General features: G+C 38.3%; 3 protein-coding genes across 4 annotated transcripts; 2 read left to right on the top strand and 1 right to left on the bottom strand.

The window, feature by feature from the left end:
• Positions 1–499: 499 nt before the first annotated feature.
• On the bottom strand, positions 500–89,147 carry tgfbr3 (transforming growth factor, beta receptor III). The gene is made up of 16 exons (XM_056750771.1): positions 88,937–89,147; positions 78,910–79,059; positions 59,121–59,305; positions 38,229–38,366; positions 25,340–25,523; positions 23,584–23,746; positions 22,228–22,375; positions 19,317–19,506; positions 18,478–18,770; positions 16,154–16,309; positions 15,231–15,374; positions 14,336–14,494; positions 12,671–12,973; positions 11,319–11,475; positions 8,639–8,746; positions 500–3,404 (listed from the first exon to the last, which is right to left on the bottom strand). Exons 2-16 carry the CDS (start codon positions 78,977–78,979, stop codon positions 3,286–3,288), a joined length of 2,517 nt encoding a protein of 838 aa, XP_056606749.1. The 5' UTR covers positions 78,980–79,059; positions 88,937–89,147; the 3' UTR covers positions 500–3,285.
• A 3,020-nt stretch (positions 89,148–92,167) lies between these two features.
• On the top strand, positions 92,168–105,262 carry brdt (bromodomain, testis-specific). Of its 2 annotated transcripts, XM_056750028.1 has the most exons (21): positions 92,168–92,859; positions 94,212–94,505; positions 94,693–94,830; positions 94,912–95,053; positions 95,198–95,322; positions 95,524–95,889; positions 95,995–96,123; positions 96,255–96,470; positions 97,229–97,407; positions 97,611–97,888; positions 98,262–98,354; positions 98,474–98,602; positions 99,822–99,883; positions 100,006–100,144; positions 100,423–100,779; positions 101,065–101,153; positions 101,397–101,493; positions 101,565–101,632; positions 101,730–101,923; positions 103,792–103,981; positions 104,092–105,262. In XM_056750028.1, the coding sequence occupies exons 2-21, from the start codon at positions 94,308–94,310 to the stop codon at positions 104,158–104,160; spliced, it is 3,258 nt and encodes a 1,085-aa protein (XP_056606006.1). In that variant the 5' UTR covers positions 92,168–92,859; positions 94,212–94,307; the 3' UTR covers positions 104,161–105,262. The 2 variants fall into 2 exon arrangements, with proteins under 2 accessions (XP_056606006.1, XP_056606007.1); XM_056750029.1 differs by lacking the exon at positions 100,423–100,779.
• A 236-nt stretch (positions 105,263–105,498) lies between these two features.
• Positions 105,499–117,646, top strand: ephx4 (epoxide hydrolase 4). The gene is made up of 7 exons (XM_056749749.1): positions 105,499–106,081; positions 106,851–106,936; positions 110,403–110,560; positions 111,808–111,936; positions 114,217–114,320; positions 116,052–116,200; positions 116,768–117,646. Exons 1-7 carry the CDS (start codon positions 105,839–105,841, stop codon positions 117,009–117,011), a joined length of 1,113 nt encoding a protein of 370 aa, XP_056605727.1. The 5' UTR covers positions 105,499–105,838; the 3' UTR covers positions 117,012–117,646.
• Positions 117,647–144,179: the final 26,533 nt, after the last annotated feature.

The raw sequence follows: 144,179 nt of genomic DNA on the forward strand, positions 1-144,179 counted from the left end.
GCTGAGAAGCTGACGTCATATGTCCTTTACCCCACACATAGGCAGAATCTGGATAAGGCAGTAAAAACAATCTGCAATCACTTTTTAGCGCTTTAGAACACTGTTATTATTTTATGTTCCCTTTTTTGATTCAGAGAGTGTAAAGGGGCAACATTTCCAAGAAAAAAGGTCTTTATGTTGTTATGAATGTAATTATTTCCATTGCCATATGCTTATCAAGGTGGATGCCAAATCTCCACAGGGTCTACGTCATGTAATGAACTCATGTCCATAGACAACACAGGCCTAACAAAGGATAACAATACCTTACAGATAAACTTAAAGTTTGGATCAAATGAAGTAAAGTATTTTATGAAGACTTTGGCAGTGTTTCCTGAAAATCATCATTCACTGACATTGTAAACGGTGCTATAAATTAATCAGGCCATAATTTGTCGATACGTGAGATGTAGAACTGTACCTGCACATACTTTGAAATCAGCACACAAACAAACTGAAAGAAGATTACAGTAATGTATTTGGTATATAAATTTAGCATGCCTATTTACAGCATGATATATTCACAAATACACAAAGGACACAGAACTAATGTTTAGTTTCATAGCCAGATAGCTTAAAATTCTTAAAATCTAAATCTGGTGGGGTCATATTTACATTTTTCAGTTTCTCCTATCATCAGAGGTGTCAAATTGACAAAATAAAACTTTACATTATTGTAATATATTTGATGAAACATTAAGCTGTACACAATATGTACAGTAAACTTTTTTGACAAGAAAACAAAATGCACACAGATACATAGACACAAACAAATGAGGTAGATAAAAGAATATGATTTGAAAGATGTTTCAATCACGCACAACAGAAAGAAATATTCTGATAATCAGTTTTACCATCAGGTATACAGAAAGGTCGATGTGTGCAGTCCAAAACAGTTTTCAGTTTAAAACTAAGTTTACAGATAAAGTTTTTGTCACCAGACAATAGTGCGTCCTGGAATGAGAGAAAGGCCTTTGAGATTGTTATTCCAGATAAAAACTCTAAGGCCGTTGTTACCTCTACAGCCAATAAGTGACTATTGAATAACAATTATGAATAACACTTAAACATTTCAAGATGACAATACAACTGTTTACAGAATGTATTTCTTTGATTTAACCCCCACATGGACCCCAACACACACACCAACAATGAAGACCTTAAGAGAAATAGAACATTTGCATTAAAATATATTTTATATTGCAATTAAAATAGTGTTCTCTTATAAAAGATAGTTATTCAAACATATAATATCTACAATAAAATCATTTTACATATGATTTTGTAAGGTAATGTTAGAAAAATATAGGTGAATGCAATAATGCAGCTCACTTCAGCACTAAGGATTATGTTTGGATTTAGAGAAAACATATTTTATAGAAATATGCCCACAAAAATTCACAGTATGCGGCTAAAATTATAGGGTGGCTCTTTGTATATATCTCTGGAAAAATAGAATTTTATACACAAATAAATGTATAAATTCTGACTCTCTTCTCTTACAGAATACATTTACATACATTTTACATTAAACATTGACATTCTGATGTAAAATAAAATACATTCTATAGGTACATTTAGCAAAAACTAACAGATTTAGGATATTTTCACATCATAGGATATACACATTATAACGTGCATAGGACAAAGCAAATACCACCAATTTTCTTCTTTTTCTCATTTTATCTCTAAAATAATCATTTGTAATAATGTGTATACACAACCTTATGGCACTTTAATTTTCATAACATTCATGTAAAGTTGCACGGTGGGATTATTCTGGCTTGCACTTATACATTTACTAGCACTTAAAAAGTGTTTCTATATGCATGTTCATACAAAATTCCAAAATGTTTTTCACAAAAACTAAGTAATGATTTTTTTGTGTGGATTTTGATCAATATTGTGGTTGGTTAGTATCTTAACAAATACAGTATATTGTAGGGGTTACATTATCTAACACTAAAAGACGTCTTTTCTTTGGCATTAGATTATATACATCTTTTGTGACAAAGGTTTATTATTTTACACGGAAAATGCATGATTTAAAAATATCAGGTGTTTGTCAAAATCATGTTTATAATAATACCCAGCGTTTACATTATATCAAATCTATATTTCTTTTTGGAAAAAAATTACTTCTCATTACAACTATCTGGAATTTGGTTGGGGAGTCTAAATATAATATTCTCAAAGGAAAAGTCTGGGACACCGCTTGTACAACTTAACCACTGTATATAAACTTTTTTTATATTAAAACTATTTATACTTTTAACTATTTATAGTAAATATACATTATGTACATAATTTAACAATATAGAAAAACTGTTTCATCAATGTAAAAAGACCACTGGTTATCCCAGCCATAAGATATGACTATGTGGTTATTAAAAAATAAGTCAGCTTTATAGTATATAGAATACTATAGACCTTTTTGCAAGACGTTAATAACACTGGTCCAGAAGCACTTCCTGTTTTAAACAACAAAATACAACCAACAGAAGTTTAGAAATGAATTAAAAACTGAAAAGTGAAACAGAAAGTTAATCTGGACCACTGTTGTTTACTTCTTGCAAAATGGTCTATAATATAGCACAAAGAGATAAAGTATCTCTGATGGGCAACTGATTTTGACAAACAAACATTAAACTCACCATATATAAGAAATGAAATGGGGATGTTTTCTCTCTTGTCCAATTGTTTATATGTTGTTGGTTGATTAAGTAAGGCACTGATGTTTGTTTACGTCCAGAGATGGAAACCACACTACCAGAATTATTACTGAACTGGCTGTTCCTCTAAACGGCCTAATGACCGCTGTAAACAGCTCTTGTTTTTTTCACAGTGATCTCAACCATATAAGGTAAAATAACACTCTCTTGTTGGGTTTCAGAAATCAGCAGCATTTAAATACTAATCTTCGGTATTTTTTAGGCCTCAAACAAAGCTTATTTAGCAGGCCTTTTTTTCTACCTAAAAATTCCATTGATTTTCAAATATGAGTAATATTTAGTATATACTTGTAATCGCCTGGTGTTCCACTACGAGAATTTCTTCCACAAATGTGGAAACTAGTAACTTGATATTAGTAGCTATTGTTTTATTGCTCCTGTATGAGATATCGCTTTATTGCTCCCTGAACTCTTGGATAAAAGCATTAGCTAAATGTAAATGTGTACAGCACAGATAGTTGCCAATGGAAACAGCAGCTGTCACAGAGCAGGGTCCAGCTGTTCTATGAAGTTTCTATGCATTACTGCTGCTTGAACACGGCGTACTTTGAGTGCTTCCGATGCTGTGAGCTGCACTGCTGTTCTCAGACACTGGTTGAGACTTTGCCACTGGCCGCCTCGCAGCTGCGTCACCTGAAGTGGGAAGATTAATAAAAAGGATGGTGAGGTTTCAGGAAGCCTTGTGGACTGCAAAATTCACAGTGCCTTTTTCTAAGTGTCTGTAATTCATAGAACAAAAGCTCAGTATTTACAGTAAAGGCTCTGTTGCAGTGATCTATAGCCCTATTCTGACAGTACTTGTTTTTCTATAAAAATAAATCTCCTCTGTGATAAAACTCATGTGTTCGGACAGACATAAATTCACAGTGGAGGTGTAATCCTGCGAACCCAGAAAAAGCACTTTTATATAATGATAATGGAATAAAATTTCAATTTTAAAATGTGTTTTGTAAATTAAAGAAAGCCATACGGATGCACTTTATCTCAGTTTGTAGAAGTCATGTTGTGCTGTTTATGCTGCCATTAAGGTTTCTTAATGCATCAGAGACTATAATCCCTGAATCTCTTAAAGAGCAACACCCTACTAAACTCCTCCCCACCGTAGGAAGTGGTCTCTGTAGTGGCCTTGTGGTACCGGGCGGCTTCTCGCTGTTAGAGAAACAAGGCCGCCGCCTGTGAGGGGCAAAGACAGGGACTTCCCATCTTTTCAAAAAGCTCTGGGACCCCCTACCTATTCACTGATAGGTTACAATTTCACGGTAGTGCTCACGTCAGACACGCCTAGGCCAGTCACCATCGCTTCGCTAGAGATTGTGACACGACACAGCGGCATAGCATTTACATAGGAACGCCATCTGTCGGTTCGACACAACGTCAGGGGACGGACAGAAAGGGAACGTCTTGGTTACGGATGTAACCTCAGTTCCCTGATGGATCATTTGGAAGAAGAGTTCCCTTTACTTTAGCTCTTTATATCATGAAAAACTCTAGACTTCTAGACTTGAGCGTTATATTTCAAGTCTTCTCAAGATGTGTGATTGGTTTGCTTCAGCAGCAGAAGTTATTTATAATCTCAAAGTGTCTCTTGCTTGCTAGGGACCCAGTCCGAATTTTATATTAACAGAGGATTGACACAACGTGAGGTCGTATTTATTTTTTAACGTGTATGCGGAAATTTCACTTAAATCTGTGTGTGCGGACTTTATGTGCAATGGCCTTAACTCACATACCTGAGAAAATTATGATCATATACCAACTTAGCTTTGTATGAGGAAAGAGACTAAACAGGAATGTGGAGCTTTTTTGTAAATTTGTAGCTTAACACTCATGGTCATTATGAACTGTTATTGAATGAAACTAGTTTTCTATGCAGCAATTTTATAAGCAAACACTCTCTTTCATCTGTGTAGGTTGAATGGTTTTCACTGTCTGCTTACAGTCAGTAATCTTATTGTATTAATATACAAATATTAACTAGATCATGCATTTTTTTTCATGTTTCCCTTTAGTGGCCATCTGAAGAGGTGACAGTGGTACACAAAAAAAATTCACCAAATTCAGCCGCCTTAAATCTTTTGCTTTCAGCTTTATGAGTCAAATTTATGATTTATGATTTTATTTATGAAATTTATGAAATCATAAATTTATGAAATTTATGATTTTATGATGCACTAGTTTTCCCTGTAGTGTTTTGATGTGCAACTGTGCCATTAAAACCCATGCATTAGCAGAAAATTACTGTCCACGGCACTGACCTCTACGCATGAAAGGGTTATTAAACAGGCTACTCTACACACCACACTGACATCTATACAGACAGACTCATGATTGTCCAACTAGTGTTATTGTGCTTGGGACATTGTTCGTATGTGTCTATGTATGTGAGTGCTTCTCTTCTCAGCTCAATGCTGGACGTTTGTCTGATTCCCTGTTTTAGGCCCCTCAACTGCTAATATGTGCCAGAGATGTGCTGCCAAGAGCTCCAACTAAAAACAGTCCATTTCCTCATCCAGAGCTGTGTACTGAACTCTCACTCTCTAATCTGCCTTTGTACATCTCTCCTTTACAGCAAACATGCATAGCTCACAGAAATGCAACGTCTATATTAAATGAAACATTAGCCTAGACAGAGATGCATTTAAGATGACATGTTTTATGTGTGTGACAAAGAGAGTTTGATGGCAATTGTTGACCTCTTCCACTCGACCGTATGTGTAAAACTCCTACTCTGTGTCTGGGGGCAATGTCCTTAACCTATCAGTGTGATCTATTACAGGCAGGGTGACAGGATTACAGAAGCCCTTTCCTAACAGAACCCCCGCACATTCCACACGTAACTTTCCCAGCTATAGAAGCATGACTAATGTATGAAATTATATCTTTTTAAGCAGTGCTTAATTGTTTAGGTCATTTTTTTAACTACTACACAACACTACACAAGAAGAAAATGGTAACAAATCAGGATGAATTGATAATCATTTTATGAATCTTAGAAAGAGTTATACATTTGGGATTAATGTCAATATAACAAAAATCTATGATATGCTATTTTTATTACTGAATACTATAGTTTATTATGCCTTGGGTTGTTTGAACTATTTAGAGACGTTGTGGATAACACATGGATTCAGTGTTTATATCAGAGCTTAGCACATCCAGATTTCAACATGTACTTTGTGTACCTGTTTCTGTCTGAATTAAACGTTATAAATAAATGTTGGGTCCATAATGTTTTTTTTTGTTATTTTAGCTGTGTATCAAAATGTATTCGAGTTACAGTTTTATAATGGATATTGTCTTAAAGTACACACTCTCAGCTTTATTTCGAGTGTATTCACATCCAGATTAGCTGAAGGCTTTAGGAATTTTTGCTATTAATATTAAGCTCCCCCTTTTTCAAGGGACCAAAAGTAATAGGACAGTTGAATCAAAAGCTGTTTTAGTTACAGGTATGGGCTTTTCCTTAAATCATTTCTTATGAATAAAGCATGTTAATGGTCTGGAGTGTATTCTACGTGTGGTGTTTGCATTTGAAAGCTGTTGCTATGACCCACATCATGGGGTTCAGGGAGATCTCCATGCAAGTGAAACAGACCATAGTTGGATTCAAAACAACAAATCCACCAGAAAGATGCCAGGAACATTTAAAAAGGCTAAACAAAAAAATTGGTTCATTCTGACAAAAAAAACACTGCTGAGCTCAGCAACAAAAAAATCCTGGGCACCCATATGAGATAAAAGTGGTTGATGATTACATTTTCCTCTCCATGAAAGAAAAAAAGATTTAATCTGGATGCTTCTGTCTTCTGTTACATCACCAAAAACACCAGTGAACCAGTGCACGAGGAAGTCATGAATGAAAATGGAAACACACTGAGTGAACACTTTTTTACTGAAGATGTTGTCTGCTCATATCATGAGGTATTATAAGCCTTCTCCATATATTCTATTCTTTTTGGTCTTATGCAGGCTGAAATAAATTTGATCTTCCCAAAAAATGCTTTTAAGAGCTTGTTCTGCTTTTTTAGAAGTCTAATCTATCCATCCTATTCTTGAGGCTTTTGCACCTCCTGTATTTTTCCTTGTATTCTCTTTATTGACAAACATTTAAATATTTTTATTTATACGTTTGGCAGACGGTATTATCCAAATTGACTGACATTGCATTTAGCATTTTGTTTCTAATTATGTGAAATCCCCTAGGATCGAACCCATGATCTTGGTATTGCTAGTGCCATGCTCTACCCACTGAGCCACTCTCATGGAGAGTGTTCTTCATTCGTCTGGAAGTTGTGAAGGTGTTTTTCTTTATCATGGAGAGGATAATGTTATCATCCAACACTTTAACAGTATCACAAATGGATGCCCAAGATTATTATTTTTTATTATAATTTTTCTCAGAATGTACCAAATTGTTGATTTGGTCGGTCTGCATGTTTCATGGCATCTTTCCGATGGATTTCTTGTGTTCGTTAAATGTAACTATGGTCTGTTTCACTTGCATGGAGATCTCCCTGAACCCCATGATGTGGGTTCACAGCAACAGCTTCCACATGCAAAAACCACCTAGAATCAACTCCAGACCTATAACATGCTTCATCAATAAAGAAATAATTTATGGAAAAGTCCATACGTGTGAAAAAAACAGCTTTTTCCGCCTTTGAAATTCAGCTTCACATTGGATAATCTGGATGTGAAAACACTTGAAATAAAGCTGAGAGTGTTCACTAAGAAAATATTGATTATAAAACTGTAACTCGAATACACTTTGATACACAACTAAAATATCAAAAAATATCAAAAAATATCAAAAAACAAATATTTATGGACCTAACTATATACATGTCTGAACACCCAAGAATCACATCACATTTTTGAATCTTAGATCCTCAGTTTAAAATGTTCACTGACTTGCCTACACGATATTAAGAATACAGAACAGAATTTTAAACTGTACCAAAACAGTGTGCCATGAAACATGTTGATGGTACTGTAGACAAAAAATACAGTAGGTACTGTAGTGGGGACACATGGACTAAGACAGAGCATGCGCTTCCTCTAGAGGGTCAACAGAGGTCGTTGGCCTGGCGACAAGAGGGCGATGTGGAAAGGAGGGGCGGGGGAAATCTTGGCATCCAGTGGGTGGATTGTACTTGTATTTTCCTGTGAAGCCTGAAGAGACCCTAACAGCGAGCAGGGGGAATTCCAGTGCCTTTCGGACTATTGTACCAAAAATACTGATGACCACCCAGCAGCACCACCCCAGCCCCCAAGGCTTGAAAGAACGGAAAAGACAGATGCAGTTCTGCTGATGAACAGGATATATTTACAACTTGGGAGTCAATATGTTATTGTTAACATGCTGCTAAAAGAATTGGCAAGAAGGAGCTTTCATAAATTGGCAATGTGATAAATGGCATGATGCATAACTCTCAGTGATAATTACTATGAGGCAGCCAGTGAGAATAGGAATGTCTGCAGATTTTTTTTTAAATCAACTAGTTACTGCTTCGCTTGAATAACTAGTTCCCAACATGGTCATGTGTTTAAAACAATAATATTAAGTACAACAATTAGAAAATATGGAGGGGTCTCAAAACCAAAAAACCTTGTCCATCTTGTATTAAAACAATTGATGCTTTAAAAAGAAAAAAGAGGGAAACATTCCATCCATATGACATCCATATGAATGTGTGTTGCTTTTTTTTTAGAGGGCTTCATCAAAAACTATTCAAATATACAAATGCAAATGCAAAGAAAATGGATAACGAGTAAAGATATACTGTACTAGTGAACCTTACAAATCGACAAGTCAAGTTTGTGTGTTTATTTTTGACAATGTTATATAGTTATAGATATTGTCTCACCTGTATGCGAGTAGATGAACCATAGAGCTCCTGTTAGAAGGGCTCCGATCACAAAGGCTGCAAACGCGATGCCCACCACAGTCGGCGTGTCAAGGATATAAATGATGTCTGCAAAAAAGAAGTATAAATGTTTTATACTGTCCAGTTTTAACTTGAGGTAGTGAGAGTAAGTTCATAATCAGTATAATGGTGTACAATTGTTTGCTGATCACTCATACAGTACAGCACATGATTGATATGGCTATTGTAGATAAACTAGTGAAAACCTTGCATCCGACTCTTCTTGGAATCTGGCCACAGACTGAATGACTTTCAGAGCTCTAATTAGCTCTAATGATCACTGATCACACAGCACAATAGACCCTGTGTGGCCACCAGCTTCATAACCTGTCTGGCCCAGCACCAAATCTCAGGCACAATAGATGCTATTCTCATGGGGCACCTTCAGATTTTCATTCCCTGGACAGAGCGATGACAGACTATTGCTGGAGTGCTTTGTAACAAGAAGAGCGAGCGCTATAGCAGCTCCCAACTCACCCCTTTAGCCTTTACCCCAGAACGGCCCCTTATATCTTATCTGTGCAGTCCAGCTCATAATGTGGAAAATATAAAGCTATCCATCAACACCCCTGTCCATGTACAGTACGTGTTTTTGAAGACTGAGCAAAAAAAGCGAGTAAAGGCCAAGAACTTTTACTTTGTTACTAACGCCAAAAGAACATTTTTGCATACAGCGTTACATGGATAATTAATGCTAAAAAAAATCCTTCAATGCATTTATTACTTAGAAGAGAACAAAGGTTTGTTTGTTTTGAAAGAAGCTATGTCAGCTAGATGCTCAGAGCCAAGGATGTGGTTTGCTCCATAGGTCTGGCACATGGGTCTAAAGTCACCCACAAGCTTAGTTTAAATACCCCATGAGGGAAGCAAATGAATTAGCAAAAATGAGTTGGACAACATCTCTTTGCAGTCACCACAGTCCAAGATCTCATCCCGGGTGTCACAGCTTATTTCTGCTGTTCTTTACCTCACCCTTTTTAGGGCCAGTTGGGTTTGGAAAGGAAATTTGAATGAACACTAGAATAAGTATCTTGTACATTGTGTCTTCTAACTTTAACACAATGATGTGTTTATTTACTTGAACAATAGAGTGCAACAGTCCAGTTCCAGAAGTACAAATATCTACATTTTCTAGAATACAAAACATAAAAATCACAATCCTGAAGAATGAATGCACGTATTCATAATGTAAAATGTATTCAAATCTTAAACAACCTATCTGTTTGAATTTCTATAGTTTTTCTAAAGTAATATTATAGTTTAAACATACAAAGAATAGAAAGTAGTGTTATTTATTGAGATTTCCCATGTGTAGCCTAAAAATGCTGTTTAGTCAGGGGACGCTTTTGATTTTGAAAAAGAGTTTGTGAGTACCGATACTGAACACCAAACAACACTAACAAACATAGACTTGATACCATCATATAATCTAATGTAATTTTATATAATCTGGATTGAATCTGAATTCTTCCTCTAGATTTTACTGTAAAACGTTTGTTTCATCTACTTGCTGAAAACGAACTTTGATATTGTTTCTGCTCAGTAATAACTAAAGCTACATAAAATTTAATAGGGTCCAATAAAATCCCAGTTTGCTCCTTTCAGGACGGGCACTCATTTTACTAATCAAGTGTGACAAATGTATACATGCTCCATTTGCTACAAGCAGCACTGAAAGTTTAACCGGAACCATTTGTATTCGAACTGAGGCAATAAAGTTGACTCAAACCAACCAAAACTTTTGCATTATTGCCAAATGAAAAAAAGGAAGACAAGGACCAAACCAATTATGATCAAATTAAGTAATCCTTTATTACGTTTACTCTCCAACCCTCTATCCTGAAATATTCGGTACTTCAGAGTTAATCTTAATGGCAAATGCATTCTGCCGTGAAGGGAACAGGGGATATGTTGTGCATTAGGATCCTTTTCTTTAATACTCTTTTTCTTGTCCTGACATTTCCCTTCTCCCCTCTTAATCTCCCTCCCTCTTTCTGTAAGGGAAAGGGAGGCCTCAGAAAATGCCTGAGTGAAAACAAATACTATCCAGCATTGGAAAGCAGCAAATTTTCCAGTCCTCTGTTGCATCTATGGGCCCCCTGTTCCACGTCTTTAATGAACCACATATGCCGCCACACCACCACACCGAATACACAGTAAACACACACATATGCTACAGTATCACATATTAAGAGACTCCAGATGCAGTAATGCACCACAATGCAATACAAGACAGGAACTCTGTGGTCTCCGATCAAGAGTGACGGATACACATTAGCAAATACACTTATACACTGCACTGGATAAACTTAGCCGCACATCTACCATGATGCAACACACACCAGAAAATCTACACATTCTGTTACCATTTACACATCCTCAAATGAATCCAACGCCAAATTATTTTGTCCTGCAATTTAAATAGGCAGATGCTTGTCAGAAATACCGTGTTGAATTTTTGTGTAATACTTTTTGTGTGAACTAATCTGGTTTAGAAAGTGTAATAACTTTGATCTCAGCCCTAATTACTTTAAAAGTAAAGTACTGTAAACTAGTTCTGTAAATGTCTCAACATGTCGGACACATAAGCAAGCAGGTTGAAATAAATTAAAATCCTCACCTGGCTGACCTTTCCTGGGCTCTTCTGTGACCATTACAGTGTCATGGGTATTGTCAGAGATGACAACCAGTGGCTTGGTTAAGGGCTTGGTGTTCAGCATCATGAAAATGATGTTTTCCAAACTGAGGGAACTGCAGGCTTCATCTGGCAACATGCACTGCAAAGAGAATAAATACATAATCTAGGTTTAATCGTTGGACATAAACTTCACTCATGTGTAAAATAATCTACAGTACAAATAGGCTTTTTTAATAATCAAATAAGACCATCATGTCGTCACCAAAGAACATGCTAACATTGTCAAACATGAAACCATTTAAATATGCAGAACTTTAAACTTTCAATTAATCACAACCATATCAACCAAAATGTTTACATTTGCATGTTACATGACACATGTATGTACATTGATCAACGAACGACAACTGGATTAGAGTATATTACAGTAGAAGCTAATACATTTTGCATATTATCGCAGTGTGACTGAGCTAAAATACACTTTGAAGTAAAAGCAGATATAACGTCACACACAGTTTACTCTGTGAGACTTCACATCTTTTATCCTAATCCAGATTATGACATCACTGTAAACATTCAGAGGAGAACAAAGACTCACTTTTAAAATGATGTTAGGTAGACATAAACATGACCTTAACATGCAGTACTACAATTTGTTCGACTAGAAAGGAAAAAGGAACGTACAGTAACTGTTGTAGATTTGTTTGTATCTGTTTATGTCTACTGAAGTAGCCTGAATGCATACTGCACTCGCCGAGCAAATAACTGTAGAGTATCTGGGCAGTTTGCATAGGGCAAGTGGATTTAAAAGTATGCATCAAAATGCAAATAATTAGGATGGACAGCCAATCAAACTACAGTATCTAAACTTTATAATAATTTACTTGTAACCTACAAATGTGTAAGGGTTGTTTTTTGCGTTCGTGAGCTCAGAAATTCTTTACTGACATCTGATAACCGCACACAGTTTGTGTTATAGCTACAGTAATAAACACAAAACTTCAATCAGAATTTCAATTGTATTGAAGTTGGAGAGTCTTTGAAGTTGGAACTGTGCCTTGCATATTAAACAATTGAAAGATAATAAAAACATAAAAGACAGGTATGTTTTAATGATGATAGCTACAGCTACAGCTAATGATGGCTCTGTTAAACTAGATAAAGGCCAAACCAACTGCTGGGTTATACATGAACCTTTTATTAATTTAAACCCAACGATTGGTTTTGTCCATATTTTATCCAATCATTGGTTAATAAAAACAACACAACAGTTTTACAGTGTACCTTTCCTAGTATTTTTTAACAGATAAAGTAGATTTATTCATGATTTATACCTCTGGCATGTTTGTCTCCTTGTCATTTCTTGTGGAACAGAGGGACATCTCACAGTGCAGAAAGAGCAATGACACATTGAACTTGGATCTGTAGGTGAAACTGAAGCGTTTGTGGTCCGTTTGAGTAAGAAGGAAGGGGAAATCGCCTCGTTCGGGGTAATAGTGCACAGAATCGTCTTTGGGGCAGATGTTCTCTATGACGAAATACTCCAGTCCGGACTGTGTGTCAGGATTGGAGTCTGGAGAGATGAAGCAGTTCTGGATCATGAACCCAAGGTTTGGGTCTGCTTTAGTGGCTGAAATCTGCAGAGAGAAGTCATATATCTTGGTTGATAAAGGAAAAATTATTTTTCGGTGAGACAATGCATTTGTTGCAAACCATAAAAAACACAATGAAAGAAAAAATCATTTCTGTTACTTGACTAACAGAACACTGCTTTTCTATTATTAATACGATAGTCAAAAGTGAATCATACAGTATTTGATGGATCAGCGTGGTTAGATGCTATATATTATCTCTTGTCTTCTGGCCGACACGCTCAAGCTAACTTTTTTCATCAGTCTGAGTTTTGTTCCACATTCTCTCAGGCATCAGATCAAATCAGCATGAAAAAACCCGCTCCATTTGTTTTGACACAGCACACTGCAGTAATACTATCAGTCGTCCAACATCCAAGAATCACAAATTCTGACGTCAGATATTTGTAGCTTGAATAAATCAGAGGATTTTTCAGTTATAAAAGTTTGGATATTTGCTGCACACGCATAACAGACTACAACTGCCACTAAAGAAAAAAAATCCTAATTCTGGACAGGAAGAGGGGATAAATATTGTCAGTATTTGTGGTATTGGGATATTTTGGGGATACAGAGAGCTCTTTGTGATGTGCTCTATAAATGACACAACAGATCCTCTACTCCAATGTGATTATAAAACATCTGGAGGTGATGTAATGTTTCTGTGGAGTGGTGCTTTTAAATTTACAGTCCTTTAAGCCACTTCAACTTCAACTGCATGTAAGGACACCCTATCCCATCACTGTACCACTTCTGCCTGCGTGGTGAAAGGGTTAAATATGTAAAGCTGGAATCTGAGCATTCCATTCCGAGATCTTATATTGTCTGCCTTTGCCCTTTGAAACCCCACTGACTAATGACAATATGACATGTAGCCAGACCAGACTAAATGTACACACACTGCAGACTGTTGACTTCTTTTACAACGATAGACAGAGAGCCATCTTTACACATTTGTTCTGTTCTACAGCTGCAATCACTCACACACACTCAGGAAAGTGATAGTTTGATAGTTTAGACATATACAGACACCAGACCCTCAAAGTATTAAACATAAAACTATACACAATGCGAACCAATCACCATAGTTAATGGGTAGAAGCAGATATTGCGTATAGGTGAATTTGGCAGCAAAGTGAATTTCCCAGTGTTTTTGGTTTCTTATTTAATCTTAAATGAAATTTCATAATATGGTCTCAGCACTGTAAATTGTTTTATAAAACCAAAGAATATTTTACATCAAGAACCACATACGGTAGAAATACCAGTGTATCTTTTAGTTGTGTTCATTTACCCTTGTTGACAGGAAAAGTGAACACACTAAACATTAGGCAAAAGTCAACTTGAGACTCAAGCTGATTCTATTACCTCCACATAGATGCGTCTGTTCTCAGCGATGGTTAGGAATGACTGGGTGTTTTGGTAGTGGGGATCATTGTACAGCTCCATACTATATGTTACATTGTTCAGGTGATTTGCAGAGGAATCATCAGATATGTCTTGATTCTTACGGTAAGTGCAGTTGAACTGAGGAGAGAGAAACAAAAAGAATAGAAAAATATTAATATTATTCAAATTTTCAGTCAATACAGACAATTAGCTTCAGTTGGTTTTGTCAATGTAAATCTTATTTAACAACATTGCAATGATACCATGTGTAGTGGAGTAGGCGGGGCGAGACCGTGGTTCGAGACCGGTGAGTATTTGTTAATGAGCGCCAGCTGTGCGCGGACCAGTCTCGAATCCCATAGGAGATCGGGAGCATTTAAGAGAACGAGCGACCAGACAGTCGAAGAGAGAGGACCGGGCCCAGAACATGTTTATGTTTGTAGTTATGTATTATTCGCTGGCAGTCGTCCGTGAGGGGCCCCAGGCTTTATTTTTACTTTGTTATTATTTTGATTAAATGTTTAAATGTCTGCCGGTTCCCGCCTCCTTACATCCTTTTATTGAACCTTTATACACCATGTATTCTATGTGTTTCATATTTTCTTTTCTTACTTCTGTCTGGACTATCTGTATTATTATGTATAGAGTTCACCTAAAATCTGCTTTGCAAAATTATAAAATGTGCTATAGAAATAAATTGGAATTAAATGAATGGCCAGAGTAAAGGTTTATTCTGATAAATGAAGGCCAGTGCTGTCGTCTTACGTGACAAGAGACGCTAAAACTATACTATACTACAAAAATGTGGGTGCTGAAAGTATGACTAATAAACAGTTTATGAATAATACACATCACAAGTGTGTAAATATCATACCAAGATAGTGGTGGGATGTCCGCTCTCTGGCAAATGTTTTTCTGTAACCTGTGCATCTCCTGGGAATACATCTCCTGACTCCAGATCTTCATAATCACCAGGCCAGCCACTCCCATCCCTCTGTTCTGATTGGCTGATAACAATCTGTAAATCACAAATACACAATTAACCCAGGGCATACCCAACAATTTCTTAACAATCAAACAATTTTCACCCCAAAACTTTCCTTCAGACTAACATTGTTTAACTCAGCTGCTTGGCACAAATGCATCCAAAGATATCAAATTGTATGCTTGCCAATAGTCTACCAAAACAGATGAAAATTCTGGATTTAATCATGGGAATGGACAAGTTAAGCAATGTTACTCCCGAGGAAGATGAACATCCGTGTCAGACATTCTCATCTGAAAAAAGCTTTCACGTAATAAAGCCTCCCTATGTGAACTCCTGACAATTTGTGGGTTTAAAGGTGACGTAGGCCTGTGCACATTGCCTAATAGAGATAGAATTCTGAAATAGGTTTATGCAAGACTTGCCAATTTGTAACAGATTTCCTTTACTGCTCTTAATGCGCCAGTATCAGGCTCTGACCATCTTTGTTTATTTGCTCTTAATGCTCGGGAATCAGAGAACAGGATAAATCTTTGAGAAGTTTCCAAGTTTTTAATAGGTCTAGGGCTACAATGTGCCGTTAGGAATTTCCGTTACAAATTATCACCGAAGATCAAGTTTAGAATTGAATCATCCCAGCAGTGTTAAAATGCACAAGCAGGACTGAGAAACAAAGAAAACAAATACAGCATGTTAGGGGAGACATCTTAAGGGTATCTCAACTGATCCTCTCCTCCAGAAAGAATGTTTTTTATTGTTATCATTGACTTATTATTGATTATTACTATTATTGATTTGATATGTATACTCACAGAATTGACATAGAGGGACACTTGGCTGGGGTGGGAGGGGTATTTTGCGGTTTTGCAGCCTGACAGCTGAGTCTCCAGTATATAGTGGGTGGTGTTGAAGGTTGCTTTGCATTGAGAATCCTGGAGAGTAATATTGGCCTTACCAAACCCATTTGCCTGTAAGGAGATTAAGAAAACAGGATTTCAATGAAAACATTCTTAACCTGTGACAACATAACAAAAGAGGTGGACAACGGCAAGAACCCCACAATAAAATTGATATTTGGACCATGATAAGGCTATATTATCATTCTGTTTTCTGTTGTATGATATATTGTAATCATTTACTCACTCACTTTTTTCTTTTTATCTACTTTAAATGAACTTTTGTTCATTGTGCAATTTGGATTTTAGAAAAATTCATTAGTTAACCCATACTATCTTGCATTTTGCCAGACTTGTAATGACAGTGAATGATGGATCTTTTTAAAACAAAAATAGGTTGAGTGAGTATATCATAAATGTATACTGAATTAAAAAAGAGCATTTTTAATTTAAGATTTTCTCATACGTAGCACCTAAACTCTGGAAAAGCCTTCCTAATACTATTCGAGGGTCAGACACACTCTCCCAATTTAAATCTAGATTAAAGACACATCTTTTCAGCCAAGCTTTCACTTAATGCACAATTAATGAACAGCAGCTACGTTAATTATTCTCCTTCTGCCTTCTTCTCAGGATGCCCATCCCGAGGTAGGAAAAAAATTCCACCAGGTCCAGATGATCGACATATGCCCATCCCCACCTAGAGATTACGCCAGCAACAACTGCAGACTAACTGACCATGCCAGCTCCATCTAAGACAATTCCACCTCCACCCAAGAGAAATACGACGATCGGACCATCCCAGCACAGACCACTACATCACCAACCAAGAGCAAAGATGGACTATTTGTCACATTAATGCTAAAGTTACACTTGGTATTTAATGCTAAACTTACATCACAAACTTTTTCTCCATTAATCAATCATTGGAGTTTGGGTTCCTTGCCACAGCAGTGTAGTGTTGGCTTGCTCACCGGGAGACTGCATTTACTTATTTATTTATTAATTAGATATTATTTATTAGAATGATCTTGCTTGTTCTATAAACACCATGCACTGTGCTGTGTTTTACCTTTCTGTTTTTCCTGTTTGCCCCTGTAAAGCTGCTTTGGAACAATACACATTGTGAAAAGCGCTATATAAATAAACTTGTATTGAATTGAACTATATATACATAACATTATTTACAGCAGTGGCCTAAAATTCCACTTATTAACAAGATTTAAGAAAGATTCTGTTCAGTATGCGTGTTGTAGTTATAAGTGTAATATATAGCTCAGCTTTAAAATCTTGGCAAAAATTGTGTACCTGTACTTTGCTGCAAATTTTTTGATGCTTAACTCAAACCTGTAGTGTCATTACTGTACAAACATCACAACTCGACATCACTTTTGGTCACGACCTGTGACACAAAAATTGGGTATGCAGTATATGCGGTGCATAGGGGCACACCGCGCAAGGGAGGGCGCCATTTGGCCAAAATATTTTTTTTAATAAAATGTTATAAATAATAAGAAAATATAACGAAAAAGTCATTTTATAAAACGATTTAGTTTCTCTTTTGTCTAGCATTTTAAACAAGTTATGACATGAATATACATGCAAACAGCGCGGCACAGAGATTGCGTGAGGACAGTAAAATAGCGCAATGATTGATAGATGACAGAGACAAGAGCGCAAAAGAATGTTTGTTAATAAAAAAGAATAATTAGTGCGTTCAATGTAAGTGAGTTTGCCTTTTTTTTAACTATTATGATGTCTTTTCATAAAATGTGAACCACAAACTAAAAATGTTTTGAGGCAAGGGGAAAATTCAAAGATTTTTTTTTGTTTGTGTTATAATGCCTGTTATCCGTCTTATTTAGTTTTTCAATAAAAGTTTAATAATAAATGCACAGTAAGTTATGTTTAACATGAGGCTCTTTTATTGTTGTGTTTTTATTAAATATTAATAACCACAAACTAAGCATTCGTTTTAAAGGAGGCCTAAGCGGGAAAAAACAAAGCCTGTTTGTTTATTTGCATATACAATGCTTATTCTGATAATAATATATAATGTTAATAATACTATTTGTTTAAGGAAAGGGAATAATCCAAAAGTATATCTTTTAGATCAAAATGAGTTTATTTCCTCACCAGAACATCTCTAATGGGCTACAACTCAATTGTTATTTATATTTGGGAATTTGTTGTCACTGGTCACTCACTGTCACTTATTAGTCAGTTGTTTTGTTTCCTACCTGTAGAGTTTCCTTGTCAATGCTGACCACCATTCTGTTCTTCTCACACTGCACACTGAATCCTACACTTGGAGCCCCCTTCTGCTCTTCAAACCCCCCAGTCTGAGAGAGCTGATCTTCCAGAGATGGGGTCAGAGGGGGAAATGGAAGACTCCTCTCCATGGACGGCAGGAAAGAAAAGGGCAGCCCTGTCCTTGCCGGAAAATCCCGGTCGCTTGGCTTTGGAAGTGGGTTGACATTGCGTAGAATGGACAGTTCTGGTGGAAACATGCTGTCATCTACAATCCCTATATCTGGAAGTAACAGTGGTGAAGATTAAACATTAATCCCAAAGTACTGACAGCAACAGACAGTGGCACCATCCATATGATTTGCATAGTTTAACAAGTTTAAAGGGGTCATATGGCGTGAATACATGTATTTCTGTGTCTTTGGTGTGTTTTAAGTTGCCCAAAAATTAAAGACTGTCGGAACAAAAGATGCATTGTATCTAAAAGCAAATGCTCACCCAGACCTGCCAGAAAAGCTTTGTGTAACCACACCCCCAAAAATCTACATCATTCCGTGGTATGATTTGACTAAGAACGCCCAAATGTATACACAAGTTAGGTGGGCGTACCTGTCAGTAAAATTGCTTTGGAACCTGATGCGTTTCAGAGAGGCAGGGCAAAGAAGAGATACAAACATGCACGGTATGTGGAAAATACAGCATTGTTGAACCTTAAATCGTGTATACACATTGCAATACATCTAAAACAAATGATAATGTTTGTTTCAGCCATGTCATATGACTCCTTTAAATTTTATGACAAGCCACTTTTTTTGGTCACTGCTCTTGCCTTGCTCTCTGAGGCGCAGGTTGAAGTGGTTGGCGACTGGGGTGTTGGTGTAGGATGTGACTGGTATGAATCCTTTGTCCTCTGCCCATTGGATCAGAGCCTGAGGTCCTGCAGGCAGCTGCTGTTTCACTGTCTTTGACACCTGCATCAGCCTTTCTGTGTCTCCAGTCAAAGTGACACTGTCTGACGTCTGAGCAGAACAGATGGGGGATCAGGATGTCAAAGTCACACCAAAAAAGTCATGTAGGATAAACTGATTTTTATTCTTTTGGTTCTGAAATCCTATTTAAGATCCTATCTCCATCTGTAGGTGGTGATGAACTATGACCATGGACTATTTAGGTGCGATATGATTGGTCAAAAATGTACTATTTTGAATTTTAAAGTAGCTTCTGATTTCTATCTATTGTGAGGAGGAGTTGACCGCTCAGACTTGCTTCCCACAGATGCCTTAAAAGGCTAAAAAACGAGTTTAAGCCAATCTACCGACAGAAGCAGGTTTTCAATTTTACGAGTATTGGGATTGAATAACATGTGCATTCCTCAATGCTCTTGTACTGTAATGCTCCTTTACTGTTACTGATTCACTCATATCACTCTCATGAAGACATGCACTGCATATTTACAGTAAAAACACTTTTTAACTTGATGAGTCTAATGACTGTCAATGCCGAAGGACTGGAACATAATCTATTCTGCAATAATCAGAATGAAAAAATAAACAATTCAGTGTAACAAACTGTAAAGCATATTAATAGTTATCGAAGTCCCACATTTAGTAAAAAACAATTTTCATAGAAATGTTGGATGCTTTTTCTAGTCTTAAATGATCACGTACATTAGCTGTGGATAAAAGATTGAACATCGTTTAAAGTGTGATTCGAGCTACTTAAACAAAACTGTGATCCTGTTGTTGTTGAATATGTTATTGAATTAAATATTTAGGAAATTACATTACCTTTTAAAAGTACATTCGAACTGTGTTGTTATGCCTTTTTTACAACAGATAAAAAATATATCTGATATAGATGTCTGTTTAGCGGACGGAACTGCCTTATTTGTGGCTACATGTCTTATTGTTTTTATTAGATATTAAATCTTTCCTATTGTCTGTTGTACTGATTTTGTGTCTGATGTTTTATCTTTGCAATTAAACATCATAGAAGCATAGAAGCAGCACTGTATTTTAACATATGGCAATAAAGTACTGTATATTACAGTACTTTGGCTGAGAAACACATGCTTAAATTATCATATACACAACTTAAAACTCATGTGTCATATCCTAAAGACTGTTATAAAACGCCTAAACATTTAGGATTAAACACAGTTTCACTCCAAGTCTCCAGTCTCTTTCCAAGGTATGTACTATGTTCTGTACTATGTGAAAGTAATTGGCAGACATTCCCATGATTCATAGGTTGAACTACTAGCCTATGCTACAATAAAAACACTCCAAAGGCTAGAATAAAAACTTACTACACTTCTTCTGTTTTTACTCCAAATACCTACAGACTCACTCAGTTCATTGTTTGATTAGTAATTCTGCATTGTTTATTTGACAGGAAAACATAATTATATATACTGTAACATTTGACTGATTCATACACACCAGCATCAGTGGGCTGAGGATCAGGGGCCGGATTCACAAAACATTCTTAAGAAGAAAATTATTCTTAACTGCCATGTTTTCTCTTAAATTCTATTTTAAGAAAAAAGTTAGGAATGTTGTTTATTCACGAAAAAACTTCTAAAGACCCTCAAGATTGATCTTAGAAAAAAATTAAAATGAATCTAAATTCTTGGAAAAAAGCTGTCGTAAATATCATTTTAAAATTAAGACAGCCTCACGGTTATCTTAAATCTCAAAAGGTAAATGTTTAATGCGTGTATTTGGTTTCACATGTGACGTGTATTGTCTTGACCTTGAATCATAAATTTGACATTTACTTCTCATTAAGAAATATTTATTTTGAAATAATAATAACTAGCTCACTTTAGCTTTCATTATTATAGTGCTTGTTACATTATTCTGGGACAAAGTGACTTGAAGCGGAGAGGGTCACAAGTCTTACGTTGCAGTAGCATACAAAAGTTTTTAATTTTTTTATATTATTATAAGTATATTTTTTAACGCTTGCTAACATAGGCTATTAGCTAACATGCGATTGTAAATGCTGTTTAACACATCACATGCTAATATAAATAGACTACATAAGAATGCGATGTTCTTGTTACATACATTAAGTTTATTGTATAAATAAACATATACAGTTACCACACGAGCAAGCCAGTTAAATCCATTCCATTCCATTTTCTACCGCTTATCCGAACTACCTCGGGTCACGGGGAGCCTGTGCCTATCTCAGGAGGCATCGGGCATCAAGGCAGGATACACCCTGGATGGAGTGCCAACCCATCGTAGGGCACACACACTCACTCATTCACTCACGCACTCACTCACGCACTCACGCACTCACACCCTACGGACAATTTTTTCCAGAGATGCCAATCAACCTACCATGCATGTCTTTGGACCAGGGGAGGAAACCGGAGTAACCGGATGAAACCCCCGAGGCACGGGGAGAACATGCAAACTCCACACACACACACACACACACACACACAAGTCGGAAGCGGGAATCGAACCCCCAACCCTGGAGGTGTGAGGCGAATGTGCTAACCACTAAGCCACCGTGCCCCCCCCAGTTAAATCCTATTTATTAATTTTTTTCTGACTCTAAATATTTCAGTCTAAACGTACATTTTTGAGTCATTTTCATTTACATTCTTACGAACTTCGTATAATTTATCTCAAGAAAATTCTTATATTTTGTATTAAAACCATTTTTGTGAATCCGGCCCCAGTTGAATACTATACATATAGTTTATATAATGATTAATTTCATACCACTATGTCCAGTTTGCCGTTGACTCTGTGAGCTTTGATCACCCAGTTCACTGACTTCTCACATTTTAAAAGCAACACAACGTCACGGTGGAGGGGAGCGTCATCGTCTAATGGCCTTAGATCCACGATCACATCCACCTGGAATGCACTACTCAGAGAGAAAGAGAGAGATTATGGATTATGGAAAAAAAACTTTTTAACATGCTTTTTTCAGTCTGGCCAATTGATTAAAAAAGTGGACTGTTTCCCAGAAAAAGCAGGACACATTTGAAACAGACCTCAAAACACAATGCTGAGATACATTATGATGCGTGGATTTATTCAGACCTGTTTTTCATTTTTGAGTCACTATTAGGCAACAGTGAGTAATATCTGTGAGGGTGGGGGGGGATGCAGAGAGTTTTACCCAGCAAAGTTTCCAAAATCAACAATACCCTAGTTCCTGCCTCTTTCCAAATAAACTTTAAAGATGTAAAGGAAACACAATGGCAATCTACAATGACAAACATAAGGAGACATGCACGCACTTTTTCACTCAAACACAAATGCACGCACGCACCCACAAAAACTGCTCTGCACACATAAACACCATGGCATACTTAGCACACCCACCCAGTCCACAGAGAGGAATCCTATACAAAAACTGTATGCTGAGTAAGCTTGGGAACACAGTTAAACATATTCTGTAAATTAAATGGAGACCTTCACCCCAAAATGAAAATTCTATCATCATTTACTCAACGAGTTTTCCAAATCTGTATACATTTCTTTGTTCTTATGTACATGGAGAAAGATATTTGGAAGAATGCTTATAACCAGACAGATTTAGGCCCCCATTGAATCCCTTGAAAAAAAAATAGGTAGTCAAAAGTGACCCAGAATTGTTTGCTGTCTTACATTCTCCAAATATCTTCTTTTGTGTTTAACAGAGAAAAAAAATGATAAAGTAATTTTTCCTACTATGGGAGTCAACGGGGGGCTGTTTGGTTATAAGCATTCTTCCAAATATCTTTCTCGGTGTACATCAGAACAAATACATTTATACAGATTTGGAACAATTCAAAGGTGAGTAAATGATGACAGAATCTTCATTTTTTTTATGGTGAAGTATCCCTTTAATGTGGATATCTGAGCAGGATATGCTTTCAAGAATAGGCAAGAATGCTTTCGGTTTATACCAATCAAAATCACTTGAATGAATATTGTGTTTTGTAATCTAAATCAAATGTAAATACAACAACAGAACATATAAGGGTTAACCTTCCAGGAGGATGTGCTATAATGTTGAGCGACTGTATTTTTACTTACACTCTACAAGGGACTAAACAAGAGTGTAATCCTTAAGCCTTTCCTCACCTGCTGGAGTTTGGCGCCTGCAGCTCAATGATGTGGACCTCCTGATCATAATCGGGACCTGAAAGAACACACCCTGTAGATGGCTGGGGCTGGATGTAGCTGGCCAGGTAGTTCAATGACAGGAACTTGTTATCAATCTTACATGTCTCTGAGAAGACAGGATCTAAAGCAAATACCAGATAGATTGAGGTAGTTTACTTATAAATTGTACAAAGCTTTACAATGGCAATGCAAAGCAATGCAATACATAAACATTATAATAGAGTAAAGGAAAAACAAAGAACTGTTTATGTTCTCCTGTTTATACCTATAAGTGCATACTGCATTTATAAGTTTAGACTGATAAGCAATCATCATAAAGACATTTCATAAGTCTTAAGAACCATAAATCATCAAAAACTATTTCTAAAGAAAACGTCACCAAAACAGTTTTCTCTGCTCCTCCACAAAACAGATGATTGCTCTCTCTCCCCCAGAGAAAAATAAGACAGATGCTTCCTTATTTGGCCAATACACATTTCGCAAAGGATGCAAAGATGATGAGTATGAACTCATCATGACAGACTGCCATCTCTTTCAATTGGTTCATTAAGATCGAAGTGTGTCCGCTTTCATGCGGTGCTACAAAGGGATGATCCATAGTAGAAAGTCAGAACTCTTCTGTAAAGGTAAACACAGCCTTCTGAACTGCTGCCAAACCACTGACTCAAAAGGCACAGGGCCAAATGTTTTACGGGACTGTTTCACCTGCCAGCTGAGATTTGTAGGCACACTTCATAATGCAATCGTGACTTACACTTTAACACTGCAATTCTCTTACGAACTGAAAATGTTCACCAGAAGTTTAGCTGGGCAATCTGACAGCTGATAGATGATGCAGTCAGACATATTGTTTGTTTGGCTTTAGAACTCAGTGGGAGAAGCAAGACTAAGCACTTATTTTTAACCCAGCTGGTTTTGTCTTCTCTCTTTGAACAATTCCTGCGGTTCACTGCCTAAATGCACAATTTACAATGATTATGAAACGGTGGGTGTCTGAGACCAACAGGCGGTTATGAGTTACATTAATCTAAACAGTTACCTTTGAAAATATGTCAATTTCCCCCTTCAGTTCATGTCATCAGGCATATAGACTTTCTTCTAGAAGAATTGTGAAGTACTTCCTGGTACTGTTATGAATTTGGACCTTCTATTTTAAGCTCTGTTTTCATGCTTTTTCTACACCCGCTGCCTTTTCTGCCAAACTTTCCCTCCACACATTCCCTTCTCCTCTCGGTCTGCTTTCCTCCCTCATCCTTCTCTTTTTAAAGGGACCGTTGTGAAGGGCTTCAGGTCTGGCGAAGGGCCCGTACACACAAGCTGGCAGTCAGAACCCCTCGCCAGAGGCCCTTCCCGTATGTTAACTGGCTCTTTCCATCGATTCTCCATCTCTCTCGCAATGAAATCAACTGATTAAAATGGGAGACTTGAGTAAGGTCTGCCTCTGAAACAGCACAAACTGAATTGTTTTTAAGTGAAATAAAAGGCTGCACAGTGGAAATCGGAACAACCTTACTGAGCCCCACTTAGAGTTTGCTTTATTACCACTGTGTCTGATTACAAAACACAGTCATTGACCCCCATTAGGACTGAATTAGCCCTGATTGATGTTTTGGCGGTTCTGCTAAAGTAGCTTGTCCTGTGCTCTAAACATATATGGTTTCAGAAATAGTTTACAAAACATTGTTTGAGTCTGTGTGTGTTTAGAGGAACATACCTTCTCCAACTTTGATGTAGATGTCGTGAGCCATTTTGAGCTCACTAAAGGAAGTAACTGCCCTATAGCGTTGTTGGGCCCATGACAGCAGGTGCTCGTTGCGGTGAGGAAGAGTTTCTATCTTCACCTCACAGGACTGAGAGAAGTTCCCTGCCTCGAAGTGAACTTCAGAACCCTCTGCAACCTAAGTAAACAACAAAATACAATATATGTTGAAGAATTTTGGAATTTGCTTTTTGACTGCTTTGAATCAGTTCAAGATTTGTTTACCACATTACAGTTCAGACTAGCATAGTATTTTATTCAGTGATATTGTGTCTGCATAACAATCTGTCATCACTGTAGTCCTCATATACCTTTTGTAATATACACATAGTTATAATATTTTGTTAGAATGCCTATTTTTGACAGTTTTAGAGAAAAAGATCTCTCTATCGATAAAGACAGGCCTTTAAAACTCAAAGCTTTATCAGTCCATTAAATTTTATAGGAAGAAAGTCTGAGCGTATAAAATTTAGGTGCAAAATGACAGATTAAGAGAGGAAAAGAAAAGAGCATTGTAAAAATAGGGAGTATCATAACAGGCCGTTCCAAACTTAAACCCTTCTAGGGTTTGTGCGCCAAAACTCATCTTTAATACCCCGTCCTGATGTTTTTTCTTCAAATGTGTGCTCCATATTTTCACACATGGTCCTCTTACACAATAAGGTGTCTGCTTTCCAGTGTTTATATAATATACTGCTGTGCATCAGAGAATACAGACAGAAGGTTCCTAGAGCTGATGGTACGTCACATGATTATCCTTTATACATAATCTGGACAATACTTAACAGTATGTAGATACATATGACATGAGGGAAACATTGATTAAAAAAAATGTAACATTGACAAGTGGAATTCAGAAAGCACTGTTAAAGGTACTTATGAACGGATTTTGGTTGTGAGTTAACTGGATTTAAGAGGAATAGATGAATTTGTATGTTTTATACATCAATTATTTAAGATCTGCACCATGTTAAGTGTGCACAGAGGGAGAGAGACCGGCAGGTTGTACAGTGGTGTAGTAGTGGACAGAGAGAACAACATGTTCCGTAAACTTCACTACTTTCACAGGCTGAGGAGTCCTGACAGTATAAGCGCTGCCGTGTACTGCGAACAGCAAACCTTTCATCCAACATACTCTAAATATACATGTCATGTACTGTGAAATGCTATATTTACACAATGAGCTACAAAATTACAGCAATTACAGAGTGTTAAAGCAAGCTGTGATCTGTGACATTACAAGCTCAAAAAGATTAAATGCACAGAAGGGAGAGAAAAGACAATGTGAGTGTACGTTTTTTAAAAGTTTGTGAATGTGTGTGAGCTCCTCTAATTGAAGTGTTGCAATTTAACCCTCGAGAGCATTTCTTCCAGCATGTCATCTTCCTTGGCTGGGCCCCCCCAATCCACACCCCTTCGGCTCCATGTGGAACTAGGTCCACATGCTTCATTTCAGAGAGATAAACATTCACATATGCTGAAAAGCCCACAGTACAGCTCTACACAGCCAACCACATGGTCTAGACTGCCCAGACTCATTACATTTCCGTGCTTTTGAGTTTTTTGCCCATTCATTTCTTTCTCTCTCTTTCTCCCTAAGGTGCTCTCTGCACTCAGCCAACTCCATGCTGGCAAACCTAATTAAAGCATTATATTACGCCATCGATAGACCCCATATGAGCTGAACAAAAAGCCAGACATTCTGAACAACAGCCAGAGTCCTGTGTGTTATTTTGTAATGACCAACAGAATGGGTGGAGTGAGGGAAACAGAGCAATAGAGGGAGAGTAGCAGAGGTGTATGATAAAGAATTGTGATAAGGTGTTCTTGGCTCTGTCTCTGTGCATCGTACCATAATGAACATCTCCCTGACGACAGCTCCAGGCAAATGCCATATCCATGCCAGGAGTGATACATTTAAAAAAAAGGCATGCGAATGCTATGGAGACTGTTGAAGAATCAAGGTCTTGGTTGAAGGTTATTTTTAGGGTTCCTCTGTACTACAGACATTGTAGAAGTGTACAGATTTCCTTTTAAAGGGTTCAGGAGTGGAGAAGGGAAGAAAGGGGTTGGGGTTTCTAGTGGCAAGCACAATCGAGCACATAGAAGTTTATCGATTTAATTGCGGGAATAGGGCTGTAATTAGTCTCAACGAATTAGAAGGAAAGCCTTAAACTAAATTAACTCCAGGCTTTGGGAAGAGTTTCAAACCTCAAGAATTCCACAAGGGAATATGAAAGGAATAAACCCACTATGGAGTTCAGCCAGATCTTAAATCCCAGATCATATTCATCCATATCAAACACTTTGTCAGCATACATATGGACAGGCATGTCTAGCATACATATTGACAGGCATGTTAAAAAAATATGGCATGGAATGTGATGTGGTTGTAATTTCTAGTACAGTCAGCAAAAGACCAAGATCATCAATGCTTAAATAAATTAAAAAAAAACATTATGCCACTTCACAAAGTATCCTTCAGAAAAGGACAAAAAGTTACATGATTTCTTATAGGACAATATTATTTAGGGTGTTCAAAGAAGTCATGTAAAATGTTTTGTGGGTGTGTGTGTGCTTGAACACATTAACAATGAATACAATTATTCTGAAATTATTTCAGAAATTCACTTTATTTGATCATGCTGTATATTTCTCTTCTGAGCAGTACAAATCCTGCAATACTAATATTTTTTTAATATCTTGTGCTAAGGACAGCTTTATTATGTCTTGCTTAAACTTCAATAAGAAATGATTTAGAACCAAAAATAAAATTGCATGGGATTTTAATTTATTTTAATACTTTATAATTACATTTTCTAAGCATTACGTAATAGGAATGTGATGACTTTGATGTTAGCATCTTTAGCACTACTCCATACACACTAAATCTCTTTCTGCTTTTGTCCCCATCGGGAATCATATAATGATAGCATCTATTTTCCTGTTTACGTCTTATCTGTCAGTAAACAGGTCCAGACTGAAGCTTAGCCCAGGGTTAGCTCAGAGATATGAGCATCTCTCTCAGTTCTGCTCTCTTGAGCCTGACTCTGTCTGAGCCTGTGAAGTCACAGAAACACTAAACACACATATTCAGAGATGTACTGAGCTGTTACGTCCAAATATCACATCATCTATTTTTGCTGAGAAATAGAACACCTGACATCTGGCATTTTATCTTTCAGGGGGTTGAAAAAATATATTTACCAGAGTGTTTTGCGCTGGCATTCTTTTAAGTTTACCTTTCAGCATTTCATCACATCTGTGTCCTCCTCATGTCTCCAATTAACATCGGTCCTCCACCTAGCACCCTACATGTTTTCTCTAAGCGTATTTCACTGTATTTCCTGCACCTTCTGCCTATCAACATCTAAATATTACAACCATATATTCAGAAGGAAATTGAAATAGCTTGCCAAATGGTTTATATAAATTATAAACAATAATATCCAACTGCTCACTACACAACACCCTCTGCATGAGAAGGGACAAATGTCTCCAACAGATGATGAAGTGTTTAAAACAGACGTGAGAGTGAGGTGGTGCAATGTGAACTTCCAGGATGGTGAAAAAAAGTGCCACTACGTGCTGATTAGTTGTAAATAAACTTGTGGGTGATGTGTTCCGTTCACTTCAGAAAGCTATTCAAGCTTGTGGCAAAGTTCCACGCTTGTATTCCTGTAACCGGAGGGGGACTGCCATTGAACAAACAACACCATCTGTCTGCAAGTGCCACGGAAGAGCATTCCTGCAGATCGACCTCCATCTCAAAACCAATATTGGTCACGCAATGGTTTCAATTAAAAATCAAAGGGAGAGAGAACTTCTTTTTGCTAACCTCCCAGGGCAATAAAAATCAGGAAAACAGCCACTTGGCAAACAGAAAAAGAACAACACATTTACAACGGCCAAACTTTTAAAAATGCTGCTCCATCACATTACATCAGAGATGTTTTCCAGACCAAGCATATCAAAGAGTCCCCATTTTAAGAGGTTCCAAATGAACAGTACAGCTTAGACCAGTGTGTGTTTCACGCTTTTTTCAGACTGTTTTGAAGGACCAACATGAACATGGCTGACCAAGAAAATTTGGAAAAAAGAGTTAAAACAGATTGTGATGGCACCAAGCACAATGGGCCTCATTTATCAATCTGACGGAGAAACGAGCACAGATCCGTACGCAGTAATCATTTTACGACAGGGTTCATGTGTGATTCATCAAACATTCGTATGCCGCCAATCCAATCATACGAATGATCATGCCTTGATAAATGAGGCGATCGTATTTTACATATCACGCCCCTATAAATTCAGCCTCGCCCCTAGATTTTGCGACATGGAGAAACGTAATCCGGCACTTTTACGATTTAGATATGTAAACTTTAACCTTGACAAGCGAAATCAGAAGAAGTGAAAAACAGTTTATAAAGAGACCACTGGTGCGCGCAACAATTGTTTTTTAATACAAAAAGTCATTTAGGTGAAGAGAAAATGGTCTCTGGCAGAGAAGACAGATGCATGCTTCTAAATGGGATCTAATGCTGCTAATCTCACATTTCAGGCTGCTTAAATGAAGCACACAATGTTTTATGCTTGCTTAATTTTAATATGGGAAAGAGCCAGCGGTCTTTTGCCCTCACAAACCGGCCTGGAGCCTGCCAGACAAAGCCAGGCAATCTTGAGTTGTGACTAAGTGCCCCACCGAGGCAACATCGCACAAATTTTAATTTGAATATTAAATCATGCGTTTTGTCTTTTTATATTAGAATGCATCTTTGTCAAACAAAGAAACTATCATCTTGCAAACAGGTAAACTTACCAATTACATATAGATATATTGATTAGGCCTATTGTAGTTTTTTAAATGTCTGACTTTAATTGTGAATTCAATCGTCGTAAATTATTTTAGCAGTAGCTCAAACTTTCATTAAAGTTTTGTACACAATGGGTCAAATCATCACCTCGCTTGAGGCACAATTATTACTGTGGAAACAGTCAACATATTCGAAACTGAATAGCTAATACTTCCTTGAGACATAACATTTTCTTTATCAGTAAAATGTATGAGGCAGACATCAGCAAACGCTGTAATGAAAGATATTGGCCTGCCTCACTGTCTACTTTCTATAAGTTACTACCTTCTAAGGCACAATTTCATATGTGAAACCCTGTGAAATTTATTACTGACAGTATTTTGGACTGTCATCCATCAAAAAAGAAATACATTCTACCTTACAAAGACTGCCATATGCTGCCCAAAACAAAATAGGTATATGAAAAATGTTTGGACAGTCTGACGCATAAATTCTGTATTGTTGATTTAGCCAGTCTACAACATTTAGAAGGATAGTTCATCCAAGAAAGGAAAATTCTGTCACCATCTACACACCCCCAAGTTGTTACAAACCTGTATCAATTCCTTTGTTCTCCCAAACACAAAGGAATATATTTGGAAGATTGTTAGGAACCAAACAGATTTCATGCCCCATTGACTCCCGGCTCTCCTATTTTTGCCAAGTGGTTGATATCCTTAGGACAACATCATGTTGACCCTGGGACAACATTTAAATCAACCAATCAGATTTCAGAAGTAAATTTACAGTTCATTTTAAATTTAATCTTGCAACAAGGATAAGGTGCCTCTAGACCTTGTTTCTCACTCATCATTTCCCTCTGATTTTAGGGGTAAATTATGGTTAGGGTTAGAGATTGGTGTGGGTTTAGGTTAATATTTAAAAATGTTGTCCTTAGGTCAACAAAATATGTTGTCCTGAGGACATCAATCACTTGGCAAAATCAGGTCGAGCTTGACTCACATAGTATTCATTTTCCCTACACTCTTAAAAATAAAGGTGCTTAAAAGGTTCACAGCGATGCCATAGAAGAACCTTTTTTGATTCTACAAAGAACCATTCTGTCAAAAGTTCTTTAAAGGACAATCTCTTTTTTAGTTTTTTATAATCTGAAGAACTTTTTTTCGCCACAAAGAACCTTTTGTGAAAAAGAAAGGTTCTTAAGATGTTAAAGGTTCTTTATGGAACCTAAAGGTTCGTCTATGTATCGATGAGCCTTTTGACGCACCTTTTTTTAAGAGTGTCCTATGGCAGTAAATAGGGGGTGAGATCAGTTTGGTACCTAACATTCTTCCAAATATCTTCTGTTGTGTTCAGCAGAACAATGGAATGTACACAGGTTTGTTACAATCTGAGGGTGAGTAAATGATGACAGAATTGGTCTTTTTGGGTGCACTATCACTTAAACATTTATTTAACATTAAGTTTGTTTTGGTCACCTTCAGGATTTGACTTAACTCATGGCCTGCCTTTAGATAACTGCTAAAGCAATTGTCATAAACACAATGGGCCCTATTTTAACGATCTGAAAGGCAAGTGTCAAAGTGCAAAGCGCAAGTAACTTTGTGGGCAGGTCTCGGCGCTGTTGCTATTTTCCCGGCGGGATAAATGGCTCTTGCGCCCGGCGCAAATCTAAAATGGGTTGGTCTGAAGTAGCTTCATTATTCATAGGTGTGGTTTGGGCGTAACGTGAAATAAACCAATCAGAGCGTCATCCAACATTCCCTTTAAAAGCAGGTGCGCAAGTTCCGTTATGGATTGCTATTATTATGGCGTATTTACCAGGCGTGCGCCAGGAGCGGTTCACAGCCGAGGAGACTGATGTTCTTGTAAGAGCAGTGAAAGACAGAGAAGTTGTGTTGTATGGGGATGGGAGAAACCCACCCAAAATAGCGTCGGTTAAACAGGCGTGTAAGGAAATAGGCACAATTGTTTCATCAGCTGGCATCCCCAGGACGTCGCACCAGTGCCGCAAGTGCTACAATGACATCAGAAGACGGGGAAAGTCCAAGCTCGCCAGCATCAATCGGGCACGCCGTGTAATGGGAGGTGGATCTGCCTCTACTCAGGACACCACAATGATTTCCGTCATCTCATGTGTTAATATTTTTTTAGTGTAACAATTTATGATTTGCAAAAATAACTGTTGCATCTGTGTAGATTACATGAGCAAAGTTTATGCGCGTTGTGCACGCTATACATTATGGTCAAGCATGCGCCCTTAAAATAGCATAATGAACAACGCGCAACGCGCCACTGACTTTAGACTAGGTTTTTTCTGGTCAGTGGCGCAATTGTTTAATGGAACAGCAAAATAGCACCAGGGATTGTTTGCGCCGGAACACGCCTCCTTTTTTGCGCTGAACCGCCCAGGGAGCGCAAGTTCATTCACTAGTTTAGCGACGTGCTTCTGTGGAGGGAAAAGCGCGCTTTGCGCGGGTGCAAAATAGGAATGACACATGCGTCGGTGTACAAAGTCAATTGCGCTGGGTGCAAGATAGGGCCCAATATATGACGTAATGTTTTCGAAAACAACTCTAATATATAGTCTAGTGTAAATGCACTATGTACAAAGTTTGACATTAAGGAATATTGGCTTGCTAATAAATGTCAGTGGATGACCTCAGCATATTTTCCTATGAAATATTGTTTGTACATAGTTGTCTTTATGAGATCACGTGGGAATACATCCTGTCTCTATGGCAAATAACTCAATTTGAGGTCTAGCACGATATTAACATTTTCTCATCCATATCCTCAACTGTATTTGAAACCTGAAACTTGATTTTAGACCAAGAAAAACAGTGGTCCTCTGGACTTCAATCTCATGCTGTGCTGACCTGTTTTGATGTGCATTTTTACAAATTTAAGTACCCACATGCAGGCAGGTCCCATTTGTGTGGGGCACTAGTCACTGATTGATCACCATTGGAAAGAAAGGACATGATCAACGGTCACCAATGCCTCCTATTACATTTTTATGCAATTGTCCAAAGAGATTTACAGTAAATGCAAAATACATGTTTGATCTGTTTTGTGTTTAAACTTTACAGGTAATATACTCTATGGCTCTGGTTTTATCTGCACCATGCCTTACAAGGTGAGCTACAGGAACACAGCGCAAGAAAGACATTTGAAAACATTTGCAAATGACTACTGCAGAAAACCACTAGTTACATAAAGGAATTTATGGCGTACCTAAAAGAGGAAGTGTGTGCATTCCACAAAAGCATAATAGAGTTAAGCCACTCATGCCTTTTGCTCTTCATTTATTGTGAACTGCTGTCCTCATATGATAGGGATGCAAATCCCAACCAGTTTCTACTAAGCTTATTGCTCTTCTGACTAAATATGGTTGAATGTTCAGGGGGTGATTAGCTCATCCTTACCTAAACCCTGTCCAGATCTCCTCTGAGCTCTCTCAGCGCAGTGAGAGATAAGAAAACACAATAGATCTTGTCCTCTTCTTATTTGGGGGTGAGAGAGGGGTGAAGTAACTATGCTCTCTGTTTAATATGATGGCTGGGAAACATTGATGTTGTCAAGGAAAGCAGACTCTAATTTGCCCATTTTATATCTGTGAGTAACTTGGCTTCAGTTACTTCAACAAATAAACAACCCTGTAAACACCATGACAACCAAGTAAATAAACTGTTTTCTTATTACTACTATTAATACTAAAAGAAATCCCCAGTGTTTAACTCATCCTAGACCCTATTTGTTAAAGAGAGGTTTCTAATTCATTTTGTTTAAAACGACCAAACTGCATATTGTACTGTTGTTTGATCATTTGTTGATATATCTACTACTGACAGTTCATATTAAAAGCTTTGTGTTGTTGCTATGATGTATAAAGGGCAAATAATTTCGGCTCTGCTCCCTTGCCGTACTATTATTGTGTTTTTAGCTGCAGGCTCAATTTTTTCACAGCTGTAAGCCTTTGTTTACTGCTCATATTTCTGGGGACAAAGAAGCTACAACTATGCCCTGTTCAATTTATGCTCATAAAGGTGGAATTGGTCAGTTTTGAAGATCTGACTCCAATTAATAAGGCAAAATTTATGCCATTGTTACCGTTTACTCCCTTTTGTTCTTAGAGGTGTAGCATTTCCGAAACATGCTCTTAGCAAGTGGTCGCCAACGCCTTGATCCCAACCTACTCATGGTCAATCTTTGAGACTTTGCCTATCAATCTCGAAAGAAATAGAAAAAAAATACACAAATATATTGTGCCTGCACTGAAAAAAACGTTGGGTTGTTTTTTTTAACCCAACCGCTGGGTTGAGCTGAGTGGGTCATTTTATTGGGTTGTTTTTATCAGCGTTGGGCAGTTTTTGTGTAACCCAGTTCGATGGGTTACAGGTTGGATCATTTCATTGGGTTATTTTCATCAGCGATATTTATATCCCAGTTCGCTGGGTTATAGGCTTGGTAATTTTCACTGACAGTTGACGCACACCTGACGCGGGAGATTTAAATCGACTCAGGAAGGAGCAGCTTTCCGCGACGAAAAATTGTTGGATTTATCAGGAGAAACAAGGTTTGTATCAATATTTTTATTTATATCTATCGTTGAGCATGAAAATGCAAAATTGGATCATTTTAATTGCATTTTGTTATTAAAAGTAATGCAAGCTTCGTCAGCTTTTGGTTTGCTCGTCTGTTATAGTCTTAACGGTTATGCGAGTCTATGTTATATTACAATGTATACATTTCCTATGTTAAGAATTCTACGCTTTTGTCAGAAACGTAACCAACATCTGAGTTATTTTTACTATTTATTTATTAAAACATTATTTGTAAGTCAAAAACTTGACGCAATCGTGACACGTTATAAAAAGCTGCCCGAAGTTGTTGAAACCAACCGTACCATCATATGTGGTTAGGGATATTCCCTATATATATATATATATATATATAGGGTGTATGTGGTTAGTACGTGTATGCCTCACTGGTAGATCCGAGTTCAAAAACCCGTCAAGTGCAGTGTCCAAAGAGGGGTACTTTAACCCAACTCAGTTGGGATGGTGTTATACCAATCCATAGTTGGGTTATTGTTAGGTTATTTTTAACTTTAAACTTGGTTATTTTTAACCCAACATAATTTTGTGTGTGGTTAATGTTCAATTTTACAAGTGCCTCTCTCATATTCTTTTGATCCAGTGGTTGTACAGTATATGTTTTTAAGTTCTGCATTCATCTTTTTATGGCTGTGTTAATAATGATTCTGGGAGTTCTTAACACAACCATTAACATAGTTTACATTTCAGTGCAGGCCAGGAATGCAATTTGTCCCATATTTTGCATAGACATAATTCAATAACCACAAATGATACATTTTATGTGGAAATTAACATAACAAAAAGCTAATAAATATCTCAAGAAAAAGCAGAAAAAATATAAACCAGCAGACATAAAATTAAGTTCAGCACAAAAATGAAAAAGAATGCCACGGAAATTATAGTAACAATGTAATTTCATATATTTACATAATAAATAACTCGCAATAAATACATAATAAATACATATTAAAATAGTAAATAATTAAACAATTAGGGTCTATTAAAAAAATTGGTAACACTTTAGTATATGGACCAAATCTCACCAATAACTTGTTGCTTTTTAGATGCCTATTTTTAGCATATTGTCATTTTATTTACACATTGTAGTAGAGTAGGCGGGGCGAGACCGTGGTTCGAGTCCGGTGAGTAATTGTGAATTAGCGCCAACTGTGCGCACACCGGCCTCGAATCACGTAGGAGATGGGAGAATATAAAAGGAACGAGCGACCGGACCGTCAAAGAGAGAGGACCGGGCCCGAACTTGTGTTTGTATTTATGTTTATGTTATTTCGCCGGCGGTCGTCCGTGAGGGGCCGCCGGCTGTTGTTATTTCTGTTAATAAATGTTTAATGTCTGCCGGTTCCCGCCTCCTTCCTTCCCTTTTATTGAGATTTGTTACAGTGGTGCCGAAACCCGGGAGGAAGGAGAGACATGCTGTCGGAGAGTCCTCGCCGCCGAGTGGCCTCGCGGTGCCGGAGTGGTGGCTCTGGGGAAACGGAAGTGCACAGTGCGGCCACCGTCAAAACTTCGGTGGAACGGCGACCTTTGCTGCCGCGCCCCTGGGTCGAGGTAGGGTGGCTTTCGTCCAAGTGGGAGCAGGGGGGTTGCCGCCGTCCGCCAGAGGCCGGAGCCTGTGTCCGTCCCCCGAGGGGGAGGAGCAGGGGGCGGAAGTGCTGGGTGAGCCACCGCCTGCCAGAGGCCGGAGCCTGCGTCCGTCCGCCCAAGGGGGAGGAACAGTGGACGGGGAACCCGCCCCGACTCCCGGGTAAAGGAGGAGCCACCGCCGGCCGCCAGGGGGCGGACGGTCGAGCCGTCCACCGAAGCCCCAGGGCCACCGCAAGGCACCGCGAAGGAGAGTACTCCGGCTGGTTGAGGAACGAGCGGCAGCATGTCGGGGAACCAGATTTTTTTTTTCCTCTCTCTCCTCTCTCTTTCCGGTCGCTCCGAGGGCTCCCGTCTCCGTTGTCTCGTCTCGTCGCTGCATACCCCCCACCCCACCCCCCCCGAGGGAGGGGGAGGGAGCTTGCACAGTCGCGGGGGTACCCCCCGGCCTGTGAGGGGTGATGGGGGTATGTAGTAGAGTAGGCGGGGCGAGACCGTGGTTCGAGTCCGGTGAGTAATTGTGAATTAGCGCCAACTGTGCGCACACCGGCCTCGAATCACGTAGGAGATGGGAGAATATAAAAGGAACGAGCGACCGGACCGTCGAAGAGAGAGGACCGGGCCCGAACTTGTGTTTGTATTTATGTTTATGTTATTTCGCCGGCGGTCGTCCGTGAGGGGCCGCCGGCTGTTGTTATTTCTGTTAATAAATGTTTAATGTCTGCCGGTTCCCGCCTCCTTTCTTCCCTTTTATTGAGATTTGTTACACACATATTCAAGATGACCATATTCTACTTCCCTAATTCTTCCTAATACCTAAACCTAACAACTACCTTACTAACAATTAAGAAGCAACAAATTAGTAGTTTGCTTAGGCAAAAGTCATAGTTGATGGTTTATTAATACCGAGAATTGGACCTTAAAATAAAGTGTGACCAAAAAATCTTATCCACATGTTTTAAAGTCAAGCTGTCATGTGTAAATAAGTTAATGTCCTTGTCGTGTTTTTCCCTTTATTTTGTCAGACTAAACAACTCAATATTTTACAGAGTTTTCTCGGTTGCATATTTGAAAATTGGAACAAAGCATTATATGTTACTTAAATAAAATTAGGCTAAATAAAACTGCTCCAAGCAGTTGACCAATCGGAGTAGACTGAGCAAAATACAGATTTGTTTTTTTACTTTAAATCATGTTATTGTCTTCCAGCAGATCCAAATAACAAAAGTATATAAACTGAGGATGAACATAATATGGGAGCTTTAAAATAATGCATAAACTAAATGTTAACAAGCCTTATTGTCAAGTGTTATCCAAAATGATTGTTCCACATCTCAAAAAGAAATCCAGTTATGTTTTAGCAGTGGCCCAGGGTATTGAAAGCCATGAGCACAAAACCAAGACTACAGAATAAAACTCAGCACTCTGCTAATTACTGGCATTTGCATAGAACCGTCTCACCACCAAACCTCCATCAGGGAGCCACAATCCACAGACTACAGCAATCAATCTAAACCTGTGAGCCATTGCCAGATGCAATTACACATGCATCTGTCTGAAGGATGGTTGCAATTGGCACATGGCGGGTTTGTGTGTACACATGTGTATGTTTGTGTTTCCTTTAGGTACACACACCTGAATACATCTTTGAGCAAGCGCGAGTGTGGTGCCAAGGAGAGTGTGAAAGAATTGTGTGTTTGAAGATGCTTGTTGATTCCAAATGCAAATTGAAATATTCATTACTAAAAAAATAAGGATGAGAGCAGCTCGCAAGCTGTAGAGCCACATAAGACAGGGATAGAGAGATGGTTTGTGAGTCAGACTTACGTGGAAAATGCGTTTGACTCCTGGGGCTAGATTCTCTGTATGAAGTTTCCAGATTATCGGCTGAGGGGAGTTCAGGACAAAAACCAACGGTTTCTGATGCACACGCAAAGACTGGATGGGCCGCAGATGTAGCTTCACCTGGAAAAAACACAGAATGAGGTCAAGGAGAAAATGCAAGAGAGTGAAAGGAAAACAAAAGAATATCCCTTAGAACTAGTATTGGAACATTTTGTATAAATCTACAGTTTATTTTAAAACCCATAGGATCATATGTTGTGATATTCAGTCCCCCTGGGTTTCACATGAGAATTTACATGGAATTCACACAGGTTAAAAAAACATAGGGTCATGTTTTGGCACATGTGGCCTTTCTGGAATGGAGAATTCTTGTGACCCCACACAACCTCAGAAATCCCCTGCCACCTCATTTGCATCTCTTGTGTTCCCAAAGAAGAGAACCTCTGTGCTCAAACATGTAATACCTCATTCCACTTCCCCTCAGATTATTTCTTCACCTCTGCCCTGTACAATGCCCTGCTCTCCTGCACTCTGCAGTTCTTCCAGTAATGTTTGTGCCAAAAACATGACTATAGCAACACTGTGGATGCCTGTTAGTCCTTATCAAAGTATTTGCTATTTATGTCTCCACCCTGCAGATAATCCCACAGTGACAGAGGAAAGCAGTGTTATTCTTTGGAAGGCCACAATAATATGTGACCTCACTGGTATTTGAACTTTCACACACTGGCTCCTTTGTTTGGAAAAGATGGCGATAGGAAGTGAAATAAAAAAAGAGAGAGAGATCTAAAGTGGTGTGAAAAAGTATTTGTCCCCTTCCGGATTTTTTGTTTTTTTGCATATTTGTCATGCTTAAATGATTCAGATCATCAAACAAATTCTTATATTACTCAAAGAAAACCAGAGTAAATACAAAATGCAGTTTTTAAATGATGGCTTTATTTATTAAGGGAACAATCCAAACATTTCTGACACTATGTAAAAAAGTATTTCCCCTCTTGGTAAATCATGAATTAACTTTGAATTTTTTAATTGAATAACTGAGTTAAATCTCACTTGCCACACTCAAGCCTAACAAGTGCCAGACCTTTTGAATCAAGAAATCACTGAAGTAGAACCTGTCTGACAAACTGTAGTAGTCTAAAAGATCTGAAATAGCAACACACCATGCTTACTTAAGAATTGCTTACTTCAAGAATCTAAAGAAATTCAAGAACAGATGAGAAACAAAGTAATTGAAATCAGTCTCGAAAGGGTTGCAAAGCCATTTCTAATTCTTTGGGACTCCAGCAAACCACATTGAGAGCCATTATCCACAAATGGAGAAAGCATGGAACAATGGTAAACGGTCCCAGGAGTGGCCGGCCCCCAAAAAATACTCCAAGAGCACAACGATGACTCGTCCAGGAGGACTGAAACGATCCCAGAACAACATCTTAAGAACTGCAGGCTTCTCTTGCTTCAGTTAAGGTCAGTGTTCATGATTATGCAATAAGAAAGAGACTGTGCAAAAATGGCATCCGTGGGTGAGTTCCAAGGCGAAAACCACTGCTGACCAAAAAGAACACAAAGGCTCGTCTCACATTTGCTAAAAAAACATCTTGATGATCCCCAAAGCTTTGGGGCAAATATTCTGTGGACTGATGAGACAAAGGTTGAACCTTTTGGATGGTGTGCGTCCCGTTACATCTGGAGTAAAACTAACACAGTATTCATAAAAAGAACATCATACCAACAGTCAAACACGGTGGAGGTAGTGTAATGGTCTGGGGCAGCTTCACGACCTCGACGAATGGCCATAATATATGGAACCATGAATTCTGATCTACCATAAAATCCTAAAAGAGAATATCTGGCCATCGGTTTGTGACCTCAAGCTTTATCGCACTTGGGTTATGCAGCAGGACAATGATCCAAAACACACCAGTAATTCCACCTCTAAATGGCTACAAAAAATCTAAATAAAGGTTTTGGAGTGGCCTAGTCAAAGTCCGGATTTAAATCCAATTGAAATACTGTAGCATTACCTTAAAAAGGCTGGTCATGCTCGAAAACCCTCCAATGTGGCTGAAATAAAACAATTTTGCAAAGAAGAGTGGGCCAAAATTCATCCACAGTGATGTGAAAGAGTCATTTGGGAGCTTTCGCAAACGCTTGGTTGCAGTTGTTGCAGCCAAGGGTGACACAAAGTTATTCGATTTTCGGGGGAATTAGTTTCTTCACATATGGTAAGAACTGTTTGTATTGTTATTTCCCTTAATAAATAAAACCATCATTTGAAAACTGCATCTTTTATTTACTCTGGTTTTCTTTGTGTATTTAAAATTTGTTTGATGATCTGGATCATTTAAGCATGACAAATATGCAACAAAAAAAATCAGGAAGGGGGCCAATACTTTCTCACACCACTGTATACTGGTGAAATTAGAAAGCTAGCAATGAATTTACTTTACTCAAATTGTTTATTAATCTGTTCCAGATTTGGTGAAGGTGTTTTTTTATCTTTATGTGGAGCTCCAGCCTCTGACGGGGCCCAGTGGGCCAAATATAACCTTCTGATTTAGAGCCTGCAGTGAGATTGAAACCAAACTCCATTCCACACATGGTTTGATGAACTACCTCTCAACACTGACCTGACAAACAAGCACTGCCTCATCACCTTTAGGACTTTAATACTGATCCTCTTCATCACTTAGGCACTGACCAACATATCAAGTCACATTCCTTATTCTGAGAAATAAACGTTAACAGGGTCCCCGGTGGAGAATACTTTTTTCTGGTTGGTCTTTCATAACTTTGAATGCAATTCTCAGTTACGTCTCATTTTAACTAAGTATTTACTTTGTCTCAGAGAGAGGGAAATATACCAACAGCAACAAATGACACAACAGTTGACACAGTATGCAGACGTATTCACTATGACTACGTAGTTTATAAATGGTTTTATTATTGAAATCCCTGTTGCTTGGAGTCTTGCAGAGACATGTTATATGGGAAGAAAAAAAAATCCAGGAGACAGCAAATGTCTTAATTTAATCTCCATGAAATCCAACTTCTCTCTAGGCGAAAAATGAATGGAAATTTGTTATGTTTGTTTCTCATGTAAGTACTATACAGTAACACATTTGAACACATTCTCATAGCGATGTTAAACTACTTACTTATCAAATTACTGTTTTAAGCAATTATGTAATTCAAACATAATAACATTTGGTTAATATAATTACCATAGATTCAGTCAAACAACAAAGTCTCCTTTGCTTTAATGTAGTCACTCAATTATAGTACTGGAAATAGTTCACAGGCTTGCATGTGAAAGCATTCTAACCATTATGACTGATACATTGGATGTTATTTTGTTTAATTCTTGACATGAAAGTCATGTTCAAACCAGAGAAAAATCTTTTTGATACTTTAGGGAAAGGAGGTTCTCAAAATCAAATAGTAATAACATAAAACTGGTTTCAAAGAATTACCTTATTTGGTGTGTTTCCCAAAAGGCCCTTGAAGACACAGTGTCTTGTCTTTAACAGCCAGTACATAGGAACGGAACAGAAGGCAGACGACTTAGGATACTTTTGTTTAAGTTGGACTATGGCACCTTAAGAGAGATCTGATGCAATGGCCTGATCAACAATCAACTAATGCTCTATGAGGCAGGATTGTAGATCAGATCTTACCTAGTCCAATAAAACCGATTCAGATAAAAGACAGCCATAAACTCCAAATGTCTCTTTGCGAAGAAGCAGATGTGCTTGCAGATGGAATTGTGACGTATTTATGTTTTTTTCTGAATGGCAGGCAGTTGAGCTACATCTCAAGTAAGCTGACCAAGGCTCAGAGCTGCGTAATGTGCATCTCCCCCACAGATCTGAGTCTATGTGGAAGGATGTTGGATGAGTTGTGAGTGTTTAGAAATGAGAGCAATAAAAGTGTGGCAATAATCATAAACAGGCCTTTGGAGAGAAGAGAATGGAAGAAGTTACAGATTGCACTCGGTGGAAATTGTTATTTGTGCTCTGTGAATTTTTCTAAATCAGGATTTAAGGGCAACCTAAGCCTCCCCCTTGGCTCATTCCGAGCAGGCCTTCACAAACAAATCCTACCTGCAGAGATTTGGTTGAACTTTGAGACCAAACATACCAAGGAGAGCAAGAAAGGATATGAAGATTTTCGTTTTCATTCTATAAAGTATGCATGGGTTAAGAGTGAGTGTAATCGCTTTACCGCTCATGCTCATTCACAACTCCTTCCTGGTGGAACATTCTTCCTAACTCGGTCCGGTCAACCACATCTCTCACAAGATTAAAAAAACTACTTAAAACACATCTCTTCTGTGAATACTTGATGGACAAATATGAAAAAAATACGAAAAATACACTAACAGTCTCTTTCTCTCAACAGTTAGTGGTCTAGCTTTTGTTGAAACCAGTAACTTTGTATTGGCACCTATTGTATTATTGCTCCTGTATGAACTCTTTGTAAGTCGCTTTGGATAAAAGCATCCTTTTAAATGACTAAATGTAAATGACTAAATGTACATTTTGGAACATACTACAGCAGATCTTCCCTATTTGCCTTGTCTTGACCAATAAGTTTGTTAACTTGTGCATAAAAATGTACTTATGTGAATATGTCAAGATTAGTAGGTGGTAGTAATATACCAGAAGCCAACCACCAAAAACCAAAAAACTAAAAAGCTAATTTGCCTGAGGCAATGGATAACAGGTTATCAATTTGTATATAAATTGTAGTTTCTTGCACAGCCCAATCAATTCCATTTTTATTTTGAATTGCATTGGTTTGGGGATTTTTTCTATCAAAAGTTTTGCATGCGATTCTTTGTCATTTCGAGTTTGACAGGCACAGTCCTCAATAACAAGAAGATTATATGGAATACAATAAACAAACAAAAATACATTTAAATTAAAATACAGGGAAAGAAAGTAATCTGTCTGAAAAAAGGACACAGACAGACTAATGGAAAAAGGTGCACACAACACCAACTCCCCTGTTTATAAAAGTTTTGGAATTTTAGAATCAGACAGAACCAATTCCAAACAAGTGAGTCATTTAAAAAAGGCACAAACACAGATGCGTTGAGGCAAAACTGTTTAAAGGTGAGAAGCAAATTACCTTGGCCAGCCATGAGCTAAACCCCAGCTCTAAAAATGAGCTCACATGCTCTTCATCACACGTTGGCAACATTTGTAGTTTATGAGCGTTGATTAGTCCCACAGATCACACTGGTTCTGTGAAACTCCATCTGCTATTCCGTAATGCAACTGAAAAGCAACTTGGACAATGCATCCGATACAACATGGTTTAAAAAGGATTTCTTAAATGATTCTCTATTACTAATAGCTTATGAAGAATCGAAAATGCATTCCACTAAACACAAACATGCCCCTTTACCACCAAAGTGGTGATGGAGCCGAACTATCGCTTCTTTCTAGCTCCCAATTTGTACACGGCAACTAAAGAAAAAGGTGGGTCTGGGTCAGAAAATTTGATCTGGGTTCTAATCCGGACCATTTAATCTGCTGGATCAGACATTACAAGAGCTCTCCCATCTGAAATAAACAATTTCTCTTCAATTGCTTGACAATTCATGTTTTTAGGCTTTCATAATTCGGAGTAAGCCTTACAATCAAAGATTGCGTTCTGATATATTTGTTTTTAGACAGAATGCAGTCCATTCTGACAGTTATAATCTTTCAACACATTGTAATCGCAACAACATTTCACTAGAAATTATATCATGGCAACCCTCAAGGCCGTTTACATGAGACCATTAACAACTAAAAACGGAAAACTTTTAATGCGTTTTGACTGGTCATTTACATGAAAATGGTGTTTTGGGGGACTGAAAACGCAAACTTTTGAGAACGGGTCTCAAAGTAGAATTTTTTGAAAACTACGGCATTAACGTTTCCGTTTAAAATCTGAAGGCGGCAATTTCCAAAAACAATGCGTCATAAGCATGCTTTTTACGCGTTCAGTCCGTAGGCATGTGCGAGCATTCCCCAAACAATAATGGCGCCCTCCATGCTGTATGCTTGTGCCGCTTGACATACTTATCATTTCTCCAGCAAAAAGTAGATGTATAATGTATGCGGATATGCGCAAGCACTTCTGGTTTCTTTACAGCGCCATCCACTGGCCTGGCATGCATAATACATCGTTTTTATTCCATTTCCCGGATCCATGTAAATGCAGAAATGCAAAGGAAAAACGTTTCCGTTTTAATCCTGTAAACATACTCTTAAGGCCATTGCACATTGAGTCCGCAAATTTTGGACATTCCGGAGACACCGTACAAACCAACGTCAAATACAAAAAAATCTGTGCGAAGATATTAGAGGTCTTTGTACATACAGTCCAAAATTGCACTGGTTTGTATGGTGTCTCCAAATTGTCCGGTGTGTTTTATGTATTGTCAAAACCTCTCTCAAATTGCTTGCTACGGTTGCGAAAAACGCCGAAAAATCGAACCCAGTCTGGATTTTTTTATGACAGACGAAAATATCAGAGGCAGTGTGTAAATGTGATTGACACAATGTGAGGTCGTATTTATTTTTTAATGTGCAGAAATTTTGGATGCAACTGGTTGGACTCAACCACTGAAACTGCAACTCAATTCCAAACCGAACAGAGTTGTTAAATTGAGCAAAGCCAGATCACAGAAAAAAAGGATCAATTAAAATGGTCGCGCTGATGTGGGAGATAAGAAAAGGACATGGTATGACTAAAGTCCAGAGAGCCTGTGCCTGGTCCTGATTTTAAAGCCGTTTCACAAACTGCTGTCGGAGAGAGTGATGTGGACGTCTGGCCTGGTTGAGTTACAGAGAAACTACAGATCATGACAGAAGACAGCTGCACCTCCCTGTACAAACCCCTTCACTGAAGCTAGCTTTAATACTGATGATGGGAAACCGTTTGCACATCTGTTTAATTAAACACATAAGCAAAAGAAGATTTCAGTGTGGATATGTGCCGGTCTGTCTGTGGAACTTTACACCATAAAAAGGAACTAATAAATGACCTCTCCTTAACTATTAATATGCATTACAATTTGCATACTCCACTAATTAAGGTAATTTAGTATTATAAATAGTGCAAGGAGTGTATTCATTGAAATAAAGTTAACTACAAGTACGCTGGGGGTGGAGGTGGGTTATCTTACTCTGTTAGCAAGCTGTGCTTTACTGCAGTCATTATTATGATTGTTTTTATTTAATTACATAACTAATATGCAGACTCATTTTCAATTATTGTTTTATTTCTGCTTTTTGACAAAATATTTTCAATTAGTTTTTATGTTATTCATGTACAAATAGGAGCAACTGGAATTATTTGGAACTATTCAATTATGAAATAATCATGAAATAATTTATTTTTAATGCACAGTGGTGTATTTATTTTAAATGAGTGTCTAGAGACAGGACCGCAATGTTTGCACGTATAATCTGATATGCTCAAACACTGTTTTGCTTTGCAAAGCAAAGATTTGTGCTGTCAGGAGATTTTCTTTTAAATATGATCAAATCACTGCCATGTGTCTGGACATGATCTTCATTTGCCTCTTTTTCTCCGCACTTCGTTTGAAACAATGTAGAACTCTGTGAGTTATGTGTAGGCTTATGTAGATGTGTGTTGCTTGTGTGATGCATGTATTTTATTTATGTTATTCTTCTTGGATGGCTGAAGAAAAATAAATGAGGAAAAGATTAAGCGATAGATCTGTTGAGTGTTGTTATCACTTCTATATGCTGATCAGTGACCCCTGAGGCCCCCTTTGTGCACGGTGTTATCTATCTGCCTATGTCTGAGCACATACCTAGTGCTGTGGCATGGACCCTGATTATCATAACTGATATATCTACCTCATCCGGTCTCTGAGTAGACCTACCTGAACACAAGGGCAAATGGTCAGCCATCAGATTGTATGTTTTTGTAAATAAAACTGGGGGTAAGTCTGCTAAACATTATCTACTGATCCAAAGACAAATGTTTGAACTGATTAGGTCGAAAACACAATATGCATATGTTAATATAAGCCTGATAAGTCATGGTTAAAATGAAAATTTTTATGGCAGACCAGACAATTTACATACTAGGACACAACATTAACAGCGTTGACAGGGCCATTAATAATGTTAACAGTAAAGCTGCTGTAAATCAATGTGCATTGGACAAAGCACTATACAAATAAATTAAATGTAATTCAATTGAATTAGGAGTAAAATTCCTAGGCACTGAAGTTGAGGTTGTGTGTGTAAAACCAGTTCTCTATAGGTTTTTCTCTAGCTGGAGGTGTGGATGTTACTGCTCTTCTCTTCACCTCATCAAAATCTCATGTTTGGGTTTGCTGGGGCTCCAGTCTCTATCTAAGAATTCCACCAGATAAAACAATCATCCGCTCGGCCTCATGCTGAGCAGCGGCCAAGAGCAGGCGTTTGATGTTTAACTTTCGCTAAATGGATTGGACAAAGATGCCCTGTGAGTGAGATTAAACTGGCTTGACTTTGTTTATTTTCAGCTATGCTGTAGAATCACACTCTCATAGAGGATAAGAGACACAGGCTGTTCATTGTTTGTTGTCATGTTGCTAAAACAAAATTACACTTTTTTTGTAAAAGGTCGAGGGCGCTTTTGTGACACTGACAGTTTTGACACATAAAAGGCAACTCCTACACACAGAATTCAAACTTATCAAGTTTTAAAAGAGAGAAGGAAACATGTACCATATCTTTTTGTTGTTGCTTGAAGACAGTGCAGTGCGCTCAATCAAAATCGGAGATGTTTTGACACACCTTTTCTCTGTCAATAGGTGAAAACTGATGCCAACGTTGACAAGTTCTCTTCTAAAAGAGTCACAGGTAAAATAAAATATAATTAAGACTGCCAGTACTTTAAAATCTGAGTTCAGACACAAAAGCTAATGAGAACCACTTCTTTAATCCCAACCAGTCTTGGTTTATATTCACTTTCTGAGTACGGCATCTAATCTAGTGTTAATGTGCCATAGAGACATTCTTCTCTTATCAGACTGCAGAGTTCCTCTACAGAACACACATTCTTGTCCCTAACTACTTGCTGTTCTTATCACATCTACAGCCATATAATGAACACTTTGTTTCTCCTCTTTCCAAGACCCTCCATCTATCCACAAACACACATACAAACAGGCTTGCGGGCAGAGGGAAGGGTTCTGGCACTTTGATCCTTCGGTCACTGCGCAGACTGATGAGATCACTTCTGTTTCAATGATTGCGATGAGGGAGAGAGTTAACCTGGAACTAAAGGATTACCGCCCATCAAGGCTGTGTCAAAACACAGCCATTCTCTGCCGCCCGCCACAGGGGTATCAGACTATCACTTTCTAGCCATGCCTTTGTAGAGATGGCAGTGATGAAGGGAGCAGATTGCAAGCTTGTAAGACCTCTGTTTCTGTAAACATCTCTTCAATAGTCTGTATTCCTAGTTCCCCAGAAATATCTATTATTACCCAACTCGTGCAGTCGGGAAGAGTCTGCCTTTATCTACTGGGCTGCAAAGACATGGCTCTTTATCAAAACAGAAAAAGGTACTCCTTAATGAGTCAGACCTTACTGCTCTGCCAAAAAACATTCCACAGCATCGTCTCACGTCATCCCAACCTATATTCATGGAAAAGCATGTGTCATAACAAATGGCTCTCAATTACCACTAAGGGCTGTTTCACACAATACACATAAGCACTTTTTTGGCAGTAATCTGTGTGCTAGCGTCAGGAGTGCAGTGCTGCGTAGCAAAACAATCTTTTTCTGGGCGTTCAGTGCTAGACTCAGCAGAAAATATAGATAAATCACTCTAAACACCTATTTATCAATATAAACTTTTGCAATAGGCTTTTAGAGAGCATTAAACAATTGACTGAAAGAAATTGCATATTGAGAATATGTTTTATTACGTCTCTATTTATTTAATCTTCCTGAACCCATTTAAGTTCAGTAATTGATTTAAGCACATGTAGCAGTATGTAATGCAATGTAAAATACAATCTTTTTTTGTTAATTTTAGTACTTATTTTATTGCTATTGCTATACTGGTGGTGGGTGAGGAGAGACCCCCCTTATAAGATTGTAAAGCACTTTGGGGGTGCAGTAATACACACTAAAGCGCTATATGTTTGCCTCATTCATTCCTTCATTCTATTTGAAAAAAAAAAATGGTATAATAAGTGGGAAAAAAGAGCACAAATGCACACCACTATACGAAAGCCGGACATACAGAAAATAACCAAAAGATCATTTGCATAATTATTTAAGAGTTCAACTTTCAAGGACCACTAAAGAGAAAGGAAACCCCATTATTCTTATAGTGATGGAGGAGTGAAAGCAGTATGCACAGTCATTGCAGGGTGTTCAGTTTCACTTAATTATACAGCGCTGTGGTACAGTCTGGATAGGAGCCATGAACGTTACAGAGCAAAAAGCAGCTGTGCATTTCTCTCTGTTATTCAGGGGATAACAGACTGCACTGTCTACTGTAACACTGTACAACACACTGGCACTAAGAAACAGAGACAGGAAGTCATTCATTCTGATTCGTGCAGTAAAATGTGTGTGTGTGTGCAAGGGGAGGGAGGTTGTACTTGAAGGGTTTCATACAAGGATGTTAGTTCAGTGTGAATAAGAGGGCAGCACTGACACTTTGCAGCTGCTGTCTATGTGTGTTTATGTGAACTTTATTTGTATGTGTTATTGTTCAAAACTATTTATCATCATTTCTCCTGGGGTCCATTATAAATTAATATTCAAGTTTTGTGGGTCAAAACAGTATACAAAAACTATTGTTTTACAATATATTTTTCTGACAAAATTCTAAGACGTTACCAGACTTCTGTAAACACCCTGTTGTAATGTCAAATGAGCTAACACAGGCTGTGGGTTTGTTAACCATGAGGTCGAAAACTGTTTTCATTCCGTAATTTGTTTAAAGCACATTGGGTATAAACGAAACAGAGTGAACAAAAGCCAAATTAGCCACAAAAAGAAAATTATGAGAGAAATCACTCATTTGTTATAGCCATTTTTCCCCAATGTTGTAATCTTTCTGAGAGATGCCACAAATACACAAGGTTTGACAGACATTTTACAATTTATCCTCGGAATGTTTGGGAATATTTTTTGGTGCATTTAACAGAAGCAAACTCAAGTATGTAAGTATACAAAATGATCTTCCCTGGACTGTGAAAAAAGTTTTGAGTTTTAATAGTACAGAAGCTCTTTGTAACATTAAAAGCTGGAAGCATAACTGTTATCGTATATAATTGTCTAATGTATAAATTTAGTCTGTAAGGATCTCTTTACTTACAGCTTCTCTTAATTCCTGTTTTCCATCGCATTTCCTGTCCTGTTTCCTTGAAATACACCCTGTAGCTAAACCAGTACTCCAGATATCCTCATCATTTTTTGCCCTGTCAGGTAACTGTTTGACACGTACAGTAATTGTAACGTAGTGCTTACTGCTTCTGCAAGTGACCACACACTCCTGTACGAGTGACCATGAACCTAACATGTGCATGCTTGATGACAAGACACAACATTTTCAACCCCATCTGACGGGGTTAAGCCTAAAAGGTGAGAAGGAGGATTTGGAGCATTTGGAGACTAATCAGTAATAACCAGTAATCGTAGACTGACCCGTCACATTCGTGCTAGTCTCATTTGGTCAAACTGAAGGTCTGGAAGCTCTCGCCACTTTTTTTTGCCAAGGCCCGCCCAAGTGTCCATATGACTGACAGGTAAAGCAACCAATCACGTTTTGGTCTGTGGATGTCTGAGACTAGATTCGTGCTGACTCTGTAAACAAGCATCCGTGGTCAGCTCCAAGACAAACAGGAGGGTGACCACTTCAAACAAAGAGAGATGAATTTATGAACTTGAAGCTCCGAGTTACATTCCATGAGGCCATTTGACAAACAGACTGCCAATTTCACACAATATGAAGGGCAAGTGACATTATTATGTCTAACGGGAGGTTGCGAGAAAGACAGGGTGCATTTTTGCTCGGTCTCTGAACTCTAAGGGATCATAATACAAACATTTAGACATAAGACTAGAACCAAAACTCTGTCATGTACAAACCTGTTTAAAAAAAAGAGTGCCTCGCTACAACTGTAGTATTTTATATCCTCTCAACAGGTATCTTAGTAAGGAATGTACAGTGACACAATTTAACATGCTCCTATGGACAATGTAGGTTCAAATCTGGCTCCTGATCCTTAAAATGTTCTTCTTTTGCTCAAACAACATTGCAAAAAAGTCACAAAATTAAGAAAGAAAGAAAGAAAGATGAACATTTGAACATTTTGTTCAGTGATGTAGCACTGCTGGGATGTAAATTTTGGATATTTAGGAAATTAGTAAATGGAGATTAAATAACTTACATAAATATATGTAAACATCACTTTCATGATATATAACATATATTAGACAACCCCTGTGAGTCAGAAGAACAGGGCTGGTAATTCTATCACCCCCTCTAGGTTTTCAACATTGTGTTTGAGAGAAGTAAATCAGTATTTCGCTGAATTGTTTATGTCTTGGACAATCTGATCCATCTGTTGTTGAAGGCCGGTGGCGCCTGGGCATATGAAACACGACCCTGCCACAGTTGCAATGCTGGATTAGGACTGAAGGTCAGTGTGTGAAAAAGTGTGAGGAGTTGGTTTTCAGTGCGCATTTAAATGTGTTTTAAGTGTGTGTGGGTGTGTTTCCAGAGGATCACATCTGTAGCAACGAACGTTAATGTCAAGGCTCATTGTGATTTAGCTAGATGGCCTTGGTTTCTTATCTCACTCCATTGGGATGAAACAAGAAGCAGGGACAGTTCAATTCTATCCGCTACAATCCTTGACCCCACAAACATTCACTGGGCCAATGAGGAGTTCAGAATCATCAGTCTTCCTGCCAACAAAGCAAACCACACAGGTAAACAACGCCTGAGAGACAGTGAGCTAGACGTCAGTTTTACCAATACATAAAATTTATTTTATATACTGTAACTGGTTATAAAAGCTCTGGCCTGGCGGGTAACCCCACACTTCTTCATTAGTAAAGTGAAGCAAGCCAATGAATACTGTACTAAGCGCACAGCCCTCAATGAAATGGAGAACATGTGGAAATTATCCAAAACAAATAGTCCAGATGTGTTCATATATAAACCATAAATGTGTCAAGGACAAATAGTTTTGCTTCATATTAGAATGCTTCTAAAGACGACAATTCAAACAAAGTTATCATTTGGGCTAGGCAAAAATGTGATAAGCAGGACAATGCATGTTTTTATTTGCTAAAAATTACAATGAACAAAAACGTGAGACAGGGTGATGAAGTGATATCATGAAAATAAGCGTCTTCTGTGTTCAGCATTAGAATGATCCTATAGAACCAGAAACTGGAGTCATGTTATGTTTAAGAAACATCTAACCACAAAGGGCACTGATGAGAGACACACAACTTAAAAGTTGTATAGTTCACCTTTACAATGAAAAATCTGTCGCTATTTACTCAACCTGGGGTCATTTAAAAACTGACAGACCTAGGACTCTGTTTTGTAGAAAACAAATATATGTCTAATACTGCAGCCATCCTTGTACGTTAAAACAAAATAAGGATCAGGACTGTGATATTCACAGTAGTCTTTGTCTAACTTGCTCACTAATGTATCTAAAATTGCTGTATTACCAAAGATAGGGATATAGAACCAATGCACAACTACCCGCGATTTTAGAAATCTTCCCCATTCAAGTATAGGACTGTGGACCTGCTATGATGTTAAATTTCTGCCCAGAAGTGCTGCAAACATGGCCACTGAGTAGCACAACTTCTGTAAACGGACTTTGGTATTACTCAAGCAGGAGTACATTTTTGTTCTCTATGAGTGTTAGTAAATAACTGTTGGATATTTAAGACTACTTTTATGTAGCTTCTTTCCGTTTTAAAACTTACCAGAGGGGGTCAACATGAACAAGAATGAAAGGTGAACCAAAATTTCTCCCCTTGTATTCCACAAAAAGTAACTGCATATGGGTTGGATATGACATAAGAGTGAGTAATGACATTAATAGAAAATGTGTGTGCATGTGTGTGTTTGTTTGTTTAGTGGATTCCCATCTTTCCTTCCAATCACACAGCATAATAGCTGGATTGAAGATACTTAGAAATTGTTCTTAGAAATACCTGCAGTTTGGAATGTGGTGAAGATAGAGAATGTAATTCCTCCTGAATCTTACATTTTATCTTGTTGTGCAGACAAAATCTCACACTTTTTAATGATCAATTGGAAAAAAATACACATTAACACACATTTATTCATGTTATTAATGCGATAATTTCCTTTTTCGAATAAATGCACAATAAAGAGCAAAGACAGACTCTAAAAGGTCTAACAATATTATAAGCAAACTATGAGAATTGTCTTTCAATTGCAAGGCAGTTACGTGCATAAAGCACAAAAAACAGCAAATCTGTTACCAGGATACCAACACAAACCCACAACAATAGCCCTACTGGGAATAAATCCTTTATCCACCTGCCAACAAAAACTAATTGCATTACAGCATGGCAGAAAATGACATCTCTCAATAAGGACTGGCCAACCTCCAAACTTCTTTCAGCCCTGAGGCTGCTGGAATCCTGATGGCTAGATGAGACATGTTGATTTTCACAAGTATCCGGCTCATGATTTCAGACCCTTGAAAAGTACTGACTATGCACTTTTACATGGTGGGATACAAAAAGCCAACCAATGACTCACTCATGCTATAAGATGGGCCTATGTGTATGTTTTTTTTTTCATGAATAGGACCTGCTGTTTTTACCAGTCAAATACAGCAGTTAACATTTGTATTAAAGTATAAATGTTATATATTTTCAGATATTATCAAATATCTTTTGTTTGTTTACGACATTGGAGATAATAACAAGCAAAGAAAAGAAGCCTTATTTCCCTCTCTGTATTTTTATTTAGTCATTTGAGATATGTCAGATAGCATTCCTGAAGCTTTTGTTTCACATACTGAAGCCTTCAACAGCAATCTGATCTCTCTGTCATGGATGTTTACAGCGTTCCACTCCTGTGCTTTGGCCACCACACTTTTCTTCTGCTCACCGCCTGTCCGGGTGAAGGGAACTACAGTCATTTGAAGTCATCCTGATAACAATGGGAGAGGGTATATGCCGAACATAGTATGGATATGGGCGGCACACAGATTGAAATCTGAGAGTACTTTTAACTCTGGCAGCAGTAAAGAAGGGAGCGTTTTGTCTGTGCAGACCCACTTGAGCGATGCTTGCATCCTGATGCAAAAAGCACATGACTGTGGTAGAAAGGCAGTTTAAAGCTGCCATTGTCTGTATCAGCAGGGGCCGATATTGTATTTCGGTGGAGCCTGACCCACAGGGTGTAAGAGATCTGCTCTGAATTCGCGTGGCTGATAGACCCCAACAACTAAATCCATTTAGGCAGGCTGCACTTCCTATCTTTTATTCTACGTATGGCCCATCTCGCTTCCTCTCGATAGCTCCCTTTTTGCTAACAAATGTCCAGACAAAACCTCGAAAAAGTAAGCCTTACTTTCTTGAGTTTCAATGATGTTTTTCTTGGGACGTGTTGAGGACTTGAAAGCCAATATTTCTCAAAGTAAATATTTTCTTTCCTCACTCATTGTTCACTAATGAAACTAAAAACCAAAAAACTTTAGCAGAAATGGTTTATATCAGAAATATGGATCTGCCTCAGAAATTGACCAGCCAAGTTCTTGTATCGCACTTACTAGTTACAGTTAAATCTCAATAATGTTCATTTCCACAGAAGTATTTTCAAATTAATGCATTTGTGCAATGAACTACGTTGATGTGAGAGAATGTGACTCTGATTCTTATTTGTATAATATTTTTTTCTTAGTCCAACATTACACAACATGGTTGTGAATAGAAAATTCAAAACCATTAACCTTGGTTTCTAGTAACAGTCTAACAGGCAATACATATGTATATGGTAAGCAAGTTGTATGACACAAGCATGACCTCATGTATGATTTAGGCATGTTGAAAACACTTCTTGAATTTTTGTGTTTGACAATGTTCAAACATATATATATCTATGTTGAAAATGACCAGGACAGGATACCAAAGTTAAAGTTTTAGTTGGTTAAATTAGTAAAAGGTTAATTGACGCAAGGACCATCTGTGACTAGTAAGCAACTGTCATAAACAACCAACTTATGTATGCCGATACCAGTTTTGGGTAAGTTACTCTGAAAAAGTAATGAATTACTAGTTACTCATTACATATTCAATAGTGTAATTAGATTACTGTCCAAATTACTTTGTCCAAAAAGTATTTAGTTACTCATTACTAATTACTTTCTATATCCTACATCAACCTTGATTAGTTAAGTGATTCAAGAATATACATGAAACGGCTTATTGAATTCATTCAAATAATAATATTAACTGACCAAAGTATTACAAATGTGAGAATTATACATTAAAGCCCAGATTTTAAAGTTAGACTTTGAATTTTGAAGTCAATTACGCTATTGCACAAGTATATATTTAACAAAGTATTTAGTTTAATTACATCAAAAGTAACTGTATTTAAATTACAGAAAACACATGAGTAATCCCTTACTTTACTTTTTCAAGGGAAAAGTAATTAAATTACAGTAACTAATTACTTAGTAACTAGTTACACCCAACAATGGCCGATACAACTGTTTACTCAACTCAACTCTCAACTCAACTTTATTTATATAGCGCTTTTAAAAATTTCATTGTTACAAAGCAGCTGTAGCCTACATGAGACACATTGAATACAAGAAAAACAACTAAAGGCATATACCTGTAAAAACAAGAAAAAGGTGAAAACAACAAAAGACAGACATACAAATGCTCCACACACAAAATATGCATACATACTTACACACATTGACATAGACGCACACACGCAAACACACTCGCACACACACACAGTGAAACCACACATAGGAGAGAGAACGGACAGGAAGAAAGAGAACCACAGGTCAAATATTAAACGGACTATAAATTCTTATATGCATTATTAATTATGTCTAACTTCTGAATTCTAAAGCAGCCCCCCTGGCCAGGCAAATAGTGCAAAACAATATGCAAATATTGTTTACATCTGTGTGCGCATGCCCAGCATGTCTGAATGGTCATGTGACATGCATTTTCGGTAGTGTAAGGCAAGGCAAGTTTATTTATATAGCACATTTCATACAGAATAGTAATTCAAAGTGCTTTACATAAAAATAATTCAAAGAATCATATAAAAATAATCACAACAATAAAAATTGATTTAAAATGAATTAAAATTCAATAAAATTATCATTCCGTAAATGCACAAGTAAAAAGATGAGCTTTCAGTATGGACTTACAGTAAAGGGCCACAATCCCAGAAAGTGCACTTTTAAATGTTTATCTACCAGAAATTGAGTATATGCAGTAGCCCCGTGTAATTATACAAATCCATCTATTCTTCTTTTTGTTATCTCCTTTTAACCACAACAGTGACACAAAACAGGCTGTTGGCGATCCCCTAACAACCTGATGTCACATTGTTTACGCCCGCCCATGACCACTCACAGACTCCGCCGTACTGAGTCATTTTCAGCCATTTTCAGGCAAGAGCAAAAATGGAACATAACAGTAGGCCGGGAGGAGACTTTTCTGACGAGCCTAGGTTCGGAAAGACTTAGCGTTCGGAAAGAATTTACTATTTTGGATCGACATATAATGTGTTTAGCATGTTAGTGACTGTTGTTTACATATTCGCAGCTAAACCTGAGACATGGTCCAAAGACAGGTGTTATGTCGTAACGTTAGTGGTAAAACGCATAGCGCCCGTCGGTTCAGAAGACATGTGACCGACATAATTTCTGTAAAGCTTATTCATTAAAACGAAATAAAGTTTTTTTGTATGTCCTAAGTGCGACAATACTTCTCAAATACATCTCAGTTCAAAAACTGAACTACAAGTATTTTCCAGCACACCCCTTAGTGGCGAAGTCCAACTTCTTGAAGTGAAAAAAAATACTATTAGATCGTTTACACAATTATACCGGTATTTAGGGACAGGCACTACAATGGTTCAGATCTTACTTAACAGACAGACATCTATACGTCCATTTAAATGGGAAATCGTCAAATCTTACGCAAGTAAATTATGGATTACCTCAGGGATCGGTTTTAGGACCCTTGCTTTTCTCCATATACACGCTGCCCCTCGGCAACATTATTAGAAAACATGGAATAAGCTTCCACTGTTATGCAGATGATACTCAGCTATATATCTCATCAAGACCAGATGATTCCTTTAAGCTATCCAAACTGGCAGAGTGCATCGAGGACTTAAAACATTGGATGACTAGTAATTTCCTCCTTTTAAACTCTAGCAAAACAGAAATATTACTTATTCAGAATATCTCAGATTACAGCCTGCAAATTGAAAGCTGCACTGTTACTCCAACAAATACAGTTAAAGACCTAGGCGTTATATTAGACGGCAACCTGTCATTTAAAAATCACATCTCAAATATCACAAAAACAGCCTTCTTCCACCTTAGAAATGTTGCCAAATTACGAAATAGTTTATGTGTTGCAGACGCAGAAAAGCTTATTCATGCATTTGTGACCTCACGGCTTGACTATTGTAATGCTCTACTTAGTGGTTGTCCTGTATCATCGATAAAAAAACTACAGTTAGTTCAGAATGTAGCTGCCAGAGTTCTTACTAGGTCAAGAAAATACGATCACATAACCCCAGTTTTATCATCGCTTCACTGGCTACCCATTAAGTATTGATTTTAAAATTCTTTTAATTACTTACAAAGCCCTGAACGGTTTAGCACCTACTTACTTAACCAAGCTTCTATCATGTTACAACCCATCACGCTCTCTAAGATCTCAAAACTGAGGACTTTTGACAACACCTAGAATAACAAAATCCACCAAAGGGACCCGAGCTTTCTCATACGTAGCACCTAAACTCTGGAATAGCCTTCCTGATACTATTCGAGGGTCAGACACACTCTCCCAATTTAAATCTAGATTAAAGACACATCTTTTCAGCCAAGCTTTCACTTAATGCATAGTTAATGAACAGCAGCTACGCTAATTATTCTCTTTATTCTCTTTCCGCCTCTGCCTCGGGATGGCCATCCCGAGGTAGAAAGAAGTTCCACCATGTGAGACTGTATTCATTCATTTATTTATTTATTTAGAAATTAGATATTATTTATTAGAATGATCTTACTCGTTGTATAAATACCATGCACTGTGCTGTGTTTTAACTTTTCTGTTTTTCCTGTTTGCCCCTGTAAAGCTGCTTTGAAACAATACACATTGTGAAAAGCGCTATATAAATAAACTTGAATTGAATTGAACTGTTAAAAGTGTTTTTGAAAGTCATGTCGAATGTGAAAAGCACATTAGACACCATTTACATGCTTTAAAGGTAAATTTGTTACTTTAACCGCTGCTTACGCATGCAGCATGAATGCTCTCATCTGTTAACATGTGCGCTGCAAAAGATATGAGCTGCTTTCTTACCACTGAAGCGTGTTAGTGGTGTTTATGCCTTTGACTCAAATGACCTGAAATGCCCTAATCAGACTCTTATCATATTGGTGCGTGTGTTTTCCATGTGTTTGAACAACGAGATCCAATTGCAGACCCACTCATAGATAGTAATGCAAACATGATATTGCACACTTTCATTGCGAAAGACTTGAGTCAGCAGCGCTTTCAGACAGATATTCTTTCCAGCAATTACATCAATATCATTTAACACCCCCAACATCTACTAAAAGAACTAACAACTTATTAGCAACCCAGCCAGCTTGCCCCAGCCAAGCACAAATCAAAGTATGTTGAAAGCTACTTTATCATTGTAAGCTAAAGCTCAAACTTTGCCAAATAAAACTTGGTTCCCAGTTTTGTGGTTTGATGTTTCAAAATGGTAGACTTGGGGTATTTGAAAAATTCTTAAATGGCAGTCACATGGGGTCCTCAATATCTATTTTGTCAAAAAAATTAAACCCATCAGAGCTGGGACAAATCATTAGCAAACTGTGGAGACAGAGCTGCCTGCATTAAACCAGAGATTTATAGGACAAGACCCAGCCAAAATTTCAGACTCAGCTTAATCCAGCAGCAATACATATAAACCCAAAGATAACAAGAATTGTGGATCTCTTAAAGGCATTATACGACAGTTACACACTTTCAAATTATGTTCCTGTTTTTTTTTTATTTACATTTACAATTACTTTGCAAAATGTAACATTTGATGTCATTATATTATTTGTAATAGTAACCGAATTGTCTCTTAGGGGCAATTCATATTTCGTGTCTTATGCGACAAGTGTACTCAAATAGGGAGGGACGCGGTCGTGATGCACTGTGATGCTCCCGTTTTTCTGGGTGTGTCAGCGCATCTTTTTGAAAGTACAGTGAAGATGGAGACAGATGATGACAGCATTAAAATATCTATACCAAAGTTATTGCAAGGTATTTTCAGTGCATATAATTCATATATCCTTTATCTATACCTCCTCGTGGGGCAGTGTGGCGCATGGTTGCTTAGCAACAACTGACGCTAGTAGAGATCAATCTAGGCGCATTGATAAAAAGGTAGAAAGCAGTATGGCTCACGTTTTCCCGCGTGGTATTAGATGTGAAATGTGAATCTCCCCTTATGCTGTAAACTCTGACAAACTGGTTGATGTTTACTCACAAAAGAGCTGTTGGATATACATGATAAACCTTTGTACATAAGGTATAGATGAAAGAATCTCACCTCTGCTGCTTTCTCTTCCCCTTGAGCATTGCCTTTTCGTAGGTTGATGATGTGTACTTCCTGAGGGTGGCTAGTGGTTCCTCGGCTAGCACATCCAGAAAGGACGGTGTAACTTTTTAACACTGCTTGAACTGGGTGGCCCACTCCAACTGGCAGCAGTTCACAAGGGCTTCGAGATAATGGACCTGAAAATAATACAAAAATACCCTTAACATCCAAAATAAACACACATTATGCCCAATTATTCTGAATACATAATTGTTGCTTTGCCATTCGAACTAAAAATAAAATAAGTCAGAGCTTAATGCTTATCACAGGAATGTGTAAAGGCTTGTGTGGTAAACTTTTTAAAGTCACTAAGCTTTCACACCAAAATGTTGGGGACAGCTAAAAGCACCTCATATGACAAGACAGACAAGAAACCTTTTTTTGAAAACACAGCACAAGGACAAAATCATTTTTCAACAATTAAGGTTGTTATTCAATAAGGTCAATTTATCAACTTAAAACCACATATGTGAAGCAGAAAATAATTCAAGATTTTAAACTGATATTGGCTATGAAGACATGACGAAACTAAAGTAAGTTTCTAAATAATATCGATCATCTTATTTTGACTAGATCATTAATGGTCCTTGTAGATGGACATCTGAATTTGTTTGTGCAAAGCGGGGAAATGGAAGCAGTAAGGAGATGATGAGTTTGAGGGAGGTATGCCTTAATAAACAAAACTACTTTACATCCCCAGCCAGTCAGGTTACATTAACGTCAGAAGAAAATGTCTCAGAAAACCTTTGTCAAGTCTGTAAAATTTCATTGTTCCTTAAAAAAATTGTGTTCCGTACATGCAGAAATTAATTTAATATTTAGTTTACTACCTCTAGTTTAGGACATTACATAAACAGTTGGCAGTAAATAGGGCTTAGACAACAATGTGCTATTATAGGCAGTAAAGTTTAATGCAGTAAAGTTGGGTAAAAAATTAACCAACTTTGTTTGGACTTAGCTGTGAAACCAGAAACGGTTGTTTTGTTTTTTAGATAAAATATGCTCTTTATATTAGTTGGAGCCATAAAATGACTGGTTTCTTGAAATACTGTAATTGTAAATTCTTGAAAATATGTTATTATTGATTGTTATCATTGTGTAATGAATGTAGATGTGCAAGAAAGAAATTCTGTTTTCATTATTTCCATACAGTGCCTGCAACCATGTTAATAAAGTTTATATTAAGTATGTTGAAGATGCTTTTATATTTTGAAATACATAATGTTTACCTTCTCAAGTATTGTTGCACTGTAGGAATAGTGGTTTAAGCTAAGTTTGTATAGTGCTTTGTGTTGCATATGTAACTGAAGCAAGCTAGTGAAGTGCTGTGCAGTAAGTAAACCTCACTCCCCGGCCTCAAGGACTCTCTAGCGACAGACGCTAGAGACTTCGGTCTTTAGCCTCCTAGCTAAAGCGCCCGACTTCCATGCCGGACCGATCCGGTTCGAGGCCCGCTTAGAGCTGTGCGGAGCGTTCCGGTTACACATACTTCTTGCACACAGGAGGTTTTTAAGAAAAAAGTGAAATGAAACGTCATGGGGGCCTGTGCCCCAGTAGAGCAATGCCCCTGTTTTCAATCCAACCCTAACAGGGACACGGTTCCAAAATTATAATTCTCTGGTGCAGCCTAAGCAATCTTTATTCTCTCTCCATAAATGGAGAGACTTACCCACATTTTTTACAATTTTATATTATGAATAAAATACTTCACACTGTAGTGCCCCCTTGTCTCAGAAACACTTTAAATTAGTAAATCAGTGTTGTTACAACAGAAACTTAAATCGTACAATCAAATCAAAGAACAATGAGGAGCACAAGCACTATGAGAAGATAACAACTTATAATACTCTTCGGAATCTTAAACACAACCGTCTTGGCACCTTCACTGAAAGGTTTGACTGTAGTTTACATCTAAATGGCCACAATACTGATCTTAGTCCACTACCGGTTGAAAGAATCCGCATTTTAGGTTAAATCAGGCTGATAATTGGTCAGTGAAAGATCATATCAGAAGAGACTAAGATGAAGCCTATCCCGGCATAAATTTACCAGCAATCTATAACCCGGAGACTACCCAGGCACAGCAAGCAGTAGAAAGGAAAATGGATGGAAGAAGACCTCAGATACTTTGGCCTAAATTCTGGAACAAATAACGGGCAACCATTGACTCGGATCTCATCCAGCTTTTAGCAGGCCAAAAAGGAGATTGAAGAAAGATTCAAAGTAGAGAAGGAAGGAGACGGGAACCGGCAAACATTTAAACATTTAATCAAACATAATCAAAAGTAAAAAGACAGCCGGTCGCCCCTCAACGTCAACGGCCGGCGAATAAAACATAAATACAAACATATACATGTTTGGGCCCGGTCCGCTCTTTTCGACGGTCCGGTTACTCGTTCTCTTATATGTTCCCGATCTCCTACGTGATTTAAGACCGGTGTGCGCACAGCTGCCGCTCATTAACAATTACTCACCGGTCTCGAACCACAGTCTCGGACCGCCTACTCCACTACAGTGATGTCGATAGAGAAATGGAGAAGATGGGGAGATCATCTACACCTATGGGGTGGAGAGATTTTGAGTGAAAAGCAAGAACCTAAGGTCACAGAAGGGGGGGCCGACCTATTTTGGTCATTTGGCTCTTTGGTCATTTTTGAACGCGTTGGTACTGGTCTGGAAAATGGAGAATGAGTCTATTTCCAAAAAAAGTGGAGTGTTCCTTCAATTTAGCAAACAATATTCCTTGTAACAAAACATATTGTCTTTAGGTACTGTACTATGTATATATATTCAAGAAATGAATAATTTTACAGCTATATAACGGCTCCAGGGGAACAAAGCAAAAGTTCAGTGAATGGATAGGCAGCGCTACAGTACTTTCAGGTGATTGATTGATTTTAAAATGAAGGACTTATGACAAATGCTGAGTTCAATGCAAACATTCCTCAAATTCACATGAAACATGCAAGTTCTCCTTAAGGTCTCTTTCTCTCTTTACGTCCAAAGACACCACCCACCCCATACTTTACAGCTCCACCGTGACAAACCACGCTGTGATCTTGATCAGAAAAACATTTGGAAATGATTATTGTGTGGTTGTGTGTGTGTGTGTGTGTGTGTGTGTGCATGCAAGCAAGCAAGAGAGATATATTCCTTTCCTTCATCATCTGTCACATGTTTGTGTTCAGGTTTGCTTAATTTAGCTGTCTAATAGTAAATGCCTAGATTGTGTATTGATTCCCTAAAGAACAAACCTTACACACATAATAAAAAATATATACACTATAAGATGACATCTATAAAAGTGGCTACCAAAAGCAGAAAATATAAATGCAACAATGTGTCATCTGCTAAATGAGGCAGATTTAAGATTTGTTGTGATGACAGAAATAAGGGCATTTACAGCTTTAAGTAAACATGCATTACATCAACCCACTGTTCAAAGATTTTGTTCTTTGCTTGGGACCTAATGTGAATTTTGAAGAAAAAGCTTAAAAATGTTAAGTTTAAGATTTTAAAACTAAATGATATTAAATCACAGACAGTCTTAATGACAAATCCTTGTTAGGTACATGTGTGATTTAGTTTTCCTCCTTCACAGCCTTCTCTTCCTCCCAATGGAGCAGACATTATTGCCTGTCTAAATGACGGCATCACGCCTCCTTCCCAAACCAATGTCTGAGATCACTCAAACTCACTTTTTCCTTCCAAAGTGAACAGAGGAATAACAAGCACCAGCCAGCCAAAGGCTGGAAAACAGCCAAAAGATTACAGCTCCTATTGGGCAGCCATGTTGTTTCTTTATTTAACGGAACCCACAGACAAAGTGCTTCAGATAGACAAAAAGGAATGATTCTGAAAATAATGAAGAAACCTGAACATTTGTTGTACAATTGTTAATCAAAAAAGACAAAAAGGAATGATTCTGAAAATAATGAAGAAACCTGAACATTTGTTGTACAATTGTTAATCAAAAAAATGTACTTGAAATCAGGGCATGTGGTATACCATTTAAGTCTCCATAAAATAAAAAATAACAGTTTCATTTATTAGCGTAGATTGCTAGCTTTGAGCTTTTTTTTAAGTATTGTCTTTAATCAAAATCTGAAAATGATTCAAAAGGTCCCTCTTTGATGACATCAGTTTGACAGCTTGGGCAAAACATCTGTTAACCCCAGCCCTTTAACTGTCAGTCTACTATGATCTCTATTTCTGAATGAAATGCCCACTTTTCTATCTCCAATCAATTAACAGTGTAAAAAAAAAGTGAAATGTGGGGGCCTTTTATTCAGAATTGATGAAAAAAATTTTTTTTTTGAGGAAACTAATGTTTTTTGAGGCCTATAGAAATGAACTTTAACACCCTATCTACACCGGACCTGATGCGTTATAATTTACATTTTTGTCCACACTTGATGTGGCGCGCCGCAACAATCGCACTAGAACGAGCCGGGTGCCGTATCGTTTCTGGTGTAGACATGGTGTAAGCCTTTATGAAATAAAATACTTGCTGGTGGGTGAAGTGTATATGCTGATTTGCTGAGCTTTTGGGAGACAAAATGTTTAGTCCAACATAAAAAAATATTTTCAGTGATTTAATATGGCTTCTCAATAACCATATTCAGGGATATTAGTCTAACCCTAACTAGATTATTATAATTATTATTTAGCCAAGTAAAGAATGAAAAATAACTTTATTCATCCCCCTCCCCGTTATCATATCTATATGTGTTATTAACACCTCTCATTCTCTGTGTGCTTTCTTTTCTACCAAGTCTTGTATCCTGAAGAAGCAGCGGTAAGGGTCTGTGGCTATCAGCTTGCATCCAGACTGTATGCAAATATAATGCTAGAATTGCAGTTCAATTCTGGAAGCTGGAAAGATAAAAAAACAGTCCTAATTTTCCCACCTTAAAGAGCTCAAAATAAAAGAAACACTCCAGATATAGTTCTGGTTTCTCTGTTGTTTACTAATTCTGCCATCTTTGTCCTTTGAACATCTTTTTCTGGTCAAGGTAAGAAAGGTTGGATGTCATTTTGTCATCTCAGAGAGGGGATGCAGGTGTGACACCCAACTCAGTAATAAACTCAAAAAACTTTCTCACAGTTTAAAACAATTAATTAAACATGCAGAAACAGCTTGTTCCAAACTTCCAAATATCAAACAGAATACTTTAACATAACCTCTTTTCAAGTTTCTCTGGAATATCAATGAATGTTAAACCCAACGTATAGACGTCTATACTTCGTCTAAATAGACACAATGCAGTTTTGTGAGTTTTTACACTGTTCGTTCAAACAGGACATAACAAGAATATAACATAAGAATATATTTCACATCTGGTTAGGACACAATGTTTTAAAGGAGAGGTTGTTTCAATGGTTTCACTAGATGTTAAATATGAGTGTGTTTGTGAAGTTTTAGCTCAAAAAACACCACTGATCTTTTAATATACCATGCGCTACATGCCCACTTTTGCATGAGAGGAGAAACGCGCTGTTTTGGTGAGTGTCTCTTCAAATCCAAGAGAGATGCTAGTCTCCGCACCCTTTTCAGCAGAACCTGTGCAGTAAACCTGTGCTTCCAGCGACAAAACATTAAAGTATGGTCACATAAAGCGAACGAGAAACAAGGTCTCGTAGTTGAACACCAAACACATTGTATCCGATAAGCACAACGATTTCCCCCGGGGCCATTCGCGAAGCCCGTCCGGTCACGACCGCATTAGGGCCAGAGAACCGCATTGCGTGTTTACTAACCATACACACAGTTTTCTGAAGTGAAGATACTCCAGACAAACGCATCGCTATTTCTCCAAGTCAAATTTATGTTACACAGGACAATCCCTTCGCATGTTTACAAGCCACACACATTGCTTTCTAAAAGTGAACGGACAAATGTGTCACAGTGACATTTTATATACTTTAAGTTACCGCTGGTCCCTGGGGTCTTACTTAAAAAATGCATGTACTTACAATGTCTTTATTTGCAGCTTTGCCTCGTTCAGTGTGGATGATTTCCATTGAAAACTAAATAAATACATTGCTCTCTGTCTCCCGTGAGTCTGGGAACATTGTTCTGTGCAGCACAACAGTTCGAAAGCTTTGCTAATTTTGCAATGGTGTTGGAACTTCACACATGTGAAAACAACAATGGCGGTGGCGCGATGGTGGACACGTTCAGAACAAGGGGCGGAAATAATATAAGAACGGCTACTTACGTCAGTAAGAGCGCGATTTCTGAAGCTCTTGTTTTCTCAAAGGCTTGCAGAGATACGGTCAAATAAAAAAAGTTAATGATTTGTCTTTTTTCAAGTTTTCTGAGTTGACAGATGCACAAGAGACCAGATTTTAGCATTTAAACATGTAAAAAGTCTGTTTTTCATGAATTGTCCCCTTTAATAAGTTAGTTTCATGAAAATTCAGATAAAAAGCATGTGGTCTTGACTAATAGGTACTAACAGCACAAGAAAGGGAAAAAACTGAGGGATATGTGTATGTATGCAAGCAAATACTTTTTAAAGCTATTCTGGAAAACAATTTCATAATGCAATTATAGTGATGATATTTTCATTTCATTAGGATCATAACATTTTGACAAGTAGACAAAGTAAAAAAATCTGTTTCGCTCACTAAAGCATGCATCAAGGGAAGTTGTGTACATACAATACAGCAAAAAAGAGATCATGACTACCTACAAGAGTACAAGCGACTAAGCCTCTGGTGCCTTTACTGCCGCCCACATGCACCTGTTTCATTCATACTGAATGACAAACCCACAACTGTAACTGGGTCTACACCACACATTTCTGACACGCACACAGCTCCCTAACCGTTTACAGTAAAATCGATTCTATCTGCACCATCGTTATTTTCTTTCTTACTTGCAAAAAATAATGCATCTGCAACCACACAGATACATCCGTTCACAAATTCACAGGCTTGTCCGTACCTCACACTTGCCTATTAAATGACATGGGTGACAGCTTGTGGGTGATACTAAGCTTCCCACACTATTCTGACCAAATGAGAAGATGCACAACCAAGTTAAAAACACAACACAAACGTTTGTGTGTGTGCATCCACAAAAGCATGTGCACGTGTGTGCCACTCCACTGAGCTCATGCAGGGAGAAGCGGCGATGCATTACTTTCTGGTATTTTACACGGAACCACGTGTGCGAACTCCAACATCGCACAACACAGACACCATTCAGAGTGCTTGCCGAGTAGGAGAAAGTGAGATTTCTGAAGAGTTCCTGTACCTGATGTGGCTCACAAACATATTTCTGTTGCTCTAGAGAGCTTTAAAAGACAGCAGAAAGAATAAAGGGATTCTCCCACTCTACTCTCACGATTAATATAACCCAGTCTGCCTTTTTGGCCTGCACACGGATTGAATCTTAGAGTAAAGTAACGTGGTCATGTCAAACAAACTCAAAGCAGGAGTAGTGGGGCATGCTAATTCAGGATCAACAAATTAACTATTTATCAGGGATTTTATATATTTAGAGAATGAGTTAAACGTGGACATGCATAACAACCTCACATGAAGGTGCAGAAGATGATCTTCAAAACAAGAACATTTCAAATTACCATTGAAGTCTATTCACCTTATTTTTGACGTAAATGTGGGCGAAGCCATCTTTGTGCTGTTTGTATTTTGACTTTCTGTGAGCCACAATGGCTAATGGCAGTCATATTGCGAGTGAGACGAATGAGCTTTTTTTTACTGGCTAGTTAATATTTATTATGGAACCCAAAGGTACACGCTTTATGTGTGAAGTTTGAGGTTGCCATCATAGCCGGTACAAATGCAAAAAATGTCTAAAAAACATTTGTTTTAACCATAATCCTCGCACCAGAGTGGAATCTGGATGACGCGCACCTTATGGTCTACTATTTTAGCCTACTGGATGACCTTTCTCCTGGACAATTCGCCTTCTTGACTACAATAGCTAATAAACATTGTTTAAATGCCGGCATTTATGGGGAGCATGACACTACAAGTAGAAAACAATCATTATATATTATAGATTACATATAAACAAAACATATTTAGCACTATTAAATAAACATTAGGCAAAACAGTGGTATAATAATATTAGCAGCAGTTAAAACTTAGCTGTCAACATTTTTATATGTATTTAGCAATTTAAAACTTTACAGGCTAAAGCAAACCTAACTTTACCTGCCAGAGGATCGCAGCTGCATGACTAACATTTACAGGACTTGCCCTGTCATTACATTACATTTTCAATCATTTAGCAGACGCTTTTATCCAAAGCATATTTAACATTTTGTCAACACACTTAACAGTGTAGCCTAATTTACCTGATCATGTTACTAAAACGATTAAATCTGAAGCAAGGGAGAGAATGAACAAAATTAAATTATTTGCATTTAATGTTCATAAAAACAGACATTTATTGGTTAGTAAGTTGTGAAGGATGCTGGACCTCGGTGGAGACCTGCAATACAAGAGCAACCAGCCATCCCCATTCTTTTGTTATTAGTTGTAAGGATCCAGGAATGTTTGCTCCACTTTGACTGGGATTCACATTTGCTTTTAAAAACACTAATTCGTGGTATGTCATGTACAAATTTTGACCAACTTTCCCACTGTGCATGAATTGGTCAAATCAAAATCAAATCCCTTTATTGTCACTCAACCATATACACAGGTGCAACAGTAGGGGAAAAACTTGGGTGCAGTTCCAACCAACATGGCAGTATGACAGACATTTCTTGTACACATTTACACAGTAAACATTTCTGTACAAGTTTTACACCAGAAATTTTGTCAATCCAAAACTGAAATGTTATGTCATATTTCTGAACAGAAGCAAACCAACCCTATAACTTAAATCACAAAAAACTACAATGTTTATGATTGGCTACAACCAGGAATCCTAAAAGTTTTAAGTGACATTTAGATAAACGATTCATCACACCTCAGATATGAAGGATTAAAAAAGGGGGGAGGTTCGAAGTCATGGAGACAGGAGAGGTAAGGAGAGAAATAAGATTGCATGAAAAATAAATGTACAGTACATGAAGTGCAAGCAAGGCAGCAATTTTGCACACCTGCAATATGTGCCCTCACTGGTGAGATGGATTGTTATTCTGAAATTAGCAGTTACAGCTGTTCTGAGTACTCTGTGGAGGATTTTTCACCTCCAGAATCACTTGGCATGAAGCAAGGACAAACCTGATTAAGCACAGATGGGAGAACAGGCCTTGACAGTCAGACCATTTGCAACTGATTTAGGTGCACGAAATCTCATCAATAGCTGTATCGTCTTTCCAACTGGATAAACAGAATAAAAACTATAACACCCAAAATGCATCTGCACTTTGTGGCAGCTACATTTAGCTGCATTTCCTAGCTTTAGTAAGTGTGAAATATCTGATACGTCGATATTAGCATAGGGTTCTTCCACATTGACAGAGTTTGTAACGTCCAGCTGCTATTGTGCCGCAAATACAACAATCACAAAGTCCGCTGTATTTTATTTGAATTTTAAACACATTTAGAAGCAAAACCTGATAGAAAAAAGTGATAGTTCACCCAAAAATGAAAATTATGTGATCATTTACTCACCCTCTTGGCAATTCAAAATTACTTTCTTCAGCAGAACACAAAATAAGATATATTAAAGAATGTTGTTAACTGACCCCATTCACTTTGGTTTTGTGTCCATACAATAGAAGTGAATGAGGGCCAGTGTTGTTCTGCGGAAGAAAGAGTCAAGTTGGACGTATGATGTAGTATTTTTGTGCTAAATACACTCTGCCGGGGTTCGTATACACATTGGAAAGTTTTTTCCGAATACAAATTTCCATTAAGTAACAAGTTTTCTTAGTCTATTATTGGACAATTCTCAAGGAACACACGCACACGTCAACCAGCTGGAGCGAGAGAAAGTGCAAGCCCATCAATGTGCTTCATTCAGGCTATGGAAGTTCAGCTATGTTTGTTTGTTCACGGAATTTCTGTGAGGAATGTTATATAAATGGTGGATATAACACTGGATTTGCAGATCGCTTGAAACCGAAAAATAGAGCAGTCCCAGAACGCCACCAGGCGCTCGACTGTTTTCGGAAACAATCTTTTATCAATATGATCAAACTTATTACTCTTTGAAGGCATGAACTATGCAAAACTACTCAATGGGTTCCCTATTTCTTGTTGTATTTTCTTCTAGAAAATGTGCTATGTAATCGGTAACACCGGAGTTGTCACATTCTTATTAGTCAGTGGGAAAATCCTCATCGGCACATCCTTAATCTAGACCTTGTCTTATAACAATCTGATAAAATCATGCCCCACCCAATTTTTCAAGGAAAATATGTTTGGAATGTCATTGTATGTTGATTTGAAATGTGTCATCTGTATTTACACCTTGAACAAAAACATTATCTTCCAAATGTGTTGAGCCAGATTACCTAACCAGAATCCTGATTTAAAAGCAAAGAATTTGTATTTAATTAACATTTAACCATCATAAGTCTTCCTCATAACATTTAATGGGAAAGGAGGCTACAAAGGGATGTCTGAGTCAGCATGGACTTTATCTATATAAACCATAAACAGTTCTTACATAGAATGAGGGATTAGGCCAATCCTCTGAACTCTTTGCCTTCCATGCCCTGTAAAATTCCCAGGCATTTTGTGAGGCTTCTTTTAATGAACACAATATTCTCTCTGCTCATGTTTTTATCTCTAATCGCTAGACCTGTAGTGCTTATCCCACTTTGACTTACAGTCGAGCCAGAGGCAACAAATACAGTTTTGCCAATGCACTCTTTCCTGGGAAACAGAGCCAGTTCCGTTCATCTTGTTTTAAATGAAAATGGAATCACAGAAGTAAAAATTTAATTATTAAAAAATAATGATAAATGATTCAAACATAATGACAAAAAAATGCCTCCCATTCACTCCCATTCTACTGCTTGGAAGTAAAATACTCTGACAGCATTATTCTCAATAAGAAAGTCATATTCAGTTTGGATGCATTGAAGGCGAGTAAAACATGGGGAAATTTTTGTTTCTTGGCTGAAATATCCCTTTAAGAGGGAGAGGAGACTGAAATCAATCCAGTCAATAATGAACTGTTTGTATTACCTTAGAATAAGCTTTTTATATCTACATACAGAGCGGGCCTACATACATTGAAATCGCCATGTTGCGCCGCAATGTTTTGTACAGTAGCCCTAAATGGAAGAACAGCTCTACAAAGTGCATTTCCTCTTTCTCTCCCTCTACCCTGCGGTCTTAGTACGGTTGTCCCTGATCTTACAAAGGGGGAAAAAACGTATAAATTACTCCAACATGCCATCTTGTTGTCAGATCAAACGCCTTCAACAGCGTTGCTTTTTACTTTTTGCTAGCTCTGCCCTCACAGCATGAAATGCTAAGTTTTATCATAGTTTAGAACCCGCAAATAACAATGCAAATTAATAAAATAAGCGAAGACAACATAAGTAGAAGTAGCACATTGGTTCCATATAAACAATGACGCTCAAAACTGCTCTGTTACACAGCTTATATTACGACAACACAATATCTTGTGATATGCACTCACGTACTGGTCCAAATCAAAGCTACCTCCTTGGGGATGATTTTAAGATGATCTTTCTCGCCAGCGACTCTCTGCTGGAAAGTATCTCCATAGATATCTATGAATATCTCCGGCTGGCTTCTCATGCTTGACATGGTCAACTTGTCAAAAAAACTTGTTTGAAGTATGACGTAGTATTTCTGTGCACGATACACTCCCCCAAGGGTTGAATAGGATTCAGGAAAAAAAATCTATTACATAACAACTTTTCTTAGTCACATATTGGAAAATTATCATCATTCGTTCAAATTGATTTTGACAAGTTGACCATGTTAAGCTTGAGAAGCCATTACGTTTAAGTGTAAAGAAGTCTGAATGCATAAAAAAGCGTGTTACCTCTGCTTTAAGAGCATTTCGATAGGGGATACATCTTTCATTTCTCAGGCAGAAGGACAGAGAGCTACAGGGCAGCTCGGAGGTCGGAGGAAAATTCCTGATTGTCGTTACTAGTCTAGAGAGACAGCAAAACCTATGAAGATCTGTGAAGAGGCACAAGCCATACTCCGTCTCTCTCTTTCTCTTCATCTCTCCCTCTAACTATAACTCTTAGGGCTTATATAAATCAACAGCCTTTGAAGTTAAGGATGACATGTCCATTTCCCACAGGATAGTAGAAGGAAAAGAAACAAAGAAAAGAAGATGCATAACAGACAAGCGGACAGCTGCTCCATACATGAGTGTGCATGACCAGCTTTTATGCTCGCCCTGCCATAACATACAGGTCACCTTTACTGGTGGAACGCAAGCACATAAAGACATCTACACAGGAATGTATGCATTGTAATACATCAACATTGATTCGACAGGTAGTAAAATTAAATCTGTGTTATTGATCTGTGATATCTCATGAAGAGTCACTGATGTGTATTATGTCCTCTGGACTCATACTCATACTTACTATTGCACAAACCCAAATCCACAAAAACATCATAAATACGTAATATTACCACTTGGTCAACCAGGTCAAGAAAAGCAATGACAGACATGTTGTCGAGATTTGAGTGGAAGAACCCATTGTAGGCAGCACTTTCAGGGGTTAACAAAAAGGATTTATTAACATAGAACACAAAACAAAATTCCACGCGGGGGTAAAGAAATATCACAGGCAAACAGAAACGAAGACTAACTAAACATTAGATTAACCAAACACTAGACATGAACTAAACTCAACACATACTGAGACAAGACGGAATAATCCTACAACAGAAACAGGAACATGAGCATGATGAACAGATAAGCACATGGGTGAACAGGTACGTATATCGAATAGAGTAATCACAATAGTACAATGAACGAGCAAAGGACAATGAACACGAGAGCAATTTAAAGGGGAGCAAATCAAGAGGGGACGGGTGCGGGGCATGAACTAATTAACAATCAATAATGAGGAATACAAAAGGGCAGGAACAAAGACGAGACCGGAGAGAGCATATGGATCACCAATGGTGAAAAAAATGCCTCTTCCTAAATAAAACAGGGGATCCTGCCATGATCTGCCACAAGACCAAGAAACATGACATGATAAGGCAGAATCATGACAATATATAGTACGTGCTACGAAAAGATCGTTCTATGCTAAGAATAAATTAGCCAGTGTATCACATGTGCCATATAGTTTGGCAGGTGCATTGACACAGAGCTGCGTGTTTGTCTGAAGTGTTTGTAATTTTTTAATCTTTAAAAAAACATCAGTTCTTCCATTAATACAATATAAGTTAACAAGATGCTGACTCGCAGACGCGGAACGACTCTCAGACGTGGAAACGTCAGGATATGAACACATGAACTTCATCTCCAGATTTGCTCAGAGAGTTTATTTTACGAGCGTTTTAATGTTTGAGTAAAGCTATCGTCAAACATGCTCAAGGGTCTTCCAGACAACTCATCAAAATAAAAGTCAGGTTAACTTGAACACTTGAAATACTGTAGTGTACTATAGTATTTGCTATAGAAAATTGCAGTACCCTTGTATCAATTTGATAAACTCTAGTAAACACTGTAGTATACAATAGTAAGGTTCAAAAGCACTTTAGTATCTAGGAATTTTTCTGCCATTTACTACGGTAAATTTAGTAGACTACAGTAATTTAAGTGGACAAATATACCACAATTGTATAATAAAAAGTGAAAAACACAGAATTTATAAATATTTTATCAAATTGTGGTAAACTGAAAATGGTATGGCCCTAATTTATCCATCTGTGCATAACATTAATGTAATTTGTCAGTTACTTGCCTATACATGTGATGAACTGCACTTGCATATTTATTAAATAATACCAACACATGTTTTATACTTGTGCTAAAACTGTTTGGCCTGTGGTATTAAACTTTGAACCTCTGTGGCAGAAATGCTATGTACCAAAAAGGTTAACGTACAGCCCTAATGCTCGAAGTGGCCACCAACTGTTGAAGTCAATTTATCAAAAATAATAGGGAATACTACTGTAAAGCATTGTTAAACAGCAGGATACAGAATTGACGGCGTGGCATGTGATTGGTTGAAAAAGTCTGGCATCCAGTGAAGCAAGAAAAAGAGCACTTTTCAATGATACTTGTACAGCCTGTTCCCAGAAGTTCTTCTTACCATAATGGCAAACTAAACATTCCTCTGACCTCATTGCATTGTCAGCATTAAAACAGCACAAATACTCGACTGACTCCTCAACAAAGGGGTGCACAAAAGGGAACATGTAGTTTTTTTGGAAGATATGCAGGATGTTCTTGTTTGTTCGTTTTCTTATGAGGTCTGTCAAATATTTTTGGTTCATTAGCAGATTTCTTTTTACTAGAAACGGAATAGTTTTATTATGAAAAAGAGTTGTTTTTCAATATTTAACTTGTAGTAAGAGAAAGACGCAGAACAAATCTAAGGTGCTGAGATGTATTAACCACTTTTGTCCATAGCACATAAACAGGGACGAAGAGAGTCTAATATCAAAGTAAACACTTTGATGCCTGTGGCAATTTGGACAGCGATTCTTCACCCCTCTATGGCAGCTTCTCCACTAGGACTCTACTCAGATAAACAAAGACGTCATGTTTCTCTTTGTCAGCGATCAGAGCAGTCACATCCTCATTTTTTTGCTCCAAACCTTCCAAGGACCTTAAACAAGCACTTGAGAGCACAAAATATCACTCAATTTCACCATGAATTGAAGACTGAGTGCATGGACTGTGATCTAAAATAAGATCATTTATATGAAACAAAAAATTTGTAAACGCAAAATCTGTTTTAGACCGAGGCATAAAAACGAACTAAATTAAAACAGCAAAAATAACAAAGATTTATTTAATATATGGAGCAATAGAGATAACAGAGCTCTGACGAAACCCATGAGTACCACATATTAGAAAATGCCCTTGTTCTGACATTTATTGGCACAGGAATATCCCCACGGCTCTGTGAGTCATTTGTTTAGGCAGTTCCACTCGGCTATTTCAAAATGGTGTGTGCTGCCAAGGAGAACAGGCTTATCTGTCAATGTGTGTTATGCTTCAAATTACCTTCAAATTAGATACTGAATTAGTGTGTTCACAAAAAGTTGTGTAATCAAAACCACATATTTATCCTCATGTTCTGCCGAATTTGGCATCCCAAATACATAACCTCAAAATGTAGAGTTTAATTTATATAAAATACATATATACAGTATATATCAGTAGTTGACAAATATACCGTACATGTATCCCATAGTGTGACAAAAATAGCATTTAATAGACTTAGAGATAGATCTTCATTGTTATTTTTTTTTACATTTTTGCTGTCGCACCATACGACATATTTACGGTCGATTTGTCAACTACCCATATACATATTGCTATTTTCATGTATGGTTAGTGTGTTTTTAACACCCTTCAACATCTAAATGAGAGAGCCCTAAAATTTAGCAAGCAAGATTATGTGTTGGATGGAACCAAATTGAATAAGCATCAACTAAAGTTAAGGTTAAATATTCATGCAAGTAGTTGTCATAGCAAACTTTATAATTATAATACAGTACACACCTGCATAACAGAGTAAAATATGCAAAGTTCTTTTTGATATCAGAGAAGCAGTTTTAGCAGAAGTTCTTCACGCAGTGGAATGAAATGGAGTTAACTGTAGCAACATTTCTACTTTTCAATGAAATCACGGCACACTCCCTAGCCTTCTCCAAAATCTTGTGGAGCATAATTTTTTTCGTTTCTTATCCCTCCACTCTATGAAACACAATGGAAAATGCAGGGTCACCCCAGCTGTTCTCCATTAGGGTTCTGGCTGGGGACGTCTACACACTCAGTTACTGGCATTGCAGTTGTGGTGGGGAGGGTAATAGAGATAGAGAAAAACAGGAAAGAGTATTGAATTGACTCGGAGAGATTGTGAGTCGTGGTGTAGGTTGCAGTAACCTGTGATTAAGCCAATGCCGGGTTGCTGTTGCTATGTACACATCTCTACACCTCTGATTCACGCCAGCACAAGAGCAGCAAAGGAGTCTGCTTACTAGCACTTAAATCATCCAGCAACATCTGGTTTAGGAAGGAGAACTCTCTCTCTCTCTGTCGCACTTTCTCTTCACTTTGGATCAGCATGTGGAGTGTGGTGGTTTGGATCTTGTTGCCTCCACAACACTTGTGGCTCAGATTGCAGTGGTTGCGCAATGCAATTTGGCAGCCCTCACAGGCATACACAGACGTACGCACATTCAGACAAAGCCAGTCACACAAACCATAAAACAGCACATAGATCATTTCCCCTTAAACATTTGGGAACCACAGTCTGTCAGATTTTGTGCCTGACTTTTAAGAGTGAAAAAGCGAAAATAAAATGTTGTTTGGAACCGTTTCTCAGAGCAAGAGACTAAACAAACAGAATTGTCTATTGCAATACTTCACGATGATTATTCTAAAAAGCTTTCTTCTTCTTTTCTTTTTTTTCACTTGTTCTTCATTCTTCAAATTTTTTGTATGTAAAGCATTTAATAAGATTTCTTTAAAAAAATATAGGGTGAATTCAGGTTGATTGGAGCACTTTTTGCCATTGATATGAGTGAGTGTATGACCCTATATATATACTGTATATATAAACAAAAATTATTGATTATTTTGATGCTTGACGTCAGATTGTCACATGTCATTTTAAAACACCAACAAAGCCTTGTCTATATAAGCCAAAGATGACAGGGGTTTGAGGTTTAAAACACTACACATATGATCCCAGCGCAGAAGTGAAAGTTTAACCGAAAACTCTGAATCGCTCCCTTTCTGTTAAGCCAATGATATGGTTTATTAAAGCTCAGATCATCTCATAAAACAGAGCTTTCATTTCTTTTAAATTATGATGAAGGACTGATTATTGAAGTCTGTCATCTAGCCGAATATAACTGCAGATGTATTTCTGTAAACTATGTCACTCACCTTTCAGCACTAATTCATGTCATGTCACGTGACAGAATGGAAGAACTCTCTGTATGTATCTTAGGGGCTAACCAGGACTGTCAAGGGTAAAAGTTATAGAGTGATGAGGTGAAAAGTAAGACCCTGCGCCTGGGTACACGCGCAGACGTGTGTTCCTGCAGCCGCCTCACAAGCCGCACACTCGGCCCATTGCATTACCAGCATCCTGCAAGAGCTGTTTTTGGCAAGAGCTGCAAATTAATATCTGGCAGGATTTCTGCTCCACTCTCCGCTTCACCAGTGAAACCTGAGGGCTTCTAAAAGCCCCGCCATTCCATAATAACAGACTGTACTAAGAATTTACAGCATAGCAAGATGAGCAAACAAAAAAAGGCAACTCTGAGGTTAAATAATTAAGAAAAACAAATGAAGTAGTGAACAGTGAGAAGGAGAGTCAGACACCTATTAAGGTTGTTTCTTGAACTCAAGAAAGTCATAACATTCAGATCCGACAAGACTAATCAGAAGGACATTTAAATATTTCCAAAGTCTTTCCTAACGAGTTTAAAGAGAAAATGTGACTTTTTCCACAAGATTCTGTGAGGAATAAAAATTAAAAGTTATACACTTCATTACGTTAGTTTACACAACTTGGTCTTTTGTAACTTCTTTGCAGCCTATTACGACGTCATACTGACTACTACAAATAGAGACCTAAAATATGATCTGCTATCGTGGCTCGCTTCATCCTATCCATTATATTACAGCGAGAAACAGATCTGGGATCATTTTCCTCGTTAATCGTGAATAATACATAACTCCCCAGCGTTAAGTGAGGATAATCCTTTCTGGTGGCAACTTAGGTCTCGAAAGACATAGCGATGCTTATTTATTACACATCTATGTATAATCAGATGACTACAGCTGCATGGTATGACTGGCAGGGATTTGAAAGTCGAAAGTCTAAAAGTCGAAAGTGCAAAGGGCAGAAAACAATTTGATGTCACAAATTAGATGTCTCTGAATTTAGTGCTACAACAAAACAAATGTTGAAAACAGGCTAAATACACTATGGCCAATGTCACTTTTTTCAAAGTCTGCATGAATCTGAGTTTGTGACTAACTTTTCTTTCATATGGTGACATATTTCAGAAAAGAAAGAATAGTGAGTGTTACATTCAACTGACTGGAATGAGAAAAGCTGGTGATTGATATAAAAATTTAGCTTTCAGATGACTGACAGTTGAGTTAACACGTGTTCAAAGCTTAACAGATTTCCAAAGAAATATGTCATGACCAAGAAGTCAAACGTACGTCATCTGAGAAGGTTTGGAAATGAATAGGGGGAGTACATATTCAGGTTTTGATAAAAGATTACAAAATCAAAGACAAACATCTTTTCTTGTGTTTAAGGCAGAAGGAGGTGGAAGAGCTTGCTCAATGTGTCTTAGCTCATTTTGTTAGTGTGTAGGTCAGAGTCATTAAACACAAGACACATTTTAAAACCGTGGCCATTGTCCTCCTGCTCACAGTCACTAACAGGAATCATTCCACTGGAAGCAGACAGAAAGTCCTGTTGATGGTGTTGTTTACTGTATAAGAATATTTAAAAGACCCACATTTCAATAAACATTGTTCAGAAAGCTCTCTGCTTCCTTGTCATATTTAGACACAGTTTATGTTTTCTCACCTCCGGGAAACATATATCACTCTTTATTTGTAAATTTATTGGCTGGTTAACGTCAACTGCCTGACAAAACAAAATATAACCATGCTAATTTATTTGGGGTTGTTTTATTCCCATAGCTATTTGTGTTTCCCCACAGTTTGATGGGTATTCTAAAAGGTGAAAATAAATATAACTACAGAATGAGTAAGTGACGCAAAAATTTTGATTGGTAGTGTACTGTACATATAATTATATTTCGCAAAAAATCTAAACCTGTGCCCCAAGGAATGAGAATCTGGGTTGTAAACTAGCATTTGGTTTAATTGACAGAGAAATAAAAAAGTAAGATTGACCAGGGGGATGTGTTACAAACAACGATACTACGACAGAACAAGACAAAGAAAATCAAAGAGTGCTGAAAAATACAAGTTCTCTTAAATCATAACGCTCCATCAAGACAACCCAGACTTGATGACTGTCATAATTTTCCCTGTTTTTTATGTTTGTTTGGTTCCTGACATTTTGTTTTCTTTCCCCTTTTTCTCTTGGCATGCAACTATCTGTCAGGCTGTTGTGCCAGAGGGGAACAAATCATCGCTCTTCTGAAGAGACTGAGCCAACAAGCCTTGATCAATCAAAAAGATAGAGCTGCCTGAATCGGGTTAGAGGAGGCATAGCTGACATGCGGTGCTGCTCTTTCGGGCTGAGAGATTGAGGCTGTCAGCACTTTCTTAATGCAAATCCCCCCGGCCTCTGCTCTCTGACAGCCAGATCTAGAAGACTCATGCAGGGAGGAACCGGGGAAATTCCGAACACAGGGGGCGAATCGTGATTGCCTGACAAAACAGGCAACACTGCCTCCCTCTCTCAAGACAATAAGCACGGAGCGCAGCTTATCGCGAACACACCCTACAAAGAATCCCTCCAAAGAACATGTTTAGTCTTTATATGAAAAAACAAATGCAGACATGAATACATATGGTCATACATATAGTTTCCATCATGACAGTTTAAAGTGCATGATCAAAGAACAACTATGAAACATTCTCCAGTGGGTGAACAGCTCTTACCTGCAGAGGCCATGTAGCAGAAGGTCAAAGCCAGGAAGGTGGAGGGATGTATGTATGCTGTTAACCACATGGCTTGAAGCAAGTGCCTTCCTGAAGACAGACGTATAGAAACAGAGGCAACAGGTTGTCTTCTTACTTAGTTTGCACAGTCTGTATAAGAGAGAACAAGAGAGAGAGAGAGAGATTTTAGTCTGTGACCAAACAGCAGGGTATTAGAGTCTTAATGTCACATCCTGTATGCTCTGAAGGGATAAGACAGCAGGACTCTGGTTGAGGTGGCGGCACTTATTAATCTCTACCACCTAATTACGCCTTGTATGATGAGGAGAAATGAGGAGAAGGAATTAGTCGTCTTTTAAAGGGAAAGTTCGCCCGAAAATGAAAATTCTTGCATCATTTATTCACCCTGAAGTAATTTCATACCTGTATAAATTATTTTGTTCTGATGAACAAAGAGAAAGATAGTTGGAAGAATGTAAGCAATTTTTGACTACCACACATCATTGACTACCAAAGTATAGGTAAAATTAAATGGTAGTCAAAGGTAAAAAAGTTCTGTTTTCCTAAATCCTTCAAAAAAAAACAAATTGTGTTGAACAGAACAAAAAAAAACATTTTTGATGTCATTTGAGATGATTATGTCCCACAACTGAAAATTGCTACATTCTTCCAAATATCTTTCTTTGTGTCCAACAGAACAAATACATTTATACAGGTTTTAAACAATCTGAGGGTGAGTAAATGATGACAGAATTTTCATTTTTGGGTAACCCGTCCCTTTAATGGCCTCAGGCTTTGGGAATCAGCATCAAACTAAAAAAACATATTATGGGACCCACAGTAATATTTTAATTATTTATCAGTAGGCTATATTGATATTGTTTTGATTTCCATTGGACTTCAGAAGTTCATAAAAAAAATTGTTTAACAATGCAGTGATAAAAAATGTAAACCCAACAGAGACACCTGGAGTCTGCAGTTAAGACTATTAACAGACAAATTAATTATCACAACCGCAACTGAATTTAGGAGATGAAACGGCCAACTGAAGTTAACCAGAGGGTGGGCTTAACCCACACCACTAGAGCTTAAATGAAACACTACAAACTTTCCCTTACTCACTACCTGACAAAAAGGGCCCAACAATAAACATATCATCCGCATTACTGACAGATATTGAGTCATCAAATAAAAACCTTTCAAACAAATTTACACTGGCATTCAAAACATTTATGTCTACTCAAAGCCTATGAAACGTTACGTCAGACTCTAATCAGATGTTTTAATTCCATTCTGACAAAATGAACCGTTTTTCTATCTCCACTATAACACATTTAAAATCTTAACAGGTACAGTGTACTGTGAATTGAAAAAAAATAATTTTAGTTTGATTTTTTTAGTTCCAAGTCCCACATAAATAAATAATAAACATGTTAATACAACATATTACAGTGTATAATTTCTCAAACGATAGTATTGGCTTTATGTTTTTATTTTTCTATAATGTATCTTATTAGAAACCTAAAACTTGAAGCTTAAAGCCTTAAATTGTAGGGGTGTAACGATACACTCAGCTCATGATTCGGTACATATCTCGATGCAAGGTTCATGATACGATACACATCTCGTTATTTTGAACAAAATAAAAAATGAAACTGAAATTCAAATAACATTTGTTATTATTTACTTATAACTTATTTTGTTGCACATACAACTTAATAAAGAATTTTAACTTTTTAAGGTTTAACTGACTTAAACTGAATCAAGTGATCTTAATTCTTATTTCATAGTCTTTTGACTAAAATACAATTTAGTTTTAGAAATCCCAATTTATCATAGTTTACTTGCCAGATCTGATGTCATGATTCCACCTCTTCTTGTTATGTAATTCTTGGTCTTGAGGTGGAATCATACAGGATCCTTTGTTTCATGTGAGAGAGAGACGTTTTTTGCCCAGATTAGACTCAACAATCATTAAAAACCGATGAGAAATATACCTTTGTACCTTTGTAATGAGTTTCGGGGTGACTCACCTGCAGTCACTCTTCAAGTTTGCTGTGTATTAAGTGCGATTGTGAAGGAAAATATTACGCTTTTTAAACCACTTGGAGACAAAGACTGTGTCTTGTGCTTCCCCTTCTCCCAGAGATTTCTCTCTACTGCACATGTAAGATAAGCACATGTGACGAGATAAGCACATGAGATGCGCTGGCGCAGATTAGGTAGTGTCTTGACCGCTGAACGAATAGAGGTAAAGATATCATAAAATATCCCCATCTCTACGATGCGCATCGTAGGGCTGCACCCCACTAAAGATTTTCCTAGTTGACTGGTAGTCCTTTGTTTCAGCAATTAGTCTAATAATCAATAAAGCACATTTATGATATTAACATAATTACTTGCTTATATGTGAAAGTGACCTATTGGTCAGATATTGTGACCCACAGACGAAATGTGACCTCTGCATTTAACCCATCCAGAGAGTAGTGAACACACGCACAGCCGGAGCAGTGGGCAGCTATCACTGCAGCGCCCGGGGAGCAAGTAAGGGTAAGATGCCTTCCTCAAGGGCACCTCAGTCGATACCCCCCGGCCCTAGGAATCCAACTGGCAACCTTCTGATCACTAGTCCGACTCTCTAACCATTAGGCCACGACTGCCTAATGGTTATATAAAAGGAAAAGAAAAATCTAAGTTTACCGGCTAATAAAATATATTTTTAAAACATCCATATAACAGAGAATCATAATAAAAAAACGTTTAAAATACAAATCAAGCGCTTAAATGACACATAAATGAGCTGTTATCAAAAGTTATAATTATCATGTGTTGGAAAAACAGCAAGGAGACTGCCTGTACATTTAAATAATGTACTAGCAAAATTACATACTATAACATCAGTTAAATGCCAAATGAACTTGGCAACAAAATAACCTTAAACATGAATAAAATTAACTGAAAATTTTGTTATTTTTTAGAGGGATTTATTTTTTAAATACAACATAAATAAACATACAGAAATGGCAACTCTTTATAATATTAGTGTAAAATAAAAAATATAAGTAGAAAAAGTGTAAAAAGTACAAATAAAGTAAATAATAAAAGAAAGAAACAGCCCTTTGGAAAAGTCATAAAATACTTTGTACAAAGCAAGGCAAACAAAATAAATAAAAAGCAAAAACACTTAACTGAAAAATTATTTGTCTAAATTTGTCTACATTGTCAAGGAATGACAAGCTCATAAAACGTGGGTCTAAGACTGCAACTTGTGTTTAAATGCTGGTCGCGAGATTTCCCGTCAATTCCCATCTCTTGTCATTTTCTTCCGCAAGTCGTATCTTCAGTGCTTTTGTGGTGAGGGCAGGCTGTCATCATCGCACAGCACCAAATGGCGTCTCTTCATATTTATTAACTTAGGCACTGTTTGCGTTGATCTCGCGTTGTATCTTTTGATGTCATACACTGACCAAGCAGCTCCACGATAAGTTTTAACGTGCATACTGACTGCGTGACGTCGCGTGAGTTTTTTTATTTGATTTTCTCGACTAACCGACTAATGAAAACGTATTCGACCAAGTCTCCTTCACATCGACTTACGTTTAGTCAACTTTTTGGGGGCAGCCATAGTGCATCGTAACATTTTTGCATCGCGAAATATCGTAATACGAAGTATAGATACACCCCTATTAAATTCACTCTACCACATATCTAAAATAAGGGTTAAACCAAAAGTGTAGTTAAGCATTTTACTATTATTGTCAGACAGTTTATTCCTATAACCTCGTAAAATTTCAATACTCGATACTCAATGCAATATTTATGTATATAAGCACTACAAGACATGATCTTGGTAGCCTCATATAATGCTGCTTTTATTGTTTTTTTATCGTTTTAGCTTGTGAAATTGAGTTGTTATGAAAGTAGCAGATTTTCAAAATATATTTGTAATAATTAACATAATTAACAGTCACATCAACCTTACCAAAAACATCACAGGTTTGTCAGGTTAGTACGAAGACAAAACAACACTGCTGATGAGTTTACCAGTTAACATTGATTCATAGCAACCAGCCACCCATGTAGCAACGGATGAGTCACAGGTCCTCAGCCCACCATATGTTGCCCCTAAATGCAGAATCATTTGCCTTAACAAATGCTGATTCAAAAAGATAGGCATCTTATTTATTATGCCTTGGCAATCGTTTTAAAAATAATCTTAAATAGACCGATCATAAAAAGGGTATAGTGGCACAACAGGTGCATTAAAACTTCAATGGTTACAACAACCACACAAACTAGCTAGGGAACGTCCCCATGAAAAGCCACAACTTTCATTATCTATAACATTTTTTTTCTTTCTGTTTCTTTCCCTCTTCGATCTTTCTGTCTTTTCTCTCTCAGTAAGGTGAGGAGACTCCTCTCTCTCTGCAAACAGCTGGTGGAACAAAGAGCCATTCAGACATGGGCAGCTGCTGAGGCTGGGAAGTCATTTAGGAGGATCTCAATATTTGGAGGAACAAATATTGCACTTCCAGCACAGGGGCCCAAACCACTGCCCTCTGCTTTTGATTTGAGGCCCTCTCTTGACATTCTCACACTGAGGGCAGAGGCATTTAGACTCCTCTGATCTAGAAGGACCATTAATAGAGGCAAAGAGAGAATGTGAAGAAGCACTTTAGGTTCAGAAGCCTCTTATTATTAAAGCACTTTGCAGTGTATGGGGTTCTTTTTTGTTTTCTTGTTCTTTTATGGGCTTTCGTTGCTACATTATACGTTTAGACTCACCAACGCATTGGTTTCTGCAAAAGCCATGAAATACTTCATGCAAGTCATTTTTACCACAATTTTCAAAAACATGCCAAAAGCAGATGTGAATAGCCGTTGAGGAGAGGGGGATGGGTGAAAGAAGGCTTAATCCAGTGGGTTGAATTTCACTAATGGAGTTCATAATTTCAAAGGTTCTCACAAATGCTGATCACTTCATATGTGCAATTTAAAGCACAAATAAAAGTCAAGCCTTTGCAACGAAAATATACACAGACCTGTGATTTTCATTTAAATGTACTAAATAATTTTTAATTACTGAATGCTGATTTTCAAATGTTTTCTGCACACAAACTGCTAAGGAGTCAATAACTGAAAGCATGCAACTATGTCTGCATCACAGGTAAGCCATGCAAAACCTGTCATGGGTTAAGGTCACATGGTAACAGAAATGATCATGACATACTGTTGATGTTTTAACACACATGGCCGAAACACAAAAAAAGTTAAAATAACAACAGACAATGTGTGAACACAAAAACAAACAGAAACATACACTGGGGTGCTTTCTGGTATATGTTTAAAAGTCCATACCTGTTACGATATGTTATACAATGTTATTTTGATGAAAATCCTCTAAAGATGTTACAGTTGCTACAGTGGAAACTTTCTTTAATTTCAGCTATAGGTATGCAGGCAAGTCTGTGACTCTTCTAAAGGTGTCATGAACTAAGCTTGTTTATTGCTTTATACTGTTGTATGAGGTCTACTTATGACGTTCGCATTGTTTTGACATTCAAAAACATCAAAATCAATAAGTAATAGGCTATTTTCTACACAGGTTTTGAGGACGACCTGAAAAACGCTCTCTTTTAATGGCCATGCTGCATTGAAGACTTGTAAGTAAACGCCCACTGCTATGAATGGATAGCAGTTTGCGTAGTAAACTTAGTCGGACCTTCTGTGAATTTGGTTAGAGACGTAACGTTAGGTTACACATTCGCCCTATTCACACAGGATTAGTATTATCTGGGGACCTTGTGTGATTTATAAATGACATCCACACATCTGTATTTCCTGTGGCGCATTCGCACGGGATAAATGAAGGCTGTGATTTTACTCAAATTTACTGACTTATTAAACGGATGTGATGGCAAGGCATTACGTATAGTTTGTATAGCATATAGTTGTATGGTGTTTAACAATATCCGTACCGCCAACATTTGAGACTCGTGATTGCGAACCAGACAGAAGATCAAAGCAATCGCGGTTCTCAAATGTTACGAGAGTTTCCAAGATAAATAAAACAAATGGGAGACTCCCGGTTTCTTATGGATATGACGCAGCACCCAAAAATAATACCAAAACACTTAAAAACAGCCTCCATTTTTCGAAAACGGTGGATAAACCTTGACAAATTATATTTGAGCCCGCCAAATAACAGAAATGTCGATTCGCACGGGACTTCATTCATTCATCAAAGGACCTCGTTGTTCATCAAAATATGGTAGATAATTTGTGGGGGATTTTTTACTTCATAAATTACAGACAACCTCTCCAATTATTACAATTGACTAAAGGTCCCCAGGTTATACTAATCCCGTGCGAATAGGGCTCTGAGGGCATATCAAGTGATCTCTAACAAAGCAATAGTGACGCATAGTACAAAAATGTTGTACTCACATAAGATTTCTTATTGCCTCTCCTATCGGATCCAATATTGATGGCACAACACTGCTTTTCAATTTTAGTCTTTCCGCAAATCCAGCTTGACTTGTGCATTGTTCACAAAGGAATCCGCTGTAATGTTTTACCCACGTGAGCTGGAGCGTCTTTAAAAATAAACTTTGCACGCACTACTAATGTCGAATCCGAAGGAAGGTTATGCAGCGACTGCATTCTTCTACAACCAGGCACTGATTGCACAATAATTTGTGATCTTTAACGGCATACTTATTGCTTGCTCGCTCTATCTGGTTCCGCACAACTTGTGTTACTTTAGTACTGTCATGCGCGAACCAGTGGGCGGGGCTAGAGTAGTCGTTGGCATTTTTCTGTGGAGGCGGTGTTCAACCTATCAACGACATCATAGATAAGTGCATTCCAGGACCTACCATTCGCTGGCAACAGTTATAATTTTCAGTAACAAGGGCGATATCAGATCTGACACTTACAGGATGTTTGTTTGAATAGATTCCCTCTTATATAACAAAAGCACGGGTTAAAATTTATGTCTTAATTCATCGCTCCTTTAACATATAATAAAGTAAGTTTCTTTGTGTTGCGGGAGCAATTACTTCATGTGACTCCTACTGGAAGACTGTGTCTTAGTCTTTTAGACAGAAAGATATAGTTCAATAACACACTGCCACAACCTGGAAAAGTCATTAGCAAATCGACAGCAGCACACCCCAGACTGAACATAATAAGTAGCTACTTCTTGCTGTTACTGTGTAGGTGGAGGGCTAACATCATATGGTTTTTTTTGCAGCCATGGCTCGAACCCAGAGAACCACTTCACTAAGAAGTTAAAACTATTAAACAGGCAATTCCATGCAGATGTCAACCTTACCATGAATAAGCAAATTTTAAACGAAGGTTTTTACTATTCTAACAGCTAAGATGTCAACAATGTTTTAAAGCATTGTTTGTATTTTTACAGCATGGCAGCTGTCCTGTAGCTCAGTGGTTTGAACAAGGTGCTAGCAACGGCAAGGTCATGGGTTTGATCCCAGAGATTACACATACCCCTATACAAATTTATAGTAAAATGTGATGTAAGTCACTTTGGATAAAAGCATCTGCCAAATTCAAAGATTTTCTATAGTCAGGTAAGTGCCGTTTTCAGAATTGTAACATCCATAATGATACATATTCCTCATAAATAGGCACATGAAACTTAAAATACAACTGTTTTGTGTTTTACGAAGAGGCATCCATTCTCTATTTGTTAGGTTTTTAGTTCACAGAAATCTTAAAAAAATCTTTAAAAAATGGTTTTCCTTTCTGTCACATTCATAAATTGATGGCAGATTTTTTTTATTGTTGGATAAAACTACCTTTTAGCTGGTTTGTTAGTCTACTTGCTGTCCGGCGTCTTACGTTTCTTTACCCTTAGGCAAGGTCCAAAGAATTTTTGCTTTAGACAGAGTGTTTTCATATTTAAACATTTGTGTAATTAAGCAATGATGCAGTCGTCTTTGACATGTTTATAATGGAGGATGTTCCCTTCAGGCCAAATGTTGGCTGCAAGTATGGCCACGTGTCAAACAGTGACACACTGGGGACGTGAAGTGGCCAGCTGCACTCAAACAAAACCATTACTTCCAACAGTAATTTTCAGACTGATCGATCTATTCTACCAGGGCATATTTTACATCTTTAACACACTAAATCCCTTAGCAGGCACACACCCATCACAATTTATGTCCTCCCCTTAGATCCCAGAACACACATACTTCCAGTGCCCAATGCTTTCACATAGAACGACCTCTACAGTTTTTGTTAGACACATCTGACACCCAAACACACTTGTATTAACATGCAACCTTTACTTGTGCACCTCTCTTGTAATGAATCATCAGTGATACCAACAATGCACATTGGCCCAAATATGATAATGACAAAAGCTACTGTAAATCTAGTGAACTGTGTGTAATGAGTATAATTTAGTACCACCCAGACAGACACAATATTTTCTGCCTCCCTCTATCATTGAGATTTTTAAGGTACAATAAGCGAGCAGTGATCTCTAACCCTGAGGACCTGAACTGACCTGTCAAGAAAGTCTTGACTCAGACAGCAGTCATATGTCTATAGTCTTCATAAAACACGACACCCACCTCAGAAATGCTGTACGAAAAAAAACTTCTTGACAGTACTTTCGAGAGATCTGATTGGTTTCTCACATGATACACTACTACCCAAAAACCACAGCAAACATTCATTTTCTCTCAAAAGGCACTTGCAAACATTATTGCTTTTCTGACACGCATGAACAGTTTGACTGGAACCCACAGTAAATTCCCCAGAGGGAATAAACCATGCACCAATACTTAAAGAGCGTTAAAGCAAAAGATCTCAACTTCAGAATTAGTTTTGTGAATGTGTAACTAAGTAGATCATAAAAATGGTATGGATTAGGTTAGATTAAGTATCACATCAAGCCACATTCTGAGTTATCTGGTGAAAGTATTCTCTTCAATAACCACACCATTTGAACTAATGTAACAACCAGGATGTTGTCTGTGAAACATCCAGTTGCTCATATTTATTTATTTACCAAAGTAAAAAGTGAACACATTAATACAGAATGCATATAAAAATAATGTATTTTCATAAGGATGTCATCTAGAATGATGCTCCCATTGAAAATGAATGATGCACATTGAAAGGCATATAAAACACAAGACATTGCTCAGATATGAGGATGTCTTGTGTCCTAGGGTATTCTTTTTGTAATGTTCATGGTAACTGTTTAGTAGATGTCAGTCCAGAGTACAAAAGTGTAGAAAGAGTAGCAGTGATCTGTCAAATAAGTCTCCCTTATAATATCATATACATCATCAAGGCTTCTTCTAACAAACTTCTTGTAATGTTAATGTTTCTAAAAATAGTATATTTATAGGTTTTCTCTTTACACACATTGCAAGAGACTTCACATCATGTCTGTACAACCTCCACTGTTATGTAAACTATGTACATTCATGTCGATTAAATACAATTTCTGTGTAGGGCAGTGCACTCACCCTGAAATATAATACTGAAATATTAATAATAATAAAATAAAATAAAATATTTAAAAGCTAGCTGCTGTCACAAGTCATCACATTTCAACCATATCAGTTTCACAGCTCATCAGGACCACATCAAAACATCTACGTAAGACCATGCATGCTTTCCAAACAAAAGTGTTTCGTTTAGATTTAAGCTGACTTTTGTTTAGCTCCAGCGGGGTTTCTTCTACACTGATCTGTGTGCACTGTGCAGTGAAAACAAGTTAAGCTTTTGCGTCAGGCGCGCTGTCAAAGTGTATGCAATACGGTAACGATCTAACAGTTCTAATTGTGTTGCTAAGATTGTAGTGAAGTTGAAGCGGAGAGACACTCGGGGTGCTGTGAAACGTGCAAGCGCTGTTTCATAAAGCGAGCATGAGATTGTAAACATGTTTGAAAACTATTTCTTTACAACGACCCTGAGCCAATTTTATAAATACAAGATACATATTTAACACAAAAGCTTCAACAAAAACAAAGTGACATACCAGCGAATCTTCAGTAATGCTCAAGAACTTTCTTGGTGACTTGACGGAATAACGTTTCCTTCGGCTGACTCGAGAAAGGACCGGTGCAAAATCTTCGGTTGCGGTATTAATTAATATACTGAAAAATACCACAGTTTTCGAGATGACAGTGAATGTGACAGATCTTTAAAAGTTTTAAATACCTCTCCCGCGTTCAGTGTGTTTCTGTGAGTGTTTCAGTGGGAGGGGCCAGTAGGAGGAGGCTGCGACATCCATCAAGACAAATAAGAGGTTGAAGTGGGTTTGAAAACCATCACCTCCTGAAGACGAAATCATATCACTTGAGCACTATACAATAATAATACTATTATTAATGATAATAATTTTCATTTATATTGTTAGACGTTGTATTTATGATAAGTTTATTATGTTAATTTAAACTATTAATATTTAGTGTAGTCTTTAAATTAATTTACATTACAGTATCAACATATATAAGTAACTTTAGATGCAGTATGTCATACTAGTTGGATTAGTTGTAATACTGTTACATTTCTCATTTGCACGAACAGGCCTCACACATGCACATTTGATGAAACTTTGATCCAAAGCGCCTAACTGCATTTGTGTTATCAGTACATGCATTCTGGACTGGAAACATGTCCTTGGCATTGCTTCACATAGCCTTAACCTATGCAATGCTCAATAATGAAAAAATCTTTGTTGTAAAGGTGTCACATTTTACAGTAACTTTGTGTGGCTTACATACTAACAACATCATTTCATCAATTTAGTTTTTTACATAAAAATTAATTCAAATACTTAGACCCGGCCAAGGTCTTAATCCACAGCATGGCACCACTAAAAAATCTTCAATTAAGAACCTAAATTCAATACACACAGCAACAAAAAGAACATTTTTAGACAAATGTCTTTGTAACATGCTAAATGAAATATACTGACATGCAATTAAATTACTATGTTTACAAAATATGTCCGGTCGGCTTGTTCATTATTATTTTTTGTTATTCTTTAAAAAATTAGTCTGCTTTTCAAAACTACATAAATTGAAGCTTGTTCAGCTTAATAAATCAAGATAAGATTTTTTTCACAGTATGAGTTTTATCTGTTAAACCTTTTGGTGATAGCTTTATAACTGTCATGGCAGATGCTTTAATTCAAGGCAAAGGGTAAGCTGACCTGACATTGATTTGACATTTTTCTCCTTCAGCTTTATTTTGTTAAAAGATGGTCTCCAGATGCCTTCAATATTTAGCAATACATTTTGTTTTGGAGAAGAACTAATTAAAAACTATCCCCTGACAATGAAGCTTCAAAACTAGTGGTCCATAGTTAGCCCAAAAGTTACATTTTACATTGAATAACTTTGTTTGTTGCACAAATTGCTTCTATTGGTTTCCCTTACGTTGTACGCCACTTTGGATTAAAAGCGTCTTCTAAATGACTAAATGTAAATATGAATATTAATGCAGGCAGCTTCCACATTTAATATAGTGTTTATTTAAATACACATAAAGGGTTTTAAATTAACTTATTTTAGCTAAAAGAAAGAAACCTTATTTAGTCAAACGCCATGACAGTTTAAGAGTTCAGGCAATTCATGGATACATGTTTTGGTTTATTTGCTATAGCAGGGTTGATTTGTTTACTTTTTTATCTGTGTTTGTGTTTTTATATTCTTACTGCTGTCTCCTTTCCTGTCTTGTTTTCCTGAACAAACAGACTTATGTTGTCTGACTGAAATGTTCTCCTCTGTTCTAAAGGAATGGAAATGCCTTACTGCTGCTTACAGTGTAAATGTCAGAGTCGTGATTTGCGACTAATGAGACAGCCCCCTTGCAAGAAGGAAAACTTTGTTTTGGAGCTTCTTGCTGTCTTCATGAAAACATTGATATGCAGCTTTTGAGTGTCAATAAGGATGTACTCAGAGAGTTTGTGTCACATTTCCTTTCTCATACATATTTATGCCTCAGATTGAGGCCTACTCAAAGCGTATGCATAGATGCAAAGAGATGTGATGAAATCTAGTCCTGAACATGAATCCTTTGCCCTAATTTTAATTCCTTTGTTCCACATATATTGATATATTTGTCAAAAAAACATTTGTATTAACAGTATAATTTTAAATCGTAAATGAGAATGAAAAATAATGAAACAAACAAACAACTACAAAAACAATAAAGAAAACATCTCAAGAATATATATTTTTGCCTTATTAAATATTGTCACATAATTTTCCATATTTTAAATATTACTTTGTATTGCGCAGATAAATGTTTGCAAGCAAACATGTTTATGACAACATTTGTGGAATGTTCAAATAAAAAAGGTGGTGCTTTCATGACAGGTGAAAAAACACTCATCCACCCACACATTCATATTAAAATGAAAAACAAAGTATTTAGAAAAAAACTAGCTGTTTCTTAATCCTAATCTCTCTAAAAAGTAGAAATGTTTTCTTATACATTCCCTGATCTTATAAACTTTGTAGGCACGTTTCGTGAAGTCTTTTATTTGATTTTCGAGCATATACAGAATGTGTATCATTCGTTTTACTTGTTGGGTAAGGTGTGGTGAAACAAATTAACATTAACAACATAAATCAATGCAAATTGATCTAAATATTTATTAAAATATATAAATAACTGTGCAAATACATCTGTACGCATCAGTATATGTGGTAATTTAAGACTTATTGTATGTACAATTTTGTAGAGCCTCAGTGCAAGATATAACGTAATAACAGATTTCGTCCAACCAAAATGATTTAGGGCGTATGCTGCCCTCTTGTGGAATGTTTCTTTCTAATCATGTTTGGGAACGGGGGAAGACATTAACGAAACCCAATCAATTTTTAACTTTTTGAGAAAAGACCCTTTCATCAAATGAATGTTTCTTATATGGAGCATTTATAGTTGGAAGTACTGACAACCAGTAACTGTGCATAATTTTAAAGCAACTTTTTTATTCCTATGACCTACGTTTCCTAGTAATATTTGCATATCATTTTACGGAATCAGCAACTAAGCTAAATAAAGCTATTTCAAGACTAAAACAAAAAAGGAATAATACATAATATCTTAAAATCTACACAAAAGAAATACATGGAGTCAACTGTGCGTCAAATGTGTGTCCAATCACGGTTAAGACTGAGCGCATGCGCGCATGCCTGTGGTCGACTCCCCTCAGCTGTACTCGGTGCGTTTTCATATGATAGCTTTCTTTGTGAGTATTTTCAGGCTCATGAGCTGACCGTTGTTCAACTCTCGCCAGAGGCTGACAGCCAAACCAACGGAAAAGAGCCACAATGTAACAATTTAACAGACATTAAAGAGGGAAATTGTGTTAGTGGGATTGATCGATCGAATGTTCTAGAAGGGTCATGTGATGTCCGGAGACCAGTTAGGTCGCACTCAAAAAAATACTTTGACGTACTATTCTGCTTTATAGATGCGTCCGTCCGTCGCGTAAAGAGATGTTCAACTCGCTCTTTTCGAAGAAATTAAGGGTAATAAGTAAAGGCGCATTTTTATTAAATATATTTTGATACACTACTTTCTTTTTGTTTGAAGCGTTATGGAGAAGGGAACACGTGAGGGGTCTCATCCAATGGGATTGCACGCTTTCAGCAGGAGGGTATAAATACCAGGCGGTTTCTGTGCGAGACGTCCGCCATTGATTACTATCCTTTCAAAGAAACAGTCCTTTTAGTCGTGTAATGATATATGACCGCGAGCCTGTTCTGTTCGCGTTAACGAATATATATACAAAATAAGTAGTCTCTTTCGAGGTGTTTTCCGGGCGCAAAAGAGTCAACAAGATCCTTCGATTGGTGAAGTTTTCCAACGGAGCTTCTCCGGCACTGCAGCGTCTGTCTCAGTTCGGCAGTTTAAGATTTCTTTGTTTGTCCCAGAGACGGAAAGGTAAAATTTTGAGACCACGTTGAGCTGGCTGCCTTTAGCTGGCGGATTGGTTAGGGGAGGGACTGTAAGTGAGCACAATGCCAGCATCTGACGGGGCGGGGTAATCTTTGGTTAGTTTTGCTAAAACTAGCCAGGCGCCATTTTGTGATTTGAGGCTTGCTAACACTATTATCGATTATTTCATGTAAACTGCATCTGCCTTGTCACGTTAAATGTTAACCACACAAAGGTGTCTTTTGGGGTTGAATGTTGTCCCGGAGGATACCACAACTGATTGCAGACGTGTCGTTTTTGTGGCGTTAGATGTTAGGCGGATGATGGGATTGCGTCACTCCTAAGAGGTCATAGGGTTTATGTAACGCAGTGCTCTTGCATAAAGCTAGATCAAAGTATGTATATATTGTGAACTATATATTTTTTCACCCCAACAGTCACATGTGTCCTATTAATATCGTAGTTTTGTTGACATTTGATACGTAGTGGTCAGAATAGACGAATGTAATATCTCTGTCTCAAACGTCCAATAGTCTTCAATTGGTGTAAGGTAATTAATAAGTTGTAACTATTGTAATCATAAACTTTGTTTGAAAATAAAAAATCACTATTTGAAATAGTTTCTTTTATTCCAAGTGAACTGGTTTTAATTGAAAACGGACACTCATTTTACCTCTCCTCGTCCCTCCATAATTTATCATTTTTTTTATTTGTGTGTACTTAAAGTGTTTTGACTTTTTGATGTTGTGCAATTGCTGTATAGCTTAAAAGAAATAAATTGACTGTTTCCACAACTTCTTTTGTATATTGTATAAAGACGTTTGTCAGTCCTCAAGGTTATTTATAGGTTTTATTTATTTTTTTGTGAATTATTTTTTAAATAAAGTACACAGAATGATCAATGTACCTTGTAAACGTTTTTGAGTATGGGCAAAAAGAGCTGAATGTGATATCTTCAGGTTGGGGTAAGTGGTATAATAAATAATGAAGCCTGCAAGTTTTGCGTGGCCGCTGTAGGATAAAAATCTGTATAATAAAGTCGTTCTTATTAAATAAGATGTTTTGTTCATTCGTTAGACAGCAGAGGGCAGTGAATACTTAAAGTTTGCTCTAGTTGATGGCTCTGGTGCTGCATTTCACCAACCAGGATTTCCTTAAACTTTCGGAGTACAACTGGTCTCTAAAAAAAATCTTTATTTTCGATGCACATTATCAAAAAGCACCTGAAGTTAAAGTCGTCACGATTGTGGTTCAGATTGGGACAGCTTGTTCTTGTCTGCTGCTTGTTGTGTTTCCCTCCAGATAATAAACGGCACTGAATTGAATGACGATTTTGACACTGCTCTCCCTGTTTACAGTTGCACATACAGTGGCTGTGTAATGCCTGCAGAGCTGCCCAGGCGTATCTGCAAAAATCCTTTCTTCACCTGTCCCTCCCTGGTTGAGCTCAGACGATGTCTGATTTGAAACCCGCACGGAATTTCACCATGAATGGAAATCCCCCTCCCCCTGAGTTCAAGAACCCCAAAAAGCCGGGGCGTCTTACCAACCAGTTGGAGTATCTAGAAAAAGTGGCGATGAAGTCAGTGTGGAGACATCACTTCTCCTGGCCTTTCAGACAGCCTGTGGATGCAGTCAGGCTTCATTTGCCTGTAAGTCTCACACTGGTGTGCTGAAGGTGTTTAAAATGTTACATGTAATGTAAAGCTATTTTTGGCACACCTTTGGAATGTAAATTAAACTTTGTCATTAATAAGTTTTCATTGTGGTGTACGTGGTCGCTGATAAGTTTTCATTGTGGTGTACGTGGTCGCTCAATATTTTCTATACTATATTTAGGATTATTATACAATCATCAAAAAACCAATGGATTTGGGCACTGTTAAAAAGCGGCTTGAGAACAGTTACTACTGGAAGGCAATGGAATGCGTTGAAGACTTCAACACCATGTTCACAAACTGTTACGTGTACAATCGGGTGAGAACTCTGCTTTCATTTTAGAAAATATTTCTTCAATACCAAGATTAAATATTATAATACATTTTTGTGTGGTTTTAGCCAGGAGACGATATTGTTATGATGGCACAAGCCCTTGAGAAGCTTTTCTTGGAGAAGGTGGCACAGATGCCTCAGGATGAGTTTGAGATCTCCGCTCTGACCACTAAAGCTCCAGTCAAAGGAGGAAGGAAGGTTTTAGCAGGTATTATTAACCTTAAGGCTTTTTGAATCATGTAGATGTGATTGCCCGATGCAGGCATAGTTTAACATTTTAATGCTGTGCTTTTTTATTGCAAGTGGCGACAGTATGTTTCATCTTTTATATTGTCTTTCTTTATTCTGTCAGCGCTAAAGATTAGGCCGCAGTCGCCTGTGTCTGAGGTGGTCTTCCAACAGACAGTAACGGTCATCCCTCCTGATGCTTTGCATACACTTGCCTCCACTCCTCTGTCTGCTCAGCTCACAACCAAAGTAAGTTGCACTCACACCATCTGCATTTTCTTTGTTTCTGTACTTTAATGGCACTGCGGTAATAAAGTAGAAAACAGACGTGATACGAACATTTATGTGTTTTAGAATGTTTATTAGATTTTGTTTTGGGTCAAAATAGCTTAGTTTTACCTGAGATATAATAACTTTTTAAATATGTATAAATGTTTTTTTTTTTTTTAGTTAAAAAATGGAGTGAAAAGAAAAGCAGACACCACGACCCCTTCCGCTTCTTCCTTCACTAGCTGCGAGTCTTCACCTTGTGTAACAGAACCAAAAGCCCTTAAAATACTTTCAAGGCGAGGCAGCGGTCGACCCATTAAACCCCCCTGTAAAGACCTTCCTGAAACAACACCACAACATCAGTTGGGCAGAAGGACCAAACTCTCAGAGAGACTCAAATACTGCAATGCCATCCTTAAAGAGATGTGTTCTAAAAAGCATTCAGCCTACGCCTGGGCTTTTTATAAGCCTGTGGATGCTAAGGCTCTAGGCCTACATGACTATCATGAAATCATCCACCAGCCGATGGATATGAGTACTATTAAAGTGAGTAGTCTGCAAGAAAGAAATCCTTATTTCTAAATCTAATTGGATCTTTGTTTACTATTATTGTTTGATGTGTAATAGTTAGGTTGTTATTTTTACTTTCAGAAAAAGTTGGAAACTCGTGAGTATACAGATGCAATGCAGTTTGCTGCAGATATGCGGCTCATGTTTTCAAACTGCTACAAATACAATCCACCTGCCCATGAGGTTGTGGCCATGGCAAGGAAACTCCAGGTATGTGTTTTAGGAGGATTGGTCATTTTTAAATGGCTGTTGTTGGATATATTTCTTGTTTGTAGATGCATAATAGACATGTTGCTCAGATATTTTAGTCTAACAGGTACATGCTGGCTTTTTTTACCCAGGATGTTTTTGAGTCTTGCTTCTCTAAGATTCCTGTTGAACCAAGAAATGCAGCTCCGACTAGTGATAACACGATGAAGAAGAAGAGAGTCGAGAGAGCTCCAAGTCAGTTCAGCTCTGATACTAGTGAAGGTGAATCATCATCTCGATCAGAAAACACCTCAGACTCTGAAGATGAAGAGGAGAGAGCTCAGAGACTCGTTAGCCTTGAAGAACAGGCAAGACATTTAACCACTGTGACACCCCATGTTCTGTTCCAAACCCTATAAACTGCCTAGAGAAGCAGTATTTAAGGCATCGGAGGCATGTTAAGGCTGTTCCAGACCACAGGCATTTTAATAATCCTGGATTATGAGTTTTGAGAAATATTGCACAGTTGCATATACATTTATACAAATTGTATTCTTGTTATAGTTACTTAAGGTGTTTTTGTCATTTTCCACCATGGCACTTTAACTCTTTCACCGCCATTGACGTCATTAAAAAAAACGCTTCCCCGCCAAAGACGAGTTATTACGGCAATCAGTGTTTGTACTGTTGTACAGCAGGTGGCGCTATTACACGCCACTGGGAAAAAGTACAGAATCCCAGAACCTAGAAAGTATATGTTTTAGCGTTTTTTTTAATTATTGTTCTGGGTGGAATCTTTGACAAGAAACGTTAATCATCTCAACTGTTTTATCAAAATGATGCGAACACATGAAGATAGAAGAATACGGTTTATTTTGTTTAAAAGCTGCTACTCTGTTCTTTCATTTGAAATATTGTTTGTCCATATATTCTTTACAGAAAATTTACTGTGAGCCATTAAAGTTGGGTGAAAATGTAAAAAAAAAACGCTAGCGCTGGCTGGCAACTTTTTTTTAAAGAGGCTGGCGGCAAATGAGTTAAGTGGCCTTGTTTAGGCAGCTCACTAAGATGACTTTTTTTTACAAAACTATATAATCAAAATTCTGTTTTTCACTTTACTTACCAGTTGAAAGCTGTACGAGAGCAACTGCAAATACTGACCCAAACGCCCCTCCTGAAACCGAAAAAAAAGGAAAAGTCCAAGAAGAAGAGGAAGAAAGAGAGAGAGTCTAGCAAGCGAAAAGGTGAAGAAATAAAGAAACAAGTCAAAATACAGAAAAGGTCAAGCAGCAGCAAACCATCAGGGTAAGAAAATATGTTTTCCATGTGTGCACAATTAAAATACATTCACAACTTAAATCTGGCTATTTGCATTAAATCCATTAACAATTTTATCCTATTGCAAAAAGCAATTTATATAGTGGACAGTAAAAGCCTGGTTGAATGCTTTTATATAGTTCTATACCGTGAGGCACAATGGAAAAAAAACATGGCACTGCTGTTCACAGGCGGAACAAGCAAAGCAAACCATTTGATTCTGAAGAGGAGAAAACCGTTTTGCCCATGTCTTATGAAGAAAAACGGCGACTGAGTCTGGATATTAACAAGCTACCTGGAGACAAGCTTGGCAAAGTAGTGAGCATCATCAAGGCGAGAGAGCCTATGCTCAGAGACACAGACCCAGAGGAGATTGAGATTGACTTTGAGACACTCAAACCTTCAACTCTTCGAGCTCTTGGGTGCTACGTTATGACTTGCCTTCAGAAAGAAACAAAAGAAGCAGACCGTGAGTATTATTAACAGCGTTTCATTTTGGGCCGCGTTGTAGAGAGAGTGTTGCGCGAGGATGGAAATCAAGAAACACCGGGTACTGTATAGTATAAATATATCATCCTTAAATTTTATTGATTTTTTTTTTGTGAAATGTGAACCAAAAGCGTAGATGCAAAGTCAGATGTTGTTATGAATACAAATAATAATACAAGTGTTATGACTAGGTATTTTGTGTAGAAATAAAATAAAATAAAATTTGCGCCATTTAAAGAGACTAATACACAGTCTGATTAAAACTGAGACTTGAGTAAAGATTTTGAATAATTGAATAAATAGGATATAAAATACTAGAATAATCTGTTGATCTGCTTATCCGTTTACCTTAGGAAAGAAGAACCAAAATAATTCTAAAAAGAAGGAAACGGGCAAAGAGCTGCAGAACACATCTGGTGATCCAAACTGTAATAAAAAGGCCAAGAGTAAGTTGTTTTATTTTTTTAAAATAACAAATATACATTCAACAGTCAGCATCTGACACTTAACAGTATAGTTTTACTGATGTGAAATCTATATTTTTCATTCTGTTTGTGTGGTGTAGTTGAAGATGAGGGGGAGTTGAAAGACTTGACACGTTTGTCTTGTCTGAGTGCGAGCAGCAGCAGTTCGTCCAGCTCTCACAGCAGTAGTATTGACTGTAGCTCTTCTGATAGCTGTGACTCTGATTCAGGTTAGCTGCTCCACACCTATTCTCCAACCCAGTTACTCACCATCTTTTATGTTAGCCTCTGGCCCTCTCTTATTTGGCCACAAATGCAGAAATTTGTTTTTAAACATTATTTGGACGTGCCCTCTTCCCAACAATAAAAACTCTTTCACTTATTTCACCATAAGCAAATACTTCAGGTTCACTGTTATGTTTTCTTTGTAATTTAAACCATTTGGTGTGTTGTTTTCCCCACAACTTGTCCTTTTATTTTGATTCTTTTTGTGATGAAATAACTATTTTTGGCTTCAAAGGCAAAACAATTCATTGTCACATTTCTTTTTCTATTGCACTTTGCCTCTAGTTTTGCCTTGATACTATTTATTTGTTATTTAAATGTTTTTTAATCACAATCACTTCTTAATGTTGTGGCTGTAGTTAAAGATAAGTTTGAGACCAGCTGGCTCCTAGTTTGGGGTTACTCTGGGATTGTTTAATACAAAAAATTGTTTTGTAAAGGTATAGAAGAAAGTGTTGTTGCTAATGAAATATAGGATTTCTTTATTAAGAAAAGAAGAGTGCTTGTCATGTCTTTATTCCATGGTATCATTTTCATCTGGTCTATGTTTGCTGCACTTTTGTAGTTTTACTTCTTCTACTTTTGGTTATACAGAGATGTGTATCTGCAATAGTCTAAGATACATTTTAAAGCGTACATTGTTATGGTAATGGATTGTAAACTGTAGTTCAGGAACAAGGAAGGTAGGGCCAAACAAAGCTGTCATAAGACTACCACCTGTTCTGCTTTACAGTCATTGCATTTTCTTGTAATGTGCGAATTCTGTTTTCCTAAAGAGGTGTTAGCTTTTCCATTGATCTTGATGTTTGATACTCATTGATTTAATAAAACCGAATTTGATAGACAGTTGTAATATAAGATTCTGTTTTATTTGCCATTTGCTTTGTCATCTCTCCTTGTTTAATTAATCATCACAAAACACAGTCCTAAAAAAATTGCACTCAGTTACGACAGTGAATGAATCTTTTGGAGTTCCCATGAATAATCGGTTGCTTTAAAATATCTATTTGCTTTCTTCAAAGTGTTCTATGGACACTACAGACCTTAAATTGCATATACAGTTTGTATTTTCATCAGTTCAAATGATCTGAGTCAGTCAGCTGGCCTTTAGACAGCTTTCAGTAAGTTGAAATGACTACAGTGTGCATTGTGCGTGTCTTACAGAACAGAAATCTAAGAGGAAGCAAAGAAAAGCCCTAGGCCATACCAACAAAATTAAAAACAAGGTAAAAAGCACACAAGCCAATGAAAGATAAAACGCATCAAATGACCCACTCGTTAATCTTTGATGCCACATGGAGGATTTTACTTGTGAAATATTGCCCTATTGTCCACCTTCCCCAAACAGGCATTGTTCCAGGCAGCTGCTGATGAAAAGGACCCGTCACCTGCCTCAGTTATCAAGTCTCACCCAGCCTCACTAGTTTCAGAGGCAAACTCAAGGCAAGAAAAAAAGTTTGCGGAAGACTCAATCACAGCAATCCCAGGTTAGACTCAGTGCCATTGTTTATCATTTTATTCACATTTGTTTTTACAATAATATGATTTAATATCAAATTAGAAAAACAGGAACATTGTTTCACCGTTTCTTTTGAAATCTTGTATCAAATTGAAAGGAGGATCATGTGTCCAATACTCCTTAGTTGGATTAAATTTGTGTGCCTCATTTTAAAATATTGCATTTGAATACCACATTGATCTTGGCAGCTTAGAATGATCAGTTTAACACGTTTCTGTCCATCCCTCCACCCACTTTCCATGACAGCCTTACACTCTCGGCTGCCGCCTCAGCCATCCAGACCTAGTGGCAAAGCTGCCCCACTACCTCTTAAAAATGGGACCACTTCCTTGCCTTGCAGCCTACCTCCAGACCACGAGCCCTATGATTTACTGAATACTTTCTCCAGCTCTCCATGTAATGACTCCACAATAGCCCCACACACGTGCTCACCTGTGTCAATTGCTACACATACACCTGCCTCACCTCCTGCAGATCCACCATTGTCCTGTAGTCCCTCACTTGATCCTTCACGTTCCCCCCCATATCCTCACCAAATCGACTCTCAGGTTTCCACATCACCTGCTGCCGCAGAAAAGCCTCCAAATAAGTCTCAGCGAGAAGGTAAGTGTTCGTTTTGGTGTAAGTACTGATGCCCGCCTATCACTCACCCTTGCTTGCCAGCCTTACAGCCGTCTTCTGTATTAATATTGTGTATATTGACCCTGCAGCTTTTTCCTGTCCATTGCAGGCTAGCATTGTTTGTTTGTCCTAACTGGTGTTTTGTTAACCGTTTCTCATTGATTTGACTCCCCAGCTGCATGGCATGCCATTGCTTCCTCTTCCTAACAGCACAGCTAAGGTTAATATTTACTGTCAGAAAGAAAACTCTCTCTTTCTCCCATTCAGGTCCCCCCCCTCTTCTGTCACCACTGACCTCACCTTCTACAGCCATGTCTGTCATAGGATCACAGCCTACCTCCAGCTCACAGTTTGAGGTAATAATTTGTTTTAAATTGAACTTGGTGGATGTTTTAATCAAGATTGTAGGTGGTTTTCGGTAGGAAAGAAAATGAGATTTTGTTAATAGTACACAATATATTTTTAGCAGATGCTTTCTTACCACAGTTACTTATAATACAGATATCATATTATTGACAAGTTCTTTTCTATAGAAAAATAAAAACATAAAGCCAACGATTGTTTTGAGAAATTATACACTGTAATCTCTCACTCTCTAGCACTGTAGGTTGTTATCACCTCTGCCAGAGAGTCCTCTAGCCAGTATGGGGAATGAGCAGAGCTGCCCAGAGACACTGGAAGAATCCTCCATGCCTGGTCAGCATTTATTCTTGAATTTCCCTCTAAATGAGTCCTGTGCCTTTACTGAGATATTTTTTGTTTTCTAGGGGGTAAGCATGATGGCAGTGATCTATGCAAGTCCATTCAAGATGCCAAAACCAACTTGCCCAAAAAGGTTAAGACACTTTACATGGGTACATGCATGCCAGGCTAAACTAATATCAACTTAGTCTTTCATCTTTAAACTTGGACCTGTTCATTGTGCATTTAAGGATCTTATTCTGAAGAATGCAGACTCCTGGACAAGTCTGGGGAAAATGGCTTCTCTGGCTCCTTGCACCATTAAGTCGTCTAAGGAGAGTTTCCAGCAGTTCCGTAAAGTTGCCATGGAGAAAGAGGAACGGGAGAGAGCTCGTAAATTGCAGTTGGAAGCTGGCAGAGAAAAGTCCAATACAGACAAAAGCGGGTATAAGGAGAATTCTGATTCCATGGTTGCTAGTTTTTTAATTGTATATCACTGTATACATGTTTTAACCAGTGCATCAAATAATAATTTAAGATCATTTTTAATTTTGTTTTCAAATTGAGATTTTATTCCTGACCAATAATTGATGATTCGTTCACATCACACCATCATGCACCTGCTGCACTGCTCTGAATAGAATATAATTACATGTTTGACAAAAAAATCATTGAATTATGCGCTATGCCAAACCCGTGTAAATTCCCTAGACCAGGGTAAAGAGTGGATTGCAAGACGTAATGAATTATTACCAAAGACATTTAATTTCAGCCCATGCTTATTTTAAAGGGACATTTCAGAGGCAAATAACTAAAACGATGCTATAAACAGACTAACATGTATGGTTGCTCGATATCAACGTCACCACCACCAAGCCTCCGACAAATTTCTCAAACTTTATTAAAAACATGCTCCCTGGTAAATAATTACTCTGGAAATTAATCCCCAACAATGATTTTAGATATTTGTGCCAATGTTGCATTATTTGTGAGCTTTATATGCGCGGTGACATCTAACGTCCCCTCCAACGGAAGTAGTCGCTTTAAGCAACTTGTTGGCAACCATCGTTTTAAAGACACAATAAAGGTTTAAAATCACAATCGGATTATATCTCGCTACAGACCTTATTTCAGGCGATTTACCAAAAACCCATAGACTTTGGGGTGATGGAACCGGAAGTCTTAAAATGCTTACTTGCTTCCAGGGTTTGCATTCAAAAATATGTCATCTCTGAGTCTCTCCATTGGAACAAAATGAAAAATGCTGTGGTCTTCACCGAAACTTACGACGCCTGCGTCATTTTCCGGAAAAACAAGCCTCAGGCTCATGTGCAGCTGACGGATAACTGAAGTTAGATACTAACTTTAATAGCGCTGTCTATATGGACATTTCTAATAAACAAACGCACCGATTCGGTTCAAAAGACGTTCCTTAAAGAGTAGGTAACTAAGGATTTTTAAGGTCCTAATTTGCTTTATTAGGACCTTGTTGCTCTCCAACAACAAGTTAATAAACATAGGTGTAATAACACTATTATTTCGTAACAATAGACCACAGAGCCTTGCCAAGCAGTTCTTTGATCGATGGATGCATTTTTTGGAGCTTTAAAAAATTGTCTCCCATTCTACTGCTGGGAAGAAAAGGGATACGTGGTATTATAACTCCAATTGTTTTATTCTTCAAGAAGAAAGTCATATTCATTCAGGATGCCTTGAGGGCGGTAAAACATGGGGAAATTCTGTTTTGCCTCTGAAATATCCCTTTAACAACAGTCGTGTAGGCATGTAAGAAGCAGATACTTATTTTCATTCTTTTTTGTTTATCCTAGTCCTGTAAGACCCCTAGCACAACTCTATCATATGTCTTCCTCTGTATGTCTATCTGAGGGGGACGTGCAAAATGTGCAATACTAGGTCTCCTCCAGAACTGGATTTAACTAATCACAGCAGGGCTTCTCCGTCAGTAATATATCAGGAGTGATTTTAAAATAATTGCCCAGAAGAGGTGTAGGAAAATCTATTACATGGAAAAGTGACCATTACTATTCTGTACTGAATTGGCTTTTGTCTAGCCTGCCTCTGGTATCTTCCATTGTTTTGTTTTTATTGTTTCTGGTTCTTAATAAGTAGAAGCACATGTAGTCCTGGTAAGATGCACTGCTACCACTCCAGAATTTTATTTTGTTAGAAATTAATCTCAATCCTTGCTGCTGTGTAGTAATTTGATTCAATATTCAATTTTAAGATACATATACTTCCATATGTGAATGTCGCTGTTGAACTCTGACAGTGTGGCCCTTTATTGATTTCTAGTCAGGTGCATCAGCTCCAGAAGACGAAGCTGGACTGCCAACCTTCAAAGCCAGAAGTGGAGTTAGCAGAGCTGCCTCTGATGGCGGCTATCTTGGATACCCCTGAAGCCTGCTCTCTTCCACAGAACTCTGTAGACAGAGAAAGAGAGATGGCACGAAAGAGAGAGCAGGAGCGTCGTCGGAGAGAGGCTGTAAGTATTTCATGCAAGCGGATTATACACAGATTTTTAATTTGGTAATGTGATGTGTTTTTGGAGTACTGAATAAATTATAATTTCTTATTTATACCGTTTCTCCTTAGATGTCAGGAGTCATTGACATGACCATGCAGAGTGACATAATGGCGACCTTCGAGAAGAACTTGGACTAAGATAAAACAGTTTGGTTGTATGCATTTGTGCTACTGTTCGGTGAACAGTGTGAAATGTCTTGTCCCTTCCTTAACTTGCTCCATGAGTCCAGGTGACTGAAACGGGTCTTTGTCTTTTGATGGGGGAAAATACTGCAATACACCTGCATCACTGTACATTTGTACTAAGTTAGCTCTTGTAAAAATAAGCAAGCAGTAGTGGACAGTGTAAGCATTGTAAATATGCACACCATTGCCAGTGTTGAGTGTATATTCATGTTTCTGTTGTTTTGATAAATGTAATGCTTGAATTCAGAACTGCCTGCACTGAAAAGCTGCCTGTTGTTCAAGGCAGTTTTGAAAAATGAAACTTGTCTGATGTCTTTGTGTTCTTGAACATGAGTTATTCTGTCTTTTTGCTTTACACTGAAGAATGTTTACTTCTCTTATTATCTTATTGTAATCAAATCCTTGACACATTCCATCAACTCTGCTGTAAGAATAATGCATAGCTGGTCGTCCTGCGCTAGCTGTTATTAGAATTCTATGAGATTTTCCTGTTTGGGGATCTTATCCTGTTCCTCTTAGCTGGAATTCTGTGTATTTCACTTGCAGTTATTTCAATGAAAACGTACGGACTCAGGTGAACCTGTTTAAAGTATTTCTGTAATAGGCGGAAAGGTTATGTTAGCTTGTGTGTGTAACATCTACGTTTGGTTTACAAAAGGCAGGCATTGTCCCAAATGTTTGCCAGTATTGTTGAAAGATAATTTTTTTAAAGTTGTTGCACTTCCTGTGTTTCTATTTGTAATCACTTTGAGGGGCAGTGCCATGAAGTTTCTTTCTTGGAGATGAAAGGCAGTTCTCTGTGCCTAAAGTCAGTGGGTTGTCCAGAGCTAAGTTGATTCTAAAACGTTATCTAGTGATTCTTTGCACTGAAGACATGTTTGTTATTACTAATCTGACTGTAATGGTTGTGACAGTTTTTCAGTGCTCTCCTGTAAATGATCACCACAAGCACTTTATTCACTATACCACCATTCTGAGGTATCACATGCTTTCGAGGGAAAGACTAATATATTATTTCTAAAAGTTAAATCAATAAAAAAGTATTTTCACTAAAGTTTGTGTGTTCTGCTCCCTTAAAAAGTTTGCTTTGGAAAGTTAAAGCTCTGAAATTCAAGGGTTGTCTTACCATTTATGAGCAATTGAATTATCACACCCAATAATCGTCTCATGCATAACAAAGCATTTACCTTGAAATAGCTTGCCTTAAACAATGTAGCTACTTAAAAAAGGGCTTAAATAAGCATGTATGGGTGGGCCTGATGGGAGTGTTCGCTCGAGTCCAGACCAGACCATCGATGAGCTCCCGCTTACGTCGATCCTAACAGCCTGGTCACCGGGCCCCCTGTTGTCTTGTTGACTGTAAAAATCTTCTCGTTTTATCACGTCGCGTTTTTGCGTAGGTGTGTTGGAATGGTTCAGTCCAAGGTGCGCACACCTTTGAGACTGGGCATCTTTTCTGTCATGCGTAAGCGTCACTCCGCTCTTTCCACACAGTCAGGGATCCTCCCTGGACAGAATGCGTTCTAAACGGACCCACAAGGTAATTGCGATGCCCATCGTTTGTGAAACACAAAGCGACTGAGTAAATAGACGTCGTGATCAACAAGCATATTCGCGCAGTAATGTAAAGATGGCGAGACTGCTTCACAACTTGCTGTTGTTGACAGTCGGACTTACGATGAAAATCAGACTTGTGGGATACTGGTCCCTCGTATACGGTTACTGCGCGCTATGCACGGTCGTAGCGCTGCTCAAACTTGGATGGAATATCATATTACGACCGTCAACAACCTTTCAGTGGACGATTCGTGAGACACCCCCTGCGTGCCTGAATGACACGTCCTTGGGAACCCACTGTTATGTTAGGATCAAGGTAAGACGCGTGTTTATATTGGTCCAGGGTTGACGGCAATGAAAGAAACACGAGTCCATGCGGTTAATATTTTGCCCTTTGGTGCTTTGCTGCCGCAAGAAAGCAGTAGTCACCACTAAAAGCATCATCTGACAGCAAGTGACTGTCACGTTGTCACAAGCTCACTTAATAACAGTTCGACTATGTTAGATTTCGCTGTCTACCCTAATGGTGCTGAAAACGGTTATCTCACGATTGCTTATTTATACCCTTTGCGCAGAGCGTTAAAACTTTACGTGAACTGTTGTACGAATTTCCTGAAAATATATCCTCTAATGTCGGAAAACAATTTATTCAAATTTGTTCTTCATAGTGTCTGAGCAGTTAAACAATTAAAACGTTTTTATTTGTTGAAGTGTGTTGTTTTTATAGAGTTAAACAGAAACTTGTTACTTGTTTGTATCTAGAAAATATTTGCATTACATATAACCACAAAATCTGAGCATAGTAGGCCTATTGCTGTCATGTTGTGCAAGCATTCTACAGGTATTGCCATTTAAATGCAATTGAAAGACTTTAAATGTCAACCGGATATATACCTCGATATAAACTGAAGTGTGTGGACAATCTCTGTGATGCATTTCAGTGCTATGTAAAGCAGAGAGCAATGTGCGAATAGATTTTACATCAGGATGGACAGGCCAGAGTCATTAAAGAGACTGGGTTGCTTTTATTTTATACTGTTATTTACTGTGAAGAATAAATGTCTGTGCTCTCTGTATGGTTTTAGGAGTCTGGACTAAGATTCCACTATGTTGCTGCTGGGGAAAGAGGAAAGCCACTTATGCTGTTTCTGCATGGATTCCCTGAATTTTGGTGAGATTTTAGCAATCACACACACACGCACACAATGACACACAAGGGAAACACTTCTCTACTGGGAGACAGCCAAGCACATTATGCACATGGAGTCCAAGAAAAAAAAGTATGGTTCTGCAAGTGGGCTGTTCTGTATTACATCTTCATTCTGTTCATATTTTAGCACACACTGTAGTCATGCCTTTCCGGATAAACTCAACATTCAAATCTCTTTGCAAATGGGAGACAGATTTAACATCTAGCTATTATTATCCTCTTATATTCTGTTTATATATGTATATGAAATATATCATTTTGCAAGATGTAAATAACACTGTTCCTGAAGCACATCCCATTTCATTTTTTTAACGTTACATAAATGGTAGAACTAAATAAAACCAACAGAACATTTAGAACTGAATTGAAGCAGACATCTTTAAAACTTATACCGTATATGTAAAAAAATTAAGTAATTCTGGGAAGTGCTTATTGTTCACATCTTGCCAAATAGTCTATATTGTCTTACTGAGAGCACGTTCGTTTTATCTGACTTAAAACAAAAGTATTGTATGAAATGCTATATGTACTCTCATCGTATCCTGACTCTGCGAGTGAAAAGTGAGCTGCCAGACTGCAGAACTGAGATCAGGAAAGGCCTGTGCCTAATAAATGTGACATGGCTCCTTTCTGCATCACTAGTCAATCTACTGCTCCAGAATCCGCGATAAATGCTTAAACGAGTCGACGAGACCTAGAGGACATGCTTTTCTCTGACTTCTGCTCCACTTTTGTTTGGTGCATTCAGAAAGGGTACATCAAAGATTTCGCTTACTTGATCCAAAGGGATGTGTGTGTTTGTGCGTGCTAATTTTAAACTCGTCTATATTCTAATACATTGGGGTTAGAGAGCCTGGACTGTACCTGACTCATGATAGTCAGACTTCTGCATTCTCTCTCTCTCTCTGTCTCTCTCTCTCTCTCTCTCTCTCTCTCTCTCTCTCTCTCTCTCATGCTTCCCTATCTCAAGTACAGCCTGAATGTGTGAACTGATTGTGGATTTAACCCTCATGTTGTGTTCGGGCCATTTTGACCCGAATTTTATTTTACCCCAAAATACAAGTTAATGTCATTACATTGGACTGAAATTTAGTGGCTTTGTTCACTAAATTTTTTACTAAAGACGATAACGACCTCTCACAAAAAACACTATTATTTTTGTTGCTTTCTTGTGGTTATCCCCCATCTTGTTACGCTTGTGTGGTATTCACAAAAAAAAATTGTGTGTAAAAAACGGAGGTGTCTAAATTCAATTAAATAAGGCCTACGATTAATCAGTTTGAAAAAGAAATGCAAAACAATTCCTAAATGAAAGAAACAAGTTGACAAAAAGATTGATTCCAATACACCCTTGAACATGTTAAGACCGGGGGAAACATTACAAGTATTTGCATTTGTTGCTGGTGGATCGTAACCAGGTTGTAAGTACTTCTTCAAAATGTCAAAACAAGAAACAGGAACAAGAGACTAAAATCAGACAGTAGGGAATTTATTGAAAACTTAATTTAAACTCAAACCGGCTGTTCATCAGCTGATCTAAAGTTAAAAGTTTTAGCCCCCAAAAAAACAACAACAGAACTAAAAGTGTCAAAAATGGACTCAGTAGTGAGTAGCCCATGATTTTTGTTGATCACTTCAAACACTCATTTCGGCATGCTTGATGCGACTGTTTCCAGGAGGCTGGTGGCAACGTTGCTCCATGTGGTGAAGATGGCTTCACGAATGGCATCCACGTTTTGGAACTGACGTCCGTTTTTGTAAACATCCCTGGCCATCTTTCCCCAAACGATCTCAAAGGGATTTAGATCAGTGTAAGATGCAGGATGGTCCAAAAGAGTGACATTATTCTCCTGGATGAAGTCCTTAGTCAGGCGGGCGTTGTGAACTGCAGCGTTGTCCTGTTGAAAGACCCAGTCTTTACTGCACAGATGAGGGCCTTCAGTCAAGAGAGATGCCTACTGCTACATGTCCACAAAGCCAGCCGCCGTTTGACAGCCCTAGACAAACCGAAGCTCAATTTCCCATTGAAGGAAAAAGCACCCCAGATCATGATTGAGCCTCCAACACTGTACCGCATAGAAAACATCTCCAGTGGGATCTCCTTGTCATGCCAGTAACGGTGGAAGCCATCAGGACCATCCAGGTGAATCTTTTTTCTCATCAGAGAATACAACTTTTTCCACCTGTCAATGTCTCATTTTTGGTGCTCCCTTGCAAATTCCAAGAGGGAAAGTTTGTGGATTTTGAAGGAGACGTGGCTTTTGAAGAAGTTTTTTTGTTCTGGAAGCCCTTCTCTTGCAGATGCCATCTTATGGTTATTGGGATGCTGTCAGCAACATTAAGGGCCTTAATTTGGGTTGAGGATCACCCTGTGTATTCACGGACAGCCTTCCGATCCTCCGGCTCAGTACAGGTGATTTATTTTTCTTTACCTTTTTTTTCCCATAACTCTCAGGATCTTTTAAGAAATTTGCAATGACTGTCTTACTGCGTCCAACTTCGGCAGTGTGCCATCAGGAGATCATAATAGTGTGACTGCCTGAAGAACAATGACATGAAAGCCATAATTTTGTGCAGATGTGCTGTGGTCTTAAACTTTTGATCAGCTACTGAACAGCCTGTTTGAGTTAAAATGAAGTTTTCAACAAATTGCCTGCTCTCTGTTTCTTCGTCTATTGCTCCTGTTTCTTGTTATGGCATTTTGAAGCAGTACTTACAACCTGGTTACGATCTACCAGCGAGAAATGCAAATACTTGGTATGTTTCCCCCGGTCTTAAGATTTTGTTAAGGAGTGTATTTAGTGATAATATTGCATAATGAGGGATTTATAAGTTATCTTTGGTAGGCGGGTCATTTTGACCAAGGAACACAATAAGTGTAATAGGGGTTTGACCACAGCACAAGGGTTACGAAAATCTTGTGTTAGTAGTTTCAGGCGGGGTCTTTTAATTAAGTTAATTTTACTCAAGTGCAACTTATTAGAATCTATAGAAACTGTTGGCAAGTGGATCCTAAATAAATAAATAAAATCTTTGAAAATGTAGCTGCATGTTTATTTTTTAAGATATAACTATTCATTTTTCTAAGTCTCTTTGGATAAAAGTGTCTGAATTTTAGCATGGTTAGTGTATGGTGCTAAATTTCTTGGTTTGAAATCGCGTCGTGCCGATCCAGGCTAACATAGAAACATAACCGTGATCGTTTCAGACCCTGGGTAGAACAATTTGGCGCGATGTTGAAAAAGAGAAGAAATGTATCTAGACCCAGATGGCAGGGATTTGGGTTTGAATCTTGCTTGCGTCATGTCAATCCAATTTTGATCCCTTCCTAAATTGTCTCACTCTATAATCCTACAAAAAGATATAAAACCCCTATACTATATAACCCATATACTATAAATTTGTCAAATATCTCTTGTTTTTCTAGGTTTTCTTGGCGTCACCAGCTGAGGGAATTTAAGAGTGAATTTCGTGTTGTTGCCGTGGATATGCGAGGCTATGGGGAGTCTGACCTCCCCTCCTCCACTGAGAGCTACCGACCGGACTACCTTGTGACTGACATCAAGGACATTGTGGAGTATCTGGGTGAGAGCAGACTGCTTTCCTTATCTCAGCCCCATTTCACATTTCAGCCTGTCTAGAGGTTTTGATAAGGCTGTGTGCAGTGGTGAATGCTAATGTCTTCCAAACAGTCTGGATTGTGAAGGTGACCCATTCACATGTACTTGGCTTTTTAGATATTTTCAGTTAGGCTGCTTAAAATGAGGTTTAATGGTCTGTGTCTGGATTTCACATACACAATATAGACTGCATAATATAATCTCATAAACCTTATATCATGTTACCAATTCATCAGTTGGTTTGCACGCAGAAGCATGTGTGAGTCTGTGTGTAAGCATGGTTGGTGTATTGTAGTAGGCTGTCAATTAAAACGTATCATTAGGATTCATGATGATGTCTTGCTTAAGGGTCTCAGCTCTTTGACATTAAAGTCATTCTGTTGCACATGATGAAAACTTCCATCCTGGCTGACAGCGATGATGTGATTTATTCTTACTTAGTCCTTGATATGACACTTAATGATCCAGAACTTTATATTGCTGCAGGACAAGATGTCTTACACACGCATCACTGCATAAACATGCCATTAAAACAAAAGGTGGACCAATCAGTGAATACTTTACCGTAAACAGTCTATAACGTTGTTTTTTAGTACAACCAAAAGTTTTATGCACCAAATTATTTGTATTCAATCTAATGACAATTTCGATTCAAGATTACACTGACTTGGAGTTAAACTTGGAGCAATTAAATTTTCTTTAAGAACCAGGGGTGATACAATACAATCAGCTCATGGTAAAAGATTATACACAATTGTGGGTACACATTTAAGATCATACCACAATATTCTGAACAAAATGTAAAAAAAATACTGAAATTCTAATAAGAGATTTATTTTCAATAACAATTGTTATTTTGTTAAAGCATAGTCAAAAACATTCAAGATTTAATTAGCCGAAGCCTTTCTTTACGCAGTAAAAGCACAAAATATTATTTGTTGATGCTGGTTATTTGCTTGCAGCTAAACCAATAAGAGTAAACAGAGGTCATATTGTAAAACAATAGCTTTAGTTCTAAGATAAATACAGTATTTTAAATTCTTTATACTGTAATATACGATACAATATGCAGTATCATCCCTAATATAAACACATCTGGCCATGTCACGCCATCTTACTCATATTTTTCATCATCATACGTAAGCACTCTTCTGCCTTGTATGCACTCACATAGACAAATATACAGCAAACATGTCAACTTGCTCTTCTCAGGATACAACAGATGTTTTCTTGTGGGCCATGACTGGGGTGGCATCATCGCCTGGCTCTGTGCGATTCATTATCCTGAAATGGTGACAAAACTCATTGTGCTGAACAGCCCTCATCCCTGTGTGTTTACTGGTAAGTTCCCTGTACATCTGACAATTAGATATCCTGCTCAAACATGTCGGCCCCAGAGGCTCTGCTTTGGTTAAAGGGTAACTAGTATGATCTACATCCTTCACAATAAAATATTGGAGATAGATTGAGGGAATCATCCACATGGCTATGGAAGCAAATAAGAGACATAATGTTTTGAAATTTAACAGCCTATGAATACTTGATTTTGAATTATTTTACTTTGGAGACCATGTATCTGAATTTATTTGTTTCGAATTTACCTCTATGAAATTTAAATATGAAAATTCTTGATTTCCAATTTAAAAACCTGAATTCAATGCTCACAAATTCAGATACAAAAAACACAACTTACAGAATTTCAGATAAAATACATTCAGATTGATCAAATTTGATTGCTCTTATTCAGATCTCAAATTTCAAGTTAATACTTTTCAAAGAAAACATATGTCTAATTCGACTGCTCAAATTCAGATCGAAAAAGTCAAGTTAAATATTCACATGGTAACATCCGGGCTACCCGGGATAGGAAAAACAGTTGAGCCCAGAGCCCGTCTGCAATTCAACTTTCAACTTTGAAATAGTCCATTTTAAATGAGCCTTGGCCCATAGGGCACGACGGCGATTCTGGACCATGTTCACATATGGTTTCCTTTTTGCATGATAGAGCTTTAGTTGGCATCTGCTGATGGCACGGCGGATTGTGTTTACCGACAGTGGTTTCTGGAAGTATTTAGTAATGTCATTGACACACTCATGCCGATGAGTGATGCAGTGTCATCTGAGGGCCTGAAGACCAAGGGCATACAATATAGGTCTCCGGCCTTGTCCCTTACGCACAGTGATTTCTCCAGTTTCTCTGAATCTTTTGATGATGTTATGCACTGTAGTTGATAAGATTTGCAAAGCCTTTCCAGTTTGATGTTGGGGAACATTGTTTTTAAAGTATTCCTCAATCTTTTTACGCAGTCTATCACAGATTGGAGAGCCTCTTCCCGTCTTTACTAATGAGAGACTCTGCTTCTCTAAGACATCCCTTTAATAGCTGATCATGTTACAGAACTGTATCAATTAACTTAATTAGTCCCTAGATGTTCTCCCATCTGAATATTTTCAAAACTGCTTGCTTTTTTAAGACCTGTAGCAGGAATCAAATTTGAAATGAGCTCATTTTGTGCATAAAATTGTAACATTTCTCAGTTTAAAAATTTGCTATGTTATCTATGTTCTATTCTGTTTTCACCTTGGAACTCACCCATGGATGCCATTTTTGCACAGGCTCTTTCATATTGTAGAATCATGAACACTAACCTTAACTGAAGCAAGAGAAGCCTGCAGTTCTTTAGATGTTGTTCTGGGATCGTTTCTGTCCTCCTGGACGAGTCATCGTTGTGCTCTAGGAGTAATTTACCATTGTTCCATGCTTTCTCCATTTGTGGATAACGGCTCTCAATGTGGTTTGCTGGAGTCCCAAAGCCTTAGAAATGGCTTTGCAACCCTTTCTAGACTGATACATTTATATTACTTTGTTTCTCATCTGTTCTTGAATTTCTTTAGAATTTCCGCGGCATGATGTGTTGCTATTTGTGATCTTTTAGACTACTTCAGTTTGTCAGAGAGGTTCTACTAAACAGATTTCTTAATTCAACACGTCTGGCACTTATTAGGCTTGAGCCTGGCAAGTGGAATTTAACTCAATTCTTCACAGTTAATTTATGATTTACCAAGGGTGCAAATTACTATTTCACATTGGGTCAGAAATGTTTGGATTATTATTTCCCTTAATAAATAAAAACATCATTTAAAAATGCATTTCGTATTTACTCTGGTTTTCTTAGAGTTATATAAAACATTGTTTGATGAGCTCAATCATTTAAGCATGACAAATAACCAAAAAAAATAAAAAATCCGGAAGGGAGAAAATACTTTTCACACCATTGTATGTGTATTAGAATGTGTATGTCCATGGCAGGTTTGGTCTTAAATTTCTTAAAGTGACAATATAAGGACAAAAAAATCTTAAATTTAACTTGTATCTGTTGAGTGGTAGTTCATGTTTACAAGTGTATGAATTAATCCAAGCTTACTGTGAAACCCTACAGTACAGATATTATATATCAATGGCATTCATTTTATATTAAACAAAATAATACACATATGAAAGAAGCTATCAGAGATTTAATTTACATCTATGCAATGTGTCTCCATGCTGGGCTGGGTTGTGTTGGGGGGGATTGGTGTACATGCAATGCTTATTTATTATCTTCTTTCCTCTTTGTTTAGATTATGCCCTTCGCCACCCTAGTCAGATGCTCAAGTCAAGTTACTACTTTTTCTTCCAGTTGCCACATTTTCCAGAGCTTATGCTCTCCATCAATGATTTTAAGGTTAGCTTGACTTAATATCCTAATTTCATGCGTTATGTAATGAGTTTATGTTATGTCCAGCCATCCTGTCATTGTTACTAAATATATCTCTTATCCTTTACATTACTGTAAACACATTTATTTTGGATGATTCTACATGAATGACTTGTTCTTCTGTCCAGAATGTGCACTTGTTTGTGTAAAAATAAAATATATAGCCAAAATTAATAGCCAAGTTCACCCATCTGTCTTTCTAACACTCAGTTGTTGTGTTTGAGTTTGTGTAATTGTTCTATATGCATAAAGCATCTTAATTAAAATTCGCAGACGTACAGCAGTGCACAAATATTTCTAAAGTTTAAAATGTACAAGTTTATCATCGCATGTGAATGTGCAAATCGTCACTCACATGTAAATTGCCTTGAACTTTTGTGTGTGTATTTTGAGACTCTCTTGCAGCGCTGGTCCCTCTCACTTGAGTTGTCATCCTGTTTAGCCAATCAGATTCAACCTTACCTTTCAACCAATCATAATCGTGGAGAGCATAGCACTCAAGGAGCACTAGACTAGTGTTACCATTAAAGGCTCGTTTGTACAGCTTCTCTCCCCTATTCTCTGAGCTGTGATGCTGTTTTAAAACATTATGCAGCCACACAATAAATCTTTTTTTATTTACTTATTTTGTAGAAAAAGTATGATATAGTGAGTAAAAAATAAGCTGAAAAAATAAGCTTTCTGTTGATATATGGTTTGTTAGGATAGAACACTATCTGGCGGTACAACAACTGTTTACAAAGCTGGAATCTGAGGGAGCAAAAAACGCAAAATATTGAGAAAATCTCCTATGAAGTTGTTAATCTGAGGCACTGTAGCAGGTTTTTCAACATTTACAGTAAGAAATTTATTATCTTATAAAATATCTTCATAGAACATGATCTTTCTTAACATCCTAATGCTAAACTAAAGCTGGTGCTACCTACACTGAACAGAGTAGATAGTAGAAATGCTTCCCTGAGCCTTGGGAGAGCAAACCCCGTACAGATTTGAGGCTTAGGTATATTCAGATAGTCTCTAGGTTTTTTAGCTAGCCACTTTTTGAAAATATCTTGCTTAAGTTGGCTGAAACCACAAATTGGCAACACAGGAAGTGAGTCAAACTGGGCAAAAGGTGCGCAGAGCAGTTTTACTTGAGTCCTATGCTCTGTGGGGTAAGGATTGGTTGAATGGTAAGGTTGAATCTGATTGGCTAAACAGGATGACAAATCAAGTGGGAGGGACAGCGCTGCCAAGAGAGTGTCAAAATACACACACAAAAATTCAAGGCGATTCAGACGTGAGTATGCACATTCACATTCCATGATAAACTTTTACATTTTTAACTTTCGATATATTTGTGCACAGTTGTACATCTGTGAATTGTATTAAGTGATATATTTTAACTAATTTTATAAGAATATAATTTTTATATTACGCACTTGAATTGTTTTTTGTCAATGTAAATATATAATTTGTGCACGTGAATTAGGTTTTATGCATGCGAAACTGGCTACCAAGTGCACATCTGTTTTATGTGTGAATAATTAATGAGATCAAAATCATTCCATATCTAACCTTGTAAAATGACACACATATATTTTGTGTAACATCTGTGAAAGTGATTTTTCTTCTTCTGTATAACCAGATTCTTTATGAGGCTTTATTCAGCTAATATTGACATTTCATTCTTTTTTTAATGCTGATGTCAACCTGAAGGCACTCAAGAGTCTATTCACCAGTCGCAGCACAGGTCTCAGTTGTAAGGGACGCTGGCTCACCAGCGAAGACCTTGAAGCCTACCTGTATGCCCTCTCCCAGCCGGGAGCCCTCACTGGGGCCCTAAACTATTTCAGAAATGTCTTTAGGTACTTAAAAATTCTTTCATATCTCTATAGTTTGCCTGTTGTGTCTGACAGATGAAAAATGAATACCTGTAAAAATAAGAGAATGTTGCCACCTAGTGTCCAAACTTTAACTCTTTACATTTAGTCATTTAGAAAAGCGACTTTCAGATATGGGAAACAATGAAGCAATTGGAATTCACCTGTTGCCTTTTTATAGTGCTTACAGCTGATTGCTGAGTTTACAATAAAGCGCCTGCACACCTGAAGGCCATGTTTAACAATTTGTCATGTGTCTTAAAATGGTAATTTTGAAGGCCAAACATTTTGGTAATACTTATGTTAATATTCTGTTTTGATTTACTTGCAAAGTGCATGTCATTGGAGCTTTTGAAACTCGTGTGCATGACTGAGTGCTCCATCTGCTAATGTATGTGTGGGAAGTAGCTGACACAACAGTTGCTACAGAAACTAAAAATACACAACTCAATTTGACAGAATTTAAGAACCCTGTCCTAACATACTCACCAAACTGATGCTCTTAAATAAAACTTTTTCAATATTATTTTCATTTTTATGTGTAACCTACAGTGTTCTTCCATTGAGCTGGAGTGAGGTGAAATCTCCTGTTTTGCTGTTATGGGGAGAGAGAGATGCCTTTTTGGAGCAAGACATGGCTGAGGCCTGCCGTCTGTACATCAGAAACCATTTCCGCCTCAACATCATCTCTGGAGCCAGCCACTGGCTTCAGCAAGACCAGCCTGACATTGTCAATACACTCATATGGACTTTCATTAAAGAGGGAGAGGGCCGAAAAAACTACAGGAACTTATAACAGGAGGGGAGACCATGGATATGCCTGTGAACAAACCAGTGTAATGGTTATTACAATCATCATTTAAAATTGAATACATCTCAGACATAGAAACAAACCAGACTTTAGTGAAGCAGAAATAGAACAAAAGCACATTTTAATTGGCAGGGGTTACTTGGACATCAGTGTGATTTTGATCCATTTTTCTCAAGTTTGCACATAGAATTCGCCTTAAAGATGATTGGTGACAGTATTTAAAAGTGTGTTGCAAAATCTCTGTAAGTTATATTGTGTGGTGCCTTTTGAGATACCATTTTGCAAGGTAAAAAATGTGCCATGTCTTTTTGAAACTGAGCTATGGGGTTGTCACTCATCGGATTTTCTCTTCTCTACTCTACTCTATACACACTGTTATGGTCCTAAAATCGCATGCACCTTTATCAGGTGTTGTCTTAGTGATTTTCTTTCGTTTTTTGTATTTTTGACGATTCTTGGCTTCAACATTTGTGAATGTTATTATTTGAATCCTCCTGTATGATAAAACAAAGTGATGTTTTAATATTGTACACTTTTTGTATTTATTCCTAAACGCTGCATCTTACAACGTATAGAACCAGCTCTGTACCATTTTGATTTTATAAGCAAATAAATGATAGAAGAAACTCTGTCTCTTTAATTTACAACTCTCTTACATTTATTTATTGGTAAGAAAATCAAGGATCTGTGTCTCTTCTGCCCATTTCATGTGGGTTCTTGACACTTTTGTGATATGTCTGTATGTTGTTGGTGCGACACTGATGAGCTTTTTAGATATCTGACTGAGCACAGAAAAGATTACAACAAGAAACTAGAGAAAATATCTGGACTCGAAAAATTCAACAAAATTTAAAAAAGATATCAGGGAGTCTTATTGGAATAAATTGTCATCCATTCATAATATTTATCCATATGTTCTCACTTTAATAATTTTGAGTACCTCAAATTGCTTTTTCAAACCTTTTTGGACATTATCAAACGCTTTGTTTATGGTATACTATATAAAGTGCCCTCCACTAATATTGCCAACCTTGGTAAATATGAGCAAAGAAGGCTGTACAAATAAACCTGCATTGTTTCTCCTTTTGATCTTTTATTAAAAAAATCAACAATTTTCATACCTGTCAAGTTTTGGATTTGAAAATAAGGGAAATTTTTCGGCGCCCACCACCCCAACCAAGCTCCAGTATCCCTTACATTTTAAGACAGGTGTTATAGCCCAAATGAAAACACAAAAGGGTATATATGAAGAGCATTTATTTAAAGGCTTATTTGCTGTTAATTTAACGTTGCTTGTCTTTACATTTTATTTTCATTCCACATTCTTTTTATTTCATATTGCTTTTCCTTAACAGTTTTTCTTTTTATTTCACATAACTTTTCTTTACTCTTTTAGTGAGTTATTGTACACATTTGTTGCAGACTTTGCATTCTTTAAGACTGTTTTGGAAGGAGTGTATTTGTGGGCTGGGCCAGAGTGGTTCATTTACATGAGAGTAGAGCGCAAACAGTTCTGTTGTCTAATGTCATCCTATTCTCTGTAACAATCTTTTGTACCATGCTAAATACCTTTCTGAACTTGCATTGCTATGGGGAATGCACAGTAAAGCCTTTATAAGTTTCGGCAGCTCACTGAACCTCATGTCCTTTCCTATCATGCCCCAGAGTCTTTTGATTCTGTCTTCTTGGGGGAGTTCCTTACTATCTGTCACCTGATAGTCTGTGAATTCCCCCGTGTGAGATGCTAAAGTCGCAGTTACAAAACTTACAAAACGCGTGACTGTCCCCCACCCTGCTCCTCTTCAGAAAATTAAATTCGCTGTCCCATTGATCGCGGTATTTACGCGAGGGTTTTGTTTTTTTGGCAGGAGTGCCTTCCGTCACTGTTGTTACGTCCATTCCATTATCCGTCTCGGTTTAGTTTTTTTCCCGCGTTGTCACTCATCATCTGACCTCACACACTAACCTCGCGACAACTGCCACCTACAGTACTGTAGGCTACTGCAGATGGCAGTTATCGCGAGGCTAGTGACAGAGCTCAGATTGGAAATGTTTTTTTTTTTACTCCGGTGTTATTATTTTTTAATAAGGCAGGTTAAAATACGGGAGATTTACGGGAAAATACTAATACGGGAGGACGGCGGGAAAGAAGGGTAAAATACGGGACTTTCCCGGCCAAACGGGATACTTGACAGGTATGGAAGTTGTAAACCCGGAAGTGATTATAATAAAAATAATCTTACATTTCCCAGCCACTCCGAGCCCGCCTCCTTTCTTCCTTACTAGCGAACTTTGTTACAATAACATTATGAAAAAAAAGTTATAGGCTACACACTGGTCACAATTATTGGCACCCTTAAAAAATGCTTGTGAGTAAAATATCTCCCAAGTATATTCCCATTGATATTTACATTTTATAGCACACCAAGGTGACAAGATCTAATATTGGTTACACAAAGTCCAAACCCCTTAATCATTTATCACAATGGGATAAAACCAAAGAATATAGTTCTGATGTGCAATATAGTCCCGTTGACCTACACAAAATACGAAATGACTTTAAGAAAATAGTTTAGAAACATTTACATTTCAAATAGTTAAAACATTCAAAAATCTCATTTCCAGCATCAGGGAAATGATCAAGAAGTTTTAACGCACACGAGGAGAAGAATTTGAGGTGCCAAAGACTCTTCAAAGAGCACAGACTGAAAATTGCAGTTATCAGTTGGATTTGGAGTTAGAAAGCATTTATTAATAATGAAGGAAAAATGCACCTCCTTCACAAGTTGTTTGGGACACTGTTCAAGAAACACATTTTCTGGTCTCATTCAACAACAAACTCCACCATATTAATCTGTCATACTGGAATATTTTTTGGCAGCAATAACACAAGATAGGTGAGGTGCAAACATAGATAAAAAAATCCCCATGTCCACAGTTTGGATTTGGAGGTTGACAGGTGCTCTTTTTAATATATCAAAGACATTAGTTAGACATCAGTAAAAGGCAGAGATCTGAAATGGTAAGCTGTGCACAATTTCATCGTAACGTCATAACGGCATCCACGACCCAGTGCGCCAGCCTCTGCTTGGAGACAGCCTTCCCCTTCTGCTGTCCTCCAACCACAGACAAGCAGATGGTCATGAAACTCTAATGTGCGGTCCAGGACACAACACGGATGGGGTTGGGTCTTCCTCCCCGATGGGGAGCACCTGCAAGTCCACCACTTGGTCCTGGAAGGGAGAAGTGGGAACTTTGGGAATGTATCCGGGCCTGCCCGCGCTGCCCGAACTCTTGTTGATCAAACTGTTGTCTGAAGGATTTTTCTGAAGACCTGTGGACTGTTTAATGGTGTAACTCCTTCACAATCTTTGCTTTTTCAGCATCTTCTGCATTATTGACCCTTTTTCATCAGTGACAGAATAAAAAGATGAATCTCATCATTCAAAGGAGAAATGAGAGACTCATACACAACTGTTACAAAATATACAAACATTCCATGATACTCAAGAAGTCAACTGAAAGAAATGTAAACTTCTTATGTCCCCTTGTCTAAACAATATTCTACGGTTGAAGAGTCTAGTCGACTGAACACACAGAGTTTCAGGCCTGGAGACAAAGTTTGACACAGACACAAGTGCTTGTTCAATCAGATTCCAAAGTTTATTGTATTAAGGACTAATATTTATATGCTTGAAACAGGAGGTGTCATATAAAACCACCAGAGTGGAAAATCACCAGACTTTCTGTTTAGTCTTTCATCCTGAACAATCAGATATGATTACATATTTAATATTACAATAACAAAACAATTGTTCATAGGCATCATTAGGAACCTTGATATGGAGAACAACAGATACTTATATCAACATAAGACAGTATAAGATACAATACAACTTTCAACGAGGTTAAACAACAAGAAAGTAAGGCACATCTTATATGAATAGAAGCTAATATTAATAGGAATGAATACGAATGAAAACATATGATATATGAACTTTGTATTAAACACAGATGCAATATTTGTAGAGGACAGGACGAAATCCAGATTCTTACATCAACACTACGTATAAAAGTCGGGTGCATGTAAACCTTTAGGTAGGGTGACAAGTTTCAATTGTTCTGTTTTGTTGAAATAATTAAAAAAATATATATTTAGTAACGCCTTCCAAAAGCTATAAAACGTTTCCAAATTCTGCAAGGTAAATTTAAACTCTGGACCACACGGACAGTATAGTATGTATGTTAAATGCCATTTGAATAGTTTGCAAGTCATTTTTTTTTTTTACAGATTGAACGGCAAGATTTTGGTAAATAATACTGTAAATATTGTTTTATTATGTTTTATTAGAATGAAATATACTGACAATAACATATCAATGAAACATTGCTAAAACAGTTTCCAAATGTTCTCATTGTAAGCTTAGTAAATAGTAAGACATGAGTGTTAAACTTATTTGACTTTTTGTGCAGCAACTATCCAAATGAAAGACAAGATGGACAATGCCACTGTTGGCATTGTCTGTATCTGTTCTGTATTGTTTTGTGTATTAATGTAATTGTTTTAATATGCTTAATAAAGGAAAGAAGGATCAACAGACAAAGCCCTTGAACAAATCAATTTACTGTAATGTGCAATTTTATTATGAATGTATGTTTACAATAAAGTAGTGGATAACTCTGAATTATGATGTGGTGTTTTACTGTGAATATTTTTAAGTACAAGCATTTTCTAAACAATTCATAAGTTCTGGTCAGTAAAACGGACCTGGGCCGGTGTCTTTTAGCACAACGGGCCAATAGCGGCATAGATCCATTTTCCTCATCTGAACCAGCACTGGGCCAGCTCCAAACCAGCTCTGTTCCGCATCTGGACCAGATCTGTCCCCCATTTGGACCGAAATACTATAGAAAAACCAGAGCTGTTCCAGAGTTTGCCCAGTGCTGGCCAAGATGAGGAAAACGGATCTGTGCCGCTATTGGTCCGTTTAACACATCTGGCCCAGAATTTATGAAGGGTCCGGGCCAGATCTGGTCCAGATGATTTTTGCTATCTGGGTGTTCTGTGCCATCGCAAAATGCTAATACTGTTACTTCCTGTTCTGTGCCATGTTTTGTAGTCCTTCGTAGTTTTAAGTGTTCATTTGTTCCTCCAGGTGTGACTTTTTATCTTGTTAGTTTTTTATCTTGTTAGTTTCTATGTATTTAAACCCCAGTGTTTCCTTTGTCTAGTGTGAGTCGTTGTATGTTTGTTCCTGTCACAAGTGGTGTTACTAAGTACCCATTGGATTATTTCAGTTCCTTGTTCTTTTATTGTTTTGTACTTTGTGGTATTTTTTAAATTAAAATCTAACTGAATGTGGATCCACTGACTTCCTGCCAGCGTTACCAACCTGATCTCATGGCGAATTCGCACTAATTCATACGAGTTGACCAAGTGGCTAAGTCGTACGATATCAAACGACCTGTGTCGTACGAAAACGTACGTTTGATTCACGGCGTTCAAGAAACGTGATCCCGCTCTTATGCTCCAAACATCGCGAGGTTAAACGACAGTTTACACGCACCAAGCTTTGGTAAGTGACGGTTACGGTCTCCTGTCTTAATATCAAGTTAAATGTTTTAAATCAATACGTTTGTCTTCAATCGCTTCATAATAGCTTACGGAAGCGTTCTTTGTGTCCCAAATTGTAATAAACTTCGAGCGACTATAAATGCTATTGTCCCTGTAATAATTGCACTGTAAGTCGCTTTGGATATAAGCGTCTGCCAAATGACTAAATGTAAATGTAACTAAGTTGTACTGTGGTATTTGTTGTCACGCACAGTACCACCCACGAACCATTACATGTTTTTACTGCAGTTCAACACTGTCAAGTGTGCTAAACACCGGTTGTCATAACATTTACCATGCTTTACCTGAGAAACTAGTTTAACCTTGTCAAGTGGACTAAACACACGGTTATCATAACATTTACCAAGGCTTTACCTGAGAAAACTAGTTTAACCTTGTCAAGTTGTACTAAACACACGTTATCATAACATTTACCATGCTTTACCCGAGAAACTAGGTTTAACCTTGTCAAGTGTACTAAACACACGGTTATCATAACATTTACCTTGCTTTTACCTGAGAAACTAGTTTAACCTTGTCAAGTGTACTAAACACACGGTTATCATAACATTTACCATGCTTTTACCTGAGAAACAAGTTTAACCTTGTCAAGTGTACTAAACACACGGTTATCATAACATTTACCATGCTTTACCTGAGAAACAAGTTTAACCCTTGTCAAAGTGTACTAACACACACACGGTTATCATAACATTTACCATGCTTTTACCTGAGAAACTAGTTTAACCTTGTCAAGTGTACTAAACACACGGTTAATCATAACATTTACCATGCTTTACCCTGAGAAACTAGTTTAACCTTGTCAAGTGTACTAAACACACGGTTATCATAACATTTACCATGCTTTTACCTGAGAAACTAGTTTAACCTTGTCAAGTGTACTAAACGCAACGGTATCATAACATTTACAATGCTTTTACCTGAGAAATAAGTTAACCTTGTCAAGTGTGCTAAACGCATGGTTATCATAACATTTACAATGCTTTTACCTGAGAAATAAGTTTAACCTTTTCAAGTGTACTAAACACACGTTATCATAACATTTACCATGCTTTTACCTGAGAAACAAGTTTAACCTTGTCAAGTGTGCTAAACGCACGGTTATCATAACATTTACCATGCTTTTACCTGAGAAACAAGTTTAACCTTGTCAAGTGTGCTAAACGCACGGTTATCATAACATTTACAATGCTTTTACCTGAGAAATAAGTTTAACCTTTTCAAGTGTACTAAACACACGGTTATCATAACATTTACCATGCTTTAGCTGAGAAACTAGTTTAACCTTGTCAAGTGTACTAAACACATGGTTATCATAACATTTACCTTGCTTCTACCTCAATGACTATAATTCACCCTGTCAAGTGAAGCAAATGCACTGTTATATGAACTTCTCATGTTTTTTATACAAAAATTGTAATTCTATTTTTTTTGTCTTGCAGTTAACTGCTGATCATAAACTCTTCAATCTACAGTGCCTACAAATATCTTTTAAACCAACGTTCTTTTAAGAGCCATCTATTCTCTTGCTAACCCCTACTCACTCTCTCTCTCTCTCTCTCTCTCTCTCTCTCAGACACACACACATTTTAGTCATACACAAGCATGGCACCTGGAGCCACAACACGCCAGTGTAGTGTTTGCATTAATAATATGGAAGTGCTTCCAAATCATGCAAAACATTGTGGCACAAAAGTAGAGCAGAAGCAGAACTTGACAGCCCAAAAAATTAAATTTGATGAGCAATGGGCAAACAAAATAAAAAAAGATGGCAATATGTGCAAAATTATGAATTCGGTGGACTTGCTTGTAAGTAAATGTAGTGAAATGAATTAATAGGATTTTTTATGTGAAATACAATCGTGGATTTTCAGAAGACAAAAAATATTTTTTTCTATATTTTCAGCTCCATAAATTGGAAATTCTGGGTGTCTCTCCAGTTCTCTGTATAACTATGCTGAGAGGCCAGCACAGCTCTACAAAAATGTTTGTAAAGAACTCCTTCATTCAGAGCCATCCCTCCCTACCGGTCATGCAAAGACTTTATTGAGCTATTGTAGGAGGTATTTATTTGCATATTTTACTGGTTTAATTTACTTGTCCAAAATATTTTGGTTATGATGTCATTATCTGAATGTTGAGAAAAACACACACATCAAGGATCAGCATATTAAACTCAACAATGGTGACAATCAGCAGGATGAAAACGTCACGCTTTACTGCATGCTGGGTAACATCATAGTTCTAAATGTATACATGCCACCCAGCATGCATTGCAGCATGAAGCTTCTCAATTTATTCTTACCATTATCGAGATTCATACACATGAGTTTTGATGTATTTGTGTCTAATTATAAATTGTTGCAATGTTTATGTGCATATTTTATTTTGCAGATCTTTATATTATCTGATAGGTCTCACAACAGCTGAATCTCACTTTCTACTATCACACATTTGAGAGCACAACACTGTTCTCATCAACATTTAGCCATGATTATACTATCATCAGATAATTTTTTGGCCTTACTCAATATAACAAATGTGCTCTATACAGTAAGTACACAGTTACAGCAGCCAGAGGAAGAGAATTCATACACTGTATAGTCAAGAGCTCAACTAAAGCAAGCAATAATCAACATAATGGTGACTTCCAATGAAAAAGAACCCACATCTAAACCTCTAAGCTCACAGTACTATAGTAAGATCACAGTTTGGGCACACCGTGAGTTTGTTGTAGGTTACATTTTTGAGCGTAAGTATTCTGAAAAATGATGTTTAACATCACTGTGACATCAATGTGTTGTCTGGGGGATATAGTTATACTATTTTTGTTCTATAAATAGAATGTTTGTTTCTACAGGGAAGAACTTCCCCTCTACCCTCAGTGACCCTGCGACTAAAGTCTCTAACCCTGTTGGTACAGTCTCTGACTCAATAGCGACAGTAAGCGAAGATACTGCATCAGTCCTGACCCTTAAACGACTGTCACGACCACCCTGCAACAGTCCCTGACCCTGAAATGACTGTCAGCGACCACGCTGCAACAGTCCCTGACCCTGAAATGACTGTCAGAGACCACGCTGCAACGGTCCTTGACCCTGAAATGACTGTCAGCGACCACGCTGCAACGGTCCCTGACCCTGAAACGACTGTCAGAGACCACGCTGCAACGTCCCTGACCCTGAAATGACTGTCAGCGACCACGCTGCAAACAGTCCCTGACCCTGAAATGACTGTCAGAGACCACGCTGCAACGGTCCCTGACCCTGAAATGACTATCAGCGACCACGCTGCAACGGTCCCTGACCCTGAAACGACTGTCAGAGACCACGCTGCAACAGTCCCTGACCCTGAAACGACTGTCAGCGACCACGCTGCAACAGTCCCTGACCCTGAAATGACTGTCAGCGACCACGCTGCAACAGTCCCTGACCCTGAAACGACTGTCAGAGACCACGCTGCAACAGTCCCTGACCCTGAAACGACTGTCAGCGACCACGCTGCAACAGTCCCTGACCCTGAAACGACTGTCAGAGACCACGCTGCAACAGTCCCTGACCCTGAAATGACTGTCAGCGACCACGCTGCAACAGTCCCTGACCCTGAAATGACTCTCAGAGACCACACTGCAACAGTCCCTGACCCTGAAATGACTGTCAGAGACCACGCTGCAACAGTCCCTGACCCTGAATTGACTGTCAGCGACCACGCTGCAACAGTCCCTGACCCTGAAACGACTGTCAGAGACCACGCTGCAACAGTCCCTGACCCTGAAACGACTGTCAGCGGCCACGGTGCAACAGTCCCTGACCCTGAAATGACTCTCAGCGACCACACTGCAACAGTCCCTGACCCTGAAATGACTGTCAGAGACCACGCTGCAACAGTCCCTGACCCTGAAATGACTGTCAGCGACCACGCTGCAACAGTCCCTGACCCTGAAACGACTGTCAGAGACCACGCTGCAACAGTCCCTGACCCTGAAACGACTGTCAGCGGCCACGGTGCAACAGTCACTGACCCCAAAGCTACAGTCGGCAACCACGTCGCTAAAGTCTGCCACCCCACCTCTACCGTCAACAACCAAGCTGATGTGTTCTGCATACCAAAACAGAGGAAGCATACACAATCACACTTTGGTAATAATCATACTTTGCCTTGTTTATTATTGATAGTCATTTAAGGAAATGCATTCCTTTTCACTTCATTTGTTAACAATAATTTATATTCAAACCTTCACATTTTTGTTGTTGTTTAAATTAGTCAGTAACCTTGCTACTACAGTCTCCCACTTTACTGTCTTTCACCCCTTCCCCAAAGCTACAGTCAGTGACCACGTCGCTACAGTCCCTCCATCTGAAGCTAAACTCAGTGAGTTTGTCACAACAGTCTCTCTGTCCAAAGCTACACTCAAAGACCACTCTGCAACAGTCAGCGACCATGCCACGACAGTCTCCATCACACAGCTACAGTCAGCAACCAAGTTGACATCTTCCACAAGCCAATACAGAGGAAGCGTAGGCAATCACAGTCTGGTAATTATTTATTTTGCTTTATTTATTAATGCTTTTTGTTAAAAAAGTTATAGTTAATTGACATTTAAACCTTTTTTTTTTTTTGTTTAATGACTATGTAAACTTTTAACTTCAACTGCAATTTTTTTTTATAACTGTATTTATGTGTATTGTTGCATTACAGAATGTTCACATCACAGCCAGGATGTATACCTTGGTGAGGTTGTGGAGGGAGAGAGTTAGGGAGGATGGTTAGAATAAAAAGCACTTCATTACTAGAGAATCAAAACATGTTTTTTTAGGTTAATACCTGTTTTTGCAAGATCTATGTTCAATGTCCAGTACATTGTGCAATGACGTTATTGTTATTCAGAAAGTACATGAAAACATCAGTAGCAAAATTCTGTTCCTTAACTCATTTTGCCTCATAGTTTAAAAAAGGGCTTAAATAGATCTTGATACATTTTTTGTTTATCTGTTCTTTAAAGGGAAGGAAAGAATTTCTATTCCATTGGCAGCCTTGCACATCCTGGTAAGTTACATAAATATATTTGCTTTCTTTTTAGCATCTTTATCACATAAGAAACTGTACCTATCCACCATCTTTTAGTGTCAGTTTGATCTAAATGTAACCAATGATTTACATAAATTCAAGCTTTGTAAATAATGACCAAAAGTACAAGATTATCATCGTTTCATGGCCCTTAAAACCATACTGATGTAAATATAAAATACAAAAGGGGAGTATTGAAGTTACACTATTTCTGTAGAGTTAAAGATGGTTTAATCTGAAATCCACATAGGTTTCGGCCATTGTTACTTTTTGGTCAAAACAGAACAGAAAAAGAGGTATACACATTTTTATTGAAATATGCATTGTGTGTCTGTTTGTGTGTCTATTGTAAGTTCCAATTAATATCGATCAAACTGCAGATGGTTTGTTTTGCCATAATAACTAAAAAAATACAACTTGCACAATAAAACAATAAAATACGTGATTTTTAAAAATATTAAAGAGGGAGTTATCTCATTTTGGATTCAAAGGCTTCATATATATATATATATATTAGGGCTGTCAAAAGATTAATCGTGATAAACCACATCACATTATTAGGAACACCATACTAATACTGTGTTTGACCCCCTTTCGCCTTCAGAACTGCCTTAATTCTACGTGGCATTGATTCAACAAAGTGCTGAAAGCATTCTTTAGAAATGTTGGCCCACATATTGATAGGATAGCATCTTGCAGTTGATGGAGATTTGTGGGATGCACGAAGCTCCCGTTCAACCACATCCCAAAGATGCTCTATTGGGTTGAGATCTGGTGACTGTGGGGGCCATTTTAGTACAGTGAACTCATTGTCATGTTCAAGAATCCAATTGGAAATGATTTGAGTTTTGTGACATGGTGCATTATCCTGCTGGAAGTAACCATCAGAGGATGGGTACATGGTGGTCATAAAGTGATGGACATGGTCAGAAACAATGCTCAGGTAGGCCGTGGCTTTTAAACGATGCCCAATTGCCTAAAGTGTGCCAAGGAAAACATCCCCCACACCATTACACCACCACCATAATTGCATTAATGAGAAATTGAACAGGTGTTCATAATAATCCTTTAGGTGAGTGTATGTCTGTGTACTGTGCTTATTAACTTTGTGTTATAGACACATACACATACATGCATATATTTTTAAGAAAAATATTAATATAATTAACGTTTATATATCCTTAACTATTTGGTAATAAACATGATACATCTTAAAATTTTACTAATATATATATACATTTATTGGTATGTTATTTGTATTTATAAATACACAATTATTATGTATTATTAAATGGAAAAGGGGCTAAAAGTAACCCAGGCCTATAATGAGGGGTCTTTTATCACAAGAGGTATTTTTCACCGTAAACTATTTAGATGCATGTCATCCCACTCATTGCATGGCTACTTGCCACATGAAAGAATTATTGGACATACAATATAAATTATTTTATTGCCTCATTATGCACAAACCTTTTGCCAACTAAAACCTAGAGTCTTCAATACAAGGCATTAAATTAGATGCAGGCAATGCAATTTGGTTTATCATTTGCAAATATAATTTCTTATGCAATTAAGCATTATGTATTTATAAGATGACATTCAACTTGAATCAAAAGTAATTATGCCTTGTAATGCACCTTATAATGTCTATTAAAAAATTGTAACTACAGTTTACACATTATAACATTTATCATTTTATTGTTACATTTCTTAATTTTATTTTGATTTAAGCAAATTTATTCTTTACAACAAACATTTAATGTATAACAACACACATTATGAACAACTATAATGCGTCTTAGCATTAAATAACCCTTAATAATGCAATATACCTAAAAGACTTACTAAGAAGTAACGTCTTTCTGCAGGCTAAACCGCATCTGAATGTATTTGTTCTAGAAATTCTAAAAATGTGTTTTTTTTTCCCTTTGTTGTGGCAAGAAGTGGAGGAGTACCTCGTGTCTTAGGATGCTGTGCAGTAGATCAGCTTTATTTGAACAGTGGCTGGATGTCCCCTTGATCAGTATTTGTTTTGTTCTGCAGGACAAAGGTTATGCAAAAAAAAATGGATATAACAAATTTCTAATGTGTATTCCTCTTCTTTTTTGGGGGGGGGGGGGGGGGGGGGGTTGTGTGACTTTAGTAATATCAATGGCACTGTCATTTCAAAGCTACTTTATAACTTAATGTAAATTTGTTTTATAAATGGTCAAAACCGTTTTATAGGTTGTCAATTTTAACACAGTACTGAACTGAATTATCATTGACTGACTTCTGTAGAATTATGACACAGTCGTGTTCTGTAGAGCTGTTTTAGAGCTTAATCAGAATAGTTTTTTTTATCATTTACAGGAACATTGAGCATTAATTTCTGTATTATTACTGCATATCTGCCTTGAAACACTATATTAGACCAATTATCATATATAAAGCCAACCTCACATATTCTGTAATAACTTTGAATTCTATATGCACTATATAGTAAAGTATAAAGATGCCCTCTTCTAATAAACATGCATCTATTCCAGTAATTACAATAAAATAACATATGTATATGTGCAATACCATTGCAAAGATGTTTTGTTTGAATCTTTATTGCAAGTCATTGATGGGTTAGGGTGATGTGTGTCTCAAAGCCTGAAAGTCATACCAAAGGTGTTCAGCTGGGTTTGGGTCTGGGCATTAAGTAGACCAGTATAGTTGTTTCACAATAGACCGCATCAATCATTAATTTTTGAATCATGTTAAAACTGGTAGTAAAATATACTGTTGCTATAAAAAAAAGAAGCACACAATTCTTTGTAATATCATTATATGGTATACTATAGCATTAAGATCTGTGCTGAAAGTAATAACTTAAGTATATAATATTGATGTTACCTTACTCAGTTTGATGTTCATGATGACGGGAGCACATCTGTATAGATTTAACTGCCCTTCCCTACCCAGGGGCCCAGTTCCCAGGTGGCACAGGTATGTCTGTAAGACGTTTACTAAACGTCTGGAGATCTGAAAAACATCTGCTATGTAAAAACATCAGCTAAACATCTTATAAAGAGCAGTTCTAAATACATTCTAGATCATAAACATCTATATATCAGTTTGACATCTGACCACAGTTGTCTCAGAAACGTGTAAGAAAAAATAAATAAGGATATTTCGACTTTATATCTCATAATTATGAGTTTATATCTCAGAATTCTGACTTTATATCTCAGAATTGCGACTTTATATCTCAGAATTGTGACTTTATATCTCAGAATTGCGACTTTATATCTCAGAATTCTGAGTTTTTATTTCCGAATAACCCCACTTTATAGCTCAGAATTCTGACTTAATATCTCAGAATTGCGACTTTATATCTCAGGATTGCGACGTTATTTCTCACAATTGCGACTTTATTTCTCAGAATTGCGACTTTATTTCTCAGAATTGTGACTTTATATCTCAGAATTGCGACGTTATTTCTCACAATTGCGACTTTATTTCTCAGAATTGTGACTTTATATCTCAGAATTGTGACTTTATATCTCAGAATTGCGACTTTATTTCTCAGAATTGTGACTTTATATCTCAGAATTGTGACTTTATATCTCAGAATTGCAACTTTATTTCTCAGAATTGCGACTTTATTTCTCAGAATTGCGACTTTATTTCTCAGAATTGTGACTTTATATCTCAGAATTACGACTTTACATATCAAAATTGCGACTTTATATCTCACAATTGCGACTTTTGAGTTTAATTCTCGCATTTCATTGTAGCCTCTGACGGCTATAGCAGTGGTGACTACGCCACCCCTTGGACCAGACTGGTAAGAGCAAGGGGAATATTTTACAAGAAGCACGCACAGGCTTGGCAACAAAGTAGAAAAGTACAATCTTTATTTTTGTTACAGTAAAACATTGAGTCGCTTTTGGATTTCAATAAAACACACAAATTCATCACTTGACATAACACTAAGCCATAAGGGGGTGGGCCACCGAAGTACAAGTTATCAGACCTAAGTTTCCGTACCACACGTGAGCTAGGGCACACCACTTTAGAGTAGAACAAACACTACAAACTCTGCACAACAACAACTTTGAGCTATTTCTAAGAATACACACTTCACAGCAGTACACTGCACACGTCGTGCTAAATGAGTGAAACACGCTAAGGAAACCAGGCAGGAGCCCGTTGGAAAGTACATCCAGTGGGCCCAACCCACACGGCTAATGTAATGGGTGAAGACAAACAAACAAACAAATATATTATAAACCGCTAGCCGGTGGCCACTGTCAGTTCACTACACACAGATATTGCAGCCACCGGCTAGTAAAAAAAAAGAAAGAAACAAAACAAAACAAATAGTGTCTAAAAAGCAGCACCTGCCCATTCATTCAAACACACTCAAAGAACAGCAGCAGACAATCGGATTGGCTGAAGACTATAAAACAAAGAAAGAAACAAGAGTCTAATTAGTGCTCTATAGCCTAAAATTCAGAATCGGTATACATATAGCTACTAACACACACACGCTGACACCAGACCCATTAATCGAAATGACGCTTTACTTTTTGCCCAATACCTTATAATCAGAACCATAACATACCTTTCTGCAATAGCGATTGGGTGAGTAGACAGTGTTCCGACGCTTCACGCATTCACCCGTCACAAATGCTGGCGAGCATAACAACAGAGCCCTATTACACCCAGTAAACGAACAGGATACGCTAAAAGAACTAGATAAAAGTGTACCTCCTCTGTGCTCGTCAGTCCAGACATTCCATACGCGTTTCGGAAGCGCACACACCAAACAGTAGCGCCGTTGGCAATCACTATGCAACCCCTTGCGCTACCAACGCACCCGGAACACTGCTGCCTCCAACACGTTAGCAGCTAACTTCAGTCTAGTCGCTACAGGATGAGGGACCACAGGTATCTATACACCTGCCTGTTACCAATTACCGACTCTCCCACCCACATTAGATGATGTAGCGATTATGAGGAGTGAGAAGCGAGCGGGGTGCGAAGAAAGAGGGAGATGAGAGACAGAGAAAAAAGTGCCTCAAACCCACATGCCACAATCCACCCTCCCTCCAAATGAATCGGCGGCCCGACGATGACACCTCATGTCTGTGAGTCTACATCCTCTACTCCTGATGGACCATCGATGCACTAGTCGGCCGGGGTAGACGGTGGGGGTTGGAGTGCTGCCCCGCCGTAGACCTCGCTGAACGCCGCACGGCCACAGTGTTGTCCTCAGGCACCTCAGCCGTACCCTCAATGTCAATTTCTCAAACGCTGGGGTGCCGGTTGGTGCCGGCGCAGTTTGGGGCTCTTGTTCTGCACCATACCAATATGATCATGATCATATCGGATATCACCATCGTTCCCGGCAGGGGGTCTTTGGGGGCCTCCTCTTCCTGAACTGGACCAGGGACACCCCCTGGCCTGGGCCTCAATCCCGCAGGGACGGCACGCATTTCAGAACGATGCACCTGTCGAACAGTCCATCCGCATTTGCAGGGGTCACAGTGTATACCGCTCCTACTCCAGAAGGGCAACGTACAACCTGATAGGCCACAGAGTCCCAGTAATCCTGGATTTTATTTCTCCCATGTGGATGGTTCCGCAGATAGATCAAATCCCCTTCTTGGAAGCCGGCATCGTTCACCTGATCATTATGGTTCTGGTTCCGTCTAAGGGCCAGTTCTTCTGATCTCTGTCTGACATGTTCATGAGTTATCCTGACACTTTGCTGGTGCTTTTCGACCCATTCTTCTAGGGTATTGGTATCTGGGGCAGCTTCCCTGGTACCAAGCAGGAAGTCAACTGGTAGTCTGGGATGGTGGCCAAACATTAGGTAATATGGTGTATGCCCTGTGGTCTGGTGTGGGGTAATATTATAAGCAAAGGTGAGCTGGGGCAGATGGTGTGGCCAACGACGCTTCTCTGTCTCGGTAGGGTACGCAGCAAGTCGTGGAGTGTGCGGTTGAACCGCTCGCACTGTGCGTTCCCTTGAGGGTGGTACGGAGTGGTGTGACTCTTTTGTATACCGTACATCTGGCAAAGTTGCTGGATCAAGAGGCTCTCAAAGTTTCGCCCCGGTCGGAGTGGATACGAGCTGGGGGACCGAACCTATGAAACCAATGCTGCACTAAGGTCCTGCCACTGTGGAGCCTTTTGATCTTTGTAGGAACAGCCTGCGAGTACTTCGTGAATATGTCCGTGAGGATCAGAACATTCTCTCGTCCATCACTGGCTGGCTCTAGCAGAGTAAAGTCAAGAGCCAAGATTTCATTTGGTCGAGTGGCGTGCATCGTGCTCCAGTACGTAATGACTTGGCTGGACGGCCTTCCCCAAAACGCATCGCTGGCACTGCTGGCACCACTGTTCAGCACTTTCGTCATACTGGGCCAAAAACATCGGCTCCGAAGTAGCTGGAGTGTCTTTCCGTGCCTTGGTGCCCTTGTTCATCGTGGATACTCCGTAGGACTTCTGCTTGCAGGCACTGGGGCAGCAATAACTGGAGAGTCTCTGGACCTCCCCCTGGTGCGTGAATCAGGCGATACAGAACTCCCTCCTCATCGACCAGGCGATCCCAGTGTCGGAGCAGGGCTCTGCTGGACTTGGGTAACGCTTCACGCTCATTTGCGCCTGGCCGTCGCCCCTCTTGGTAGTACTTCCTCAAAGGCCCGATGACTGGGTCAGCTTCCTGAAGCGAGCTGAGATTCTGAGGTGTACGCCCGGTAAGGCCACCGCCTCCCGCATTGGCCCTCTGTGGACTGCATCGGCCCGAGGCTGGTCAATGCGCCCAATGTGGGGACCTCTGTCCCGAAGGTAAAGCGTTCCAAATACTGGCGAGAAAGAGCATCCGCGTTCTGATTGCTTTTACCCGGTCGATATCTGAGGGTAAAATTGAATGATGCCAACTGAAGCCCACCGCTGCTCGTTGCGCCCAGCTTTGCAGTGTGCAAATGGCTCAGGGGGTTATTATCAGTGAAGATTGTGAAATGGTTCCCCAGCAAATATTCTCGGAACTTTTCCGTTACTGCCCATTTTACCGCAGTAGTTCCAGCTTCATGGAGCTATAGTTCTCCATATTCCTTTCAGCAACTCTGAGTCCCCGACTGCAAATGCAACTGGACGCACCTCCCTCCATGTTCCTGGGAGAGGACGCACCCAGGCCTCCATGACTGGCATTACCTCCAAGATGAATGGCTTCTTAAAGTCAGCATATGCCAGCACTGGAGCCGAGGTGAGTCGCTCCTTCAGAGACAGGAATGCTCGCTCACATCCCTCATCCCAGGCGATGCCAGAGGGACGGGGGGTCTTTCCCTTCCTTCGAGGCCCACTGAGTCTTCCTACCAGATAGTGGAGTGGGGCTGCCAACTTTGAAAATCCCTCCACGAATCGCCGATAATAGCTCGCGAAACCAAGGAAAGATCGTAATTCGGCCAGGTGTCCAGGGCGTCTCCACTCCTTAACCACCTCTATCTTGGCGGGATCCGTGGCAACTCCCTCAGCAGAGACCACGTGCCCCAAGTAACCAACCTGGTGCTGGAAGAAACGGCATTTTGACAGTTTTACTTTCAGTCCCTGTTTTTTGCAGACGAGAAAAACACCTCTCCCAGTCTCTCCCGATGCTGCTGAACAGTTGCGGAAAAGACGATCACATCGTCCAAGTATAGTAGAACGGACTGGTATCTGCAATCCCTGAACATACGCTCCATCAACCGCTGGAACGTTCCAGGCGCATTGCACAGCCCAAATGCCATTCGGTTGAACTCAAAAAGGCCAAAGGGCGTACAGAAGGCCGTCTTTGACTTATCCTGCTCCACCATTGGAAACTGATTGTACCCACTTGCGAGGTCCAAGGTGGAAAACCATTTCGCTCCAGAAAGTGCATCCAATGATCCTTCTATACGAGGAAGGGGGTATGCATCGCGGCGAGTTTTTGCGTTCAACTGCCTGTAATCTACACAGAGGCGCAAACTCCCATCCTTCTTTGTCACCAAGACTATCGGAGAAGAAAAGGGACTGCTACTTTCTCTGATGACTTTATTATCTAAGAGCTGTTGATGTGTGCCTTTACAGTTTCATACTGGGAGGGAGGGATTCTACGGTAAGGCTGCCGAACAGGAGTATTGTCCATCAGGGAATCTCATGGCTGATTAAGGACGTACATCCTAGGTCCCCCTCCCCTTGGGAAAAGATGTTACTATACTGGACAAAGAGGGCCCTGGCCTCAACAGCTTGTTGCTGGGTCAAACCCGGGAAGTCTGCCGCCGAAAGCTCGGGGAAACTACCGCACTCGGCTACCTCCTGCGTGGAGACATTAGCTTGACACTGTTCCCATGAAGGGTCGACTGATATGGAGGCCACTGTTCCTGTTGCAGTCGCCGCCACAACTTGTACAGTGCCAATGTGATGACGTGGGGGCAACCATACCTTTGTATTACCAACATTCACTACAGGTGCATATAGAAAACCCTTTCTAACTGGCACCAAAGTAGGGGACACCAATAGGCCTTCGGGCAACTGCTCCTCGTCAAAGCCCAAGGGCTCCAGTAAAAACGCTGCAGACTCAAACTGGGGGGCCTGTAACCGGGACCATGGTTAGGGCTCCTGCCTTAAGACAAACGGCCCTTTTCCCCTGCACTTTCACTTTAAACGGCTTCGGTGCATTTACAATGGCCTGGATCTGTTCACAGTGTCTCAGTGCACGTCGGGCTGCCGGTGCCGCCGATTTAACGGGAGGGGAGTGGAAGAGCTGTGACCCATGTTGTTTAAAAAGGACCTGATAGCATTCCCCAATTACATTCATTCCCAGTATCCCGGGTGTTACGAGCTTACGATCTTTAAGAGTGCCACACTCTGGGTCTTTAACAATTAAAATTCACCTCCCCGGAATGCATTGCCCCAGTACCCACACGTCCAACTCTAAGTAACCGATATAGGGGATATCCAAACCATTAGCGGCCTTAAGCCCAAGCCATCTACAGTCTTTCTTTTGTAAATATTGTAAGTGCTCTCGAAAAAAAACTCTCGGTGATGGTGGTCACCATTGACCCAGTGTCAATCAAGCAGGGAACGGTTTTGTCTCCCATAGAAACAGACCATACCGGGCACGTTTTGACTAACTTATCATATGATTGAGAATGCATTGAGCCAGACACATTCCTTCCCAGCGTGTGGCTCTGCACACTGGGATTGGCTAGTTTCCCGACTGGCTAGGGAGGTTTTCTGGGCCTGGTGCTTGGTTAGGGGGATATCAGGGGGCAAACGCGAAGCTAACCTACTATCATGGGTAGGGGGAGCTGCCTGACAATAGCGGGCTATATGGCCTGGTTGATCGCACCGCAGACAAATGGGCTGACCATTAGGGGCCCGTTTATATCGCCCACCCCGGTGCGGTGGAGGGGCCTGTGATCTACCACTAGGGTGTCCTAATTGCCTTATGAGCATGTCCAACTGAGCTTGCTACTTAAGGACCAAGTCTTTTAGCTCAATGAATTCTGATGACTGAGGGGCTGTAACACATTGCGACACAACCTGAGCTTCACTGCTTGCCCCTGGAGCACGGTAACTACGATCTCGGTTGGACTGGCCCTCCTGCACCCACCTTATAGCTTCTTTCCGTACGTCTAAAAGAGTCAACCCACTATCTGCTCGCACCATTCTCTTGAGTTCCCTGCGTAACATGGGATCACAGACATTTTCACAGAACTGGTCACGCAAAATGATATCAGGGTTTCTGATGGCACCTTCGTTTGACTGTTTTACTTTATCCAACATTTCCATTAAAGCATGAGAGAATTCAAACAAACTTTCATTGTCCTTTTGCTTTCTGTTAAAGAAGCGCTGTTGCCAGTACACATATGATTTAGCACAGCCATATACTTCCCTTAAGACTTCAATTATTGACTCCGGGTTTTCACGTGTGGCTGTAGGGCGGTACTTAATCTCGTTTCGGGCTTCGCCCTCTAACTGATCAAACAAAAACAAGGCTTTATCAAAATTAGACATATGCATTGCCCGAATACAACTTTTAGCTTCCTCAATCCATTCTTCGACAGACAAAGACCCCGCGGTTGCAGAGCCAGAAAACTTCGGCACCGTCGCTCTCGAGGTATAAAGAGTACTTGCTCCCGTCAAACAGGCTGGGTACTAGTAGCACTACTACCAGCATTACCCGCTGTCCCTCCCCCCGAAAGGCTCTCATTTTCAGCCTGGAGTTGCTCCAGACGTTGTCGCAGCCGCTGTAACTCCGCCGCAGACTCCTCTCCATCACTCATATTGTTGTCAGCTGCTGTTCTCTATACACACCTTCGTACTCGCTCTCACACAGACACACACACACCCACACACAGGTGCTGCTAAAATAGACTGTCCTAGCGACACAAATGTACCCTGCCGACTACGCCAAATTGTAGCCTCTGACGGCTATAGCAGTGGTGACTACGCCACCCCTTGGACCAGACTGGTAAGAGCAAGGGGAATATTTACAAGAAGCACGCACAGGCTTGGCTAACAAAGTAGAAAAGTACAATCTTTATTTTTGTTACAGTAAAACATTGAGTCGCTTTTGGGTTTCAATAAATAACACACACCAATTCATCACTTGACATAACACTAAGCCATAAGGGGGTGGGCCACCGAAGTACAAGTTGATCAGGCCTAAGTTTCAGTACCACACGTGAGCTAGGGCACACCACTTTAGAGTAGAACAAACACTACAAACTCTGCACAACAACAACTTTGAGCTATTTCTAAGAATACACACTTCACAGCAGTACACTGCAAACGTCGTGCTAAATGAGTGAGCTCTATATGCCTAAAATTCAAAATCGGTATACATATAGCTACTAACACACACACACGCTGAACACCAGGCCCATTAATCGAATGAATGCTTTACTTTTTGCCCAATACGTTATAATCAGAACCATAACATACCTTTCTGCAATAGCGATTGGGTGAGTAGACAGTGTTCCGACGCTTCACGCATTCACCCGTCACAAATGCTGGCGAGCATAACAACAGAGCCCTATTACACCCAGTAAACGAACAGGATACGCTAAAAGAGCTAGATAAAAGTGTACCTCCTCTGTGCTCGTCAGTCCAGACATTCTATACGCGTTTCGGAAGCGCACACACCCAAACAGTAGCGCCGTTGGCAATCACTATGCAACCCCTTGCGCTACCAACGCACCCCGGAACACTGCTGCACTCCAACACGTTAGCAGCTAACTTCAGTCTATCGCTACAGGATGAGGACCACAGGTATCTATACACCTGCCTGTTACCAATTACCGACCTCTCCCACCCACATTAGATGACGTAGCGATACGAGGAGGAGTGAAAGCGAGCGGGGGGCGAAGAAAGAGGGAGATGAGAGACAGAGAAAAAAGTGCCTCAAACCCACAGGCCACATCATGTTTTTCTGTCACATCCACGCGCCTGTTAGCGCGCCTGTTCGCCTGTTCGTGTTCAGCACTTGGACGCGCATGTGATGCGTCGGTTACTGCACACCAGGCCTATACTTATCGTCAACCTTGCTGAATGGAATGGATAATATTATAGAGGATTATTTTCGTTGTGGTTTCACAAATAGAGAAATATTGATTTTATTGGAGGAGTCACACAATATAAAACTAATAAGCCTCCGGACTCTTGAAAGAACGTTACAGAGGAATCGGTTGTGGCGGAGACGCAATAAAACGGATGTTGCCGAAGTGGCATATTTTATTCACCAACAACTCCAAACATCTGGACGTCAACATGGCTATCGATGGATGCATCAAAAATGCTGGATGTTTGGGATTATCACGGACAGAGAAACTGTCCGCCAGTTGATGCGCCTGTTACATGGACAAGGGGTGGATCTTCGTTCGCGTGGCCGTCTGCGTCGACGAGTGTATAACAGTCGTGGTCCAAATTATGTTTGGCATATTGACGGTTATGACAAACTATAACCTTAGGGAATATGTATAAACGGATGCATCGATGGTTTTTCCAGAAAAATCATCTGGCTTGAGGCCAACAAAACTAACAATGACCCACGAGTAATTGCCGGTTATTTTGTAAATGCTGTTGCTGAAAATAACGGCTACCCTCAAAGAATCCGAATTGACCACGGAACTGAAAATAATCATATAGCAGAAATGCAGATATTTTTCAGAGAAGCTGCAAATGCAGAATGTGTCACAATTGGTCCAAGCACTGGAAATCAAAGAATTGAATGATGGTGGTCAACGCTGAGAAGCCAATGCATTCAATTTTGGATGGATCATTTTGAACAACTTAAAGAAGACGGACACTTTGTTGGCAGCTTTATTGACAAATCTCTAATTCAGTTTTGCTTTCAACATATCATTCAGGTACAGTATCACATTGAGATCACTTGCAGAGTAGTATGATCTAAGATTTTAATTTAAAAGTATTATAGTAACATGATATTAAAAAAAAAATATATATATATATATATATCTATATATTTCAGTGGCGGCTGCTGATCTTTTAAAGAGGGGAAGCACATTTTCGGCCTAAATCATAAAAATTGTCCATTTATTTATATGTAAATTCTGCCCTAACGTCCCTTTGCCAAAATCAGGTCGACAGTATTAGCACTGTCTGCCATCGTGTGCAGTTTGCTAGCTGGCTAGTTCAGACTATATGAATTAATGAACAAACTATCTAATATATATATATATATTTAACTCAACGGGAGGAAATGTGGGAATTATGTTAAACTGAAACAATGAATGTGGTGTGAAATATACGATGAAGGTTGCAGCAGTTTGTCTTTCGACTACACATGCAAAATCCGCGATGGGACTGAGTTGGAAATGGAGACACAGAGTGATACGCGTCATAATCTGAAGACCACGCCCACACAACCGTCTCTTTTCATTGCGAGAAGCTGCCGCCTCCTTGGCAAAAAAAAAAAAACAATGTCTTAAAGCTGATATGTGACAATGTGTATAGCAAACAAGCAAAAAAAAAAACAAGAAATAAGTTTTTATAAGCTGTCGACCCCAAAAAACGAGCGTTTTAAGACATAAAAGTGGATTAAAAAGAGATGACAGACCCTCCAATCATCACGCAGACGCTCGTAGTCCGGGCCAGCCCACTCCTCCGTTCATCCCAGAGACGCTGAGCGTCCGTGGGCGGGACATAATCGCAGCAATATCCAATGACCGTCTTGTTTCTAAGCACTGAAAAAAAACTGTTTAAATCATCCCATTGAAGTCTATGGACGCTGGGCTTCAACATAGTAATGCACTGTACACTACGGGAATGAATGAGAAGGAAATCGAGTCAGCCGACCCAAGTAGCTGATTCTGAACGAAATTGTTTTCGTTCGAGATGAACGTGTTTAACGCATTTTTAGTCAATAAAATGTTAACATAATAGTACATATATTTGACCATTCATTTTTTGACAATTATAGGGGAAGCTGAGCTTCCCTTGCAGTCTTAAAGAAATCACGTCTGATATATTTCCTTTATGAAGGAGGAACTTGATGAAACAGTCAGTGCCTGGAATTGCCACAGGATAAGGCCAACTCACAACCCACGTGCTCCCAGCAGTCGACCTTCAATAATGTTTGATGTTCCCAGTTTATATGGAGTGCAGAATTTCTTATATCCAGTTGATCAAACAAAACTGAGCATTTGCAGAGAAGACTGTATATTTAAAGACTGCCCTTGTGATGAGATGTCTTTCAACTTTGTGTGGAACTGATGGCTGAACATAACCTTGTCATGACAAATGATGTTTATGAAATTACAGACTTTTACCTGAGACTTCACCAACAGATGCTTCATGGACTGGAAATGGATGACTAGATTATAACCAAAATAATGTACAGTATTCACTGTATAGGCAAAATTAGGCAAATTTCAAATGGACATTTCATTTTACCTCATGGTGTTGAATTACAGCCAGACTTCTTTCTCTTCAAGTAACCTCGGACCAGTCGAGGCAATCTAATTTGACTGCCTATTACCATTCTTTACCTGCTTAACTGATAAACATAGCATTTTTTTTCATTCTACTGGTACTTTTATTGTATGGTGTTGGGTATATCCTCCTTAACAAAGAGTATGCTGTATTGGCAAAAATATACTTATATACTATAAACAAATCCGAGCCTGTACAGAATCTCAGGAACAAGGACTTTTTCTTCGTGTCACACTGCCGCAGAAATGTTGTCAAATGCTTTGAAATTTCCTTTTGATTAGCATTCATTTCTTCAGGAAACTTTAGAGATGTCACAATTTTTTCATTGTTGGAGTAGTGCCGCATATACTGCTTCGATTTCATCAAGGTCTCTCCTCAGAGGTTAAAGAATGCTTGCCCATTGTTCAAGAACATAGGCAGGCTCTTGAATGAAAGTCTTGTGTGCCAGTTCTCGCAGAATTTGCTCAAAGTTTTCTGCAGTTGGAATTTTTCGACAACTGTAGTTGTCCATGATGTCTAGTAATTCCTCCTGGTTGACATAGAAGTCTGTTCTGCAATTTTCTAAGACAGCACATTCATTTTCTGAGACAAACTTGAAGAAGTTGTTGAGCAGATCACTTCTCACAGATCCTTGTATTGCTTGCTCCAAGATAACCAGTGCAAGTTTTATTGGAAAATACTTTTCTTTTTGCCAGCCAAAATATATTATTCGGCCAACACTTTCCCACTTTTGCTTTCCAAAATCATGCCGTAGAAAGGGTACTTTAAAGTTGTTGCCGAGTGTGCACTGTTCATAAAATTCATGCCAGAATTCTGATAGGCAATCTCTGAAAACTCCACCAGCATCCTGACCCATCTCATACTGCCCATTTGGGAGAAGCAGCTTGACTTCTACTTCATTCTCCATGTGTGTGAGGCTTTCATCACAGAAGTGTGCAATAAACTCAGAAAAAATCTGTCCACGGTGGACAACAATAATTTTTTTGTGGTTCTAGGCTTAGAGGCAACGTGTCCTCTAAATTTTGTTCATCTATCGCAGTGATGTCTTCGGTGAATACTGTCACTACATCATCACTTGCATCTATTAAGGCTGCTGAGGAACTCTGAAAAGAAACATTTAGGTCGTAGGTAACATTCAGATCCTCCATGGAATGTAGATGAGACACATCATCCCTGAATGAGCTTAATCCAGTGCTTTCCACAAAAATAACATCCAAGGCATCTGAAGATTGAAATATTGTGCTTGAAGAAGTGGGGAGATTCTGATCCTGATTATTTGTGTCATCTGTTGTGTCTGCATCTGTATCTGATATTTCCTCAACAGCATCCATTCCCCTCTTTTTTGTTGTGAGGTAGAACCTTATCATTGTGAGCTTTGATGCATCATACAGTTCCGCCACTGTACTGTTTTCATCTAATGACATTTCCTGATAATTCATAAGGTCTACTTCAAATTCAGAAATGCTGCCATGTGCATTCTTCCCATTTTGGAAAAATAACCGAATTGCCTCTTCAATCAGTTCTTTTTTTTCAAGCCTCTTGGCACACTCAGCTTTCATGTTCCACCTCCTTTTTTAGTTCTCATTTGAACAAAGCCTTCTCCATCATGGTGCATCCACCCAATCTCCACTTTTCTTTGTCGCTGAACAGTCTTTTTTGTAGTTGTTTGCTGATCAGTTTATGAATTATCTGTTCTTTGTCTTTTGTGTAATTTTGACTTGAGGCGCTCAAATAGCTTTGACTTCCTGTGAGTGGGTTCACTTTTCTGCCTCCTACAATATCCCATCACTGCCAGTCTGTCTCCATAGGAAGGCAAAAAGCTTCTCATCTGTTCATCCGTCATTAGCAGAAGAACACTGGCATCAATCTACAAATAAAATATTTTTTAGTATACATACATACATACGTATTTGCATAAACATGTATAAGGCAATCTACAAGAAGGATTGATTTTAAACAATTGTAAAATTTAGGTGAGTCCTTGAGGAGGTGTGAGCAAGCTCTTTTCCATTTTCCACCTGTCATTATAGCCAACAGCCAGTCAAACATTAAAGCTTTTCTTAGTAAAATATATGTTAGGATTGTTGTCATCATCAGTAAAAAACAGCTTGATTTAATCATGTTGAAAGCCAGACTGCACATGGCGAGTCCAAAAAAATACTCTAAAGATAAAAAAACAATCAAATTTAAACCGCAATGGATTATGAAAGCATTTAATAAGACATTAAGCTCTGATGCTATTGCTCTTTGTGAACACTTAACTGAAATGCAAGTTATTATTTAGCGTTAACCTTACATTATAGCAACGCTGACAGCTAGCCCACATCAAAACTGTAAATACTGTATGTAAATAAATGTGTTTGAATACATTTGTTAAATGTGTTTCAGTTTGAGAAGATGAACTGTTACTGTAGGTGCACCTAACATAACTGGTAAATCTAAACGTTGATTTGGCTGTTCTTTACTGTTTCTTCTTATCTGGATCCATTTAACCATGG

The sequence above is a fragment of the Triplophysa dalaica genome, chromosome 6, assembly GCF_015846415.1.
Source record: "Triplophysa dalaica isolate WHDGS20190420 chromosome 6, ASM1584641v1, whole genome shotgun sequence".
NCBI lineage: Eukaryota > Metazoa > Chordata > Actinopteri > Cypriniformes > Nemacheilidae > Triplophysa > Triplophysa dalaica.

Excerpts from the sequence above, each read along its gene's own strand:
- brdt (XM_056750028.1), top strand. The coding sequence starts at position 94,308 with ATGTCTGATTTGAAACCCGCACGGAATTTCACCATGAATGGAAATCCC. Across the intron at positions 98,355-98,473 it reads CTGTAATAAAAAGGCCAAGA|TTGAAGATGAGGGGGAGTTG; the intron begins GTAAGTTGTTTT and ends TGTGTGGTGTAG. Across the intron at positions 101,924-103,791 it reads TCCAATACAGACAAAAGCGG|TCAGGTGCATCAGCTCCAGA; the intron begins GTATAAGGAGAA and ends ATTGATTTCTAG.
- tgfbr3 (XM_056750771.1), bottom strand. The coding sequence starts at position 78,979 with ATGTGGTTAACAGCATACATACATCCCTCCACCTTCCTGGCTTTGACC. Across the intron at positions 25,524-38,228 it reads GAGTCAAACGCATTTTCCAC|GTTGCAGAGGGTTCTGAAGT; the intron begins GTAAGTCTGACT and ends TTGTTTACTTAG. Across the intron at positions 8,747-11,318 it reads GCCCAGGAAAGGTCAGCCAG|ACATCATTTATATCCTTGAC; the intron begins GTGAGGATTTTA and ends TCTTTTTTGCAG.
- ephx4 (XM_056749749.1), top strand. The coding sequence starts at position 105,839 with ATGGCGAGACTGCTTCACAACTTGCTGTTGTTGACAGTCGGACTTACG. Across the intron at positions 106,937-110,402 it reads CATGGATTCCCTGAATTTTG|GTTTTCTTGGCGTCACCAGC; the intron begins GTGAGATTTTAG and ends TTGTTTTTCTAG. Across the intron at positions 110,561-111,807 it reads GGACATTGTGGAGTATCTGG|GATACAACAGATGTTTTCTT; the intron begins GTGAGAGCAGAC and ends TGCTCTTCTCAG.